The following is a 125,277-nucleotide window of genomic DNA, read 5'->3' on the forward strand; positions in this document are numbered from 1 at the left end:
TTATATTTATTCCACTACACAACTTAAAAATAAAATGGCCAAATTTACCGCTGGTAATTTTTTCTCTTTACAATGCAACCTTGACTTATCAATACTGTTATATTGTACATATAACACATTACTGTTAATATAATATAACTTAATAACATCACAACAGATTATTTTAATGAATTAATAACTATATAATTCAAGAACTGTACTTGCTTGTTGGTAAGGAATGATCGATGTTCCACTTTGGCAGATAGTTTCCTAGTTAACTACAATGTACACATGTTAAAAGAGAATACACTTTCATTTAGAATATGTCCTACCTTTGGATATCGAAATGGTTATTTAAATGGTATGCTATCTTTAAAAATAAATATTCAGAAATCGTGAGATGCGGTCTGGTGTGATGTAGCTTTCAGAAAAACATTTTCTTTATCATGCCAACATGCCCTCTCAATACGACACGCAAGAATGGCACGATTACACAAAAGACAAACACTTTGAGCCCTGAAGATGATCTCAATAAAGATCGAAACGTTGGCACGATAAAGAAAATGTTTTTCTGAAACCTACATCACACCAGACCTCATCTCACGATTTCTGAATAATTATCGATTAACGGTCACTAATCACACATTTAAAAATAAACATTAGACTGGTTTTTATGCCCAGAAAATGTGAGCCATATGCCAACCGTTTTAAAGTGCAAGTTGTTTCAAAAGTAAATTAAGCAATGCAGACTTAAATTAATCGTTCACTTGTGTATATTAATACTTCTGAAAATGATCGGCAACACTTTGACTTAAAATGCAATATATAAAGACCACGTTTTTCTTGGATTTTTCATACTACAAATACTGTTCATACTTGTACGATTATGCTTTAAAGTACACAACTTAATATAATTTCAAATTAAGCCATATATTCGATAACTACATAAAATTCAATATAAATATGCCATTATCACTTCCTGCATTTCAAAGGCTTAAATGTCATAACAGAAATTTAATAAATTAAAATTAGTGGTACGAGGCTCAAATATTATAACAAATTTATAATCTCATTTCCTACAGAAGTAAGTCATAACAAATGATATGTTTTTACAAGAAATGTTATGGAAATGAGAAGAAATTAATATGGTAAAAGAGATTTTTCAAATTTGAATTCGTTGATTGACAATGAAGACATAATAAAAACAACAAAAAAAAAACATTGATTTAAAGATAACTGTTGGTGCAGAAAAAAAATTATTATGTAGACATTAATTTTTTCTGAAGTGACGACCATTGCGCTTCAATGGGAGCCAACGCAATTATTGTTATTATTGTTACCGTTAGTGCTGTAATGCCGACGATGTGAATAAAGAGTAAAAATTTACGGAAACCAGAATGCTGCAACAGAAAACAATCAATTTTAGCAATTGGTTTAATTTGTTTAATAAAATCATCATTATTGCTATTAAACTATTTTATTATTTTTACTTACAGGTGCATCTTGCTTTCTTTCTATGCTATTAAGTGCACTCCTACTCGTATTTAAGTCTTTCATTGGGAATGTGCTGACTCTTTTCACGCTCTTTCTTTCGCTTATACAGCCAGCAATCTGAAAGATAAAACTATTATTAAAGTACTGCATAAATGATTTTAAAATTTCTTTATGTATTTTTGGTCATTGAAATATAAAGTTCATGATCAAATTACTTCAAAATTACTTTTACTACTAATAAAACTTAAAATTACTTTTGTCTATATTGTCTGATCTCTGCTAAAGGTTTTTTCTTTAAGAAAGTAAAGACTTCTTCTTAGGAGTATGAGAGGAGACTTCTACTAAGTCTACATTAGTCAAGAATGGTTTTCCAGTACCATAGCCTTTTCCTAACTATTGCAAGATATTTGTATAAGATCTATCCTGTCTCTGCCTCTGTTAGAAACAGCTGAAATTGGGCTGTTTCTGGGGTTACTAGTTCCATTTTCTTAAAGTGGTATTTTATTGGGGCATATCTGGTAAATAAACCTTAGGGTTATTAATTTCTTCTGTAGGATTCCTCTTTCTCCCATTGGGTTGTTTTTGCGAGTAGTCTTGTCTGTCTCATGACATTTTCCAGTGTTTGTTGTGTTTATAATTATGTTGAATGGTTTTTTAAAATCTAGTAGTTTCCTGATATATCAGAGAAAGTTGTACCCATGTAAGTTATTTTAACGTTGTCCAAAATTTTAGTAAGGCCAGCATTTGTTTGATGCTTTCTTTCTACTGACTGATGATTCTGTGATACCATTATTTTAACATTTATAGGTAATATGTTCCATTGTGGCTATGGGTGTTGTTTTACAAACACCAGTGATGCTAAGAAATGCTATTTGGAATTTTGTTGTAGTTTCCATGATTTTTTTTTGTTCTATTTTTGTCCAACGTATGTAACTTGCATATGTGATTGTGGGTTAGGTAGGACATAAGGTCATTTAAGTATTCCCCCAAATTCTTCCATTGAATCATTGACATACCTTCTCTGTCATTTTCTGAAGAAAGGAAGCAACACTGATTGGGCTTTGTATATCAAATTGGTCTATTTTTAACTAAATCAAAATAATTAAACTCAACAACAGCAAATATGACATTTCTTACCGTTAAAAGAAGATGTACTGAGACATATAATGCGACAAAAGCAACTAGGATCCAGTCCAACCAGTCAGGTAGTTCTGCCTTTGCCAATGGGATGGCAAAAAATATGGTCACAACTGAAAATAATTGTGGATAATAATAATAATCAAATAGAACTGTAAAAACTTTAAAACTGCTAAATTTCTTTCTAAATGAAAAAAACTCAAGTTAAATCTCAAACAATTTTGTCAAGACCCGGCTTTATGATTTTAAATTTATTTCTGTAACTATAAAAATATTATTTAATTGTACAAAAACTAAAATTATATTACAAGGGGGAGATTGGAGCACTGATTTTAAAGAAATAATATTTGGTAATTTGACTTTTTAACTTAAAATTAACTTTTTTTAATGTCAAATAACCTCTTTCAATTCTTGTGCTACTCCTCTCATTCTGCTTGTATTGTTTTAAAGTATGCGTGTGACATTTAAAGTTTTTGATAGATGTAAATTGAAAAATGTTTTCTTGGGTAACTGACGAACTCTTCCCGGGAATGAGCCATTTGTCCGGAAAAAATGTATTTAGCGGGTGTGAGGGCATAGGTAGAATTGTGGCTAATCCAATATTTAATAATAACATTATACAACAATAAATAATTAAAATATATGCACTAGATACTGTTTTTAAGACACTCTTTGGTGGAAATCATGGTAATATGATTTGAACTTAATTACAAAACAGAAAAAATGGACAAGAATGAAAATTAAGAATAACATAAATTAAGAGAAATATTTTGTAAAAGAAGTACATACCTGCAAATATATGAGCAGCATTTCCAACAAGCCAGTGTAGCCAATTGAAAACTGGCCTATTCCTGGCCGTGGGATGTGGTCGGAACGCTGCTCCGATTGGTTGCAGAAAACACAACAGAGTGGTCACACAGCCTAAAATGCCATGCATTTGGCTATTTCCTTCAACCCAACCTCCTACTTCAACGAATATTAAAACAAACGCAATCAAAGTTAGGCACCATGTGATCAACATGAAGAATCTATGCCACTAAAATACAAGTTTAAATATAAATTTAAAAAAATATGAAGGTTAAAAGCCACACAATCATTGTGCCTCAAAAAACATATACTTACAGCAAACCATAAATCTTTTGCGCACAATGAGCTTTCAACCCATGTCTGTTTAAAATATCGAGCAAATATAATACCAATACTTGCTGTACCAATCCATGCCGCTATCATAAATGATCCATGTAGTCTCAAAAATAATTTGGATGTTGATTTGAATGCTCCTACATCTGATAATGATCTTTTTGAAGAACTAATGGTCACAGCGACATCATGGTAGCCAACACCTCGCTCTGAAGTTTAAAAGAAAATATAATTAATTTTTTATTATTTAAATTTAAAATCAATACAGATTAGAAGGAGAGTAGATAGACAAGACAGATTTTGGACAAGTCTTCAAAGTTGTCCATTTTTTTAGTTATGTTGTTTTTTAAGTCTTGTGTGATGTCAGCATGTGGTCTAGGTATGGGCCTGCCTATTTGACTTGAATCAAAGCCGGTCTTTGTTGTTGATGTATAACGGAGGATAAGAATGTTTTTCAATGTAAATGTACATTGAATACATTTTTCTTCATTCAGTCTTGTCCTCTACTTTTTGCACCATTCAATAAGCTCAAGTTGTTCTTGGATGTTGGAAGTAGCTTGGATAGGATTGTCCACGTTGACGGTGATGATGCTATTGGGGTATTTAGGTAGGTCAGCAGTATAGATGATATAAAGGAAAACCAAGAATGCCCCCTTGTTGGATGCCGACTTGTATCGATCTGATTTCTGAAAACTCGTTGCACCTCACTAGGTAGGATTTCAGGTTAAAATAATAAGGAGTGGGTAGGAAGTGTTTAGGTTTGTTTTCCTGCATGCAGGAAAAAAGGGGAAAGGGTTTTAACATATTAAATGTACTGGGGAAAGCAGTAAGAGGAGAGATGAGCTTGTAGAAGCACAGTTAACTGGTAGAGCTTAATTTATTTATACCTTAATTTATTTATTTTTTTAATTTATTGCATTAATGCACATTACAGTTATGATCATATACTAAATATAAAATATGAAAAAAAAGAAAATGAAACTTGTAGTGAGAACAAAACACCCAGCAGTATTCCTCACAATGAGATTACATTTGGTAATATCTTGCAATAAACAATTATTTAACAGCTTTCTTTTATATGAAGGATAATGGGATTGTTGTCGATCCCTAGCTTGTAGTTTAGCGTTTAAAAGGGAGCAGATATACGGAAGATAAACTTAGTGGATAAATTGTGAGTTCTAGGAGAGGATGATGATTGTGCAATGGAATGCTGAGTAGCATTGGTGAGTTTTAAAACAGTCAAAAAATCAGAGTTAGGCTCAACTAAAATGATTTTGTCTGAATAGAGTGGTAGGTAGATGAACCAAACTGCATGTACAAATACAGTTTAGTAAAAAAAGAAAATTAGATTTATGATTTGTTTACCTTTCAGAGAACTTCCTGAAACAAGAAGTATGTTGTAATTATCTTTGGCCAAATCATAAGTATTTTGTTGCACAACAGTAACAACATCTCTGGTAAATTCACAGTAAATTTCTCCATTGTCATACTTGGTTGTTACCACTTGAACACCACTTTGATCCTGAAAATTAGTACATTTAGTAAATATATATAAGCAAAAAAAATTGGTCAATTACCACTTGATCTCTCGTATTAGCTTTTTCTCCAGGTTTATTCCAGGACATATATACTTGAACATTATCGCCTTGTTCATGAACACATTCCATGACACTGTCTTCTCCCTGTATTAAGAAACACATACTTTCATCAATAATTTTAAAAAAATAAAATAAATAGTACTGACCATTTTATTGTCTCGTGACAACCCAAGTGCTATGTAAGTCCCTACTTTTGATTTCAGTTTGAAAATATAAGAAGTCCCTTTGGCCACAATGGATGAAACCATTTTACAATTGTTCAATGCCACACAACCATCAGGAAAGCCGAAACAATTTTTTTCGACATCACACCCATCATAAAATGAATCATGCACTTTCACTGGGCTCACATCTGTTACCTGCCTCTTGTCGTGAGCCACAATTTTTCCCACGTCATGATAGCTTACTCCATTTTCTGAAAGTTTAATACACGCCAGTAAATTAGAACAGTATATTAAAATAAATCAAAATTAAACATATGTTACAACAATGTATATTCCAAGAAAGGGCATTCAATTAACTTATTTCTAGTAAAATTTATAAATCAAATTATCTTACCTTTAGCTTGTGATCCTGCAGCAAGCAGGAGGTAATACTGATTATTGGTTAAGTCAAAGTTAAGCTCGCCAACTGATGTTACTGTACTGACATGAACTTTGCAGTAAACACTACCATCATTGTAATTATTCTCTATTAAGGTCAATCCTACTGTACTGGCCTGAAATTGTGCGAATTAATTTATTAATTAGTATTAATATTAATTGTTGATGGTACAGATCAAGGAAACTATTGTGTAAGAGTGGGAAAATAATTACTTGAGTAATAATTGTAATTAAAGGAAAGAAGAATGAAATTTTCCAAGGTAACAATGGTATACAATGGACAGTCAAATCTAAGCATAAAAGTTTAACTGTAATTGGTAAATTGTCAAGCAATCGTAAACAGGTCAAAACCAAAGAATGAGGCAAAATCCACCAAAAACCGTAGACTTTGCTACATGCTTTGGTTTAGACCTGTTGACAATTGCTTGGCAACTTTTTAATCAATTAAAGTTGTGAGCCCTGAAGATGGAATTGTAATTATTTTCCAAAAGCTTTGCTAGAAAAAAAACAGACTGCGTTCTTTGATTACCTCAAATGGTTTGTTTCTACTATCTTCTACCTTAATAAATAAAAACATTAAAAAAATTCAAGCAAACTTCAGAAGGTCTTAACCAAAGTGTGTTGCAAACCCACAGTTTTTTTGTGGATTTTACCGCACACTTTGGTTTATACCTGCTGACGTTTGATTCACAATATACCTCACAAACCTCTAATAATTAGTTTTGAACCTTATGATGGAATAATTATATTCTAAAAGCTTTGCTAGGAAAAATAGACTTTGCGTTCTTTGGTGACCTCAACTGGATCTTTTCTAATATCTTAAACCAAATGTCGATCTATTCTCATTATTGGAATTAAGTAAAAGTAGAGTATTTAAATATTAAAGTTAAACTTTAATCAATTAAACATAAAAATTGCGAAACAAACATCAGAAAGTCTAAAGCAAAGTTTATGGCAAAGTCTACGGTTTTTGGTGGATTTTTTGCACACTTTGGTTTGTACCTGTTGATGCTGGTTTCACACTATGTCTAACAAACCTCTAATCATTAGTTTTCAGCCCTGATGACAGAATAATAATTATATTCTGGAAAGTAAAAAACAAACTGCTTTTTTGATGACCTTAATTGGATATTTTCTATCTTAAACTAAGGGTTGATCTGTTCTCATTATTTGTTTGTAAAATAATAAATACAGATGAAGTTATTAAAATTGATGAATTAAATGATAAATACCACTTTTCTTAGGAAAGTATGTGTACTAAATTCTATAATTTTGCTGAACTTACATCGAGACGCTCGTTCGCTTTATTATTAGGTATATTCCATGACCTATACGCATTGACGGTTTCAAAACCCTCTTTGTAATTATCAAATACACATTCCACAACTTGATCTGCTCCCTAAAATTATAATTAATATAGAAGTAATATGCAGATATTTGTTAAATTAATTTATAAAGATGTCATAATTAAAATATTATAGAAACAATATAAACATATAACAAAATATTTTACCATTTTTTCATCTTCTGATAAGCCTACAGCTACATATTTGCTTTGAAGGGCCATCATTTCAAATACATACTCTTGTTTATCTCGGGAGACAGCAACTATTGCCCTGCAATTTTTCTGTTCAATGCAGTCATGTGGAAAACCGAGGCAATTCTTTCTTATGCCACAATCTTGATAAAGTGCCTAAAATTGATAATAGCATTAAAAGGCACTATTAACTCAAAAACTGCCCAATGAAAATTAAATAAAGCTCAACTGACCTGGGGTATGTCAGTTCCACTGCTCTCTCCAGGTACTGGACTTGTATCAGAACCTTCGACTTCTATGGGTGAAGATAAAACATTTGTCCAGAATGTTGTGTAATTAGCAACGACCGTACCTCTAAACAATTATTAGCAATTTAACAAAACTCATTAAAAAAATAAAAAATAAATAAATAAAAACTGTTAAAGGAACATACATAAATGTTACTTGGCCTGCAAAATCTTCTGGAGCCTCCCATTCTGCTTCCACACCATCTTTTAACTTATTATGAGTATGAGTGATAGCATTATTCTAAAAAAAAATTTTATATAAATAAATAACCAAATGTTACTTTAATGATTTGTGGGTTAATCATGGTTTATAAGATAAATTTTAAATTGTAATTATAAAAAAGCTTTGTTCCTTCAGTTATATTAATATATAAGCTTAAATCAGGAAATACATGTATATACAGGTTCAAAATTGAACTTACGAATCACCTACTTCGGGTTTTGGCAGTCTGAAAGACAGACCTCTGTCTTATCTGCTCCAAACTCCTTCATTCTTAAAATATATTTTTTCCTATTTATTTTCATTAAGTAGGGTGGTGGCTTGATATTCTTCCATCATCCCTCTTACACTACACAATAACGCTAATAAATACATTTACTCTCAATATTACATAAAATGGAAAACAAAACAAGATCGGTATAATAAAAAAGCCCTGTTTGCTCCAAAAATTGGAACAGGGGACCTCAATAAGATCTTAAGAAATGATAATGGCATTGGACTTGAATTCCACAAGTAGAGACATCAATCACAGTTGGTAATACACGAAGGTGATCAGAAGTAAGGTAGATGGGGAGGGCAAATGGTCTTTTTTTGTCTTGTAATTGCTATATATAATAGTGTATTATAGTATTTAGTTGTATTTAGTATTATAGTAGTTATAGTATTATAGTATATATAAAAAAAAAAAATAAAATAAAATAAAAAGAGAGAGAGAAATAGAGCAAGAGTTCCTTGAGTTTATGCATGTTTTTTTTAGCACTACATTTATTAATAATTATGAACAATTACTACACACACATATTTTTTATGGTCTTAACTAATAACTTACGATCCCATTGCAGTTCAATGTCTTGACGTAATCAGGGTAAGTCGTAAATGTCCCAACACTTTCGGGGACAGAGATGTTTTTCCTCGCTTGGATAAGAAAGCCTGCGAATCGGCTTCCTTGGATGTCAACAATGTAGGTCTCATCCTCGGTTTTTGACACAACCAATTTATATGGTGAGCTGGTTTTCTGAGGTGTGACTCCAGCATGGGATGGTGTCATGCTGGCGCACATCGAAACAGGAGCTCCAGATTTGTAACTTGACACGAAACATAGCTCAGCCAGGAACAGGATTGTAAATGCCCTTATCATATCTGGAAAAAATTAAATTTTTATATTTTTTGTATATAAGTTAATACATAAATTGTGCTTGTGAACATTTTCAACAATACCATGTGGAAGTAGTTTCCAAAAGGATTTTTGTGTTATTGTGTATATAAACTGTACCTTGGACCTCATCGAAAAGAATGGAGACGAAAAAATCTAGCCAAGGACACGAGCACCTCGACTCCTTTCGCTGTCGGGCAATTCAGGCAAGGTCCAGGGAAAGAAACTTAACGGTAAAAGGCTTGTTTTGTTGATTCGAGGCATTTTATTCATTTAAAGGTGAGAAAGCTTCGGGGGGAAAGTACACGCGTAATTCATCAGAGTATGGGAAAATTGATTGATCCATCGGACGACGCCACATGGCGTCATGAGTGAGTTGTTTCACAAAGATGGCGTTCAGTTTTTCAAATCTCTCAAAAATTATCCGCCTGTCAGTCAAACGAAATCGCAGTGAACGCGTGAAAAATTTTCAACGTCACTCTTATTTAAATTGATTTAATGTCAGAGAAAATCTGTAGAATTAAGAAGAAAGAATTTTTTTTGGATGGTTGTTTTTATTGACAATGACCGACAGAAGTTGAAATTTCCCCGTTCCTGTATATGTTACAGGCAAGTTCATGGCAATTGAACTTGAAAGAGAGAAGGAAGGCGGAAGGCGTAATCGACGGAATCTGCATCGGGGGAAATCTACAAGAGCGAGACGCCCAGTTTCCGAGGTTGTTTCTTTAATTCTTTCTAAACCCAAAGTGAGTCACAGATTCCGCCTTTCGACTGGTAGGATTCTTATTTCCTAGGGACAAAAGCGGTTGTCGGAAAACCTTGGATCAGACCCGCGAACCCTAGATATTTACTTCCGTTTCTAGAACTGGCATTAATTCATTCATACCAGGAAAAAATGAACAGATTCAGTGAGATTTCTCGTGTGCTCTCCGGCGGTGATGAACCTATAGTTTGGTCGTTACTTTTCTGCCAAATTATTCCTATCCTCGTTGATTTGGTCTATCAGACGCATATATCTACCTACAGTCTATCACTAAATAACCCGAAAATCTACCACTAAAGATGTTGCTGAAATACATCTAATAGACTAAACCAGCGAGGATAGTCAGAACAAAAAGATTGGTAACACATTAACAAATTACATTGCAAGATGCCAAAATAGCCAAAGGCTTTTCATGGTGCTAAAAACAAATCTAAATTGCAAAAGGAGAATAATAAAAGCATAGTATAAATAATATGAATATTTAGAGATAAAAGCAGAAAGATATAAACGAAATGACAATGAAAGGAAAACAAGGTAATTTATTTAATAAGAAAAATTACATATTGATATAGGTTCAATGATATATTTATATTATCGAAAAGTAAATCATTATTCAGTTTGTAGTTTAGATCATAAGAATGGTTTAATTTTGTATAATATTCAATTTAATAATTCAATAGTAAAAATGACCTTATTTTTAGACAGTTAATAAACTAAAAGGCGAGTTTTTAATATTTCATTGGGCTTTGTTATGCATAATGGGTTTTCATAACAAATTTAATTTTGATTTTAATTTAATTGCCTTCATTTCTAACAAAATTGAATTTTCATTTGCTTTTCTAAACATCCCATACATTCGGGAATAACAGTTAAATTTTGTCAGCTCGTGTGATGATTCTTTTTTAATTTAGGAATTTTTTGTAATGACGATTGTATAATCAATGTAACTACTCATAAGAAACATGTCACTACACTACGAGTAGTTATAGGTCAAATCATCTTGATATTTATTTCATCCCAACGGCTGGAAGTTAATGGGCGGAAATGATTACCAGAATTGCTTTATAATTTTAAGATGTTTCCAGTTCAGGTGTTTACCAAGATAGCGAACATAGTCTAGAATAGATTAAAATATAATAATTTATTATCTTATTATACACTGTATATAGACACGTCAAATTACAAATAAATTAATGAAATTAGACTTCGATTTTTTAAAGTTTATTTTCAACCCATTTTTATGCATCCAACGGTTTACTTACTACAACGCCTAATTTAAATTTAAACTAAAATAAGATTAGTCACACTGATACCCACTGTAATGATAATGGCATCATTTGCGAATAGATACGAAGATCCAAACTTATCACTACTGACCAAGTCGTAGATGAACATGTTAAATAAAAATGGCCCTAGAATTGAGCTCTAGTAACACGAATGAGGAAGTGGATACATTCAATCCATTTATAAATACTTTTTGAGAATGTCCAGAAAACTATGACCTAAATCAATCCAGGCCAACACCACGTTCACCAAAAGATTCAATTTCATAATCAATAAGTCGTGGTAGAGAAGATCAAAGGCCTTTCATAGGTCAAGAAAGGTACCCACTATTGAAAGATTTTTCATTTGTGAAACCATTATTTTTTCAGATATGTAATAGAGGGCATCTTCGGTAGACAGCAATTTTCTGAACAGAAACTGAAATTTTGAAAATAAATCATACCTTTCAATGTAGTCTATTAGGCGGTTATGTGTTAATTTCTGAATGACTTTATTAAAAATAGATAACAGGTCAATAGGCCTGCAATTATGCATATCATGCCTGCCACCCTTTTTTTGAACAGGCATCATCTTAGCTGCTTTAGGTTTACTGGGTAGACGCCAGATTCAAACAAACAATCACATATAAACATTTAGTCAAGTAAGGAGCACATTGTTTCAGGAAAAATCTATTAAAACATACTGGCCAGGTGAAAGCCCAGTTTTTAGGAGAATCAATAATATCATCAATCTTAAGTTCAGTGCAGGGAAAGAATTAGCAATGTTTGTTAGGGTACGTTCATTTTTTGATATAACAGGAATAGATGGTTTATCCAAATGAGTAAAATGTGCATTAAAAGCGACACATATAATTTCCGTTTAACTAACCAAGGATCCATTTATCAACATTTCTTTAGGTGAAAAATCTTTGGTTACCGCCAGACGATTCTTACTACCTCGCACACTGCTCTGGATTTTTTTATCAGATGCATGTGCGTGATTATCATAGGACAAGATGTTTAGCTGCTTTATTACTTTATTAATTAATAACGTTATTATTATGTTATTAATCAATTAATAGGGATAGCAGGGAACGGAGAAGCGGATAGGGCGGCCAAAGAAGCCGCTGGAAATCCCACGACACTTCCCAACGTGCACGCCCAGCGGATCTAAAACTATTAATTTCAAATACCGTAAAAAGGGAATGGAAAAAACCACTGGGATCATAGAAATAGAAATAACTCTGCTAAACTGGCAGCGTAAGAAAGACGTCGGTCCCAGATGCACGGAGAACCGTTCGAAAAGGGAAAAGACTATACTGACAAGACTACGCATAAGTCATACAAGAACAACGAACGGGCGCCTTCTGGCTGGAAAGCGACCGCGTAGGTGACTAGGTGCCTTTTATGCAAGGATAGAATAACGGCCGAGCACCTTTTCAATTGTAGAAGGCATATAGACAATATTTTAGCATATCATCGGACCTATGCGAAATCTTCGGGCACGGCAGCGGGCAAAGATGGCTGTTCGGGTACCTCAGGGCTATAGGAATTTTTAAAAGTATATAGTGTCTATGTGTGTTTGTGTTGACTTTATGTTGATTTATTGGAATGAATATAATTTATTAGCGTGAAAGGAAGAGGTTGTTTAAACCCGCCCCGAGGAATATCGAATACGCTGGGGTGAGTGTGAGACGTCTGGAGAGTAAAAGTAAGTTATTAGCGAGAATGGAGTGGGTTCAACCGCCCCTTCAGAATATAGTGTACTCTGGGTCGGAGGGTGAATGTGACCAGACTTCTATGTTTGTGGTGATGATACACATAAATGTATGTATGGTATGTTTTGTTTCTATTCTGTATTTGACAACCTGAGATACAAACGAGACGGTCAAATGGCTGCAGTTTAAAACAAAATACGCGCGCGAAAGAAGAGAAAAAGAAGGAAAACACGCAGAGGGCCGGCGATGACCTCAGCTTTTTGTCGGCCCATAAACTCCCCACTTTATTATTAATAATCAATTAATTTAATATTAATTAATGTTAATTTGAAATTAAAAAATATTAATTTGAAGTTAAAAAGGTTAATTAGAAATTAAAAAGGGTAAATTTGAAATTAAAAATGTTTAATTTGAAGTTTAAAAAATTTTAATTTGACGGAAAAAGCTATATTCTGTTTTGATTATCCAAGAGGGGGGTATTATTACTTAAGCTAAGTAATCTTTTAAGAAAGTTTAAGTACGTTTTTTCAATATTTATTTAAATATCATAGTCCCCAGAGTTCGGCACAGTAGAAAAGTCCTATTTCTATGTATCAGCCGAGCTTTCAACTTTCAATTAATTATTCTTTTTATGTAAGGTCTTGGTTGAGATAAAAAAGTCAATGTCATGAGCAGGATTCGAACCCACGACCTTCGGCTAGATATGCCGCTACTCTACCACTTGAGCTATCATGATTTCGATCCTCTCGAACACAAACTTCCATCTCAGCCTAAAACCGTTCGAATTGTCTCTCCTTTTTGCCATTTTCAATTATCCAATTATCTCAACCAAAACCTTACAAAGAATAATTAATTGATTGAAAGAAGTAACTTAATCAATTGACTAGGAAAACGTAAAATGAATTAAGTTATAACGTTTAAAAAGTTCTAAGCTATTGATCTCAACTATAGATTTGTTCTACTCAATCAGCTTGCTTTTTCTTTTGTGGTTAATTACATTTATTGTCATGAAATCCATGGGAATGGCGGAACATTAGAAAACCCCTAGGACTAGTTCCAACTATCTTCCAAGCTGAGGTCCAAGCAGTCCAAACCATGGAATAATTAAGAAGAAAATGAAGGATGCACGAACGTACTTCCTCTCTCAGCATGCAAGATTTGAGCAAAATTGATTAGCCATTGCAAATCATGCCAAGAGACCGTTTTGTCAAGAGAAACCACCGACATCAAGCACATATCAAAAACTGTTAATTACTCTTTTTACACATAGCAAGTGGGATTCTGTCTGGTATTCCAATCCACTGTTGCAATTTTAATAATCAAGTGGCGGCCACTTTAAATTAAAAAATGACCGCATTAATTTCCCGATTATGTCAAGCATGGTGGGGTAGTAATTAACATCTGACGTAAAAATGCATTTCTATAACGTTTTTAACAGTTTATAATCCTAAATTATAACATATCGTTTGAACCTATTTTAAATGTTATCGTGGTAAGAAGGCGGCTGAAAATCGACGCCGACGATCTGATAATTAAGAATTGATCCCGAAATTGTGGACCTAGAAGAAAACTGGTCTTTTAAATTAGTCGAGAAGGGAACACTGACAAACAAGGCATTTTCTCAATTATCTCTAGTCCAAATCTAATACCGTGTAATTCCCTCACTCTATTCTCGAATTGGGAAGTTTTAAGACCCTTGATTGATGGGAAAGTGAACAAAATTTGGAAAGGTCACTGGCTGGAATCCGTTTCGCCCGAACGCATTTTAGGCGAGAAGGTGCAAAGAGAAAGCTAAAACCCTGAAGGACAAAGCAAGGACAACCGACTACTCCTTCCTTATCATTGTCTGATTCATTGTTATGTTATATTCACGGTACTGAAAAAAATCAATATTTCCAACACTTTTCATGTAGAAAAGATAAATGTTATATTTATATAGTTTCCAACTCCTGATCTTCCATGAGAGGATTTAATTTATATTGTTTAAATTTGATTTTTGTATTTTTTGCTTAATTGGATGTCAAAATTTGCTTCCAATATCGGTGTATAAGCCCCGATCCGAGTTATTAAGACCTCTTCTTGGCAATTTGTAATTTTTCTTTTTAAATGTTAGATATATCGACCACTATTCACGAATAATCTAACTATTTAATAATAATTGTTAATGGCAAGCTTTTGACCTATTTTAAGGTCATCAACAGGACAATTTTAAATATGTCTACACATTGACATATTTAAGAATGTTTCGTACTGATGATGACCGTAAAATAGGTCGAAAGCTTGGCAATAACAATTGAATTTGTTTCTTCAGACAGACCGTGATCCAGATTATTCGTGTAATTTTTCTGCTCAACTCACCAGTAAAGTGTGTAAAGTCTTGTTTAACTATTTGTTCACTTAACAAATCAAATTGGGCAATTTTCTTAACGCGTACCGCATCGTAATCCGGGCAAAAATGTATTTAGAAAAAAATAAACACTCGACACATACGTTTGTTCACGCTGTGACCGTAACGAGAACCCGATTTATTTTTTCCCCCCTACGTCAAATTCCATAACAAATCGCGTGGACGTTTTTTTCTGAAACATTCGTGATTGTGCTACATAAGAATAAGTTTGGTAAGGCTGGGACACTTTGGGACATACTGGGGGAAAAAGAAAGTCCAACGAGAAATGCAGTTTGATGTGCATGTAAACTTTTTCGAGTCGAATCATCTAAAACTTTGAAACACGAAGTTTACAGTAACGTGGTTCAAACTTGAAAAACAGAAATACCTGTACAATATGTTTAAGGACCAAAAACAAAGCATCTGTCGCACAAAGGAAACGGCATAAACACTGTACGAAAGGGCAAACATAGAGTAGAATTTATTATGTATAACAATAGATAAATATTTATTTAGAAATCGTGAGATGCGGTCTGGTGTGATGTAGGTTTCAGAAAAACATTATCATGCCAACGTTTCGATCTTTATTGAGATCATCTTCAGGGCCTGGGATTTACAAACATTGTTTACATATAACAATTACATTTTGGATGTGGAAAAGTAAATTTATACAATGCAAAATATATTTTTTATATATTCAATCAAAGTATTTCTACTCACTCAATACAGAAATACTTTGATTGAATATATAAAAAATATATTTTGTATTGTATAAATTCATAATATATTTTTATATATTCAAAAATATATTTTTGATATATTTGCAAAATATATTTTTTATATAATCAATCAAACTATTTCTACTCACTCAATACAGAAATACTACCAGACCGCATCTCACGATTTCTAAATAAATATCGATTAATAGTCATCGATTAATGGTCACTAATCACCACACAATAGATAAATATATATAAAATGTATAATTTTTTGGTTGTAACTAATAAATACAAAAAATAAGTTCTGTACCATCTTTAAAGCGGTTTATTTATGAGAACTTCTCTTTACATAAATGAAGACAGATTTAACAATTTAAACCTCGGATTATATTTTCAGAACAGAACAGAAATTTTATGTACATATACATGTCCCGTGAATATACGTCAACACTTCAGGAGGTAATCCTGTATGACAAATTGAACTAAAAAGTCTAAATTTCTATTTTATCTGTGATATTCCATAGTCCATAATCCTACTTTAAACTTGATTACAACTTTATAAAAAGCGTTGAAAACTCTGAATTCCGTTATTGTTTTTTTTTCTTCGTTTTTTTATTGTAACCTTAAGCAAATAAGAAACAAAATCACTTTGTTTCTTCAAACTTCCACAATTTTAACCCTCTGTATCTCATAAAACGTTGATTCTACTTTAAATTTGATTATATCAATGAATAGAGCATTGAAAGCCCTTTCAAGTCCTTTTTTTATTGTAACCTTAAGCGAATAAAATACAGAATCACTTAGGAGATAAAGTTGAGCGTGTTTCCAAATTTCTTGTCTAAAAGTTACGGAAGATATTCTTTGTTCTGTTAATACTATCAGATCTACAGAATCATAAATATGGGTCGCCGACAACACCCGTTGGTCCAGGAACATTCCTGTAAAATTCACCTTTTAGTGGTGTAATTGCTTTTTTAATTTCTTTGTTCAAATATGAAGAAATTGATGAAGGAAAGGAAAAACCGTGGTTGACGGAATGGTAAGGTGGAAAGTTTAAAACAAAAACTTAAAGAAATTTTGAATGATTTTATTAGTTTTTTAACTTGGGTTCGAAACCGAAATAGTGCAAGTGTTTACTTATTTACCAACACAACTGCAACCTTGGTTAAAGGACTATTGCATTGTTCTTCCCCGGCATAAATGAGTTTTAAAATTTAAAACGTTTTTAGTTACCTATGTGATATCTTGTTAACACTATGGCTACTTTTCCTAATGAAGAATACCTGGTATACATCTTATGTACGGGTTTTGCCGGTTTAATGCGACAGCTGGAGCGCATTTCGAACCAAAATCAAAAACGTTTAATAAATTCAATCGAAATTTCCTTAAGTTTTTTATTTTTCAATATTATTAATCTTTCCACTTTACTAATCTTCAACCACGGTTTTTTCTTTTCCTTCATAAATTTCTTCAACGTTGAAAAAAAGTAATTAAAAAAGAAATTACACCACTAAAAAACATGGAGTACGTTTTCTAAATTTGCAGGTCTCTAGGTTTGGAAATAGTAGTTTAGAATACTATAGTACGTTTTTCAACTTTGAAAAAAAAATTATTTTCGAAGTTGTGGCTACTAAAACGCTTATTTCACGAACATTTACAAGTTAACCACGGTTTTTCCTTTCCTTCATCAATTTCTTCATATTTGAACAAAGAAATTAAAAAAGCAATTACACCACTAAAAGGAATATTAAACGGAGTACGTTTTCTGAAATTTGCTGGTTTCTAGGTTTGGAAGTAGCAGTTTAGAATCACCATAGTAACTTTTTCAATATTCAGAAGAAAATATATGTATTTTTCGAAATTCTGGCTACTAAAACGCTTATTTCACGAACGTTTACAAGTTTAGTGTTGATCACATCTTATTGGAAATTTAAAGCAGTTTTCAATGGTATCAACGGATTTGTCCAAAACCTTTTTGTTTTGCAGCTATCATTGTTTATTTGAAGCAAGGTCGTGAAATCTTAAAAAAACAGAAAAAAGTAATGTCTCTGAAACTGTTGAGATTCGACCATAGTTAATTTAAACTTTTGGTTTCATTTTGAATGTAGAATCTACTGGCAAAGTTTGTAACACGAGTAGCCGAACACCCTGCGTAAGTAATATTTAATGATCGAAGCGCCACATGATCGTATATAGAATGAATTATCACTACCCAAGACTCCCTCACTAGCTTACTATTTCGGTTTTTCGAATTTGGAAATGCCGAAATCCCATTGTATCCGAGTTTGACGCACGAGTCGATTTTTAGGTCGCGGGCTCGTCCGGTGGCATCCTTGCGATCCCCGTGAAGAAATCCGCCTTTCCTTCTTTCACGGCATGATTGCGGTTTCATTTATTCAGCCATTTATTCAGGCATAAATTATAGTTTAATATCTGTTTTTTTTCCTTTTTTTTTTAAGACTGACAAATTATAAAATTATAACGAGCATGGATAATTTCATCGTTGTAAACAAAAACTGTCTTACTTGTATGGATCAAAAATAAACTATCAGAAAAACCCGGAAACAAAAAATCGCCAGCGTATAGCTGAATCGGTGTTTAAAAAAATAAATGGTCTGGATTAACTAACAAACCACCTGTGGGTTGTCGTCCGGGCATACACCTGTGTCTCACTAACCTACTTTTGAACGGTCATCGGAATAATTTATTCCGCCCGTATAATGTAATCAATACGGCTCAATTTGTGTTTTTACACGAAACCGCTCTGGATGGACAGAGCCCGTTTCGATTTTACATGCACCTCGATGACAGAAAAGAAAAACATGGGATAATTTTATTTGTTTCTTGTTCTAGCCCGTCGAAGTGCTCCAAATGAATAGACGCCAATAGTTCAGGTGGTTGTACGGCAAGACAAAATGAACTAAAAAGTCTATTGTTCGAAGTCTGATTCTCAATTGTATTCGGGATATTTTACATTATAAGTTATTTCAGCTTTTCACGATTTTATCCCATAAAGTCCCACGTATTTCATAAAATACCCCCTATAAACATTGAAAACCATGTGAGATTAATTTTTTTTAAATTTTAAGCTTAAGCAAATAGAATTGATCAAAAAAATCACTAAGAAGAACTTGTAACAGTTTCCAAAGTTCTTGTCAAAACTTTAAGTAGAATTTTCTTGGTTCTGTAAATACTGACAGATAAGTAGCCCCAGACCGACGAGTTGCAAATACATGCACCTAATTTCTTAAAGCTTAGTCATCACTAACGTAAAATTAACGTTTAATTGATTTAAAAAATATTTTTTATCACGAATGATTAAAAGATGGCTAATTAAGATTTTGATAAGTATTTGTCTATATTTTCTTTAAAAATAAAGAAACTAATACAAGGTTAACAAAAATGATTCTTTTGTACAAAATTATACATATGAAAAAACAAAAAGCTTCAAAAAATTAAATTAAAAGTTCAAAATTTGTACCTTCTTGAAGAATGCAAGCTAAAGAAACATTCTGAACAATTATTATCCAGAAATCGTGAGATGCGGTCTAGTGTGATGTAGGTTTCAGAAAAACATTTTTTTTGTCGTGCCAACGTTTCGATCTTTATTGTGATCATCTTCAGAGCTCGAAGTGTTTGTTTTTTGATTCGTTGTCGATTGTTGTCTCAAGAATGGCAAATCTACACGGAAAACAAACACTTTGAGCCATGAAGATGATCTCAATAAAGATCGAAACGTTGGCACAGTAAAGAAAATGTTTTTCTGAAACCTACGTCACACCAGACCACATCTCACGATCTCCGAATAATCATAAAAATTAATATTTTAAGTGAATTTTTTTATTGCTTAGGTTACAATAAAAATAATGAATCAATTAAACGTTAATTTTACCTCGGTGATAACTTACTTTTGAAAAATGAAGTAGATGTGTTTACATTACTTTTCTGTAAGCGCCGTATCTTTCAGAATTTACAGAATTAAGAAAACTTCGCTTAAAATTTAGATAAGAGCTTCGGAAACTCGTATAAGTGAAACTTTTTAGTGATTTTGTATTTTGATTGCTTAAGGTTACAATAAAAATAAATGAATCTCATAGGGTATTTAATGCTCTTTCTATTGATGTAATCAAATTTACAGGAGAATTAATAGTTAATGTGATACGGCGGACTTTATGGAATTAAGTTATTACAGGTTGAAATAATCTGGAAAGTGAATTATCTCGATATCAATAAGATCAGACTTTTTACAATAGGGGACATGTACAATAACTTCCTGAAGTGTCGACGTCTGTTCATGAGACACCCTATATTAAATATAATTATTTAATGAGTAAACAGGAAAAACGTACAAAGGTATTAAAACTGCGAACGTTTTGAGTTTACCGCTATCAAATGAGACATTAATCACGTAAATTTTCTTTCCTTATCTCTAAATTTAGAGGTGCCATTAACTTACTCATTTGCAAATCTTCAAATACTTCAAAAGATTTCCGCTCACATGGGCTATCGAAATTTCCATGTCTGGTTNTATGTCCCATTTATGAAAGATGACCTATATTCGCAAATATATATTTTTCCAAAATGGAAAAAAAAATCGTTAAAAATAAAAGTGTTTTACGCAATGTTATTTCTTGTTGTTGTTTCTACGATTAGTTTACAGCGTTAGTTATTAACAAGGAAGACATCTGACTCCATCCAAGTCCCAGATAACTAACCTCTTACTGTTCTTTAATTTTTTAAGAGTTAATTTTTATATATTACCATCGATTGATTTACACAAGCTCAATTCTCACATATATATGTAGAGTTGAGTTAATACCTTCTCTCGGTGATTTGTCCGGTCCAGGGGCTGTCAACAGCTAAGTCATTTCAGACCCAAACGAATACGGTTTTTAAAGCCAGACACTTATTCTTTTTTTTCTTATTTATCATTCATTCAATAGAGGTATACTCAAAAGGATAAAACGAGTATTGTACAACAAAACAGCTTTCCTCCAAAAATCAGAACAAGGGACCGTTCTCAAGCCCAAGTCTCGGGTGACATCCTACACGCTCTCTATATGGAGCTCTTCTATTAAGTGGGACACATTGAGCAACCATTCTCTACATGGCGGACACATACGGGGGCATTGGCCCAAAAGTATACCTGTGTTAACTTCCCATTCTTAATCGAGTGAGGATAATCTCTCGGGAAAGCCGATCACTGACGGTACCGAAACGTTTTTTCCACAATAAGAATTTATGCCTGAAATGAAATATGATTCAACATTTTGAAAAGGAAACAAATCTCTCATACTGGAGAATTTTTTCATTTTAATGGGCGTCTTCCTCTGATGTCTTACCGAGAAAGCTTTGACGAAAACCGCAAAACTGTTACCCGTAAAACTAACTGTCAACGTATGAACTTTATCGATGAGGTGTACACTTCTGGTCAGGGAGAGACAGATGTTAAACCGATAATAATAATAGCATAAAAACGGGCTATTAATAGCCGAAGGAAAAGACACAAATATTACGAGGGCAAATCGTTATGGAATAACGTATCTTGGGTGAAAGCTAAAATACCATCCACAATTTCGAAATTAACGTTTGGGGAACCCGGGAATGGCTTATTTTTTATCCGCTTTCTCTCTGAAAAATATTGATATAAAGGTTTGACCTAATATGGCTGTTATCTAATAAATAGTCTTGGGTTTTACTTAAAAAAAAATTGTAAAGAAATAAGTTAAGCAGACTCTGTAATGATTGAGAAGGTAAACTGGTACTCTCAGTATTTACTAGGGTTGGTAAAGGCTTATATGAGGAGGTCACGAGGATTGGTAGGGTGAACGTTGATGAAAAGTCTTTATATAAGGCATTGGTTGAGATCAAAAAAGTCAGTGTCACGAGCGGGATTCGAACCAACGACCTTCGGCTAAATACGGCGCTGCTGTACCACTTGAGCTATCGTGACTTCGATCCACTCGGATACTAAGTTCCCATCTAAACCCAACTTTCGAATTTTCTCTCCTTTTTGCCATTTTTTTAATCTCAACCAATGCTAATGACATAGAAACGTTTTGGATATAACAGAGTACTTTGGATTGGAAGGTATGACTGAGTTATGTTTTGTAATCAAGTGTGATGGTTTTGTGTATGTCTGTCCAAGCAGAACTGCCAATTTTCAGCACCAATAATGTCGAGAGCCTCTCCTTGTGCGTTTCCTTAACCTCCTGTTCAACTCTCAGTTCGCAGATGGGGTACCCGGGGTAACCAGTAAACAGTAAAGGACAAGGTGACGACCAGAAGCTTTGGCGCTTCTAAGTTTTCCCATTGATTCATACTTTGGGGTCACGTGGAAGGGAATAACTATTGCTATGGGGGCTAAGTAATTCCTTCGTTCCGTTCTGAAATGCTTAGCGATTCGAAATGGTCAGTGCGAGGTGGAAGTGGACACCAGATAAATCTAAGTGTGAGCGTCACTGTTCTTATGTTCATTTAGCTTGATGCGCCACCAAGCACGCAAGTCAGTAATGTTGTATGTTCTTGGACTGCTTCTACAGCTAGTATAGGGTCAATGTGTGGGGACAGGATTAGTCATGAGGTTATATCCTACAGGTCAAATTGGACTAAAAATTCCCCTATTGTACAAAGTCTGATCCCCAACTTTATTCGATATATTACACTTTTCAGGTTACTTCAACATGTAACAACTTTATTCCATAAAGTCTATTCTATCTCATAAAATTTTAATTCAAATGTAAATTTGATAACACCAATAGAAAAACCCTATGAGATTCATTTAATTATTTATTGTAACCTTAAGCAATCAAAATACGAAATCACTTACAGTACAAACTTTTACGATTTTCTAAAATTCTTGTCTAAAGTTTAAGTAAGATTTTCTTGGTTCTGTAATTACTGACGGAAATAGCACTTACAGAAATGTTGCCCTCAATAATGTTCTGAAAACGTATGCACTTAATTTCACAGAGGTCAGTTATCACCAAAGCAAAATTAACGTTTAATTGGTAAAAATTTGATTTTTTGATTATGAACTTTTATAAAATGAATAGTTAATATTTTGAAACTTCTATTAATAAATAAATAAAACAATAAAAAGTTAACGAAAAACTTCTTTGGTACAAAATTGAACAAAAAAAGTGCTTGAAATAATTGAATTAAACCAATTAATTATTCTTTGTGGTTGAGATGAGAAATTAGTGTCACGAGCGGGATTCGAACCTACAATGAAAATATGGCAAAAAGAGGGAAAATTCTTACGGTTATAGGTTGTGATGGGGAGTTGGTGTCTGAGAGGATCGAAGTCACGATAGCTCACGTGGTTAGAGCATCGGCGTATTGAGCCTAAGGTCGTTGGTTCGAATCCTGCTCGTGAACTAACTTCTAATTTTTCAATCTCAACCATAAACCTTACATTAAAAAAATAATTAATATGATCAATTGTTACCACTGAGCAAGTATGGATTAATTGTATTAAAGTTGCAAAATGTCCACTTCCTAGATGAAAGAAAACCTTGCATCGTTTCCTGACGAATTTTACTATTCTTAAGCTTTTTTTGTTTTGCAAATACAGAAAGCGATAAAGCGACACTGTATACTGAGCAATAATAAAAAAAATGGGAAAAAGACATCTTTGGAATAAAACACACAAGCACACGCACAAAAAATAAATATTCGCAAAATTTTCTTAAACTTCTAAAACACAAATCTGAGAAATTCGATTTTTAAAATTTGTTGAAATATCTGTCATTGTGGACCGCGGTAGCCGAGTGCTTAGTCCATCAAAATTCGGTCGTCGTTCGATTCCCACCGTCACCCCTGGAATTTCCGGAATTTTATTGACTCCCTGATTAGTTCAGGAAAGTGAAACTTTCAACGTCAGTACTTTACCATATGGCACAGCTTATTTGTCTGACTACAATGGACTTCACAATAGTCAAACCTATTAAAATTGTAGTTTGCTATTCTAATCTAAATCACTGGAAAAATCAGATGAACGACTTAATTTTCCTAACTCCTTCAATCTCATTACATTATTGTGCACCTTTTTTATTTGAAAATATAAAAATACTTGACTTACCTTAACCTAATTTTTGAATTCTTGTTCGAGAAAAGTCTGCTGCCTGGTTGGGAGAGTGGGTACACCTGAAAATGTAACAATAAATTAGTTTAAGGCAATAATGTTTATTTTACATGTTTACGCTTTCGCTAGCTGTTACGTTAATGCATTATTTTCTTTTGTAACAATTTGTTTCATTCAATTAAAATTTAAACACAGTTTTAAAGAAACTTTATCGATTACAACCGTCCGAAAGTTAATAATGAAAATATATATATTATGTGTACTAAAAAAATGTAGGGTTGTGAAATCTACCCAGTATAGGTGGCGTGGGGTCAAAGATATGCATAGTATCAATTCACTGTTAAAATAGGTCAGCAATTGGCCTTGCAACGTGATAAAATAATAAAATAAAATAAAAAGCTTTGTTTCTCTTGAGACATCAAAGAAAGACGGAAACTACTAGGTCAATAAATTTTTTATATATGCAATATCAGGTAACATTAGACAAAAATATCAAAAATATATAAACAGGGATAAAAGAAGGTTCAAAGTCTACTAGTCTCGTAGCGTTTAGAATTATGAAATATTACAATAATAATAATAGTAATAGACTATTTGAAAATGGTTACTTTCTCAAAGACTAAATATTTTTACGGCGGTCTGACCTACTTATATCCGCATGACCGTTGTAAGATTGAAAGGAAGGACAAGCAACCGATAAGAACCGCAATAATTCGGAATCCTGTAACAAATTGTTGATTCCGATTAATTAATGTTAAAATATGTAGAGACACCGACAGGTAAAAGGCGAGATTGCTGTTCTCGCAATTATAGACTCCATTATGTTTACTTTCTCCCATGGGAACAATTATATCGCCCCGGCCTGCTCCTACTGCATTGTAACATTACAAATGACTATCAGCTGCATGAATAACTTTCCAACAGGTTATTTTTTAAAGTTCATTAGTATTTTCCATGTTTTACTTCGCTTGTTTTTCATAAACAGCGTAAATACACGATGAAGTATATTAAAGCAATATGTAAATCATCGCATGACGTTCAGAAAAAAATTCCGTTGAAAATTTCCGATATCGGGCCGGACCCCTATAAAATTAGTAGATTATCACGCTTAGATCAGCTTGTAGTTTTACTCAACTGTATTGGTTGTCGTTCACATAAACACGTGCCGGAGTGTCACGTGTGAAATTGCACAAAAAGTCTCCATTGTCTAAATTCTGATTCACAATTGTATTCGAGAGATTTCACTGTCCATGTAATTTCAACCTGTAACACTATAATTCCATAAAGTCCGCCATATGTCTTCATAAATAATAAGAGCATTAAAAAGACAATGAGACTCATACATTTTCTTTTATTTCTGATTAGGCTCCATATAGGGAGCGTGTAGGATGTCACCCGTGAATTGTGCTTGAACACGGCCCTTTGTCCCGATTTTGTAGGAAAGTTGTTTTTTTGCATGTAGTACTCGTTTTATCCTTCCTTTTGAGAATAGATAGAATGCATTTATTAGCGTGAATGTTTAATGTAAGAAGTTATACAATCTCTCTCTCTNAGATTTGCAAATGAGTAAGTTAATGGCACCTCTAAATTTAGAGATAAGGAAAGAAAATTTACGTGATTAATGTCTCATTTGATAGCGGTAAACTCAAAACGTTCGCAGTTTTAATACCTTTGTACGTTTTTCCTGTTTACTCATTAAATAATTATATTTAATATACAGGGTATCTAATGAACAGACGTCGACACATCAGGAATTATCCTACATGTCAGATTGGACTGAAAAGTCCCTATTGTATGAAGCCTGATTGTCAAATGTAATGCTACAGAAAGAGCATTAAAAACCCTATAAGATGCATTTATTTTTATTCTAACCTTAATGAATTAAAATACCAAATCATTTCAAATATAATTTCTTTTGAGTTTCTGATGTTCTAGTCTAAAGTTTAAGTAAGATTTTCTTGATTCTCTAAATACTGGCGCTTTCAGAAAAGTTGTCCCTATTAATGAACTGTAAATTGCCCTTAATTTATGGAAGGTCAGTTATCTATTACCAATGAAAAATTAACGTTTACTGCTAAGATTTTATTTTTTAGTCGGTTCAATGCATTTTTTGGTAAGATTTTGAAAATTCCGTTAAAAAATAAAGAAAGTAATAAAAAGTAAACAAAAAAAGATTTTTTGGTATAAAATCAAACATATAAATCGTGTAAACGAGATATTTCACTTTCCAGATTATTTCAACCTGTAACAACTTAATTCCTTAAAGTCCGCCGTATCTCATTAACTATTAATTCTCCTGTAAATATTATTACATCAATAATAAGAGCATTAAAAACCCTATGAGACTCATTTATTTTTATTGTAACCTTAAGCAATCAAAATACAAAATCACTAAGAAGATAAACTTATACGAGTTTTCGAAGGTCTTATCTAAATTTTAAGCGAGGTTTTCTTAATTCAGTAAATTCTGAAAGACACGCCGCTTACAGAAAAGTAATGTAAACACATCTACTTCATTTTTCAAAAGTAAGTTATCACCGAGGTAAAATTAATTGCTAAAAATTTCATTTTTCGTTTATAAGCTGTTTAAAAAAATTTCAGCCATTAAGATTTTAAACCTTCTATTAAAAAGTAATTCATATAATACAAAATAAACAAAAAAGCCGCTTTGGTACAAAATTGAAGATTGTAAGAAAAACAAAAAGCTTTAAAAAATTAATTGTTCAAAATGTCCACCTTCTTGAAGAATATAATCCTGACATCGTATCCTGACAAATTTTCTACTCTTAAGATATTTATTTTTTTCTTAAAAAATAAAGAAAGCAATAACAAGAAAATGAAATATACTCTTTGGTTCAAAATAGGACATAAGAAAAAACAAAACGGTTCAAAAAACTAAATGTTCAAAATGGCTTCCTTCTTGAAGAATACAAGACTGACTGGTTTCGTGACAGATTTTACTATTCTTCAGCTTTTTTAAAAATGAAGTAAGTAATATAAAATGAAAAAAAGACTTCGGTTTAAGTGGAACACAAGAAAAAACAAAAAGTTTCAAAAAATTAATTGTTCAAAATGTCCACCTTCTTGAAGAATATAATCCTGACATCGTATCCTGACAAATTTTCTACTCATAAGCTTTTTGTTTTTACTTAAAAAATAAAGAATTTCAATAAAAAGAAAATGAAATATACTCTTTGGTTCAAAACCGAACATAAGAAAAAAACAAAAAGCTTACAAAAATGAAATTAAAAAATCAAAATGTCCTCCTTCTTAAAGAATTCAAGCTAAAGAAACATTTTGAACAGTTAATTTAATTTTGATATGATTTTTATTTTCCTTATCTTCAATTTTATACCAAAAAATCTTTTTATGTTTACATTATATTATCGTCTTTAATTTTTAATAGAATTCAAAATTTTAATAAAAAATTTAATGAACCGACGGTTACTAAAAAATCACATTTTTCGCAATAATGATTAATTTTTGATTGGTGATAGATAACTGACCGTCGAGAAATTAAGGGCTATTTACAGTTAATTAGTAGGGACATCTTTTTTGAAGGCGCCAGCATTTAGAGAACCAAGAAACTCTTACTTAAACTTTAGACTAGAACTTCAGAGCTCGTAAAAATTTATATTTGAAATAATTTTATATTTTGATTGCTTAAGGTTACAATATAAAAATAAATGAAATTGTTACAGATTGATATAACCTGGAAAGTGAAATATCTCGATTACAGTTGACAATCCGATTTTGTACAATAGGGACTTTTTATCCAAATTGATACGAAGGATAACCTCCTGAAGTATTGACGTCTGTTCACAGGTCACCCTGTATAATTAGAGTGAAATGCCTTTGAGTCGTGAGGAGTGGTGTTGGATGAGCTCATTCCATTCAAATAATTTTTCTCTCCCTCTACGTCGTTCAATGCCGTTTAAAATAATTCTTCCTTTATATTACATAACGGAATAGCAGACGTACATCCAGGATTTGATTATGGACAACAGTCAGTCCTGTAGATGTATAAGCCCTAAGTACAGTATCATAAATTCGTCCGAAAATAACATTCTTTTTTTCATTTTCGTACTGTCTTTATAAAACAACTTTGCAAAATGTAAACCTTAACGACTGAAAACTGTATTTTTTGTGATATCAGACATTTTGGGCGGAAGAAGCTTGCCGGATAAACATTGATTATAACAATACAACAAACAATTAAAAAGTAATTGTCACTGGGTACTCGAATTGCATGAAAACATTTTTAAAACCGTGGCCTCTGTAAACTAGGAAGGATTTTTCTCGAATGGCCATTCTGCGTGGGAAAATGGCAAAGGTCATATTATGAGAAAAGGGGAACCGGATTGCATAGCCTTCGCCACATCGGTCGTGACCCTCATCCTCAATCCGTGGTATTAATTCGACAATAATATAATGCAGAAAATGTGCCTAACGTGGATTTATGTTCATGTGCTATGTGCAGTGCACTACTCGGGTCGGGGTTACGAACCACCGTTACAAAACGTACAACCCCGTGAAGTAGAGTTTTGATGACTGCAAATGATTCAATTTAAAAGATACCTTTAAAGTAAAATGGTTCTTATGATAGCTTTGATATAGTTTGATCATTATGACATGGGAGAACAGATGTCAAAAACATTGGTGATACTAGGCCAATGTTTAGGCAAAAAAATAGTAAATGTTTCCAAGCTCCCTAGGAGCCGAGAAAAAATGTTTTATTAAATTTTAATATACACTTTTTTATTTGGTTTTCTGTCTTTATTATGCACGTATTTCACGTATTTATTGTTTGTAAAACTAATATAATAATATACAGGATCGTATTAAATTAGGTTAGATATGCAGAAAGTTACAGAAACGAAAAAAACCTATCTACCAGTAAAGTAGGCTAAAAAAATTGAAAAAAAAATCAATTGGATTCATTTTAGGCAACCTTAGAATAGGAATTTTTGTATTAAAGGAAAAATAAACATTTACGAGCTGTATAGCCGCCGAGAAAAGCCCTAGGACAATTTTTTCTCGATGATGGCCGTTGTTCCACTTAAAAATTCATAACTATTTTGTATTTTCTCCAAATTCCATGCTAATACAACCAATACAATAAGTGATTAAAGGAGGCCAGGTTTGTGCCATTACGAGAAATTAATAAAGACCCAACGATTTCTGTAAAGTTTGCTGTAGATAGGTTTCGAAGTGATAACGTTTTTCTGCGATTTTTGAGAAATTAGAAGACGAAAAATTTGAGAGAGAAAATTATTTTTTGATTTTCCCAAAATTTTGCATTCAAGGGTTTTTTGGGGTGCAAAAATCGAATTTCAACATTGTTTCTTGCTTAAAATATTTTAACTTATACTACCTATATGTATATTTGAATTTTTTCCCCTATTTTACTGATAGCGAATTTTGATTTTTGTAACTTTGTACGTGTCTAATTCTACATCTATTATTTTCTTAATCTAGTTAAAAAATCGGCCGAACCCTGTACTACATGGACACAAAATAAGGAAAACCATGTTTTAAAAAAATTATGAACTCCGATAATATAATCATTCTGGATTTTATCCGGTGGCTACAGTATTACAACCGATTTTTCTTCTTTAAGCTTATGCCAACAATATTTAGATTGTCATAATATGTAACTGAGAAAATAAGGATGAAATAAACAAAAACTCATGAAACGTTTTATTTTATATCTTCGGTTTTAGAACTGAATAGAACGCTTAATTAGTCTAATAAGGGGGTCTTAGTAAGACCTAAACCTCTGTACAGTATCGTCTGGATCGGTAGAATGGTTTCAAAATTACTATATTTTTTATAATGTCCTATCCAGGGAATAAAAAGAAAATAAAGAAGATTTCATACAAAAAGCAGCCGTTCAAGTTTCGATATACGAAAATTTTGGACGGCTTTGAGAAATTGCGGAAGGTCAAAACTAGAAGCAGGAAAACCACTTCTTTCAGAGAAAGATACATGCAAAAGAATTTTTTTAACCCAATTAATTATTTTTTTTATCTAAGATTATTCGGAGATCGTGAGATGCGGTCTGGTATGACGTAGGTTTTAGAAAACATTTTCTTTATCGTGCCAATGTTTCGATCTTTATTGAGATCATCTTCAGGGCTCAAAGTGTTTGTTTTCCGTGTAGATCCCTGAAGATGATCTCAATAAAGATCGAAACGTTGTCACGATAAAGAAAATGTTTATCTAAAACCTACGTCACACCAGATCGCATCTCACGATCTCCGAATAATCATTGACTAACGCTGACTAAACACCACACATTTTTATCTAAAGATTTTTGGTTTAGATGAAAAATTAGTGTCACGAGCGGGATTCGATCCCACAACCTTCGGCTCAATACGCCGCTGCTCTAACCACATGAGCTATCGTGACTTCGATTTTTCATCTCAACCAAAAAACCTCAGATAAAAAGAATAATTAATTAATATGGCCAATTATGGCCACTAAGCAAATATGGACGTTTCTAACGATTTATTAATTTGTAAAGTTTATTTAATAAAGTTATTTAAATGACCAATTAACATAATTTCTGTTATGTTTTTACTTCGTAAAGGAGTTTATTTAATTTAATTTCAGTTTTGCTTACAAGAAAGTACTTGTTAGTTTAATTTTTAGTCAGTTTACTTTTTATTTACTGTAAGAGAGCGACTGGTAATATTTTATCAATTAATAATGTTTATGTTTTTTAAATAGTTTTTGCATATTTATATAATTTTATTCCAGATTAAGTTAGTGTTTGATTACATTTATTTCTTTTAGATGTACTGTTTTTCTCGAAATGGCTACTCTTGGGCCTATCACCAAAGTTGAACAAATTATTTCCAGGTATCCATTCAAAATCATAAAAACTTTACATTTTATTGTTTTTGGAGATAAGGGTGAACTCAAGAAACAGTGAAAATCACTACGATCTTTCCGAGGCTTTAACTTTGTTGTGTCACTTGAAACTCTAATGAATATGTTTTCAAAAACAGAAGAAATTGCGATCTGACCTAATTGCCATCTGCCATGTCCCAAACTTGAACTACAGCGGAACAACGCATGACGTCGCACAAAGAATATGTACGTTTTTACCAAACCTGGACGACGAAGAAGAAAATGAGAACGACTCAGAAGCCATGAAGAAGATGATTCCCATTCACGGCATTTACATGACCGGAAGAACGCTAAACAAAAGAATACAGATAAAGACGCTATCTCAAAAAACAGAAAAGGTATTGAACAGAAAGAAGGACAGAAGAAGGTTTTGAAGAAAAGAAATGGAAGAAGATCCCCTTGCAACGGAGATCATCTCCTACAAAGCATAACTTCTTTTCACTAACGTTTCGTGATATTGAGGACGCTATACGACCATTTGATGGGAAATCTGATTATCCAGTTAAGAGATGAATATCTCATTTTGAAAAACTGGCAGAAATTACGAGATGACACGATTTACGTATGCTACTTTTCGCAAAAATCGTTAAAAGGCTTAGCAAAATGTATGTTCAATCAATAAAAAAGTCAAAACTTGGAAGATGTTAAAACAATTATTGGTAGAAAAATTTGACGTGAAGATGTCGGTCATTAAGGACTAGAAGAAAAACAAAAAGGAAGAGTTAATATAAAAAAAAGATTAAAACAAGAGTATATGTTATCACTGAAGAAGTTAAGTTAATGAAGTTAGGAAGTCGGCTAAGGTTATCATTAATTACATCAAAGACTGTGTACCCAGTAAATAAGATGGTATGGCGCAGAACCATTTAAATCCTTTAAAGAGAAGAAGAGCATTTACGAACAAATTAAAGCTACTTCTACCCTTGCACACCATCAGAGAAGAGAAATGCCAAAACAGTTAGCAAGCAACAGCGACGGAAAGAATAAAAGGACGGATCGCTGTTTCAACTGTGATGTATCAGAGCATAAATCTAAACCGATTAGGTCTCGTGGTCCGATTGACCAATTAAATTCTTTTCAATTAATTAATCTTTAAGTAAGGTATTGGTCGAGATAAAAAAAGTCAGCGCCACGAGCGGGATTCGAACCCACGACCTTCGGCTAAATACGCCGCTGCTCTACCACTCGAGCTATTCTTTTAGGGCTGGGTTCTGTCAGGGGTTGATTCACTGACCAACATTATTCTAAACCCATTAGGTTTCTTGGTCGGATTGACCCAATAAATTCTTTTCAATTAATTAATCTTTAAGTAAGGTATTGGTTGAGATAAAGGTATAAAATATTTCCGCTGCAACGAGTTTGACCGTCTAACTTCTATTTCTCCCAAGAACGACGGTACAAGTCGGAAAACAGAGAACTTCAGAATTGCATATCTATAGACATCTTAAATATTATAGCGATAGACTTTAAGAACGGAGTAAATCTGACGAACGTTAGTGGGAAACAGTCGAGTACGCTCAAAGAGACAGGAAGCGATATTACTGCTAAACATGAAGACGTTAATTCTCAATATTTCATCTATATTCCACTGGAGAATTAAAACGTTACCTTAAAAGGAATAGAAATGAATAAAATAAAGACTTTAGGCTCATTCTCCAAACACGTGTCTGTAAATGATGTCGCTTGTTTTTCGCATCATTCCCACCTACTGTGCAAGAGTCGCAGCGATTGTTGTAAATGATTTATTGTCACGTGCAAACATTTGTATAAATAGTGATCGTGTTATGATTTACGTTAATGGTAAAGAAGACAAGTACATTATGAGGATAACGTTGGCTAAACAGGATCAAGATGCCAACAAAGTCGGACACAGAAGAAGGAAGACAAAGTAAAGCGTAGACTTTCCCATATCAAAAGTTATAAACCAGTTTTATTAAACTCTACCCCTTTTCAAATACTAACAGGTATAAAGATGAAGTGTAAAGATAGATTTTTAATTAGATCTATATTACTCTATAGTTTTATTAAGGACATGATAGAAAAAGACATAATAGTGCAAATTAATGAAAACAGGTACGAGTTAAGGAAAGAAAGAACAAATAAGAATGGCGACAGAAGAAAATAGAAAGATATTTAATGCAAGAAAAAAGACACCTACTAACTACCCACGGGGAGAATTAGAAGCCATCAAGAGGACTCAGTTTGGTCCAGGACTGAAGTTTGAAAAGAATTACTTAGTTCCCTACAAAGTAACAAAGGTGAAGCCTCAGGAACGAATGACGTGGAGAAGGAAGGTGTTCATGAAGGCTCCTCTTCACCATCTACCTGTGCCGAATACATAAAACCATAGGTTGAGCACCAAAGTTTGATCCGCAGTCGGATGGCCGAAGCGAAAAAGAATTAGCCAATAAAGAGTTGTTTACATTGATAAGAGAGAAATTTAAAAAAAACAGTCAGTCTCTCTCCGAGATTGATATTGTAAAGACGTGTATTTGTACTTAAATAAGTAAAGATATTTTAATAATAGCTCTGGGTTATTCTTTACAAAACTAAGGTTAACTTTACCAAAGCATGCACTTTTCAAAAAATTAAACACTCCAACCATTCGCCAATTGAACGAGGCGTAAATTACTCATAGGACTTGGTGGACTTTCCATTTTTCGTTCTTAATTGGTGCATGACAGCATTAACAAGAAACGAAGGTACTTAGAACAGCAAATTGCGCTTTAAATTCTTCTAATTACAAACGCGTTGTAAAGTATTAAAAAAAATTTTTAAATATAAATATGTAAAGTGAAATTTCTGTATATTTGCAATTTTTGTTTAAATATAAAGTAATTGAACTCTTAGAGGACTAAATGTAATTAAATTAATTACAAATAAAATTCTATGTTATATAACATTAAATATTAAAAAAAAGGATTCGTCTATTAATTTTTTGAATTATTTTCACATTAAAAATAGATTCGTATAATTATTATAAACCATATAACAACTAATTACAACTCAAATTAAAAATTATTAACTCCAAATTAACACCTTTTTAACTTCACTTACCATTTTCTAACTTTAAATTACCATTTTTTAACTTCAAAGTAAACCTTTTTAACTTCAAGTAACCTTTTTAATTTCAAATTAATTTTTTAGCTTCAAATTATCACTTTTTAACTATAAATTAACCCTTTTTAATTTCAAATTAACCGTTACCTAAAATCACTATAAATAAATTTAGGCGATGGTATGAAATATAAGCATGTAAAGTACAATTCTGGCATTATTTACATTTTTATTGGGCGATTAAAAGACTAAAAATTACAAATAAAATGAAGTACAACAACAAATGATTCTTTTATTAAATTGAAATTTTGTAAAACAATTAACTCAAGATTTCTTTAAAATATAAAATAATTATTTTAGGCCAAATATATATTTTAAAAAATTACAATTAATTACGGTTTTTAGTTGAGATGAAAAAAAGTCAATGGCACGAGCGGGATCCCGTAATTAATTGTAATATATTAATTGGTGAAGCGGACCACGGAATTAGTGCATTTAAAAAAATCTCGAATTAATAGAAGGAATAATTTCATTTTAATATAACTTTTAATTTTAGTTTTAATTCATTTTCATTCGATTTTCTAAGAGCCCAATATTATTATATTTTAAAAAATAATTCGCAATTATGCAGGAATTTTACTATACATGCTTATATTTCATACCATCTCCTAAGTTTTTTAATGCTTTAAAGAAAGGTTAGTTTGAAATTGAAAATGGTTATTTTGAAGGAAAAAAGCCATAATTGACCTTTAGACTGGTAACATCTGTCAGTATTTACCGAACCAAGAAAATCTTACTTAACTTTTTAGACAAGAACTTTGGAAACTAGGAAAAGTTTATGTTCTTATTGACTTTATACGTAATTAAATGTACAGAACGATTAACATTTTATGATAAACGAGGGATTTTATGGAGTAAATTTGTGAAAAGTTGAAGTAACCTAAAAATTGAAATATCTCAGATACAATTGAAACTAAGACTTTGTACAATAGGGACTTTTTAGTCCAATTTGACATATAGAATATCCTGGTGAAGTATTGACGTCTGTTCACGGGGCACCCTGTATACGAAATGATTAAACTAAATCCGGACGTGCAATATTTTGCGCGGTGGGATATTCACACTAAATTGGTTGTGAACAAAATTGCCAAAGACTGCAAATCTGTCACTCCCATTTTATTTTTATGGGCGTATAAAGATAGAGAAGATTAAAGCGGTTGTCCGGCCAGGGCTTTCATTATGTTTCAATCCCCTTCGGTCAGGCAAGGTCCAGGTGGCCTTGTAATCATTTTTCACCTTCTCTAGTAAAGCCGGTGTAAAACATTGTGGACCATTTCTGGTGTGGAAATGTGAGTCACTCCAGGGACCACGCCCGATAACGCCGGAGGTAGCGGGCGCAAATCGTTTCTTCGACTCACTGAACACGACACCGGAATAGCATCCAGACTTTTTTATTTTTTCCCATTATTATATTTGGTTTCTCGTTGTGGTATGACAAACGGTTTTCCCAGTGACTCAAGCTTAACAACGGACACAACTTGGCTTATTTAAGGGTCACATGGCCAATCAAAGCGATTTTATGTCTAGCCTATAAAAGTGTCTTTTATATATTGGATAATCCAACTAACAAATAAATATAAACCAATAACCAACAGATCAGCCAATTTTCAATCAGATTTATTAAATAACAAATAATAATCCATCCCGGCCATTTCTTATTTACCTTTAATACACAGGAACAACTACAATGGAAAAAAACACCACTGGCTTGACAAGATCTGAGTAAATTTGATTTGATTTAATTTAAATAAGATTGATAAAGTAATAAACATAAATAATGACTATTATATTATAGCCCAATCCTCATTTTACGCGCCGCTGATTGTGAGGAAATTTTTAATGCGTTTTATCAATTTAGTCGGATAGAATCCTATCGACAATCCCGTTTCTAAACGTTGTTCCACCCGGCCAAATCGTTTTGGTATGGATTGGTCAATTTTCGCGCGGCCAACAGGAAGCACTTATCGAAAATAAGCCCTGTAAAAGTAGGCGTAAAAAAATTGTTTTTGAAGAAAGATTCGGATTCTTTTTAAGCGCCCTTTAAAGCCCTTGAATACGAATTTTTATAGCAAAACGAAAAAAAAAAACATTATTAGGTTGAATCGGCAGGACGCACTATTTTTTCTTTCATGTCCGTGTAAAAACATTTGTTAACAATATTGAAAGCTCTAGTTTTTCCTACACTTATGTCAAAATTGCCCAGAAAATCTTACCTATTTTTAAACGCATATTCAAAGATTTTTGATATACCTTTTTTTATTATTATTAGCATTTTTTTTAAATATCAAATTAACCTTTTTTTAGTTTGAAATCAAACCTTCCTTTAAAGCATTAAAAAGTAAAATTCCTGTATATTGCCAACAAAGTAAAAAGTAAATGATTCTCAAACTTAGATAACCTTTTTTAAAAGTCTTTTTATATAAGGTTTTGGTTAAAATGAAAAAGTTAGCGTCACGAACGTGGTAGAGTCAAGTGGTAGAGCAGCGGCGTATTTAGCGTCGTGGGTTCGAATCCCGCTCTTGACACTGACTTTTTTATCTCAACTAATACCTTACATAAAAATTAATTAATTTACCAAAAATGTTGCTGTGAAACAATGAAGAAAATATTCAAGTCAGTACGGGGTATTGCTTCCTCTTGCGTTGATAACCGTTTGCATTCGACGTGGCATCGATCGTATGAGGTTTTGAATGTAGTGCGTGTAATATTTTCAAACTTCCCCCAACAGTGCCATTCCTGCAAATTCTCCGGCATCACCAACCGTCTTGGACGACTCATCCCAAAGGTGATCGGTAGGGTCTAAGTCGCGATTACATGCAGGCCACACTAAACTTTGAATTGAAGGCCGTTCCAAGTAGTCACCACGGATGCTACCTGTGTGGGGCCTTGCATTGTTATGGATAAGAATAAAACCGTCGCCTATTAGTGGCATATAAGGAATAACTTTTTCAGATAACACATCTTCAATGTATCGCGCAGATGTTAGGGAACTCTCGATGAAGATCAAGTTTGTGAGCCTTCCACAGAAATGCCTGCTCAAACCATAACACCGCCACCTCTATAGCTTCTCCGGAGTGAAAATGTTACGGGGATACATCGAAATCCTCTTCTTCTTCAAAGCCTCTCTCGGTCGTCAGAAAACGTCAAACAAAACCTTGACTCATCCAAAAATAAGATTTTAATCCAATCTTGCTAAGACCAATTGATGTGATTTCTTGCGAAACTTAACCGGGATGTTATGTACCTTGTCAAAAAGTTCTGAACCAGTAGCATGCCTTCTCGCACAAAATGACTTCACCTTACAGTACGTTAACTGACATTAACATTTCTAACTTGTTGAAGTAGTTGCTTGACCTCAACAGCGATAGAATGTCGATTACGAAGTGCATACGAAACAATAAACCTATCACATCTCTGTGATGTCAGACGATGGCGACCTGATTTTCCTTCCAGTATCTTCGTAGCGATGGAAAACTCTTTGGACATTTGTTCTGAGAATGTTAAGTACCCCGCCCATATACGCTTGACTTCTTCCATCTTCCAACAATGATACGATTCTAGCCGAATCAGTATCACTTAAAAACACCTCTTAAACAAATTTGAAACTTAAACGTAGTACAACTTAAAAAATCAAACCAACGGAACTTTATAAAAAAGCATTACAGAAAAACCAACTAAGAAGAGATTGAATATTACAAGATTTATTTACAAAATCCAACTGTAAACACAATTGGGAGATTTTATCCGTGTTTTATCTACCAAAAATCCATTAAAACGGACCAAATATTGTTGTAAGATAATCAATGGAGGATAATCTAAGAGATAATTAAAAATTTAAGGGGGCCACTTTTTGCCTCACACTGTACTTAATTTGAAATTTTAAAAAAAGGTTAATTTGAAGTTATTACTGTTAATTTGCAGTTAAACGGTTAATTTGAAATTAAAAAGTGATTTTGAAGGTAAAAGTGGTTAATTTGTCTGAAAAAAGTTAAAAATAGGTGTTATTGTTTTAGGCCGTTAACATTCAACACTATCGCGACTTCCTTTTTCAAAAATAGTTTTAGACATTCTGAAAACTTTCTGTTAATAAATGCTAAACTTATCAAGCGACATAGAGATTTGTGTATAGCATTTTTCATACATTTTTATTTTGTATATCGTTGAATTTGAGTTTTGTAACTTTCCAAGTGTAGTATACACTTGAGCTCTTTTTTAAGTACACAATCACCATAGCTGATTTCTCATCTAGGAGTGCTCTGTACAATCTTTTATGGGCCTTGTATTAAATAGTAATTAAAAGTGTATGAAACATTTTCTCTATTTAACCCTTTATTTATTATTAACTAGCATGTTTTGGATACGTTTCCATACTGACCAATGCTTTTTTTCTAGCTTGGTTCGTTCAATTAGAATTTTATATTATTTTCATTTTTTCAGTGTTTATATGTAATAGGGAAACTGTACACAAATAAATTTTAACACAATTGTCAAAAAATAGAAAAAGTGTGCTCAAAGGAATCATTACAACATCGATTATATATCGTTATTAAAGTGTTTTTTAAATCAATATATTTATTACAATTTGAAACATTATTTAAAACTCCATTATATTTCGTGGTCCGATTGGCCAAATAACTTCTTTCAATTAATTAATCTTTTATGTAAGGTATTGGTTGAAATGAAAAACTTAGTGTCACGAGCGGTATTCGAACCCACGACCTTCGGCTCAATACGCCACGTTGGTGTCCGAGTGGATCGAAGTCACGGTAGCTCAAGTGATTAGAGCTGCGGCGACACTAAGTTTTTCATTACCTTACATAAAAAGATTATTTACATGTAATGAGTTAAATTTACAAATGACGTGAATCATATGTCGTGAGTGCACTTAAGAACCACTGTTGTTCTTCCAATTTATCAAAGTAAAACAGGTATATTTTGATTTGTTACATTTTGTGAGCCTGGAGTAATTGATAACACTTTTAAATTTCTCACAGAATTGTACCCATGTGGTCCGAACCGTATTACCAAAAATGTTATCTGTACATTCATTTCTTTGTCGGCTCTTGAACAGAGGGTCCCTAGTCACATCGTTCATGCTATGTCTAGCTGGCAAATGTAATTCTGACATGGGGACCGAACGAGTTAGAAAATTAAGTTAAAATATTTTTTCTAATTGGTTTAAAAAAAATTATTTACTCTACTGAAAGACTCTTTTTATATAGCTAATATCATTTAATACGATCCTGCATAATATTATTTTACCCTAATTTAAAAAAAATTACTTGACTGATATGTAATCATGATATACATGCATAACAAAGGCAGAAAATCGTATTAAAAATTTATTTAAATTACTTCGCTTATTTTCTCGCCTCTTAGGGCTTATGGCAACGCTAGGACACGTGTCTTATATTTCTCGACCTAGTATCACCCAGCAATTAAAACACTTGTGAGTCAATCAGAAATCAAAACGAACCTGATTCAATTAACAAAGCGTAAATATATGGTCGTAAACTTTTATTACAAGATAAAATTATGCTTTCCTTTGGATTTATGTTTTGACCAAGTCTCAGGAAGAAAGTCAATGTAATTATTAATTTTATGTAATATCACGGTCGATGCAAACAGTGAAATGTTAACCATAGGCATTTGGGCAATTTATTATCTTTCTACCTGCATTGATTTCTCTTGTATTTGTCTTGCAACATATCCTAAATTTTAAAAATTGATGTAGGTTTGTAGATTAACAAAAACTATAATTCACTAATTTCGTGGTCCGCTTGACCAATTAATACTTTACAATTAATTAAGGTTTTTAGTTGAGATGAAAAAAAGTTAATGGCACGAGAGGGATTCGAACTCACGACCTTCGGCTAGATACGCCGCTGCTCTACCACCTGAGCTATCGTGACCTCGATCCACTCGGACATCAACTCCCCATGTCCGAGTGGATCGAGGTCACGATAGCTCAGGTGGTAGAGCAGCGGCGTATCTAGCCGAAGGTCGTGGGTTCGAATCCCTCTCGTGCCATTAACTTTTTTTCATCTCAACTAAAAACCTTAATTAACTGTAAAAACTATAATGTTTCTGTAACACACTTAAACAAACATCATTATATTATATCTTTCTCTAGCCTTAGGCAAGTTCTATAACAGTAAGTTCATGTAATAAAAAATAAACATTTAACCTAAAGAACATACAGACTTCACTAAGGGCTTAGTATTGAGTCTTCCAAGATTTAGTTGAAAAATGAAATGTGTTCTAAATTTAACCAACACATCGATCCAAAAATCATATTTGAAACAGAATAGTGTACCATTTTCCAATCACGATGATGTGAACTAGAAAAAAATTCTAACAACGTTTGTTCTGACAGTTAGTGAATTTTTCAGTATATTAATGTAAAGGTTTGAGTCTGATTAATTATTGTACATAAGAATCCGAGCTTAAATCAAACCATTAATTAAATTATTTATTATTATTATTATTTTTATTGATTTGAAAAAATTAATTGAATTAAAACGGAAAAAGTGAGTGTAAAATCTGTATGTAATCAACAAACAACTGGGAAAAAAGGACATGGGGTAAATGCTATCTTAAGCATTAAAGTAAAACAACATTTAGCTTTGTTCCGTCGAATTAACCATTTTTTCAAATTAACCCTTTTTTACTTGAAATTAACTCCTTTTTACTTCAAATTCCCTTTTTAATTTCAAATTAACCTCTTTTAATATCAAATTAACCCTTTTTTTACTTCAAATTAACCCCTTTTTATTGCAAAGTAACTCCGTTTAACTTCAAATTAACCCTTTTTAATATCAAATTGACCCTTTTTTAACCTTTTGTACTCCAATTAACTATTATTTTAACTTCAAATTAAACCTTTTTAAATTCCAATTAATCCTTTTTAACTTTAAATTAACTTTTTAAATTTCAAATTCAACCCTTTTTACCTTCAAATTAATACTTTCTTTAAAGCAGTAAAAGCCCGAACAGGAGAAATGTAAGCATGTAAACTAAAATTACTGTATATTTTAGAATTTTTTAAAATATAAAATAATCGCGCTCTTAGAATATTTCATACGTAAATAAATTATAAATATGTAATATAAAAAGTTACATAAAAATAAATATAAAAACACAAATCAATTGAGATAAAGTGATGTAAAATTAAATATAAGCAAATGATTCATCCATGAAATCAAGTTTTTTAAATAAAAAATAACGTCTATAAAATAATTATTTTATATTTTGAAAAAACTGAATTATTAAAAGAATCATTTGTTTTTATACATAATTTTAAACTTTTAATTTTAATTGTATTTAATTTTCACATGGTATTTTAGGTAAGAACCCATTTTATATTTTTTTAAATTTGTCTGATTAAAAGTAGAACCCTTTATCTTCATACTTAATTTTATATAAATATAGGTTTTCTAAGATCCCAATTATTTTATAATTTAAAAAAAATCAAATACACAGGAATTTTACATTACATGCTTATATTTCATACCATAATCAGTCTTTCTAAGGCTTTAAAGAAAGGGTCAATCTGAAATTATATATTAAAAAAGGGTTAATTTTAAGTAAAAAAAGGTTTAATTTGAAATTAAAAAGTTTATTTAACAACCTTCTTAAAATTAAGTATAAAAAGAAATGATTATTTTAATAATTGGAAATTTTTTAAAATATAAAATAATTATTTTATAGAAGTTATTTCGTATTTTAAAAAATCTTTAATAATCGAGACTCTTGAATTGAGAAGTGATAATGCTCAGCGCAGAGTCGGTATGGAGTAGGTCGGCGAATAGAGAGGTCCGAATGAGATTCATGGCCTACTAACATTTATAGCGTTCTTTTAGAAGAGTAAAGAGGATGATTCAAAGTCAAAAAAGGGCCCAAGCTGAATCGTACCACCTATATTACACTATAAAATTACTCCACCCAGCATAAGAAGTTTCACTTAAAAAAGCTTTCCTAATTCCTTTCAGAAATTGTCTGTTTTGTTTCTTATCAAGGAAATCAGATTTAAACTGTTATATGCTATTATGTTATTAATTGCTTCAATAACACGCATTACTTTCCCTATTAAGTCCAAATTGTAGCAGTTACGTTTTAAAACACATTAATTATGATAGAGCTTCTAAAGTTTAATGAACAGAAGAGTCGCTGGTGCAAAGCCAGTTGAACTGAAAACTCTCGAAAACGACTTCCCAAACTTTCGTCCATTATGAAGACCGTCTGAATTAATTGCAAAAAAATATGTTAACTTGTATTGTAAGAGAAAAAAGTAGTTACATACTATGGTAAGTCCCATGATTCTCTATTGACTAGGGAATCCTGAGGTCATCTCCCCTTCAGTCGCTTGGCTGTTTGTAAGGGTGGGTTGTTGAAGATTTGATTTTTTTTAAATTTGGTTTAATATGAAGGTTTGTGTCAGAGACGCATTAGTGAGCGTTGACAATGATTCTGAGGACTTTGGATTTGAAGTCCAATAAAATAAGCCTGAATTATTTTGATATTGGAAGGTTTAGCGGTACCCTATAGTTTAGGGAACTCCTCTGGAGCATTGCGGAATCATGATCAGATGACAGCTGTGTTATCGGAAGCGAGGAGATAAGAGGGAGTAGTCGGTCTGAGTTACCACTGCCCTGTGGCATTCCAATTTCCAAAGGGTATTTGGAGTAGTCCGATCCTCGGACTCGGAAGAATCGGTTCAGTTGGTAGAAGCGAATGATTAGATACAAGGTAGGTAGGACACGTTTTAGTTTGCATAGGAGACCCTACAAAGCACAGACAAATATTTTTGATTTATCCAATACGTTATTCGGTAAATACTAGAAAATAGAATTTGGATAAAAAAAAGAATTTATCAATTGAACAGGCGGGCCGAGGACAATTTCTATTGAAATAGACACCTCGACAACATTGGTAAAATCAGCTATCAGTCTACAAAAATGGTTACAGACAAGCAAGGGCAATACTGCGCAAAATTCCCTCTACACCGAATGTTTTAAAACGCGTTAAATACTATTTACTTAAAGTTCAAATATGTGTGGTATATAAGCCCGAAGTTAATTATAGTTAATGAGCTGGTGTAGATATATTATCAATCTTATCGTAATTAGAAGTACATTTAAGATTTGCTTACAGTTGATGGGTTTTTTCATTAGGATGGAGTCATGTCAGTCCCAATACACATAGCCCGAACAAGGGAACCAGCAAGGCCTAGCACTCATCGAACATATGTGACATCACGAGCAACCTTTCTCTACAAGCGGGACTGTGCGTAGTTTGTATGGGTGTCAATCGTGTATGGCCTATCCTCAACCGGGTGAGCACGATCACTTACCATCAGTAGGCCATCGTGCTCTTGAACTCGCAAGAGCTTTAAGTATTTAATTTAAAATTCGTGATGTTTCTTATAACCCTACATGAAAATTAAAAATTATATATAATTAAATATGAAAACAAAGGATTCTCCTTTTTATTTGCGATTGATTACTTTCAAATATAAAATGGGCTCTTATAATATACCGCATGATAATGAATTACAATTAAAATTAAAAGTGTAAAACTAAACATGAAAACAAATTATTTTTCTAAAAATTCCAGTGTTTTAAAATGTAAAATAATGATTTCATAGGCCAATTATTGTATATTTAAATTATCTATTATATAAATTATGTTTTATATTAGTTTATATTTTAATATCAAATCTACCTTTTTTAACTTCCAATTAACATTTTTACATTCCAGATTAATCTTTTTAACTTCAAATGTTAATTTCAAATAAACACTCTTTTTTTCGTATTCCTGTAGATTGGAGCAATTTTTTTCTCTACAAAATAATTGGGCTCCTAGAAGGCCATATGAAAATTCCTGACAATTAAAATTATAAAATTAAATATGAAAACAAATGATTCTTCTATTTATTCGAGATGTTTTAAAATATAAACTAATGATTTTATTAACAAATTATTTTATATTTAAAAAATTAACCTTTTTATTTTCAAATTAACCTTTTTTAACAACAAATTAACCTTTTTTCCATTTCAAATTACCTTTTTTACCTTAAATTAACCTTTTTAATTTCAAAAATTAACTTATTTTTTTACCTTCAAAATTAACCCCTTCTTTAAAGCATTAAAAAACATAGAAGATGGTATAAGAAATATATGCATGTAAAATATTCCTGTAGGTTTAAGCACTTTTAACAAAAAATAATTGTGCTCTTAAGAGACCATACTAATTTTAATTAATTTTCATGGAGTAATTTAGTTAAGCACGCATTTCATTCTATTTTTTAATTTTCATATTTAACAGCACAATCATTTTTATATTTCATTTTATAAATGTTTTTAAATATTATAATATATATAAATATTATAATTAATTTTCATGTTTTTAAAAGCTCAATTGTTTATTATTGAAAAAATATCAAATAAAAAGAATAATAATTTCCTTTTATATTTATTTTATATAGTTTCTTATTTTTATTTTTATTAATTTTCATACGTCTTCATAGACCCCCTATGAGCCCTACTATTATTAAAAAATTAAAAAGTTACAGAAATTGTATTGTACTTTACATGCTTATATTTCAGCCTTCTCCTGCGTTTTTTAATGCTTTAAAGAAAAAGTTAATTTCTCATTAAAAAAAGGTAAACTACAAATTTAAAAAAGGTTAATTTTAAGATAAAAGAGTTAATTTGGCGGAAAAAGCTACATTCTCTAAGCCTGTGATTATAATTCAAAAGAAATTATTTCTTACATAACTTCATTTGTATTTATTCATACAATGCTGATTCTTTCGTTATTTATGAATATAGATTAATTCTAAATTCAAATAGCTATATTTTTTTTTATTTCATGGCTTCACCTTGAATCAACAATAATTTTCCAGCGACGGTCGTCGATTTGCAATAAACGTACGCGAGTGTTCGAAAATCGGATGTAGTGGTTTAATCCGGTAAATCCAAATTAAGTGACATCAATCAATAATCAATTTCCAGGAGATCTATTCAAATCGTTTGGCCGCAAGAATAGTTAAATAGTACGAAGTTGCATATCATTCATGAAGATCACGTCCTTAATCTCAAACAAACCTCTAATACGAAAAATTGAGTCCTACGATCGAAGCAGGTGTCCCACACGGGTGTATTCTTAGTCCCATTCTGTCCACTATTTATACTGCCAATCCATTCCAACACCACCCTGTCAGCTCATCGAAGAATTGTGCAAAACTGGAAGCCTTGCTCTAAACTAAACGCCAACAAGTAATTATCGACATCCACACGAGTGAAATATTTAAGACTATACCTATTACCTAGCAGACTGAATTCACAATCAACAGAATAGAGACAACTAAGAAGACCGCTAAGACGAAAATTAAACTATAACAAGCGCACATTTATTTAACTTATTTGGACATACGGAGCAAAACTGTGGCGTACCAGGAAGTTTAAAATCCAATCGAAAGTACTCAGAAGAATGCTCCAAGCTCCATACCACTCAAACCTCACTCCATGAACATGCCCTTTGTTCAAGACACTGTTCGCGCTTCCTTAAGTTCCCTCTGACCTTTCGTCCCAACCCTTCCATCCAAGCACCTGAACCCAAGAATCTTTCATAAAAAATTGCGCCAGAGAGCCTACTCGCTCCTTAATCCCTCAGCGCCTACTCGCCCTTTAATCCCTCAGCAGAGAGAGGGACTAGGCTATTACTCATGACATGTGTCCGGAATATGCAGAATACAAATTTTGATCTTGAGATATCATATCTGAAAATAATGAGCATCGGCACGTTACAAGGTGGGTAGTAATCAAGTCGTCGTGAACAATCGATACCCCGGCCAAATAAATCCTGGTTACCCATTTATTTTGATCTTCCCATTTAATTTATTATTAAACGCAGACGGGTCGAACAGTTCGTGAAGAACGCCGAGGGCTGTTTTTCTATCACGTGAAAGTATGTAAATTGATATCGGAACTTGTGTTGTGGCGAAATCAAAGCGAAATTATTTATTAGAATGACAATTTTCGTTTTTTGCCCCATTGCAAACAATCGATTGGACGTCATTGACTCTAAACGTTTTTAGCTCGCTAATATATTAAGACCGCTATAGAATGGCCAATTGACTTAATAGATACCTAAATCGTACATCAATTTAAACAATTATTACTGTGTTATTTTATTTTAGTTAATTTCAAAATGAAATTAATTTATAAACAATGCACACAGTAAAACATGTAAACACTGATCATTGGATATTTAAGCATAAATGACCATACTTTTTTAGTATTGGTTTGAGGACATAGGATCAAAATTACAAATGAACCAGTTAAAATTCCTTGTCCTTCCCTCTTTTCCACTCGCTCTCTCTGTCTATTTATCCATATTATATTACATTTACATTTTTCTGTCTAATTCACCTTTTTAACTTCAAATTAACCCTTTTCAATTTCAAATTAACGATTTTTAATTTCAAATTGGGCTGATAAAATTTCTAGATCCCACGTAAAAAATACTGATACTATATAATAATCTAGAAATACATACAAAATAAATGCAGAACATATTGAAAAAAACTATTTTAAAAAAACTGTAAATTATTACCATTGTCAAGCACTCTCGACACGTGTTTAATATATAGCGAATATACCAAGTATAGCGTTTTTCTATCTAATTAACCGTTTTTAATTTCAAATTAACCATTTATAATTTCAAATTAATTATTTTTAATTTCAAGTTCATTTTTTTTCTAATTAACCATTTTTAATTTCAAATTAACCCTTTTAGACTTCACATTAATGATTTTTTTTAATAACTTAGGAGATGAAAGGTAAAAGCATGAAAAATAAAATTTCTGTATATTTTCAAATTTTTGATTAAATATAAAATAATTGGGCTCTTAGAAGACCATATGAAAATGATTCACAATTAAAATTAAAATAGATATAAAATTAAATATAAAAACAAATTATTCTTTTTTTAATCTGTTTTTTAAAATTATTTCTCTATTTTTTAAAATCTCGTAACTATACAATAATTAGGCCCATTGAGGACCATATGAAAACTAATTACAACTAAAATCAAAAATTATATCAAAATAAAGGATTCTTCCATTGATTTTAGGATTNTAACAAATTGTTGTTTTTATATTTAATTGTATATAACATTTAATTTTAATTTAGTTAATTTCCATGTGTTGTTACATAAGAACAAATGTCATATTTTAAAAATGCTTTAACTTTTCATTTTAATTGTTATTAATTTCATACGGTCTCCTAAGAGCGCATGAATTTTATATTTTTTAAAAATTCATAAATATACGGGAATTTTACTTGACATGCTCATATTTATTTATCTTCCCAATTTTTTAATGAATTAAATAACGGGTTCATTTAAAGTTAAAAAAGATTGATTTGAAGTTCAAAAGGGTTAATTTGAAAATAAAAGTAGAAATTTGAGGAAAAGCTATCTATCTTTCTCTCTCTCACTTTCTCACTCCTCTCCCTCTCACAGTGTGCGTCTATCATAAAAAAGTAAGGTATCTCTATGCCTATCAGAATTAGCAATTAACAAATTGTTGTTTTTATATTTAATTGTATATAACATTTAATTTTAATTTAGTTAATTTCCATGTGTTGTTACATAAGAACAAATGTCATATTTTAAAAATTCTTTAACTTTTCATTTTAATTGGTCTCGCATAAATATACTGGTCTAGTTTTACAAGTTGCATTTTTTTATTTCACTAAAAACTTTAAAACCTAATCGGCCGATATAATTAAGGAAAATAATTTATGAAGACCTGATGAGCCTGAATAGATGTGTTTTTTCTTACGGAAGTGGTTTGTCGAAACCAAGGCCCTGAAATTGCTCGAATGAAGACGCTTATGGAGATCAAAGTCCCTGCGGGATTTATGAGCATGCAAGGGCTTTAATAAAATTTTCTTCTACCGACTTATTTGCCGATTGGATGGTGAAAGACGGGGAAATGACACCGTTGCGTCATTGTTTTCGATATCTACCTTCACCGCCGGTACCGTTTGTGCACAGTAGTTTTTAACTTTTCAAACATATAACTTGAGCGTTCTTATTGAACACTGTAAAAAATGGAAGTATTAATATAACAGCATAAATTGTGACAGATTGAATCAATTTATGTTTTCGCACATGACAATGCTTGATGGGAGGATCGTTCGGTTTCTCGAAGGGTCGTAAGTAACGCGGATGGCTCTCTGCAATTATGGGACGAATAGTTTGACCTAGAAGCAGTTTCCACCCAAACGGTACATCCAAATTTGGGTCAAATCAAGGAAAAAATATTTTTCCAATTTTTCCAGATACATTGTAAACAAAGCTTTGTCAACAATGCATTGTTTTATTTAAAGAATGATTTAAATAGGGCTTTTTGGGCAGCAAACATATTGTGAAAAGTCTGGACATAACTAATCGAGATGTTATCGCATTTCTTCAGAATTCCAGTTATAAATATTGTTATTATACTCAATATCAGTGTACAAGAAATTTGTTAGATTCTCTGTTTCTTCGACTTACTGATCTCTGTGATGATGGTAATCACTCATCAGGGTCTAAGTTGTCCGTCTGAGCTGTTTTTGGCACATAACACACCGTGATAAAATTTTATTTCCCAACTACATATCAGGCAAATTTGTCACTAATAGAACAGGTTTGACAGGATAAAACAGATAGATAGATGTGTTGCTTAATTCTTGGCATTTAGCAGTGGTTAGTGAGAGCTGATTTGACATTCCATCGGCAGCGACGCCGGCAAGAACAGTCCCAGACGTGAAAATCCCACTAATGCCAATAACGGAGCATCGACGTGACAGAAATCGAACGCTTTTTAGCGGTGCTCTGTGCAGGGGGATCTTTGCAAAGATGTCAAGATTGCCATTTGGTGTTAGATTTCCCGCAGGCGTTTAACAGTAGTGTTATTGTGTTATCGTATTTAGTCAGCGTGCAGCAGAAGTGAGTGCTACTTACTCAGTGTGCTCTGGGACGGAAGGCTGGCTAGAAAGTGGGGTTCCGACACATTGCTGGACGAGTGTTCCTCTCGGCGTCTAGGCTGCGCTAGCCTTCGATCCCCACCAAACTCGTTTTCTTCCGAGATGCCCTGTCGAGTCGTTTCGTTCAGACGGCGGCGAAGAAGAGGAAACCCCCAGAAGGCGTCACTAGCCTATCCTGCCGGAAGCCGAAGACATCAACGCCTCAAAATCTTTATATACACTGACAGGCAAAAAATTCCACCCAACTAATTTTTTTTCATTTTCTCGATAAAAGAAAATTCTGCCCGTAATTTGTCTTACTGTTTTTATCAATAAATATTTGTTTACGATATGTTTTAAATTGGAAATATCAATTAGACGTAAACACACTTAATCCTTAATCCAAAACAAGGATAAAGGATTTTTCAACGTTTACTTTTTACGGAATTTAAAATGTTGATTCAGTCTCATTTGAATTTTGATGCAATAAACTGTTTCGCTTTCATCTTTGTTTTCTTAATTTCAATTTTTAAACTTAAAAATGCCACTTAGTGCTTAGGATGTTGCGCGTGGTGTGGCACTTGTTGATAATAGACGTTCGTACGGCTGTTGTCATCAGAGTCATCTCTGCAAGACACCTTAGACGTTTCCGAGAAACTAGGTCCTACCATAGAACGCGCAGTTCAGGACGCCCTAGGGTAACAGAAGAACAGGATGATCGTTTTTTGACTTTTAGAATTTTGCGAAACCGGCTCCTTACTATTGTTCAAGCTATACATCAGCTCCAGAAAGTTCGAGGTGTCCAAATTTCTGAACGCATTGCTTGAAGAAGATTAAATCCGTATGGACTGATGGCTTTCCGCCCCGTAAGAGGACCAAAATCGACCAGAACATACAGAGTGGCACGGCTCGCATTTGCTCGAAAACATAACCATTGGTTTTTGGACTTTTGGTTTACTATACTTTTTACAGATGTACAATTGTTCTACGATCTCCAGATGGGCGTGAAAGAGTGTGGAGAGAGCGAAATGAAAAGTACGAAGCCGTAGCTGTGACGATGTAGGCGGGAATTTCAACGGAGAGTCGCACAGTTAGTTGTTCGTGGAGGGTCTTTGTCGGCCACAAGCTATGAGGATGAAATTTAGGAACATCAGCCGTTGCCTATACTCGATGAAATCAGCTACAATCCTATTCTAATGCATAGTGCACGATAATGCCCGTCCACATGTCGCTCGCATAGTACAAACGTACCTTCAACAGCATAACGTCATAGTATTAGCTTGGCCAGCTCGTTCTCCAGACTTGAACCCCATCGAACATTTATTTATAGGATAACCTCAAAAGACGAGTAAGACCAAGTCCATCACTTCCTGATAATGTAGATATTTTGTCCAATTTTTCTGCTTTGGTTGTTCGCTATGTTTATTGTCTCTTTTTTCATGTCTTTTGTAACATTTTTTTGTTAAGTTAAAGTTGAGAAATAAATTTTGCCCAAGATAAAAAGTTGAATTACCATTTAACCCCATTCCCCCTTTTTCACACAGTCACCACTTTTTTCCCTATTTAGCATAACATTTCAGCATTTTGCTTGGATGTAATTAAAGAACAGGGTATACTGCTAGAAAGTTTATTAAACAAGAAGTTTTTATGGAATTTGCCAACCTCTACCGTGAATTTTTCCAATGAGTTTGAAAATTTAGCTTTTCTCGGCGGTAGCCGAGTGGCTAGCGTGAGAGACTCTCGGCTCGTAGACCCCGCGGTCGTGGGTTCAATTCCCACCGTTGCCTCTGGCCTTTTTTTCACGATACCCTTCCCTTGTCTGGAATTGGCTAATAGTACATAAAGCCATTAAAAAAATTAATTAATTAAAAAACTTTAAAAAATCTGACCCAAGATTTTTTTGCATTTTCATTTTTTTGCAGAATGTCCACTTTCATCTGATTATTGAGTTACTGGGTTAATTTTCCACAAAGCCCCGGTTTTTTTTGTTGTTTTTTTTAGAAAAATTATGTTAAAAGTATTGAAAAGTGGTTTGACCTTTTGTACATATGTAACCCACAGTTTATTCCAACTTTAAGCCCTCCTGTATGACTTGAATTATTTTAGCAAGAAACAAAGTTTATATTTAGTTTTCTGAACCCAAAAACCATCTGAATACATATTTTTGGGAAGAAAATCATTTTTCTCAAATTCTTCACCTCCAATTTTTTTAAGTTTTCACAAATGACTTTGAAATGACTCCACTCATCTACAGGAGACTGGCTTTACACGAATTCAGATTGATTTTTATTTACTACATGTAATGGCACAAACCTGGCCTCCAATAATAATTTGGTCCAAAGATATAAAATGACTTTTTTTCAAAAATTTATTTTCTTGGCCTACTTTACAGGAAGTGACTTGGTTTTTGGAACATTTTATGTATCTAATATTATTTAATCCGATCCCTCCTATGATGTTCTTATCCTAAGTAAACAATAAAACTACTGTGTAGAGATTAGTGACCGTTAATCGATAGTTATTCAGATATCGTGAGATGCGGTCAGGTGTGATGTAGGTTTCAGAAAAACATTTTCTTTATCGTGCCAACGTTTCGATCTTTTATTGAGATCATCTTCAGGGCTCAAAGTGTTTGTCTTCTGTGTAATTGTGCCATCCTTGCGTGTCGTGTTGAGACAACACTCTCAACACGACACGCAAGGATGGCACAATTACACAGAAGACAAACACTTTGAGCCCTGAAGATGATCTCAATAAAAGATCGAAATGTTGGCAAGATAAAGAAAATGTTTTTCTCAAACCTACATCACACCCGACCGCATCTCACGATATCTGAATAACAATAAAACTACTGATATGAAATGTATGCATTAATATACTCACAACATAGGCAGAAAATTATACTTTAAAATAATATTTACATTAATTTTTTCTCTTCACTCCTAGGTTGGCAAGAATGCTCAGAACGCGTTTAATTTTTTTTTTTTTTTATTATTCCTAGTTGTCACTGAAAAATGTTTCATACAAACCGGAACCAATGTCTAAAGCCTCCCCTTGCAAGTATGTTTAATGACTTTGGCACCAAAAAAAAAAATAATAATAATAATTGCAATAGTTTAGAATTTAAAAGTGTGTGACCTACTTATACAGACTAAAAGTGCCTTGTTAATTTGTGCAGAATAATTTCAGGCCTAGATACTAAAATGAAATCAATAAAGGAGTAGGGAAAAAAGGAAAATCTACAAAGATCTGTACACCAATGAGATTTTATAATCGTTCATCATTTAATATTAATTTTATTCACAAAATAAAAGTAATAAATACATAACAAAGTATTTATTGCTAAACTTCTAACAGCCTTATATTGATAAATAATTAAGCATAAAATAACTTACATTACACCACAGGAATACATCCTAATAGTACAATAATTTATATATATATATAAATATATGAGATGAAAGCCAGAGTTTATTCTATCGTGTTAAAATTAAATATTTTTTTATGATATGATTTCTAAATAAACATATGGACCTTGAACCAAAATTATGACATAGAAAACTATAAGGTAAATTAAAACATTTTTTAAAGCGTTATTCTCAAAATCACAGCTCATGAGGATAGTTACCTCTGGCTCTCAGCTTCTTACGTTTAAAAAAAAAAAACTTTATAATTTAAATAAAGAACATTGTTAATGAACGAAACAATTTATTAAGAAAAAAGTAAGTAATTTCACAGTCTTTTTTATTTTAACAAAAGGACATTCAAGAAGTGGATGGCTCATTAGAAGGTTCCTTGTAATGGCGATACTCTGGTTTTAGCTCCCACATATTTTTATGCGGGTTTTTAAGGTTATAATTACACACTTCTTTCAAAATTTCTTTAAGATAAACCTGAAAATATATCAAATTTCATTAGATTTTTTTTAACCATTCGAAGTTTTTAGCAAAATAGTCACAATTATGATCATTTTAATAAGAATATAACGTGGGTTTCAAGTTTTCTGGTAGAGATGAGGGCTTATGAAAGCAAAAGATCATCCGCATAGGTAGTGGACAGTTTCAGAAAAAATAGTAACATCTACAGTGCATATTGTGCACAGGAAGGATCTTAAAATACTTCTTTCAGCTACCACTGCATCTGTGTCCTACAATATAATGTAACTCTGTCCGGCTGACAGAGAGGAACCATCGTTGATTTTAAAGTTTCTCTTGGTTAGGTAGGATTTTACCATCTGGTAGCAAGTAAAATGGAGGACAAAAATTCAGAGCAGCTTTGAGTCAAAATTACAAAAAAAAGAAATTATGGTGACTAAAAATTAAAAATTTAAGTGTTGTTTTGTCTTCAAAGTAGGAGAGCAGACTAACAGATACATAATTTATAAACAAAAATGAGTAATTAATAATCCTAATTAAGGATTAGCCTAGTTTGAGCAAAATCTTATCATTAAATAATATTTATACATATACAAATTATTTAATTTTTTTCCACTTACCACCGGTTGCTTAGTTTTAGTTACTAAATCTTTTATGTTATAATATTGATGTTTCTCAAATGCTGCAAATATCATTTCTAGAACAACCTCTTTGTCATCTCTAGCCTTCTTGCCTTCTGATTTCTTTCTTTCCTCGTATTCAATCTTTAAAAAAAATTGTTTTATGTTAATTTGATGGAAATATAGAAACAAAATTGTTTCAATTTGAAAATACAACATTGGGAAAACATTTTACTCACATTATGTTTGTGATCAGATACTGGTTTGAAGTTTTGCACTACTTTGTCTAGCTGCTTAACTTGTCTAGTAGGAACTGATGCTTTTCTAATTGACTCTAATTTGAGCTTCATATAACAATTATCAGCTACAATATCCAAGGATAACAAAATCAGATTTAAAAAATCACTATAAATTATGCGCGCGCGCGCGAACACACACACACACACACACACAAATAAATTAATTTAAAGTAAAATTTCACTACAAGAGAACGAAAATCATCAACACATAATCTATATGCACACAGGTTGATTGAAACTGATATGTCATGTCTGGAAGAAAGAAGTAGACAATATAATGTAATAAAATACCTGACCTCACAATCGCACAAAGACAATATTAACTACTGTAAAAATGCACAATTTCAATGCTAAATCATATGATTCATTGAATACCACTTCCACTTAAAAACTTATACAACATTTACAGGATTACAACCATTCTAAGCTTAATTTCTCTTCTTTCTGCTTATGTCAACAATGGTTTAGATTTTATGTCATTAAATGTAAGAAAAATAAAGATGAAATCAACAAAAAATCTTCAAACATTTTATTTTATATCTTTTTATATATCCCAATTTATTAACAAAGGTCAGGCTTGTGCCATTAGATGTACATTAGCAAAGATCCAAAGTCATTGCAAAGTTACCTGTATTTTTGCAGTTGTCAAGAAAAATCGGAGCCAATTGGAAAGAGAAAAAAATTATTGATTGATTTTCCCAAGAATTTGTGTTGAGGTTGTTTAGGTTTACGGGGTGCAAAATATGAAAATCGACTTTTATTTATTTCTTTAAAAAAAATATTAAAAAAATGTTAAATAAAAATAAATAACCCACTTTACAAAGACAAGCTGATTTCACACTTATTTTTCTCACTTATAATGACATAAAAACAAAAGTTTGTTGGCCCAAAGAACGAAATGCAGCTTTCCAATAGTTGTAACGGAATTGACAATGGATAAAATCTATAGGGGTTATGAATATTTAAGTGGATTAAGTGGAGCACTAGACACTGGTGGAGGGGGGGAAATTTGCTATAAAAATTGGTATTTAAGAGTTTTAAAGAGTGTAAATTAATCTGAATTGTCTTTTTCCAAAATAAACGTTTTTGGCCTATTTTACTGATAGTGTCTTTTTGGTTTTATGTATCTCACATAATACTTATATGCCTAACTTTTTATGTATCTAATATCGTTTAATTACATGTAGCCATTACACATAGTAAATAAAGATCTAAACACTTGTAGTTTACTGTAGATGGGTGGTCATTTAAAAGTTATCACCAGAGATTTTCGAGAACAAATCGGAACGAGTTTGGAAGGTGAAAAATTTGACAAGAAAAGAATCAATCAGATTTCATTTTTTTTTTCTCACTTATAACAAGACCAGTAGAACTATTGGGACAAAATGACCGACAAATTAAAAGAACTAAAACAGTCGGTCAAACCGTGGGCCATGGATAGTATGAGCAAAACAGAGAGAATAATGTTGACCCGACTGCGAATAGGCCACACTAGACTGACGCATGGTCATCTCTTGGCGAGAAAAAATCCACGGAGATGCCCATTGTGCGGTGCACAAATAACTGTTAACCGAATGCGAACTATTGGCGTCGCACAGAACAAAGTGTGACCTTTCCTCGAGTTTGAAAGAGGTTTTACAACACAGCAATGACAACAGCAAGAAAGTAATCGAATATATGAAGCAAATATGGCACCCTTCCTGAAGTGAGTGTATTATTGGCGAGAATGTGTGAGTGTAGGGGTGTGTAGTGGTCGGAATATCGAGTACCCCACAGACCCACCAAACTAGGATAGATATCTCTTTGTGTGTTTTGGGTAGAATGAATGTATTTATTGGCGCGAAAGTAAGTGTGTATGGGTGGGTTGTGCAGGAATATCAGGACCCTCCGTTTTAGGTTAGTATTAGGCTATAATATCTTTTAGAGTGAATGGGCGGAGGCACTGTTGTAATATTAAATGTGCCAGTGTTCCGCAATTTTTTTTATTTGTAAATACAGAATGATCGGTTACTGTTTGAGTGAATGTATTTATTAGTGTGATAGTAGTGTATGCATAGGTGGGCCTATGGTGGAATATCAAGTACCCCATAAAGTGAAATTTTTAAGTGAAACATTAGACATCAGTAGAAGAAAAGTCCACCTCCCCATAAAAGTCTATTTTTTACCATAAAAATTTGTTTTTTTTTATAGTGCTTACAAATTTGAATTTTTTTTAAACTACTTTTGGCCTATTTTACTAATAGCAACTTTTCATTTTTGTAACTTTTTTACATATTTGATCTTACTTAATATGATCTTGCATATTATTTTCTTATCCTAGGTAAAACAAAAACATACTTATATAATAACCTTGAACTATTTATTATTTAAATTACTTATTTTTCTTAGAACCTAGGCTTCATTGGCCAAAAAGCTAATAGAGGTGTTCAATATATTTCAACCTAGTATCATCAAAAATTGTTTCAGTAAAATCTGTGTTTCCACGTCCTTTGCCTCCACTCGTATGATGCATAAACTCACCACCAAACATTAGCAACATGATAAAAAATAAATTTAAACTAATATACATGATGTGTACTTATTAAAAAATAAGAAAATGAATTTACAAAGATCTTCTTTGTTTGTTGAAGCTGTTTTCAAATTATTGGCTGGAATGTTGAATGTTAAACAACCAATGTGAGTAAATGCTGTTTATTACCTAACCAGTAGTATAGCCTTGGCACAGGTTTTTTTACACACTAGTTCTTACAGTTCAAAATTCCATCCGATAATAAGGAAATTAAACTTAACATGAGTTGAAACAAAATCCTTTAACAATTATTGGAAACTAAGAACAAGACCTAGATAAAAAATAAAAAATGGCCTATCACTTAAATTTGATAAAAATGTATGTAAGACCAGAGAAAAAAATAAAGTTTGCAAAATACACTTAAACACTGCCTAATTATCAGTTTCAATCAAATGTGTCAAAAATGCATACATTCATAGAGCACATGCACTTCGCTACAATATAGAATACAAATGACATTACCATATGGACGACACTCCAACTTTTGAACAATTTTCCCCTCTAAACTTAATTTTTCATTATCAGGTATGACTGAATCGGGATCCTTTCCTTTAGCTGCTGAAACAATTACTGTATGACACATTTTTCCTTTTAAGAACAAATTGTATAGTGAAAAATAGGTGTTTTTACATTTCCTATATTATAGTAGTTGTGTTGATTATAAAAATTTTCCTTTCTCATTATAAAAGATAGTCAAGAAAACAATTGTTTAATTGCCCAGCTTTTGGCTTAAATTTAATAATAGGAAAAGACGAAGCATGCCAATTTATGAACCTAGGACTAGCAGTACAAAAATAATTTTTTATAATCTATGTACCAGAAAAATATCAGATATAAGTTAAATGCTTTATACAACAAAAGCTTCCTGTTAAGACCCATGCAACCTATAAAAATAAGGCTATATCAATATAATTTATATGGTGAAAAAATGTGATAAGTTAACACAGTCAATATCTTAACTCAAATACTTTTTCTCTTTGATTTTGTGTTAACTGTAATTATATTACTGTATTAATAGAGCAATATTGCCTAAATGAAAGTTATATTATTGGTCCTTCTGATGTATCATGATAAAATTTTAAAAAATTAAATAATTAGGAGTGTGAACAGGATTGTGGCTTACGATTATAGTGAGAAAATACACCGAGAGTCTGTCTGGTAACCAAAGACACATCGAGTCTATGGTCTTTAGGAATGGGCTGTTCTCCTGGTTGTTTTAGGTTCAAAACTGCATCAGACAAAGACAAAGATACTTGTGACCTATGTCCTGAATGACGCGATATTTTAAGCTTTCCTACTTCTACATTTCCTGGTGCTTTCTCCCATCTATTTGAAATATATTTGGGAACCTAAAATAAAAATTTATATTGTTAATTCAAAAGATATACTCAATTTAGTTATCAGAGGCAATAAAATTAAGAAAACAAAGCAATACACCGCAAAGACATGATCAGCATCTGGAAAAACAAAAATATAATAAATGATGATAAAATAATGATCTTCATACTCTTTTGTTTAATAAAATTATTTTCTAACCAAATGGATTGTACCTACTCATGGGATGTTATTGAAAAAATCACACACGCACACACACACACACACACACACACACACACACACACACACACACACACACACACANTACAAGCAGGTGTTACTGCGGAACCCCAATGGCACATTTAATCAGGAAACAGATAAAACTGAATGGAATTAAAACTGGCATTATATGGACCTAATCATACTTGCTAAAACCCTCAAAACATTGATTGGAAAAATTTGAATATAAGGAAAAAGCTAGAACATGCAATGGTGAGAAATATACCAAGAACCTACGATGAATTTAAACATACACTGTGTCAAACCTAGGTACCTAAGTTTCAAAGCTAAGTTAAAGAAGAACAAAAACTGTACAATCATAGAACTGATACGAAGAAAGCATCATGCTGAGCCCAGAGAACTACGTAGTTTGGTCTGCCTACCCTCAATGTGCTTGTTTTTCAATTTCTTATATGGACTGTGTGATTTGTAGCTCTTTTGATGTTTTGATCAGTATCTGAGGAGGAGGCCATCAAAGAAAACTCATAATTGTAGTCAAGCTTTCGGCCTATTTAATGCCTTCATCAGGACTGCAATCTATAATAATCTTTTGTGTTTAGTCGAGTCTCTTTCTATCTAATTTGAGTTCACCATAGAAAGCGTTTCAATGTAAAACAGTTCTTTTCGTATTAAACCCACAATATGGAGCATGAACTGTCAACAATATAGATACCAGCTACTAACCTCCAGTTGGAAAGAGAAGTTGATTCCACATGTTGCCTGGTGTGAAACCAACCTAGAAAAGCCTTCAACCAAATTGCCACATCTAAAAGAAGCCTAAGTCCTTTACCAGATCCCAAAGGTTTTTCATGGACTTCCGTGTTAACCATGAGACCAGGCTTTTTCTCTCCCAGTACTAATCTTAGCCTATGTAAGCCTTCATACAACATATTCCACTATCACTTCTTCTACATTCCCTTAAAACCAAGGCCTTATCCATTTTCTGATGGATCTACGTTTTTGGCAGTTTGGTATAATACAAAAGAGCTCAGGGCCAATAAGTGTCCTCACTGAACTTTCCTTAGCTAATTTTTCGGTCTCTCCATTGCCTCCCTGCCATGTGTGCCCTAATACTGAGGGTGAGCAATATTTCATAGATTTTTGGGATTAACGAAACGATACTTATAGGTCTGTAGGTTATTATTTCTGTTTTGTAATGACTATGATTTTTTTATTTATTAAGGTTGCCATTCAAGTTCCACTGATCACAGTATGATTAGCATGATAATGTACTTTTGAATGCCTACTGCAGTGTTTGTCAAGCATCACAAACTATTTTAAGAGTGCAACATTGAACAGATCCTCAGGAATTTGAAGCAGTTATGGGACATTTACTTTCATTTCATTTACTATTTCGCTCAAAGCTGCACTATGAATATCACGAATTTGATACGTCGGAAGGAAATTGTTCTGCAAACACTCTTGCTTCCTACATACGTAGACAAACTTTGCAATTTCTTCAATTGTCATCTTAACGATTTTTCTTTCTGGATTTTTCTCCAGCCATAATTTTAAAAAATTAACAGAACAAAAAACAGATTTGTTGTTTCATGAGGCAATCATCAAAATTCAACACGTGTTTACACCGGAGTTGGGCAAATTCCAATCCATTAACGATTAACGTTTAACCATTAATGGTAAACTGATAAATGATTAAACAGGAAAACCATGAATCTATATTAACTGATTAATCACATTAATCATAAATCTAACTTGATTAAATTAATCTAGATTAACAATTGATTAATTGTTCACATTACTGCATTAGAGTTGTTATCAGATCATTTTGTATTAAGCTATGATCTGAAAATAATGAATCTAATAATTTGCAGCTTTAATTTTATTAGTGTTTTCGATTTCCGAATGTAATTTTTCACTATCGAATTACACACAAAAACACCATTCTTGCCAAATTTGCTTTGATAAGATTGATAGCTGTTGAATAATGAAATATCACTGTTTAGATAATGACTGGGATAGTTTTTTATGGCAATTGTAAATGAAACACTGATAATGGAAAACTCGATGTAATATTTCTTAAATAAAACTAAAATGACCGTTGGTAGTTATTCGGGGGGGGGGGGGGGGTGCCAAAAAATAAGGTGAGAAAATCGGGGTGAAAACTGTCAGTGTATAAATATGCCCCAAAAAAAATCGTTTAAATCATTTTATCTGATTAACATTTAAAGATTAATTTAATCAAACTTGATTAACAATTAACATTTTTAATTGTTAATAGTCTGATGATTAATTAATTATTAATCATGATTAAAATTTCAATCGATTACGCCCAACTCTGGTTTACACAGTGCAAGCAGCCAGGCAGTAGAGTAATAAATCACACATTACTGTTTCACTGGCAATGCTAGTGAATGCTGGTACTGACAGTTGCAAGCAACAAGGTGTTTACATCTTGTCAGACTGTAAGATCAACTGGCTCTCTTATTGGCAACGTGTAAATCTTATGTATTCGGCAGTTTGGTTCGCCGCAAAAGGATCGCATTCAATAACACAATAGAAAACCTCTCAAGAATAACATTTTCCTTACAATCCTTACAATTCGAAAGGTTGTAGGTTGAGATGGAGAGTTGGTGTCCGAGTGGATCAAAGTCACGATAGATAGCTCGTGTTCAAATCTCGCTCTTGACACTAACATTTTCATCTCAACCAAAGCCTTACATAAAAAGAATAATTAATTGAAATACGTAATTTGTTCAATTAGACCACTAAACATAAATGGATTAATATTTTCCTTACATTTGAATAACAACATTTCAGAAATATCTGTTTAAAAATGATACATGATGAGGTTTCGTCCGATTGAAGGGAGGGGTTGGGTGACTTTACTATGAACAAGTGCAGCCCGTTTAAGAAATCAAACAGAAGGGTTAAATTTTTCTTTTTAAAGTCTTCCTGAAACCAATCTTTTTATAAATTGTAAAATGCGATGTATCAACTGAATGCGTTATTAAAATAAAAACCTATTCCACTTGGCTAAAGGGTAAAATTTGTAAACATCATCCAAGGTCGATGTCTGAATTCGTATTGGGAACTAAGCCATCGCATTTTATCTAGTTTTAATTCCGTTTTGACCATTCGACAGAAAAGAGCGAGACAATTTAAAATTTTAAGAAAAAACAAAAAATAATGTTTGAAAGGATTTAAGCGAAAAATAAAATATATACCTTCACAAGCCATACGCCTCGTCCAGAATTGAGTAAATCTAAATCACAATCTGTATGTTTATGATTCGAAGACATGTCGATGGATCCTTTGAAATGAAAATAATTTTGTTTTTGTTTTTTAACTATTTGACTAAAAAATAATATCAAGGATAAGCAAAGGATGATTCACGAAGAAGATCGACCGTCCAGTATAGGTAGACTAGAAATGAATGGTGAAAGTGAAACCTTCTCGAAAACGGGTCGAGACACGTTCGTCGACTGTCAGCTGTCCATTTCCTTTCACGGCCGGCCTTTCATCCTGTCGTTTCGAGGGTTACAAAGGAGGAAGGTTATTCTGGAAGGACAATAGACAAAATGAGCCCGCCTTGATTGAACGGCTCTTCTGCCAATTGATGACGTCATTATTTCCGTTTCTGTAGCAGAGGCCATATCAACCTCGGGAGAAACGTTAAAATCAGAAAGATAGAAACGTAAGAAATACAGCCTAAGTGTTGAGGGCTGCCAATGACCAATGAATTTGCCAGCCCTAAAAATAAATAATTAATAAAATTAATAATAAGTAATAATGAAAAAAGTAAATAAAATAAAATTAAGCAGAATCTTTAAGAACGTATAGTATTTTTCACACAAACTTTTCAATCAATTTAATAATCGTCTCAACTAATTTAATAATAATTTCATTTAATAATCTCATCAATTAAGTTAATAATCGTCCCTTTCGAGATACTAGACAAGAAACTCACATGGAATTCACATTTGGCTGAAACCTTGCAGAGACAAAATTGCTTGGGTGAGGTGCAGAAGGCTCTGTGCCAAAAATTGGGGGTTAAACCCCAAAATGACTTTATGGCTATAATGTTGACATATGGGTAAGTGATGTGGTGGGCCAAGACTCTGCAGGCCAAAGTAATCCAGCTATTAAGTGGCACGCATCCAAAGACCAGCTTGTCTCAGTGTGTCACTGGAGCCTTGAAGACAATGCCAATTGCAGCCCTGGAGTTGTTGTCAAATTTGCTGCCACTTCATGTCTTAATCCCAGGGAGAAGCCAGAGTAACAGCACAGGGGCTTATAAATGGACAAACATTTGCAAGAATAGGCCATGGATTAAACAATGAAAATTGAGGGAGGAGAAACAGGCTGATGACACATTAGGCATGCCAATCGATGCAACTACTCCAAAATACAATTTTACTAAAAGGTACAAGGTACTGATACCAAGATGGGAAGAATGGGTCAAAAGAACACCGCTAAAGGCAAACTCCTACTGGCTCCAAAACTTACAAGGGCACAGGGGCTGGAGTCTTTGGGATGAATCCAAAGACAGAATTAACGGTAAACCTAGGTAAATATGCAACAGTTTTCCAGTCTGAAATCATAGCAATTGAACAATGCGCCAGAGAAATAAAAAGGCTAGGAATTCCCAAAAGATAGCCATCTTCCCTAATAGTCAGGCATCACTAAAGGCCTCATGCGAGGTAAAGGCCCTGACAGAAGTCAGGGACACTAATGACCTGACCCTGGCATTGGTCCCTGGGCATCCAGGGCATAGAGTCAATGAAAAGGTTGACATGTTGGCCAAATTGGACTTTCTAGGTCCTAAATCCTACTGAGGCTTAGCATTTTGTCATGAAAGAGGATACATCTTAAAATGGATCCTTGATGAGTCCAAAACCTAGTGGAACAATAAATAACACAGGTATGAGGTATGCAAAGAGATTCATAGAAGAGACATTCGCAAAACTTACAAAGGAATTACTGGAAGGCAATAGCAACCGAAGCCAGATTCTAGTTGGGACTGTTCACCAACTCTAAACCCTGCAGAGTATTCTTTCTCCAAGCAGTGAGGACCCTGTTAGCTGAAGCCAAAAGAACCACAACTCAAGTGAAATAATAAGCTGTAGTGTCAATTCCATTTTGGACACTGACTGCCCTTTTGAAGCTACCAACAGCTGCCACTCCATTAATTGATGCTAAAATTATCATTTTTTTCAAAAAAAATTATTTTTTGATGAAATAATTTTATAAATAAAGGTTTTTCCAACTACTAGCTCGTATTTATTTTCTCCCTTGACTATAAAATCCCAAAAGGACTATTATTAAATTAGTTGAGGCGATTATTAATTTGAATGAAATGATTAATAATTGGTTGAGACAATTATTAAACTGGTTGAAAAAAATTATTAATTTGACTGAAATATGCTATATTTAAATTACAGCAAAGTAGAAATCTTTTCATTCTCACTAATTATTATTATTATTATTATTGTTATGACAAGTTTATAGCTTTTTCTGTCAAATTAGCCCTTTGAAGAATCTGATCTAGTGAACTGAGCCAACTCCCTCTTCCAAAGACTATATCTGATTTATTAATGTCTACTGCAATGTTTGACAGCAAGACAACGTTGCCTGTGTAGTTAACTCCATGATGTTGGACAATTAATTATTAATTTATCGTCTGATGGATCCAATGCCTGATTTACACATTGCCAGAATGCCAGTTGAAGTACTTAATCGCAATGCCAGATCTGGCAACGTCAGGGGCAGGCAATAGCTGTTTACTTGGCACTTTTTAACTAGTGCCAGCTACTGACACAACTTGTTGGCAAAATATTTCTTTCACAAGTTGTATTATTATTATTATGAGTTTATGGCTTTTTCTGTGAATTAATCCTTTGTAATTTAAAATTAGCCTTTTTTCAAACCAAATTAATATTTTTTTAACTTCAAAATAACTTTTTTTAATTTCAAATTAATCCTTTTTGGCTTCAAATTAACCATTTTTAATGTCAAATTAACCTTTTAAAAAACTCTAGGAGGCAGTATGTAATGTAACTATGTAGAGTAAAATTCCTACATATTTAGCATTGCATAATCTTCAGTTTGGAACTACAACTCTGTGCCAGTTCAACAAGTGTTCAGTAACTCACAGGCCAACACATACCACCAATTTTACAAATTGCCATAAACGGTGGCTAAAACAGTCATACCATAAATAATAAAAGTAGTAAATTAAACAAAAGTTATTTTTTCATTGCATACACATTTGCAAATAATAATAGTGACAGAAAAATTAATTTAGTCACTACGAGAAGAAAGTTTTCAATTGAAACTAGTTATCAAGAGAAAAATTTCTTATATATAGTCAAAATTATCGACTGATATAATTGATCTGTAAGTGACATAAAAAATTAAATTGCTGCTTTAAATTTGTTTATTTATATAAACAGAAAGAACCAATGAAGTGATGATGCAGTGATACAACAAAAATGATTACAAGTGGTTACATGATAAATAATGCAATATTAACAAGTTTTAAAAAATTTTAGACAAGGAATATATATATTTCAATTAATAATTTCAATGATCAGTTATTTGCTTTGCAGAGTAATAAAATAAAGATGTTTACTCTTAAAAAAGTAAAACTAATTTCCCCTTCTTCTGATTGAAAATTAAAAAAAAATTATATATGTACAATTTGTTATATACACAAGGCATTAAATTGCCTGACAAAACACAAATTAACTAAGGAGTGTAAAAGAGTGATCCGTTTAATATATACATAAAAATTAGAAATTTTTCATGGTACATGGTTGACTCTGGAAAGAAAAAATGAAACTGAAAAGTTTCTCTTTTGTATTTGTGAAATTTAATTTTAATATCTGACAAACGAAACACCAGATCATTAAAATATAAATTTAAAAAATGGATAAAAATTGAATTATTACATACATAATTAATTATTAGAAAAAAAAATTCTTTGAATATAACAAAACATATTGCCACAATTGGCGATTGCTAAATAACGATTATTGAACCATTGATAAGTAATGCAAAATTTGAAAAACAAAGCATTACGATTTTACAAAGATCAACAGGCTTAAAAAAAAAAAAAAACATTTTGCATTGTATAACAATTTTTGAGGAGTACTATAAATTATATTTTTAACAAACAAAACTATTTTATGAATAAAAAAAGTTAGTAAAAAAAAACTTGCATCATTTAAGTCATCGGTTCATTTCAGAGACATTACAGTTATCCTTTTTATTCATTTTTCTCTTCTGTGGCCAAAGGGATTTCCAGTATTCTTGGTCCATAAAGAAGAACGTATGCACAATGCCAGTCCCCTGAAATAAAAAAAATTACATACAATAAGCAAAAAAAAGCTCATTAACAAATTAAATGATAACCTTATAATTATAAGAATAAATTTAGAATATTATACTCTGGCCACTGAATCTTGGTGCCCACCAGATGGACAGAAAGGAACTTTGACACCCTTGCTCTACTACCCCCTCCTACTTTCAATGGTTCAACCTTCTCTCTTTATACTTCAGTTCTCCATTTACTCTCAACTGCTGTTTTCTTCTTATTTTTGGTCATTTATTTGTTTGATGTAGCTATTGGGTTGTCCGGAAAATAATGCAGGATTTTAAGTTTTCATTTAAAAAAATCTATATAAAATATTCTGTTTACGTTTACAGGATTACTCATTTGTATGAATGTCAACACTTATTAATCCTCTTCCAAATGATATTGTTTGTTTACCTCTGTAGCATTCCGCTACTTGGAAATAATTCAGTCATCCTTATAATGTCAAAGCGAGAATTTCGTACGATTTTCTTTTACGAGTTTAAACTCGGCCGAAGCGGAGCCCAAACGGCTAGAAACATTAACCAAGTCTGGGGCGAGGGTTGTGTTAATGAGTGCACTGTGCAAAGGTGGTTTAAAAAATTTCGGGAGGGAGATTTCAGCCTTGAAGATGAAGAAGGTCGTGGAAGGCCTTCCTCTCCTAATGATGATGTTCTGCGATCAGTGGTGGAAGAAAACCCCAAAACAACTGTTCGAGAACTTGCAGAGCAACTCAAAGTCAGTAAAACGACCGTCGCTGACCACCTCAAGGCGATTGGAAAAGTGAAAAAACTCGAAAATTGGGTTCCACACTCATTAAACGATCGCCAAAAAAATCAGCGCTTTGATGTTTGTGCATCACTTCTTTGTCGAAACAAAAATGACCCATTTCTGGCCAGAATTGTTACATGTGACGAAAAGTGGATTCTCTACGATAACACTAGACGTTCTGGACAGTGGCTCGACAAAGGAGAAGCTCCAAAGCCCCCAACTCATCAAAAAAAGGTAATGGTTACGGTATGGTGGGCTTCATTTGGTTTAATACACTACAGCTTCTTAAATCCTGGCGAAACCATCAATGCTGAATCATACTGTAACCAAATTAATACCATGCATCAGAAATTGGCAGTAATGAAGCCCTCTTTGGTCAATCGGAAAGGGCCCATTTTGTTGCATGACAACGCTCGACCACATGTGTCACGTGTAACGTCACAAAAATTATTGGAGCTTGGCTATGAAACTTTGCCTCACCCACCCTACTCTCCGGACCTCTCGCCTACTGACTACCATTTTTTTAGACACCTGGACCACTACTTACAACACATAATATTCAAAAATCAAACGGAACTGGAAAATGCATTTATTGACTTTATCAATTCTAAAAATTCTGAATTCTACTCAGACGGAATTAATAAGTTACCAACACGTTGGGAGAAATGTATTGAGAGTATGGGAAATTATTTTGATTAAAGAACATTGCTTTAAAGTAACTAGTTTCTTTTTTTTTTGTTTAATACCAAAATCCTGCATTATTTTCCGGACAACCCAATACATAGTGATTAAATAAAAAAATAAACAACCACAGCACCTAGCACAAATTATATTAAATAATAAAGTTTGAAGTATCCAATAAGTATTTTTATTACTGGAACCCAACTAATACATGTATAAAGTTTTCCACAGTTCACTTGACCCTTAAATCCAACAAACCACATTACTTTTTAATGAAAAAAAAATCTGTAAGCAATCTTCTAATATAATCCTTGTTTCTCAATTTGGATTTAGGTCTCGCCTGTCCACTGTTAAACAGTATCGTTGATGTCAAACAAGCTTTAGATCAAGTCTGGCAACTGGGTTTGTTATGAAACTCAAGGGCAATACCCTCTATATACTTCCTCATCCTTAAGGAGTACTTTAGAGTAAGGGTCAGATATTTCTTCTACTTTGTAAAAGAGGGACGTGAGTGTACCTTAGGGTAGTATCCTTGGTGCGTTAGTGTGTACTCAGTATTGCTGATATCCATTTCCTACCATTACCCTAACATATGATGGCACTGACATTCCATCCTCCAATGGTTCAAAAAATGGCGTCAAACTGGACCCCACACAATCCCAAAACACTTCATCCTCTGGCGCATTACTGTATCCCAATCTATTATATCCTCATCCCTCTTCCTACTAAAAATATCATCCGCTGCCTTGGGCTGAATCAAGACAAATGCGTGATCTGAACTTCCCATACATGAGTTAAATGCACACAACTGAGCCAATGATACTGATTACTTAAAAGACAACCCAACAGAAATAAATTCTCCCTTGATGGCATAATTATATATATAACTCATTGCTTAAACCAAATGGATATGGCATAAAACTACAGGGTTTTTACCAAACCTTTTAATAGAACCTATAGAATCCAGAGCCTAAAATCACGAATATCTTTGACTTGTTTCCAACTGCACCATTCGTAACAACCTAAATCTTCCCCTGAATCAAGCTACAAAAAAAAAAATCCTCCCTAACCTCCAATCCTACCCCAATCCACAAGTAACAACTTTCCACCTGATCTCTTCCCAATACTCCACCTCTACATCTAAAAAGACATTTGTCCCATGATCAGCACTGAGAGAGTAGCTGATTAACAGTTAATTATTATTTAAATGTTATTATTTTAACTTGCTGTGAAAAGGATGTCTCACCAGACACCTCCCTGCAGTTTAGAAGAAAAACTGCATGCAATGATATACTGTATTATTTAAAGTTTGTATAGCTTTTTGCTAAAGCTAACTCATCCTCTCATACCTATTATATTATTACCAACCTGGTCGGTACTAATATAAATTATGTAATAAGGTTAAAATTATGTAATAAGGTTAAAATTATGTACGAAGGATCCCATTTACAGCAATTATGTAAGTACTGGACCTAACAGGAGAAAAAAAATCAAATATCACAAAAGCATTCAATTTATAATCACCTCCTCCACAAAGCTTTAGAACCTCTTCTTCCGTCACTGGTGTGACAACATCATCATCACATTTTACCCAAGTGTTGTTTGAATGCCGAACCCAAGCCACATAATGGCCACTAGAACTTGACCTTCCTCGATGTGTCAGAACTGCTTGTAACCTGTAGTATCCGGAATTATTTGAGCCTAAGTCTAAAAATGAAAATAAATACATTTTAAATATGCAATAGGGGGAAAACACATATGCATAATTTAAAAAAAGATAACTTATAATAAACTCTCACAAAAAATGCTCCAATTTTGTTTAACATATAAAAATATAAATTTTATAACATAAAAAATGTAGGTGTTTATACACACGTTAAGAGCCAATTACTATACTAGCAGAAATAACTACATGTAATTGTAAAAAAAGACACAAGAAAATTTAACCTGAAAGATTTTTTAACCCCTTGCAGGGAACAAATATGCATATTTACGCTAAGAATAGTCCATTGAACAAAAAATCAAGAGACTATGTGCAAATATCATAATAAGGCTAAGTAATTATGATGCATCTACGTTCACAATTAGTTAAAAATTAGGACCAAAACTTAAAAAAAATTATCATAAAATAGTTACAATTTTTTATATAGAAATATTTTTTTATTAATATTGATCTAGTTTTGTCAAATAATCCATTAGAATTTGAATTTACTATTTGCTTAATTAAAATTTATATTACTGTTTTGCTAAATGTCTCAAGCAAGGATGGGCATTTAGATTGAGAAACATTTATTCTGGAATATAAAAAAATCGCTGGCACTAACCAAAATCAAATGAGAAGGGAACTTTTTCAACATTTTTTTCATCTGTTGATGATGTTTGGCCAGATAATGATGAATAAGAGGAGAGAGATGATGCACCAGAGAGATGTTTAGATTTGATATTACTTTCGACTTCCTTATCCTCTTGTTCCTAAAATTTAGATCACATTGTTTATCTTCACACTCTAATAAGATAATAACACAAATTTTGAGTGTATAACGCTGTTTTACAAGAATTTTAGTATATATTTCTGGAAATTATACTTTACTTCTGGAAATTATAGGGTTAGAAACCAAATAAATTTAAAAAAACAATTCCAAATTTAAAATATATATATATATAAATGGTGTATAAGTGTATTTAATTCCAAAGGGTGCAAGAGTTAATATTATTCCAGCCGTGTACAAACAAATTACACATGATTGCAATTATTTAAATGAGTTTTAAACTTGCCTTAAAACGCTCTCTCATCGGTGTTAACTTGGCTTGCAATTCTGGAGTGCACAAATCAAACGCATCAAAGTCAATTGGAAATTTGACTTCTTTCAGAATTTTCGCATTCACAGATTCCTTTTCTTTATAATAAAAGCGTACAAACTGTACAGTCAAATATGCTGGGAGTCTACTAATTTTGGACTGTAAATTTAAAAAATTAATTAACGGAAAGAACAATGCATTGTACATGTCATATGGATTGTATAGTAAGCATACCATTTTTGTATATACTGCATCTCTGTTTAAAACAGCAGAATGTTTGGTTATATTTTCCATCAGTTTCTGTACGAAAAAAATTCNAGATATATAGAGAGAGAGAGAGAGAGAGAGAGAGAGAGAGAGAGAGAAAGAAAGAGAGTCAAGAGTTTATGTTTTCATAGAAGTTTTTGTAATTAATTTATTTGTAGCCTGTATATATCAAAATAATATGTACATGTTGTTTTTTCTCACGGTCATAACATTAACACTACATATGGAGAAACCAACCAACACTCGCACTCAATATGAGGAATCAAGGGGTGAGGAGGTTTCAGAACATTGTTACTTAAGGATGGGAAAGTGTTCATAAGGCTTGGGCAGTAGGACTAAGATAGATCGCCTGGTGTAGAAATTTGGAATCAGTAACGGATCAGTTTGTTGACAAAGGAAATGTAGAGGTAGTTGTGGATAGTTAGAAGTTAGTTGACATATAAGGACCTTTTACAATTTGTTTGAAGACTTTTGTTTGGAAGGATTGGATGCACTGGATGTTGGATGGAGTTTTGTACAGTTTTAGTTAAGTTTAGACAGTCCAAACAAATTTCAATTTTAAAAGTCGGCATAGTTATCCAAGTCTTTTATCATGATGTTGTCTTTTAATGTTTTGTGTTGATTGTAAGTCAGTCTGCTGTCTAGCCATAGTCCATAGCATATGTGATGAGCAGAAATCGCGAAATCTTTGTATTTGACACATTGAAATTGAAGAGAAAGTTTTTTTTTTTTTTTCAATGTAATTGTACACTGTGTATATTTTTCCGCATTCAGACCTCCATTTTTTGCACCAGTCTTTGGTAAACTCAAGGTGTCCTTGGAATCTGGAGGTTGCTTGGATAGGATTTCTGGTTAAAGACAGAATTACTGTGTCATACACATAGGAGGAAATGATGGCATTGGAATGTAGAGTTAAGTATAGGTTATAAGTAAATGGAATACAGGATGGGATCAAGAATGCTCCCTTGTAAGACACCAGTTAGTCTGATATCTGAGCACTCATTGGCTTACCTCACTCTCAAGCAGCTCAATCAGCATAGGATTCCAGGATAAGGTGATAAACGGTAGGAAGCGTTTAAGGATGCCAGACCCTATCAAAAGCCTGGGCCATATCCAGAAATGCACCCAAGCATGAATAGTAAAGCTATATATTTAATGTATCATTCAAAATCTACTTTTAAAAAAATATTTACTCACTGATTTAAGGCCTGAATGCATGTATTTAACATCTTGTGAAATAAAACAACTGAGTTGAAGAAAAGCTTCTTCAGTTTTTGTAGGTGGCTCATCTTCTGTTTCTGTGCATTTATACTGAACTTCAAAGACACCGCCAAAGTACTGGTCTATAAAATGCCTGTAAATATGACACAAAATTGTATTGAACTGAGATTACTGTGATACTGCAATAAACAAAATGAAAAACGTTCCTTATAAAATTTAAATTATATCAATCGACAATTTCCAACACTTACTTAAATTTTGTCATTACTCCTTCCAAATAAATGCCTGGCAACTTTTGCTGGAGCATTCTGACAATTTCTGTCCAACATTCGTTTGCATCCTTGAAAGTAAAAAAAAAAAGAAGGAATATGTGATTAAAAGTACACGTACACAATGTGGTTAAAACCAAAGAGTACTGTAAATTACCTGCTGTACAAATGTCCCATTGTCATTTTTATCAGCGAACCTGGGAAATACCATTTGTAAAACTTGTAACAGCATTATAGGGGGGAAAGCAACACCCTTATCCATAAGTTCATACAAATCTCTAAGAGCTGCTGTTACAGAGTGTGCTGAAATAACTCCACCAGCTATGCCTGGAATAAATTTTTGAAGTTTAAAATAATAAAATACGCATTAGCGCAAATATTTTATATTGTTGTGAATCAGCAAAAAAACAACCTAAGCATCCAAAGCCATTTTACAAAATATATTCTCATCAAATATTAGTGACAATATTAATTTGAAAGCTGTGGGGGCTTTACGATGAATTAAGAAACACTTCAATATAAACTTGTTTTTGGAAGGCTGCACGGAAGCATATAAGTACATTAATAGCGTTTTCCCAACAAATTAACCCCTTTTATTTTCAAATATTTTTTAAATTTCAAATTAACCCTTTTTAATTTCAAATATTCCCTTTTTAAATTTCATATTAGCCCTATTTAATTTCAAATAAAACTGTTTTTACTTCAAATTAGCCCTTTTTAATTTCGAATAAACCTTTTGTTTACTTCAAATTAACCCTTTTTAACTTCAAATTAACCCTTTTTAATTTCAAATTAACCCCTTTTAATTTCAAAATACCATTTTGAAAAACAGGAATTAAAAAAGTAATTATATCGTTGAAAAGGTTATTAAATGGACAATTTTTTGAAAAATTTGTTGCTTCTTTGGTTCACAAATTTAAAAAACCTTGAATTTCTTCCAAATTTAGAAAATCAATTTTTTTGTACGTTTCAAGCAACACGAAAAACTTTTGTGGGTATGACAAAGATTGTGTCCTGTAGGAAATATAATGTAGATTTCAACCATGTCCTTGAATTGTTAGTTGCAATTGCAGTTTCGGTTTTATTGCTGTTTTTCCTTAGTAAAGTCATGAAATCCTGGAACAAACGAAAAAGTGAAATTTCTCCCTTACAGTTGATGATCGGACCATTCTAGAGGAGAACAATTTTGTCCCTCTGGAAGTCAGAATTCATTGGCAAAGTTTGTGACGCGATAGCTTGCTACCCTGTATAATTTTAAATTTTAATTTAATTTGTTTTCATATGGTCTTCTTAAATGGTAATTATTTTATATACATTTTATTCAAATGCAGGAACTTTATGTGCTTACATTTTATAACATCTCCTAACTTTTTTTTAATGCTTTAAAGGAGGGGTTAATTTGAAGTTATAAATAATGTATTTGCAGCTAAAAAAGGTTAATTTGATGCGAACTAGTGTTAGTTTGAAGTTATAGGGTTAATGTGAAATTGAATTTCTTGGCTCAATATTTATTTATATATTGTGTATTCATATGCTTATATATTTATTTTGAATGTTTATTGACAATTCTCATCCATCATTTCTAGATTGCTGAGATGTTTAACCTGGCCAAATATAAATTTTCAAAAATAAAATTCTCAATAGAGACACATCCATACTGTGAAAAACCTAACCAACTAACCTCCTTTAAATGCCCGAAGTGATTCTCGTAATTCAGGTACTGTCTTAAGACACTGAACTGTTGCGTTCATGTAGCAAGTGTTGCCTAAATTTGCCAACCCAGCTGGCAAATTGGACTGAAATGTTTGAAAAATAATTTACAAAAAGACATTGAGGTATACTTGAAAAATAATCTATGACGATAATTCTAAAGTACTTACCACAGTTGCAAGTTCCGTTTCATTCATATCTTCAACAAATCGTGGTTTTACCTGTGGTTCGACAGGTACATCTTCCTCTTTGCTGCCCATAAGAAGGATAGTCGAGTTCTAAACATAACAGAAAATTGCAACGGCTTACTATTTGCCTAAATAATTGTTAAAATTTCACATCGACGTGTATATTATTAATAAAATATTTAAATATGTGAATATTTACATTAGAAACTGCAGCATTTCCCCATGAGTTATCTTTAATTGTTGCGCCTTTAATCATTACTTTTTGTCTCTCTGGTTGGACCCCAGTAAGAGTGAACAACTGGGCCTTAAAAACCAAAGGATCTTCATCTGTATTTAACTCTACATCAGGAAATAGATTCCTACCCCATTTCACTTTCACTGAAAACAAAACAATAAAATATTACAATTAGGTATTATTATTACAATTAATAAAACATCAGATTTTATATGCAAATATTGTAACTTAAAATGCATTTCTTTGGCAAATTATGACAATCATATTTATAAAATCTTTCTTACAATATGTACACACAATTCTTCTGTGCAGTCATGGATCTAAGATGGACCCACGAATTTATCTTATCGATGAACAAGTAGTTAATTCATTTCCAATCATTTTGATCTCGATAGGCAGATATTGTGGATGGACGTGGCCAAGTGGTTGGGCACAGTCATATTAGCAAGTTTGAACATAGACATTGGAATTTTATTTGATTTTAATTTGAATAAAGTATTGTTAAACAGTTTTGATCCCTATCTAGTACTGCCACCCCAAACGGGTAGTTGGACATTAAGCACCTCGGTATGATAGTAATTACTTTACTTTCAACTGACATTTTCTGCTTCTTACAGACCAAACTAAAAAGCTTGATGTTTAGGCAATATTTACAATTGCACTGATAAAAAACCAACATTTGAAAGTCAAACCCTATTTATGCATACAGTTGGTCAACATTCATAACATTGAATCTCTTTTTTTTTTTTTTACGGTTTCAGGCTAGTATCAGGATACAGAAACACCTTGATCACTAAAAACGAAATGATACCACAAAAGTTAAATCAAATTTCTATTTTAAATGTATGCAAGAAATTAAAACTCAGTCAACTTATATAATATAATAATAATTTTTTTATAACATTATTACATAAAACAAATAAAATTAAACATTGTAAAAGAGGGTCGTCTAAGAAAAAATTGCTGATTCCTATTTCTGCAGTTTTTTTTACCCCAATCAAATAGACTCGTTAGATGCATTTTGCCTTTTCAATATCTTCTGTGGTGTATCTGATTATTTTCTGAAAAGTTAAACTTATGGTGCATCTTGTAAAATATAAGTTGATGTTTGACATTCTGAGTTTTTGCTCTTTATTAGTTTAGATTTTTGCCTTGTTCAATAAATTTTTTTAAGTTGATTTTTCACACAGCGGGTTCCTGATATTTTCAGAGAAATTTTGTGGGAACTGACTAAAAACTAACACTAACAAACTTCCGAACTGGAGTTACAATTATCATAGTACACATCAGTTTTAACTGCAGTGCAAAAAATTTACTAGTAGCGGATTATAGCAGGAGCTACCCCAAGGCCAATGTATGTACACAAATGGATCTCTTTCATTTGAACTAAAGTGCTCTAACTGAAAGTAATTTAGACCACTATCAATTTTTCTCTTTTTGGAAATGGTAACACATTTTAAAGAATTTCTTGATAAACTAAATGAGGTTCACGCTAATAGGCAAAAATAATCAAAACTCTTGATTCTAAAATGACTGATTATCATGCAAAGCTAGAAAGTTATATTAAGAAAATTGATCATTTTGAATCTAAATTTTCAGGACTGGAAGAAGAAATAAAAAAAGACTAGGTCTTTAACTAATCATTTACACTGAGTTAATAGAGAAATCTTAAATGTTTTCAATGTACATAACTGGAAATAAAATTGTACAAGTGTTTGAAAAAACTATTATTAAGCTCTTTAAAAATGATTTAAAAGTTTAAGTAGGAAATAATAATATTGACAGAATAAATAGAATTGGAAGAAATAAAGCTGCTACAAGTAGACAAGTGTTGGTGAAATTTTTAGTCTACCGAAAAAAATAGAGGGTTTTGGATAATTTTACATATCTTAAAAATCCTACAATGAAAATTGATCAAGAATATAATTTTGCGGTTAGGATGATTAGGAGACAGTTGATACCTTTTAAGAATAGAACCAGGAACTTACAGTTCAGAGCTTATTTAAGATATTAAAAATTATTAATAAATGGTGAACACTGGAAAAACTTCAGATTTTGGATGGAGACGATATATTAATCACTGGTTCTCTACTATTGACAACTGAAATTGAAGACTCTGATAGGGAGATGGAAACAACTCAGAAGATAGAAGAGGAAAGTACAAAGAAGAATAGGGCTGGTGCTAAGAAGGAACCAGATACAAACAGAAGATGGGAAGCAGCAGAAAATATTAAGCTGGTTGAACAAGACATCTCGTAGAATCTGCACCTGCATCAGCACAAAAACAGATGTGTTCTGTGGCCTCCTATTCTCCCTGGCAATACCTGCAGTGTTTTTTCTGCCTGTATTCCTATCCGGTGAATGTGCCTTCTTAGGCCCTGTCAGGAGGCCAACCAGAATCCAAGTTCTGTTCTGGTTGCCCTACAGTAATTCCTTTTTGAGTCTTATGGACGGCCCTTCTAATCTCTTCACATGATTCATGCCTGGGGTATTGTTCCTCCATGTTTTGTACTAATTAAGGATCCATTTTTGTGGCAATATGCTAGGCCACAGTAGGGTTCAGGGCCAACAGAATTCATATTAGCCAACATGTTCAATTTTACATTGCCTGTATGTCCCGAATGCCCAGGACCCATGCCAGGGTCAGGTCATTGGTGTCACTGACTTCTGCCAGGGCTTCCATACAATTCCATAAATGTTTTGCCTTTACCTCGCATGACACTAAGGCCTTAAGTGCTGCCTAACTGTCCAAGAAGATGGATATGTTTCGGAAACATGTTCCTAGCCTTTTTATTTCTCCGGTGCAGTGTACAATTGCTATAATTTTAGACTGAAAAACTATAGCACATTTACCTAAGTTTAAAGTCAGTTCAGCCTTTGGATTCATCCCGAGGACTCCAGCACCCTGCTTTTATCAGTTTTTGAGCTGCAGGTATACCAATAGGAGTTGGCCTTCAGAGGTGCTTCTTTGGCCCACTGTTCCCTTTCTGGTATAAGTTTACCTTCTCCTGTTGGCGAAGTTATATTTTGGAATAGTGGTATCGATTGGTATGCCTAGTATGGCATCTGCCTCTATCCCCTCCCTCAGTTTCCATTATTCGTTGACATGACCTTTGCAGATGGTTATCCATTTATGAACCTGTGAGAGGCACTGCTCTGGCTTCTCCTTGGTTTAAAATATGGAGAGGTGAAAGGTTTAACAACGCCTCCAAGGCCGCAGTTGACGTTTTATTCGTGGCTCCAATGACAGAGGCAAGCTTGTCTTTGAGTGTCACTTAGAAGCATGATCGCCTCGGCCTGCAAAGTCTTGGTCCACCACACCACTGACCTATAAGTCAACATTGGTCTCATGACACAGATGTAGAGCCAAAGGGTCATTTTGGGGTTTCATACCCAGCTTTTAGAACAGCTTCTGCACCTCCCCCAGTCAATTTTGGCTCTCTGAAAAGTTTTAATTAAATTTGTATTCCATGTGAGCCATTGGTCTAGTGTGACTCCTAGATATTTGGCTTCCTTGGAGAATGGAATAAGTGTCCCATTTAAGTTTGGAATTTTTTGGTTTCCCATCGCATCTTCCTTGAAAACGGAATCGTTAAGGTTCTATGGGGGTTAATAGATGGATCCTTCTGTTTATATCACCTATCTACCAGGCTCGTTGCGCATGATCCACGACATCTCCATGTTGGCCATTTACCACTACAGCAAGAACCCTTCTTGTTCCAGTATTTGTAGTTCATCTACCAGCATCGTCCAAGGTAAGGGGTAAGACCCCCCCCAATATGGGCATCCTTTGGCTGTCCTATCCCGGGTGTGTGCACCGCCTAGGTGGATATAATTATCCTATTCCTTGGGCCCTCAACCAACCCATTGGCAGACCATTTCCGAAACGCCCATGTTTTAAATTGTTTTATAGAGAGAGGATTTAATTGCATTATTGAATGCCCCCTCTCTATCCATGAAGATTGTCATTGCTATCCCCTTGTCGAATTGAGAAGGGAGGGCTAGGGTCAGGACATTGGTGTCACTGACTTTTGCCAGTGCTTCCATATACTTTTTACCTTTACTTCGCATGAGGCTAAGGGCTTAAGGGCCGCCTGACTGTCTTTCTTCCTGGAATGTGTTCCTAGCTTTTTTATTTCCGACAGTTTGTATGATTTATGTTCTATAACAAATAAAAATTCATTTCTATTCTATCTTATAAAATATTTGTTGGATTGAGGAGAAATAATTTGTCGTTAATTTGCCTGTTGATGTGCAATTCCTTTTTAAATGGACCCTTTTAATTTAATTCAAAATTTTTGGATTTGAAGATAATCGCGGTATCTGTTAGGATTTTTTTTAAATGATAAAATGGTTAAAACGATGACCTTTTTCAGAAAGCGGTATGACTCTTCATAATAGAACGGGAATGATAACAGCGTCAGGTTACGATAATGATTCGGTGAAATAGAATTAGAATCTGGTGACAATTCAAAGGGAAACTTCGTATTTCTGAAGAAGATTTAATTTGAACAATTATCAATCCACTCGATGACACGTTGTTCATACGAATCCATAGAATTTCCAAACAGAGAGGAACAGAGAGTGAGAGAGAAAAAAAGAACCGATCTGTGTGTAAGTGGTTACAAGTACAACAAAATCAAAAATTCCGAGGATTAATCTGAACACAATCAAGAAAAAAAAATAAAAGGGGGGAAAATCTTTCAAATATGAAATACGTTTTATCTATTAAAAAGAAAATCGTACTTCTCACCTTTAAAAGTCGGCATGGTTTATCGTTGAAATTGGTGTAGTTTTACAGTGACACCTGCGCCAGTCAGACGACTAACCGATTTTCAGCAAACACGGTACGAATCGTAGGTTTGATCGAATCAAAGTGATAGAGAGAAAATTGTTTAAATGAATAGAATTCGTTTAAAACGATATTTTGTGAGTGTGCGAGGACCGTGGGGTAACACAAAACGACACTACCTCCGTCGGCCCAAGGCCGACTACCGACAACACTGCATCTGCCCGCCGACTTCATTAACAAACTTGACCAGTTTCAAACTTTAAAATTCAATTTAAATCCAGTTTATTTTGATTAATTATTCCTCTTTTAAAAGTTAGCCACAATTTATAGGATTGAAGAATGAATTTACAGTTGGTGAAGTTTGAAAATGAATTGAAAACTAGCGGAGGGGGGACACGGTCTTTTTATTTAAAAATTCCTACAAACCACACACCTTCCTTTTTTTGCACTTTTCGACAAAATAAATGCACCACCCTTAACCCTAGAACATACTGTTGAATTTATTATACAATGGATTATTATACAGATGGGGTGTGTTACACCACAACATTGTGAGTTGAATATTAACACAAGTTTCAATTAATTATTCTTTCTATCTAAGATCTTGGTTGAGATGAAAATGTTAGTGTCATGAGCAGGATTCGAACCCACGACCTTCGGCTCAATACGCCACTGCTCTAACCACTTGTGCTATTGAGACTTCGATCCACAGCTGAAGGTCGTGGGTTCGAATCCCGCTCATGACACTAACTTTTTCATCTCAACCAAGACTTTAGATAAAAAGAATAATTAATTGAAATAATTAATATGGTCAATTATGACTGCTGAACATAACGGATTAACGTAAATACAATTTTCTTAGACTTTTTTCTATATTTTTTGCCATTCTAGATTGCTGAAATATAAGATAAACTGTTGAAATTGCTCAAAACTCCCTTTATTTGAAGTAATAGACAAACGAAATTTATCAAAGGAAAACTCAAATGAAACTGACTAACTTGGAAATTGCAGTCATTACACACACACACAAAAAAAATGAATTTAACATTTATAGCATTTTGTTGCTGGCATATTGCTCTGAGGTACTTGGAACACAAAAATTTTGTTTTGCAACCCTTTGTGCACACCTAACTTTTTCTGTTAACTGTTACTACCTGAGAACCATTTTAACCATCTTCCAGCTCTTGAGGAAGGGTGTCATTCCAGTAGTGTTTGGATTTCGGCTCGTAGGTATGAATAAGTGTCTTCAGCTGGTTGCTCAAAAGTTGGGGTGAAAAGATAGCTTTGGCTCTTGATTGTGGGCCAGGTCTACCTGACACATCTTTTTTTAGGTCTACTTTTTTGATGAAGGCGGTTCCTCTTGCCATGCATACCCATTTTTGCCTGGTAGATTCTGCCTTTTTCTAGAATTTTCATTTGCTCTTTGAGTATGGCCACAGTTGTTTGTTGTGAAGTGTGACTTCCAAAGAACTCAAGCATTTTTTTTAAATTATAATGGGTAATAAAATGAAAGTATGTCAGAATCAAGCCCTTGAGAAACTTTTCCTTCAGTTTCTGTTTTTCTCTATGAATGGTGCACAGCCATTCTTCATCTAAAGCTACTACAATGGTCACCGATAGCATCAAGATCCAAAAAAAAAATTCAGCTTAGCCACCTGTCCACTATGCCATGGCACAGCTTACTCTACATGTTTTTTGAATATTCACTGTCTGGCACTTACTTAAATCGGCCTTTTGTCAACAATTTGCTAAGCAAAAAAGACCTCTTTATTATTGATTGAATAAACATTTTATGCAATTTTAATTACATTTATCTTGGAAAATATCAAATACAATTTTTAATGAGCAAATTGGATTGCATAATTTGAAACATTTTCATAAACAAATCGTATGTGAAGTTTGCACGTAAGCAGAATTTATTCGGATGTTTCTTGTAATAGTTTATAGTTGCAGGAAACGCACATAAAAAATCTGAAAGTCAATAGGAAAATATAGATAGAAATAATACGTTCTTCAGCTTCAAAAGTAAGCTTTTATTGGAAATTGAAAATTAAAATGTATTTATGTCAGATAAGAATTTTATGACCAATCGGTATGAAAAACTTGTATAAATTATAGAAACCTCAATATGAGATCATTAACATGACACTGGAAGGCCATATTTTTGTATTTAAAATTAAGCCTTAAAAATAATATAGCAACTAATTAAGATATTCATGTTCATTCAATTAGTTTTATCAAGCAGTTCTATCACTTCGTATTAATAATTGCACACATTAATTTACAAAATATATACATGCAAATTTTATAATCTTAACGAACAAAAATCTTGGTTGTTTTAAACAAAATGAGAGAATAGTACAATATACAAACATATATCCAACAGAAATCTAATATTATTCTGTACCTAGTATTTTAGTGCTTCACACACGATTTCGTTTTTTCCTTCTTTATATGATGTGTTATATCATGTAGTAAAATTGTAAGCTAATACATAATATCTATAGCTTCATCTCTTTGAATAATTACACGTACAGAACTAGGAAATCACATCAGAGTAAATAAAATATAGAGCATATAATAATACGTTCTAATAGAATAATATTGTACATAAAGCTTTGTTCAAAAGAAAACACACATCGATGCAAACATTCTCTCCTTATTGCATTTGCGCAATGATAATAGTTTACACTTATAAATATTTTTGTCAAAAATTTTAACACAATATTATACTCTATGTTTTGTACAAAGAAAATAAATCATAACAAAAATTTTAATGAATAAAAAATTACGTTTTTTAAACAATTTTATAGTTTTATACAACATTGAGATATAAAGATTTACTTATTTTACGTAATTAATTGTAGAATACACTATCAACATACAAAGAGTAAATTCTATTTAAAAGATAGAAATATAAATATTTTTTCTTCCCTAAAAAAATAAAATAAAAATGACTTGGAAAATTAGAAATAAATATATTCAACCATCTATGATAATAAAATCAAGTTTAACATGCCCCAAAGTTTAGCATACCAGGATTCATTTCATTCATTGGCAAGCAATGGTCCCCCAACATACAAAATACTTGTTCATTAAATAAAGTTTTCCAAGGCAAATTATTTGTCGGGCACTTTGTGGCTTTTTAAGTTTTTATACCAATTTAAACTTTGAATTTTTTATAATTAATCAACAAATAAATATACATATGCATATTTCAATTTACACTGCTGTAGCCCCTATTTGATTGATTTTGTTCCTCCATTTTAGAATTTTCCGTGAACACTGGATATGCAAGTGTAGTATTTAGTGAATCATTGTGTTCCTCAAGTGAATTCTGCTGGTAATGTAGAACTAGTGCTTTGAGCGATACGTATATATTGTACGGTTCTGCAAATCCATATCCCCTTTCTGTCTCGTATATGATGCAGTGATTCACAATTCCATTACATCTGAAACAAAACATAGTGGTGCCAATTAAGTTAAATACCATTAGAGAACAGCGTAAATCAATTCAACCTTCTAATATTCTAAGGAAAGGAATGCCATGATATGAGAATCGTGGGGTCGCCTGTTACGATTCTTGGAGGAAACAGGGTTGTTTTATTTATGTAATATTAATAGTTTTGTGTCCCTAGAGTGTGTTGAAAGAGAATTTATTTATTGGCAGGAATGTTCTCTAAGAGAGCCTACGGCATAGTATTGAGTATCTCATCGACCCTCAATTAGGTTATATTTAATTTTAAAGATGATAAAGATTTTACACGAGTTTGAGTCCCACTTGTGACACTAATTTTTCTTCTCAACCTTCTTTGCATAAGAATTAAAAATAATAATAAAAACTGATAACTAATAATAATAATTATGATTAAAAAATGTTACTGTCAATTTCCCGATTGCTAAATACTATGTCGGAATGCAACCATATGATGCTATCATGTTTGAATATTAGTGGTAAAGGGAAAAAATTTAAATAGTAGTCGGCTGAGATGTGGAATTAGTGTCTCTCGGACCAAAGTCATGATTGCTCAAGTGGCATAGTACCAAGGTATAAAGCCGGGGGTTGTGGCACCATTATCGAGATAATAAGAAGATTTAACACGTTCGTTATGGGCGTCGATCTGGAACTAGAAAATCCCTGCTTTTTGAAGTTTGTAGTAGAGGTTCTGTTTCCTCCTCCTGATCAAGTGGGTTTCACAAGACTTTGTCAACGTTACTGCGAAGATAGTTTTTCAATTTGACTTTTGGGTATTTTTTTACTATTTTTTGAATAATTTTTTTAACAATTAAAATCCGCCCTTAATTATACATAAGTTAATATCATTGCAAAATGCATTTTTCATGTTGGTAAATCTTTTGGTTTCACAAAAAACTTTTATTTGAAGGTATAATCAAGGATAGCACGTCAAAGAATTCCGTGTTTATCTCTTTGACCTTTTGCTCCCTTGCGTTTTTCTGTTTGGTATATTTTTTTTAACTAATTGTAAATACATTAATTAGTTAATGTGTAAGTATTTTGTAAATAATTTAGTTAATAATTGTCAATAAGTAGTAAATATGGAAATAATTACTGTATTTGTAAATAATATGTACTATTTTTTCAGTTCAGATTTTATTCATTTTAATAATATACTTTAAAAACATGTTTTAATGTAAATATAGTAATATATATGAAATTCATAATATTTAGGCGGCTGATTGTAAATTATTGAGTGGGTAAACATAAATATTGATGGATTGCCTAACCTGACCTTTCCCATATACGAACGTCATTCCAGAATGATGAGCCAAAAATCTAAAAAAGGCAATTCATTTAGCAAAATTTTCATTAAGGGTCAATTATAGACCTAAATAAGATTTCAAAACAGTATTTTTTTTTTGTATTTCAGGGTGTGTCTTTACAAGTCAGTACTGTAACGAACGTGTTAAGCTCTTATTCTGGCGACCCAATAAAAAAAAATTGGATGACAAGATTTGTTTAAGGGCTGGTTTTACAATTGTTTTATCCTACCAGTAACAAATACTATATGATTGAAAAAAATGTGTTTCAAAGTTTTACTGGTTCTTGATAATGCCAGTTGTCACAGCAAGAACCTGGATAATCAAAAATGTGGAAATAGTTTTTAGAATGATAATTATATATACATGTATAAAAAAAATGTAATACATATTTATATAAACACTTATAGTACTTACGTAATAGATAAAGCATACTGTCCAGTTCGACTAGGTCTAACTAAAAATGTTCCATCCTTACAACCTGACAAAAGTTGTTCCGCTTTGTTTCTCGAACACTCCTTAAGCAGCCATGTATTTTCATCGTTATGTGGGCATTCTTTTTCTTGTTCACAAACTATACCCGCACCACCGCTTAAAAACTTTTGTATGTTTTGATTTGACACCCCATGCGACAAGAGCCACCTGTAATTATAACACAATTATCACGTATGCAGGTAATAAAAACAGTACAATACACAAATGTTTAAATACATTTTTAATACTCACTGTTTATGTCTGTCAATCTGTTTATTTAACTCGTTAATTTCAGCTTTTAAATTGTGCATTTCACGTTCTAAAGTTCTGTTGTAAGCTCCTTGCTGTTTTAGGTTCTCTTCTAATTGCAGTTTGCTCTCTTCTAGTGAAAAAAGACGCTGTCGAAGTATATCACCATTTTGTTCAAAGCTAAGGATCAGAAATAAAAGTTAAAACCATTCTCAAATTTGTTATATACAAATTAATATAATAGTTAAGTTTTTTTACTGCCTTTTAATCTCATGGGGTTCGGCTTTTTTCTGGAATTTCTCTTGGATTTTAATTTGCTCTTCGAACATAGCCACAGTTTCTTTGAACGCTTCCAATGCCTGTTTTTTCAGCTGGATCTCTTTGGACGTTGTAGAAAAATCTTCCGAATATTCAGAGTGAGCTTTGTTTTTAGTTTCAAATTCTCCATAGAGTTCAACAAATTTTGTAGCAACTTTCATGATATCCTGGCTGTTGGATATTTCCTCATCCTAAAATTTAGAAATTTATGATCAGATGACCATGTTATGTCAGGGAAATAACATTTACACTAAAATTACATAATATAATTTAGCAGTAAAATTGCTAAATCGTGTCTCTCTCACAGATTTTTATTTTTTAATTTTTTAAAGCCATTAATGTCAAATTATATGATAAATGGAAAATATTCACTTTAATTTTACTTTCATTATTAAATGATTTTATTAATTAAATACTAATTAAATCAAATTGCTTATTTAACGGTTTCAGTTCACTGTGTAATTAACAAATATAGGACAAAATATGAGATAAAAAAGACAGACATGGATCAGATTGGAACCCATCCGAAGTCTAATCCAATATAAATATTTTTCTTTGTTAATTGTAGAAATATTATATTACCTGCTGGTATTTAGAAACTGGATACAATAGCTTGATATCAAGTGTTGGATTATACTGAGAAAGCGAAACTCCTTTATAGAAATTCACCAGATCGACTACAGTATTAAATTTGTACGGCTCAGTAAAACCATATTTTCCATTCCGATGGGATATTTTAATTAATTTGTTACTTCCTCCTTTCCTAAGTGTAAGCGTATATTCACCACCTTTGCTGGAAGCATTTCTTACTAAAAATGTTCCATCAGGTGTGTCCATTAGCTTTTCATTGACAACATTTCTGGAAAAAAAAATATACATGTATAGTAGAACAGTTACTATTTTTATTTGATAGTCTGATGTAAATTAATGAGTGCAAACCCCCACTCCACCCATTTGAAGTAATTTATGATTTATACAAACTGTCACCATTTCTATACCTAGAGAACTGATTAAAGGCACTTGCAGCATATTGTACATTACATTCGACAACTTTGGACCTCCATTTGAAATAATTTATGAATAGGAATATAAATAGTATACCTACGTTAGTTGATGGGTTTAGAAAAAAGTTTACTTCAAAAAATTATCTAAGAGTAATCAATGACTGACTCAGTGACTCGAGTGTTAAGTATAACTGGAATTTAAGTAATGCATCTTATGAAAATTATTAAGAACTCACCGCGTAATGTCGCCCCAATACCATTCTGCATCTTCAAGAGACAAGGAGTTGTTAGTAGTGATCGGTTGTATTGGAGGGCTTTCGATTGGAGGGGCTGTCGAAACTTTTCTTGGAGGTAGTGAAGGCACAGTTGTGAAATCAGGCAATGTTTCACCCCAATTTCCATGGAAAAGAAGAAGCTCAATAATCCTCATATGCTGTTCAGTATTGTACATCACTTGACTAAAAATAAATAGACATTAAAAGATAGATCATGGTATACAATTTTAATATTAGACATTATCAATTTACTTGATTATTGAATTAATTGAATCCCTTATTATAAGACACACGCACGCATGCGCACTACAATTTAATTTAAACAGTACATATTTACATTTTAAGTTCAATTTAAATCCCCACAAAATGCATGAATGGAGAAAACAATGAAAAAGAAATGGATAACAAATGTCTCCATTCTTACTTACATTATTCTTTCCCAAGGTGGACGCAAAAATATGTGGCAAAACACTTGAACAATAGTGGTAGGCGACTCTCGAAAACCTCTCGTGTACTGTAATTTGCAGATTCTACAAAGATGCGCAAGGATGTAGGACAAAGTCGACTTATGCTGTATGGGCAATTCCTCAACAAGGTTCAGTAGACAAGCAGCACACTGGTCATCATTTTTGATTCCTTAAAGACAAAAACAAGCAATTAAAAACAATTTTATTGATGTTAACCTTTATTCCTGTATTCCATTTTGAAGAAAATTATTTATATTTAAGGGGGGGGGGAATTGTAGCTATGATGATTGTTGGACAATTGAACGATTTTAAGTTTCTCATTTGTTTTATTAATATTTTTTATAGGGATTTACAACAGCAGAGGACATATCAACCTCCGAGTGTGGGAACAATTTTACTTAACAATATTAGGGTCACAAACAATTTTGAAAAAATTTAAATTTTGAGCCTTGAGTACAGTGTGCAACCAAGTTGAAAATGCGGAACATAACGTATGTTACTGCAAAAAATTTGAAAAGAACGGAAGACTTTTCCTTATGATAGATCAATGCAAAATTGCAGTCTTATAATTACAAATTTTTAATATATACAGAAAACTTCAGCGTTTATCGGGCTTTGGTCAACTGTATAAAACAAACTGGTTGTAGTTTGTGACTGCTGTAAATGACTAATAAAACAATAATTCAAATGGCTGAAGACAACAGGTCAATGGAAAAAAAATTGAGCCCACAATTTAACATTTTACAAAAACACATTGATATAGTTTTTACTATTTTTAGCTTTTAAATTTTGTTAATTTAAACAAAAAATTACCTTTGCTATCTCAAAATATCTTGCTTATTTAGTATATAGTCATTATTTTGATTTTTATTAAAACTTTTTCATGTTGTGTTCTGATCAAGAATTGGATGCTAAAAAAAGTTGTAGGCATTTTTTTGGAAATTAAGAAGGCATTTGACTCTTGACCATATAATAATAATAATTCAAAAGTTATCTAAAATTGGCATCAATGGAACTGCTCTTATCTTTTTAAATCATACTTTTCTGATAGGGCTCAGAATAATCAGATCTTGCTGTAGTAAACTATTATCAATTAAATGTAGGGTACCACAGGGTACAGTTTTAAGTCCTATATTTTCCTTATTTACATTAACGGTTTATTAAAATGGAACATTTCTGTAAAAATCTTTAGTTACTCTAATGACACTTCTATTATATATTCAGCTCCTTTTAAATTCAGAAAAACTAACATTATATTCTTTTATTATTATTTCCATTAAAACCATACTAGATTTAAACAAACATGAAATTATTTTATTGGAGAAACATTTGAAATTGTTCCTGCAAACCTCTTACTTTAAAATATTTAAGTGTACTGCTGGACCAACCATTCATAAATCCAGGATTTACCAAAAATAAATGCAACTAAATACTATAACTTTTCTTCTAACAGGATACTTAAATGTATTTATCAAAACTGAATTAATATCAGCAATTTCAGAATGTAAGTCAGTTCCAAAAAATTTATACATTCATACATTCTTGACTTGAGAGATTATGATTCTCAAAGTCCCCACCTCCTAAATTAATATTATTTTTTACTTGTTTTATTATAATAAAAAGACATGTTAGTTTTACAACTTTTGCTGCCCAGCACAAGTATTTATACTAATGGAAAGCAGGCTATAATGGAAGAATAACAAATTAGTTGTATAATTATGTGCTGATTTTTTTTTTAATTTGTTATTATTCAACTTGATATCCAAAAAACTGTATGAACTTTGTATTTTCCATTATGGTAAATGAAAAATGCATTATTATTATCATAAACAACTACTGTTTAGTTGAAACTGCAATATTCTTTCATAAAAGTGTTTGGGACAGGGCAGACCTGGTTAAGATTTTTTTAAAGCATGGTTAGTCCAAGATGTCACCGACAAAATGAGGTAAAAAGCTTGGTGGAACAGTTGAGTAATCAATTTAAACTACAATCATTAAGGTTGGACCAACAAACATGCTCATACATATGAGAAAATTGCTATGTTTGTGACTCGTTTTCTTGAAAAATACTTGCACAATTTAAATGAGACCTTTTGCAAAGTGCGCACAGTCATTTATTATACGACGTATAGAGCAGACAGAATTAGATTGTAAACAAAGGAAGTATGAATGTTAACAAGCAATTGTGAACAAAAATTGATATATTCTTTTCATAAAATGTTTGACACGAGGCAGAGATCTAGTTAAGATGTTTTTAAAGATAGATAGTCCAAACTTCACCTACAAAATGGGATAAAAAGCTAGGTGGTACTTTTGAGTAATCAATTTAAACTACTAATCAGTAAAATTTATTATGAAATTTTCTGAATAACAAATTAGAAAAAAAAATCACTACATACTAGTATAGTTATTTTGAGATAGCAAAGTTAATTTTTAGCTGTAACAAAATTTAATAAAATAAGATATTTTATAAAGATTAATACTTACTTGAAGCTTCAAGAAATCGGTCATACCATTGGACAGGTATAATTCTATCAGGTAACTCACGCAAAAACTTTTTAAAAATTGTTGTCACTGTACAAATATTGTAACACGTTAAATCTAGCCTACTTAGGTCTGAAAAAAAAAGAAAAGGTATACACATTTGTAAGCATTTACTGCAACATAAGAGGATGTAAATTCAAATCATACCTTCATTTACAGCTTCGCATAACTGAGTTATTTCATCAATAGGACCTTGAGTGCGATACAATTTATATAAATCGGCAGTAGGATCATTACGGCCATAACGTTCTATTTCTTGTGTGAACATTATCACAACAACAGGTGCTTTCTGTTCTGTAGGTTTGAATTGCACACACAATGCCATACCGAATACTAAAACACGAATTTCATTATTATATTGTACTCAGATTAAAAATTAACTTAACCCTTACCCTGGTACATCTGCTCCCTATAGGATATTGTTCTTAGATATTTTTCACATTTATCACATTTCTCCAAGTCAACTCCAGGAAGAAGTGGGGGATGTTCAGTGGGCTTTACTGCAGGTTCGCTTAGTTTGTCTGGTTTTTTACCATCATTTTTGGACAATTCATCTATACATAGTAAAATTGCCTCTTGGTGAAATTCGTCCTTGATACCCATTGTCTGAAAGAGAAATCGCAAATAAGACACTGTATAAATTTTTATTTTATAATTAAAGACTATTTTCTAAAAGCAAGTGTGGATGAGGAAAAACAATGTTTTATACTCTGGTCTGGAGAGGGAGATGAACCTGTAATTTGGTCGTTACCAATCATTTTAGTCTGCCTATCCTTGCTAGGCTGGTCTTCACTTTTTTTTTGTTCAATTGTAACTTATGATATGTCGCATAGTTGTTGCACCCATAGGGCATCGTTGGTTCAAGGCCTTCTCTCGACAAAGAGGACTCGAGGTCTTTCTTCTTGACCTAACTTGGAAAAATAGACTAAAATGATCCGTAACAACCAAATTACAATAACTTTTGATTATAGTTTAATATAAATTTAAAATATGAACTATTATTTGATAAAAATCATAGAATTATATATATTTTTTAATAATGGGTTTACCTCTAACGTATCTTTGTTGAGTCTAATCAAATCCACTCCTTTAATGTTTTTTGCCTTGAAAACATTAATATATCTGTATAAGTTAAGACTAGTCAGCAGTTCAACAACATTTGTGGTTGACCATTGAGATAAGGGCTGCAAAATACAAAAAAATAATAAAGGTATTAATATGTACAATAATGATAATAATAAAAATAATAATAAGCATATATTTTATTGCAAAAAACAATTGTATAACATAAAACTTAAAAGTAAATTTACATCATGAGAGTCTGTCTGCCAGAGTATTAACTATATTAGTAAATTGTTGTTGATAAGATGAAACTTGACTCTTCTGGTCTTTCCAACACTTCTTCATCTTCAGAGTCTGGCCTGTCAATTGGCAAAATAACAGACACCAATGAAGATGGCTCAATGTGCCTGATTAGACAAAACCAGAGAGTATAGGGAAGACACAAAATAATTGATGGAATCAACCTATAAAGTAGTAGTTTCTGCTGTGTAATGTCTATTTTTGTGTAAACAGAAAACTAGTAATAAACAGTAATAAATCTAGTCTAGTCATGTATTTGTTAGTAAATATACTATTTATTGTGTTATTATTTGAACCAAATATGTTTTTAATGACTGCCTAGAAAAGACAAAAGTAATCTTAATCAAGATTTTTGATGTTATCTTCTCCAGCTCAAATAGATCTTAAGGAAGGCAGGCTGTTCAGGAGATTAAACAGCCTTATCTTTTATAAAATGCGAATGAATCGACCCAAAGCAAAAAGATGAAGATGACGTGAATCATATAAGGGTCAAAGACTGTACAAAGTTGATATTTGGTCATCGATCAATTTAGACTGCCTATCTTCGGTGAGTTGGTCTGTCAGACACATGTTTGGCATTTCCCACTCTTCAGTGTGTCAATTAATTAATAATTAAGATCAATTCATCATAGGATACATTTTTATGCATTTACAAATAAAACAGGCTCTGAGGATGATGTTTTGTCATTTGTTGACAACTCTTAACTTTGTATAGTCCATGAATCTTATGTACCTCTTCCTCATCATCATCATCCTAGTTTATTTTCATAATATCATCATTTTAATTATTTCACACTTCATTATCACAAGTTTTTCCTTAAAATAAGATAATAAATCCCTCATTTGAATGGGACATGATCTACAAAATAAGCTTGATTACTATATTCATTGACTGGGAGGCGTACGACTCGTATTTGCCACACTAGCGGTTCTGGGTTGGAATCCTGGCAAAGCCCATATAGTTTTAATTGAGAAAAATGTGAAACAAGTATTGTAATGTAGATTGTCCTCTCATCTAAGACACTCATCAGTTATTTTGAGGCTAAGCCCTCCTGTATGACAGGAATTACTTTACTTCATCCATGAAAATCTTGTTCATCCATTTGCTGAACAATTGCATTTTATAAGATCTTAAGGCATTATTACTTAAATAGCTATTGTTTGCATCAAGAAATTTTTTAAAGCATTCTTCCTTCTTCCTTTCCTGTACTTCCCACCATGGTTGAACTTTCAAGTATTTCAGGTCTACCTTGTTTTTGAGGATGACTCTCATCAGAGCAGATGTTAAATTCTTCATCAATAATGCAACTATACGAGCTGTCAATCACTGAAAAGTTTTTTCCATTTAAATATTCCATCCTGACGCCTTTTTGGCGAGGTTGTAATATACCTTATCTTTTATTACGATGATTGCACAAAAAATAATCCAGTCGGGTAAAATCCTAACTTACATTTGTATCGTTTTTATTATTACAATTTTAAAATAAAAAGAAAATAATATAATAAAATTTATACTTATCCTAACCGATCAGGTATAAATTTTAAGAGAAGAAATACAAAGCTAATATGAGGTGCTGGCAGGCAACAGTCTGTCTCTGTGTGTTAAATACTAATCATTTTCAATTTCTCTTCACATTAATCATATTTTAAGAAGTTTGTGTTCTTTAACAACTCAAAATTATTAAAATTCCTTTGCGACAAAGGAATGGGATAAAGAATTTCCACCATTTAATGGGATAATGCATGATTACACTTTTAAAAGTGGTCATAAAATTCTATCTAGTTGTTAAACAAAATTAAACACATTTAAAATTATTTTGTCCTGTTAATTTAGACGAAAACATCCCATTGTTGCTTATCATTGAAATATATAGTTCAAATTCAATGGCAAAGTATCAGCCAAATAATTAAGTGGAAGACTTTTTTTTTTTGTTTTTAAAGGTTTTTAATTTTGCAATTTTAATTGGTTTATTAGATTTTAAAAGCAGAATAGTAAATCCTCAGCTTGGTAATACAAAATCATGTACTAGCTAGTACAAATTTTAGTAGTAATCGTATTACAAATAATTATTGAATAGGTTGAGTGTACAGCTATAGAAATAATTAATAATTAAATAAATAATTTTCTGAGCAAAAGATTAAACAAAAATCAACACTTTCCAAACGAAAAATAACCGAAAATTCCACGTCTTCGATTTTGGCTGGTTTTTAAGTTGTTCTATTTCAGAGTTTTTATTATTAAAATAAATAGTAAAAGCTATTCTTACTTTTTGCAGTTTTTAATCAGCTTCCACAGCTTTAAGCACGAACAAATGCGTTAATTCGTCGGTGTTAAGTGTTACAAAAAGTTTATATTTAGAGGATAGTCCTTTTTTCCCTAGTCAAACTCTATAATGTAAAAACACGTGTTGACGTCAACATTGAACTTCTGAATTTTAGGCTAATCGACTACCACAATAATATTCAAAATAGCCCTAAAATAATTTTAAAAAAAGGATCTAGACGGCATTTCCTCGAGAGCGGCAATAACAAATCAAGTTATGAAGTCAATATCCCTAGTATGGTCTATTACGGTCCCTTTCGGCCACCCGGATTAATTTAAACCGAATTCGAAATTCATCGAGTCAAATTTCAAATATGTACTTAGTTTTGTAACGTTTTAGGAGGGTACGGAAAAGTTCAGCTTGCCGACGCCCTCTCTCCCTACTTTCACCTCTAATTATAAGGTGTACATCGAAACTGTTTTAAAATTTTGTATTCGCTTCGAAATCAAGTTTATTTTTGGCTCTTTTCCGGTAATTTTTAGAGCTTCTGTTCGTTAAGCCGCTCATTGTCGACTCCCTCGCAATACGAAGGGAGAGTTGATATTGAAAATTGCCTTAAGGTCCAAAGTGGCAACCATCTTTCCACCATGGCTAACGTAATTTAAACGAAAAAAAGTCAATAAGCACATTAAAATAACTCGATTTATTGTCTAAAATATTTTGGAAATGTGAAACAGCCGCATTATATGCCAGATGAACCAGTCGCTTACATCATCTCCGGCCTATTAATGTATTAGATGGCGTTTAAAATCTTATTTCACGCTTAGTTTACAACTACAATCTACTGTATTCCTTATTGAAATATTTTATCCCAAAATAACTGTTATTTAAATATTCTAAGAGTTTAAAAAAACCAAGCTTCACGTCTGCTTGTATTCTTCACTAACCCACGCCGAAAGAAATTATTGCTGCGTACAAAGATTGCTAATGTTTGTTTCTATTATTTCTTTCATTTTACCATTCCATGTATATCAGTATTTCTTTTTGTTTTCTATGTATATCAGTTTTTTCTTTTTTCTTCTTCTTTCGTTATGCGTCAGTATTGCTTTTTCCTTTCTATGTATTATAGTTTTTCTTTCTTTGAATATCAGTTTTAATTTTATTTCTTCTCGTTGTATGTCAGCATTTCTTTTTTCATTCTCCGTATTCCAGTTTTTTCTTTCTTTGTATGTCAGTATTTCTTTCTTTCTCTGTATGTCAATATTTCTAGTATTCTTTCGTGTATGCCAGAATTTATTGTTTTCCCTATATGTCAATATTCTTTATTCTTCTTTCTCTGTGTGCCAGTTTTTCTTTTATTTCTTCTCGTTGTATGACAGCATTTCTTTTTTTATTCTCCGTATTCCATTTTGTCTTTCTTTGTATGTCAGTATTTTTAGAATTTATTGTTTTCACGATGTCAATATTCTTTATTCTTCTTTCTCTGTGTGTCAGTTTTTCTTTTATTTCTTCTCATTGTATGTCAGCATTTCTTTTTTTATTCTCCTTATTCCATTTTGTCTTTCTTTGTATGTCAGTATTTTTAGAATTTTCTTCTTCTTTCGTCGTATGTCAGTATTTCTCCTTCTTTCTCAGCATATCTGTTTTTCTTTTTTTCTTCTTTCGTTGTAAGTCAGAATTTCTTTTTCCTTTCTCTGTATTTCAGTTTTTTCTTTCTTTGTATATCGGTTTTTTTATTTTGCTTTCTCTATATTTCAGTATTTCTTTTTTCTTTCTCGGTATTTCAGTTTTTCTTTCTTAGTATGTCAGTGTTCTTATTTTTCTTTCTCTATACGTCAATACTTGATAGTTTTCTTCCGTGTATGCCAATATTTATTTTTTTCTCTATATATCAGTACTTATTATTTTTCTTGACCGTATGCAAATATTTCTTATTTTTCTTTCTTTGCATGTCAATATTTCTTACTGTTCTTTCTTGTATATCAGCATTTGTTACTTTTTTTCTCTGCAAATCAGTATTTCTTGTTTTGCTCTGCTTGCAGATATTTTTCCTTTCTATGTAAGAAGTATTTTGTTTTTGTATATATCGGTAAGTCAGTTTTACTTGCCTTTATATGTTTGTAGGCGACTAATTTTAGACTGTTTTAAAGAAAATTGTTTCAAGCCTGCCATAATAAAACATGCCGTTCGATGAATTTCTAATTCACTGTGACCTTTAGACCGACTACCCTTGAGAGAAATAGTGAAATGATCAAGCTAAATAAACAAATCATGGACTGTAGAAATAAGTGTTACTAATCCGGGAAATGGTAGGGGGCCTGTAGGCGCTTCATATTTTTCATTACCTCCAGAATCGAAATAAATATCTAATCTATATACCGATTATTGAAAATAACATCGAGGGAAAAAGGACGGCGCACAATTTACGACAAAAATCTGAATATAAAATTCCATACAATGCGAATATGTGTGAGTATAATATGAATATGTATTGCAAATGACATTCTTTACAATGATATTTACACAAATAACATTAAAAACTCATTACATACCAAAGAAAATCTTTAATTTTTTATGAAACATTTCACTCAGTATTAGAAGTTGTTTATTAATGTAGTAAAAGTTCATATGCGGACCCTGGTTCAACCGTCTGACGACAAAACAATCTTTAATATGTGCCTGTTATCTTGTCACTTTTTGCAGTCTTGCGCATCAACAGATCTACGAACAGTTTATTTCGACTTCTCATTTGGGCTCAAATTTCCGTATTTAGTAGGGAAATCAGCTTCATGAATGACTGTTTAAAAATCATTTAGAAACAATATCGATGTTGCTATGATTCGCGTGCGATGTGTGTGAACGGCATCGGCCTGGACAACGCGACAACACGAATTGACATAAAAATAAAACGAATGGACAAAGTACAGGACAGAATATTCTCTAAGCCTGGTTTTGAAAAATAGTCCTGCCGTTCCCGAAGGGGTTTTGCATGAATGACTAGATAATTGACGATATTTGGGGAGAATCCTCTTATGCCAAACTTTCGACTCGTTATTTAGTCATCATCGAGCATACAATAAAATATCTAATAGTATCGAAATGCGTTATAGTTCCAGACTGAATTCTTGTAAATTCAGAATAGACTTTCTCTCTACTGTACATCAAATACGAGAAGCTAACGACTTCCATTCAAGTAAGATACTAAGGATACCTGGACAGCAGACTGATGGCCTCCTCTTAGTTGACGAGACTTAAGTTTTAATTCCCCGAAAGAGACCCATGGTCCGCTGGTATGGTGGTCACCATTAGGCATGGGTAAATTCAACTTCAAGACACTGCGATCGCTTTATAAATATGGAGAACTGTGAGGTTGTGCCATGCCATCCAACATCCAGTGCATTTACTTATACCTAGCAGACTGACGACGAATCCCCACCGATGACATAAGATCTAAACAGAAGACTTCTAGGACTGAAATCTGCTTTGTCAGCCAAACTATACAAGATATCAGCAACAAGGAGCTACCGACTTCTACTAAAGTCAGAGTAGTACTATACCTAGACAGCAGAGTGACGTGGAATCCCCATCAAAGACATAGACAAGTACAGGACAGGCGAATTCTAGGACGGATATCTGTTTTGGCAAACAAACATTGTAGAAGACATTACTGCCACGATTTTGGACATATGGTGAGGTACTGGGAGGGAGGGGTGTACGCCAAGCCATCCAATATCCACGCATCAAATCTTTCTCATCAAAATCCTTAGACAAAGTCAAAGTTCCTTATTACGTTTCAAAACCTCACTATGACAACAATACTTTTGTCTACGAATTGTTCCGACCCTTCTTTCCAAAAGTTCAACAAAAAAATTCTCGATCCTAACCCCACTTTCCTACCTTTAAAGGACGATGGACTCGACCACCTCAGGTCCCACACTGAGTGCCACATTTGTGGCCTCCGGCTGCAGTACTGGCCATGGTTGAACAAGAGAAAAATAAATACACGGAGATATTTATGTATTTTGATGTGTTCAGGCTACAAATAAATTATTTTTAAAAATCTAAGGAATCTTGTAAATTGTTTAAACAACGATAAATGAAATAGACGATAAGTTAAAGGCGAAAAATTAATTTTATTCTTTTTAAAAAGCCTGAAATTACGAATTTATGGTATTCACGAATATAATTACCGGTGAAATACAATTAAAGTCAAATGATTCAAATACAGCGTTATTTATGTGTGATATGGGCAGGGTGTATTTAAAAATCTACTGCATAATTTAATTAAAATTCAAGCGTTAATATGGATCGAGCATAATCGGGCGATCACCATGATTAGTCACCAACTTAATACGTATTGGTTTGCAATTTTAATAGACTTCTCATGGTCCCCAAGAAAGGGAGGTTTTGGAAGATGAATGTTAGTAATTTACTTTAAAGAGTTCTGAATATTGTAAGCAGATACTGCCAGGCGTTGGAGAACGGAAAATATCCCAACAAATTTTGTTTTCCAATCCTCGAAAAAAGAAATACAATAAATAAACACATATTCGTATTCTGGAACTCCCGTAGGAACTGGAGCGATGTTATTAATAATAGCGAAATAAATTTGCGGTGTCAGCACAGAGAAAAGCGCGTTCGTCCGGTCTGTTTTGGTTAGTAGGGAACCAACTAAACAAAAACATTTTTATTTGGATTTCATTGTATCTTATATACAAGCCATTCTCCATCATATCTGAGAGCCGTGTAAAAAAACATTTTCATGTCTGTAACGAAAAATTGCCGATGGACTTTCAAGAATAAAGGAACCGTCGAAACTTAAAAAACAAATTGGTGTTTTTGTTTTAGCAAGTTCGAATCAACTACAACACGTGAACATCCAAACTTGCTATTTCGTGATATTAAGCTACAAAAATATTTTCAAACGTTTGACAACCTAAACAGTGTGTACGAGGGCTAAATCTCCATAGAGTTCGTTCGGTTTTTACCTCTAAAGGTAAAAGAACTTTAAACGCTGACAACCTCCACCGGCAACTGGACAATTTACTTTTGAGACAGCGTCGGCTGAGTGGTAAAACCATCCAACTTTCATTTGCCAAGTTAGAGGTCCTGTGTTCGAATCCCAGCACAGCCCGTGAGATTTTAATGGAGAACGATATGAAAAAGTATTGTAAAGTGGTTCTGACCTATCGTCCGCGACACCCGACCCAAGATAGACCCCTCCTGTTGACTAGTTAACCAACGGTTTATCTTGACTAAAAGATCTGGACACTGTGCACAATAAAGCCTTGCGGTTGAAAAAAGGTGCCGCGAAGACTTTCGCCTATTCCTAGAGTTAAATACTTGTTTTGACCCTCTTGAACTAAGAAGGGAGATAGCGACATTAACTACATAATATGTAAGCGCGGCTCACTGGAGGATGCAAGAAACCTCCGTCCAGCGGCTCAAGACACTTTTGTGTGACCGTAGAGGATATATGTACCGCAATATTTAACCGGCCGGTAGAATACCAGTTGAGATGTTAGGCCTGCATGAAAAGGTGGCCGAGGTATAATTAAACTTCCTGGGAAGTAAGGTAACAATGGCATCAGGCAATCAACATAGATAGTGAGGTAGGGGCCACAAAGGAATTAAGGAACATGGCCAAGGCCAACATTGTCCTACTAGTGGACACGAATGCTGCGATTTAGCTGTTACTAGCAGACATCAGCCCGATCATTCAGTCTCTGAAGATGTAAAAAACTAAGTGGCCTGTCAGTAAAGGAAACTGAGTCGTGATCCAGTAAGTACCTGATCAATGAAGCCTGCTTGATAATGAACGAACCAATGAACTTGCCAAGAATAGAGAACCTATTAGCCCAACACATAGATTAATTAAAGGCTCCTTTAAAGAGATTTACAGAGGTTTGCACAAGCGCAGGGCCGAAGGAAAATGTGGTAAACCCTAATAGTTTTACCCTTTGCCGCGCACACTGCACCGGAGAAATGTGGCTTGCTTCAGGATGGCAAAGGGCGGGATTATTCAGGATCGGTTTCTTGGACCAAGAGACAAGTGTAGCAACCATTTTATCTATTTTTCATAGCCAGTAATCATGCTCTTTAAAAATAAGTTGTTTTCTAGGCGACGTCACAGCGAATCACTAATAAGACATGCGAGCAGGGTCTAAATACTCTCTCGCGGCTTTTTATCTGGCTCAAACGCGTTTCCCCTTTCGTCATCACCAGTGAGAAACCCAGATCCAGTACTATGATCAAGTGCCCTTCAGTTAAACATCCTTATAAGTTTGATCGGTTTGCCTATTTTTTGGGGAGGCGAGTCAAATAAGTATTTCAAACCTTTTCTCCACTGCAGCCTATATATTGGGTTGTCCGGAAAATAATGCAGGATTTTAAGTTTTCATTAAAAAAAATCTATATAAAATATTCTGTTTACGTTTACAGGATTACTCATTTGTATGAATGTCAACACTTATTAATCCTCTTCCAAATGATATTGTTTGTTTACCTCTGTAGCATTCCGCTACTTGGAAATAATTCAGTCATCCTTATAATGTCAAAGCGAGAATTTCGTACGATTTTCTTTTACGAGTTTAAACTCGGCCGAAGCGGAGCCCAAACGGCTAGAAACATTAACCAAGTCTGGGGCGAGGGTTGTGTTAATGAGTGCACTGTGCAAAGGTGGTTTAAAAAATTTCGGGAGGGAGATTTCAGCCTTGAAGATGAAGAAGGTCGTGGAAGGCCTTCCTCTCTTAATGATGATGTTCTGCGATCAGTGGTGGAAGAAAACCCCAAAACAACTGTTCGAGAACTTGCAGAGCAACTCAAAGTCAGTAAAACGACCGTCGCTGACCACCTCAAGGCGATTGGAAAAGTGAAAAAACTCGAAAATTGGGTTCCACACTCATTAAACGATCGCCAAAAAAATCAGCGCTTTGATGTTTGTGCATCACTTCTTTGTCGAAACAAAAATGACCCATTTCTGGCCAGAATTGTTACATGTGACGAAAAGTGGATTCTCTACGATAACACTAGACGTTGTGGACAGTGGCTCGACAAAGGAGAAGCTCCAAAGCCCCCAACTCATCAAAAAAAGGTAATGGTTACGGTATGGTGGGCTTCATTTGGTTTAATACACTACAGCTTCTTAAATCCTGGCGAAACCATCAATGCTGAATCATACTGTAACCAAATTAATACCATGCATCAGAAATTGGCAGTAATGAAGCCCTCTTTGGTCAATCGGAAAGGGCCCATTTTGTTGCATGACAACGCTCGACCACATGTGTCACGTGTAACGTCACAAAAATTATTGGAGCTTGGCTATGAAACTTTGCCTCACCCACCCTACTCTCCGGACCTCTCGCCTACTGACTACCATTTTTTTAGACACCTGGACCACTACTTACAACACATAATATTCAAAAATCAAACGGAACTGGAAAATGCATTTATTGACTTTATCAATTCTAAAAATTCTGAATTCTACTCAGACGGAATTAATAAGTTACCAACACGTTGGGAGAAATGTATTGAGAGTATGGGAAATTATTTTGATTAAAGAACATTGCTTTAAAGTAACTAGTTTCTTTTTTTTTGTTTAATACCAAAATCCTGCATTATTTTCCGGACAACCCAATAGGTCTATTGTGCTAAAGTTTCCCCTTTCGTTATCCTCAGTGAGAAACTCAAAGTAGAGGGATCAAGTACCTATCAGTTTAACATCCTTACAAGTTTGATCGGCAATGCCTATTTTTGGAGGTGGACGGGTCAAATAGGATTTAGTTAGATTCTGGCTCCTAGCAGCCCTGAAGATAGACGCAAATCCCCTCTCGCATCTTCAGTGAGGCCGAGAACCCAGGTCTAGTAGGCCATCCATCAAGTGCCGATTAATTTAATACAACGTGCAAAATTTGTGAAAAAATAATATACAATTCCTTTTCCTTTCCTCTTATATTGTTCTGAATTTCTTTTTTGTACCCAGGGTTGGTGTTAAAAATGCTGACCTCATAAAAACGCAAGGTAAGCTTTTGAATTTATTTGATACTTAATGCCCATGCATTTCGCCGGTTCTTCAGAGCTGCTAGGAGCTAGAATCTATCGGAACAGACCGAAACACATAGGAAATGAATAATAATTAAATCTCAAGACTGATCGTTGCGATTTTTTTAGTTCAATTTAATAATAAAGCAGGCAACTAATAAGATCGGTTGATATTTAATGGTTTAATTAATTATAAAAATAAATGAGATACGACATAAAGTCAAACAACAAATTCAGGATAGTTAGGAGATCAATCAAACAAGTGAACTGTGATGGTTTGAAAAAAAATATTGAGACATACCAAACTTAAACATTGTGCGGCATCTAGACTCGGTGATATCTCATTTCTTCCGATTCAAAGACGGAAAGGAAAATAGATGATTAACCGTGTGCCAGACAACATTTATTGACAAAAATAAATCGCCTTTACGACCGGTTACGCGAATATTGTGTTTCATCATAAATCACCATGCGATAAGTGTCTCCAAGCAATTATAAAAAATCAAAATCGTTGGGATATCAATTTTCATTCAAATTAAACCATTTATAGGCGACAGAATCGTTAAAAGTTGACTTTTATAATCGCCAGGCGATAAACTTCAGGTTGAAAGCCTGTGAGTTCAGCATGGGTTGGGCAGTGAGCCCTCTCTTTAAGTTTTGCCTTCGCTCTAACGACTCAATTTATTTAAACTATACTTGATTGCTGGTGGAACAACAAAGGTAATTTGCTATTAATGTACCATTTTGGATCCGTGCCGAGGCAAAATGTTCTTGCGGAACGGAAACCAAAACGAACAAGATGTGTTCAATACGAATCAGTTCATGAAATATCGTTACATAAGAATAAATAATTTAAAAAAAATGTTTAGTAACCGGATCAGATTTTATTTCTTGGAGTATGAATTGGACATAAATACAAGCTGCAAACTTGTTTTAATGAGAAGTTTTCTAGTTGAGTGGATGTAAATTTGCAATCAGCGTTTTCTCGATTCTTTTCTTATAATCATTTGATTATGTGTAACTGAAATAACCATTATTTACGTTATATTTTCAATTGAAAAAAAGGATTTTTTAAAATTTCCACATTAAGTTATTGTTTCATTATATTTATCCAAATCGATCAAATGTACGTTGGAAAATGAATGCAAGGTCGAATGTCCCTTACACGTAGGCTAATTTGACTCGTCTAAATGCAATAACCAACAAGGCACATTTCAGAGGGTCAGAGATATTTGTGACATGTATTTACTTTCTTCGTCAACACTAGTGCTATTCTCATCGGTCAAAATGTAAATGGAAGGTCAATGTCATTGTCAAAATCGCCCACGCCTCGATTAAAGAGAAAAAGGGCGTTTTGGAATCGGATGAGAGCCCAAAGCGACTATAGGTCTAGGTCAGACCCTATATGACTCAATAAAAAAAAATCTTTCGTGTTATTATCTAATGAAAGGAATCAGGAAGCTCGCAAAACAAACAAGGCTTATTTTCTTTACAAGAGTCAGTCTATAAACATTTAAACAAGGTTTCGAAAACACTCCCCCCAGGACGAGCGGAGCTTACAGACGAATGAAGTAGTCCACGTTTCTTCGGACAAGTAACGACCTCCTCAAAATCAATATGCAAGCCCGATGGTAACTACCTGACCACAGCCGCATCTCAAGTCCGAAGATTACGGCAGGATATTGTCTAGTCTTTTTCATCTAAAACTATAATATGCCAGTCAGACATTGCGCTTAAAACTATTCACTTTCAGTTCGTCCTAGAAAAAATATAAACAAAATAGTTTGAGGATTAATTAATCCGTTTTTACGATTAGGAAATGAAACGAAGTAAATCTTTCTCCTTCCCTATATGAAACAAAATACATCACAGGTTTCATCCTAACAGTTTTGCTTGCTTACTAGTCAATCAGGAATTATATTGGGTTGTTTCACATGAAATGTCTGTTTTTATTGTTTTAGAAATTTATTCAAGATGCTGTTTTCTATTTCTTTTTGTTTATACCGATTATCACACGCTGTATTTTGTGCCCAGACATCACTATTCGTTTAAAGCGATAGTTAACGAACGGCTGGAGATACCGAATTGGAAAACCGGCCCATCGACCAAGCCCTCAGGCTTACTATATCAAACAGTTGGAGGACTCTCAACACAACCGAATGCAAGTTTCATGGCATTTAAACAACATTAGAAAGGTCGGAAAAGCTCGGTTTATAGAAACAACGTGAGCTCACTGAGCGGCAGCAGTTTGAAGCGCCATGAAACTTGGGTTTCGATGCTTGCTATACCAAAAAAAACCGAATCTATTCTCAACACTATGAAAAATGGGTTGTGTATGATCGCGTCGGTCAGGTCAGTGGTTAATTATCTACAATAGGACATGTCCAAACCGAAATTACATCAAAAATTTTTGATGGCCATGTAGTGGTCTATGGCTGGAGTACTTCTTTTACGAAAGGACATTTGCCAAACCCAAATTAACACCCAAATTTTTTTTAGATACCGTACGTTGGGTCTATGCCTCGAGTCATTCGTCAGTGGTTGATTGTCTACAAAAGCACACATGCCAAAACCAAATTAACGCCCAAAAAACTTTCGGTGACGGTATGGTGATCTATGGCTGGAATTAGTCATCAGGGGTTGAATGTCGACGCAGAGATGCCAACACCAAATTTGCACCAAAAACCTTTGCGGGACCATAGGTGGCCTACGGCTAGAGTGTTTTATCAGTTACTTGATTACTGTTCTGCTTCTTTTTCAGTTGATTGTCTTTTCTTCGATGGTAGATTTGGACAAATAAATACGAACTGGTTCAACCAACTTATTTATTGATGCCAATTTGGCTTTGGCATCAATAATTAATTAAATTAAATTGGTTGAATTTGGCTATTTATTTGTCCAAATATTTCATCAGTAGTTAAATGTCTACGAGAGGACTCTTGCCAAAACCAAATTAACACCCAAAACCTTTTGGTGAGCGTATGGTGTAGTGTATGGGTAGAATCATTATTCTTTTTTCCCTATACGTGAGACCATCTATCATAGAACTTATTACATTGAAATTCACCAAACGCATCCAAAATTTTAGTAAAAAAAACCTTCATTGATCTATAGAAGGAAACTCCTACACGACAACACCAGACATAATGTTTCAAGGAGGCTTTGAATAAATTAAAGGAGCTGGGCCACCAAGTTCTTCCGCACCCACCTTATTCTCCAGGCGTGTCTCGATTTCGGAATTTGGAGTTCATTAAACGATTTTTTTTAATGATACACAGGTCGAGAATGTCTTTTTGATTTCTGGAATATAAAAATTACATTTGATTTCATATACTAAGCAATCTGTACCGTAAAAATTTCATGTACATCCCGATAAATTTTGGGCTACATGTATATCGACAGTTGTGTTGTGACGGTTGTTTATACAAATATAATTTAAGCAAGTTGTCTGTCTGTTTGCGCCCCAATTAGATTGAATGAAGCTCTTAGGGTCTTACTAAGCTTCCGCCTTTCTAAATTTCAGGGAGCCAGAGTGTGTTTTCTTTAGCACGAGTTCTTCCTGTTATTTCCAAACAGATTCTAGCTAAAAATTCCTTGGTTGCGAAGAAGAAGAGATCATTACACATAAAACAAAAAATTGAAAAAGTCGAGTCCATTTTAATCGAGATTCTATCATTTACAAAGGGGAGAATTAGAAGAAAAAGTAGTCAGAACGAGTTGAATTTCAATTCTAACGTCTAAAAACAAGTGGTTCAATTAAGTGGATTGTTTGTTCTCGCTTAAAGTCCTTTGACCTATGTCAAGGTGTACATTATATCGATTGCTGAGTTTGAGTAACTGTATTCCTACGTTGTATTATTTTATTTACGGGTTTTGCCATTTGAGTAGGACCTCTAGCCAAAACCATTAGCAAATTGTCGCAAAAGTATTTTTTCAATATGTTAAAAAATGAAAATCAATTGATATAGAGCAAAGGTTCAAAAAAATATTCGTAATTTTAATGTATAACATATGTATAAAATAAATAAAATTTTCGAGTAATTTATAAGAAAAATTAGAAAAGATTTTTTTTAAAGTAAAATATACACGAGGCGCAATAAGTTCCACGATCAATAACGGATAGTACATGATTAAGTCGTGTGGTTGAGTTGTCCAGTAACAGCAAAAATTTCATGTACATCCCGATAAATTTTGGGCTACATGTATATCGACAGTTGTGTTGTGACGGTTGTTTATACAAATATAATTTAGCATCCTAAATTTAGCAATTTAGCAATCCTAAAACATAGATTAATTATAATCATTCTTTCTCTCTGAGCGCAGGTCACAGGTCCACTGTCTCTTAGGTTGTTGAGGAGGTACTTTTTACTTTGTAACCTCGCAAAAGGCCAGCGTAGAAGGTAGGATGCCCGTTAATTTTCAAAGCAAACTCCAAAACAAGATGCCATTTATGTACGGTTGGGATGAGGACCCAGGGCTTTGTCGTCTGTATCGACGCCTTGTCTATTCAGTTTACAGTACTCCTGTAAATGCACAAGATATCGTCCACCTATCAGCAAACCCAGACCCAGTAGTGGACTTCAAAACCGGGTAGGACCGGTTCAAGGAGTGGAGGATCAGACTTAAAAAAAGCAAATCCCAGCCAATAACCTTCACCTTTGGCGTACTATCAATCTACTATAACTCTCTTCTTCTCTTGGAAAACAATGTCGTCCGTTATCTGGGACTTGTGAACGTGTTACTTGGAAACTCCCACACTCGGTTCCTTTTCAATGCCCCGAACCCTACTGTGGCCTAGCACCTTGTCACAAAAAAGTATGCACCCAAAAAGGGATCCTTAATTAGTCTAAAAACTGGTGGAACAATACTTCAGGCATGAGACACGAGGAGAAATTCATAGAAGGACCATCCATAAGACATACAAAGGAATTACTGGAGGGTAACCGCAAAATATCCAAGATCCTGGTTGGACTCCTGACAGGACACTGCCGCCAAAGAAAGCACACGCACCGGCGGATATAACTACAGACAGATCAAACACTGCTAGGAAGAAGAGGATACAGCAGAACACGTTTTATGTTTACGTAGGTGTAGATTCTTGCAACTAGGAGAGGAAAAGCCGAAAACAAGATCCTACATTAAGGAGCGGCTGGCATGGCTATGGAGAAGATTAATAACCTCAATACAGCCAGTGATTTATAAAATTAGAGGAGCACAATAGATCTACTCAGGTCGAGGTGCAGAAGGCCTTGGGGCCTCTTCTTTTATCCCCATCCGACACTCGGCTCAAAAAATAGAACTGAACAGACGGTATATAATAAATTCCTCTACTTGACTCTACTGAAAAGAATGCTTGATGATTACTTTGTTAATCATAACCTAAAGCCCTGCTTATAATCATCTTAAAAGTATCAAGATGTATGTAAGTGAACTCTATGTGCAAACGATTCCTGCAGTATTTTGAAAAGATTAGGTCAATAGGTCTACAATCGTCTGCAGATTGCTTACTCACAAAACATGAACCGGTCCGATTGCCTGCCTCCCACGTTTCGCCTCTGATATTAAAATAAATATTGATAGAACTCTATCTCGGCAAGTGGGACAATATTTAATGTTGAAAACAATACCGGATTCGGTTCAATCCCCTGCCACAATTTTTTGCCAACTTCTGCCCTTGAATATCATTTTCCATTCAACTTCCAGACCAGTTAACTCCATTTCAATATTAGCGATATAAATTCCTCGACAGCTGAAAAGAGCGAAACGTATGGCCGAGACATAGCACAATTAGGCGGATCTGGATGATGAAGGACGATGAAGAAACTGTCAAACTAGCAGACAACGCTTTACAGTTTGCTAGTCAGTCGTACGAAACTTAACCTGTTTGTTTATAATTATTCAATCTGTGTTTATTTATAATTATTCAATCACTCAGAGACACCGCCGACGTTGCATCAGCTTTTGTTTTTCCTTCAATATTTACAACAATGTACGCTTTGTATAAAGATATGCATTCATCGACATGATTCAGATCACAACTTCATGAAGGGTTTAGAATTTTCTTTTAAAAATTAAAATCACAGGGCATATTTTCTTGATTTTAGTTTGTTACCGACTTGAGAAACTACAAGCATTTTTTTAATAACCCCCACATAAATCAATAGTTTCAGCATTTAAAAAACATATAGGTATATTATTTGGTGAAATCGCATACTTTTTCTATTGGTAAAAACATATTATGAATCACAATTCCACGGTTCAACAGAGTTTGTTATGGGCAGGGGTTTGACCTCTTACCACTTAAATCCTTCGTGAATTCCCAACAAAAACAGACAGTAGGAAATAACCACCCCTTGTTATGCAACTCTATGTACCGCTTACCGATGCCATGGATGTTCTCCATGGTTTACCCAATCGCTAAACCCAACAAACCACACCCCTTCCAAATTCATACCGTACAATGAGTTTACTGCCGATTCTTGATAAACTAAACAAAATCCCTTTTTAAGCAAATAATCCCCCTCCTCGAATCTGTTAATAATTATAACCTCCAACCATCCGTTTCGTTTTAGGCGTCATACTTCAGCATTTCAATCGTGTTATGGCCATTCTCCCTTGAGAGGATCCGGTCCTGAAGGTTATTTGCTAGGATCTGGTTTCTTTGGGTCTGATCCTTCACTTCTTCAACCGGACCTACTCGATTCTGAAGTCCACTACTGGATCTAGGTTTGCTGAAAGGATGGCAATATCGTCTGCAAGTGTGAGGAGTACTGAATCTATAGCGTAGAACTGAATAGAGAAAACGACGATACAGACGCCTCCACAAAACCCTGGATCCTCATCCCAATCTTTCATCCACAAACCTTCACAAATAAAAATGGCATCTCGTTTTTCGAGTTAGTCTGAAAACTCTCGGACATCTAACCTTATACACACTTCCTCATCCTCAAGACTGGCTTTTACGAGGTAGAAAGGAAATAGTATCTCCTAGGCCTCAAAGACAGTGGACCCAATGATCTGCTTTCAGAGAGTACAAGTGATTATAATTAGTGCTGATTATAACTAGTGCTAGATAACTTCTATCTATTTAATGTCATGTACTATCCCTTAGTAATCTACGTAACTTATTGCACCTCGTTTATATTGTAGCTTTAATAAAAATTGATTCAAAATTTTCTTATAAATTAGTCGAAAATGTTGTCAATTTTATATTTTACATTAAAATTACGATGATTTTTTTTTTACATTTACTCCATTTTCATATTTTTAATTGTGACATGGTGAATCAACACTGTAGGAATAGATAATGGGACCTAGGATGCTTCCTTGCGGAACACCCACTTCGGTTTGAAGGATGGAGGGAGAAGTTACACTTGAAAGTACCTATCGGAGAGATATTTTAAAATGAGGTAATAAGTGATTGACAGGAGCTCTTCGAGGGCTTGTCTCACGGCTAGGATAGCACCCGGCGGTCTTTCCGCTCAAGGAAGTTTGCATTGTATACTACCCTGTGTCAGTTGTGAATTGTGGAGTGATGAAGCAAGGGATAGAATGATATTGGACCTTTCAAAGGAAGGTGTTTCAGGGTGTTTTTTTTTAAGTTTTGTTTTAAAAGATTTTACCTACCAATGGGAGCAAACGGATGGGGCGATATGACATATGGATATGCTGAGGTGGGTGTACTGTATCCGCAGTGTACACTGAATAAGAAAGGAACCAGGGGTACTACCTTGCGCAACACCCGCTTCAAAATGGTGGGTAGGGGAGAAAGAGAAATAAGTACGTTATCATCACTGTACCGTAGGGGAGAAAGATGATGATTTTAGGATGAGATAATAAGTGAATTTCCTTCCATTCAAAACCCTTAAGCTTGAGTGTAGCTCGGGTGCCATACTCAATCGCTCGCTTCACGCCGAGGAAAGAGGATGCAAAATCCACCACCCAGTAGCAGTATTGAAGGGCAGAGCGATGTGAAGGATGGAAAGTTTAAAATATTAAGCCCTTGTGCCAGACCCCCTATCAAAAGCCTGTACTACATCTCGGAACGCACCCAAGCAATACTCCTTATTCTGTACAGCAGAGGGGACAGTGTCGACAACTCTGAAACTGTTGGTTCGTGGAAGCCGAACTGGTGAGAAGGGATGATTTTATGACTATCAAGGGTGGGTGTTAAGCAATTAAAATGGAGTCTTTCAAGGATTTTAGACATTGAAGCTGATGGGTCTGTAAGAGGATATGTGGTTGGAGTTTTGTGAGCTTTACAAATGAGAATAACGACGATTTCCATAAGAGAGGATGGTGAGTGGGTTGAGTAGGATAGCATTATATATCGTGGTTAAGAAAACTATGGCCTTCTGTGGGAGGGGTCGAAGTATGGCGGAGGTAATTAGATCAGGTGAAATTCTACTGAGGATTAGTGAATATGGTATTTCACTTCGGAAGGATGAAAAGGGTTGAGAGGGCGATGAAAAGGAAATGGTAATCTAACGTTAAGCATTATATGTTGTGCGTGAGGTAAAAAAAAAACTAAAGTAACAAACTATTCCCGCTATGTGACGTGGGGTGATGCTGAGGTTTTTATGGTTTAGGAAGTTAACAACATTTCCAACAAAACTGAGGCCAAATTTATTAAAATACCACATGGGATGTTGATTTATTGTAACAAATCATAATGAAAGGTATTGCGATTTAAAATAACGTTGCATAACTTTGCTTGTTTGTCGAATTGAAATAAAAATTGCCATATATCAAGCCCCTAATTAAATTAAAACTGATAGGCTATTGTGATAATCTATTTGATATGATACTTGGAAAGAGTTCCAAAGGAGGTCGTTTCGTCGCAATGATATATTCATAATCAAGTTCCGGTTTTGTTCCACCAAATTAACTATCTAAATTGTCTATTGCGATAGAAAAAAATAAAATCTCTCGAGTAACTCAAGTGGTGTAACTTTATATTTTACTAGAGGAGAGATACCAAGTTGGACAAACATCGACATCCTGGCTTATCTGGATGAAAGCCTTAAAAGGATTATTCTAAAAATGAACCGACGAACTGCCTGGTCGGTTTTTCATTTAATTTGACTCGAATTGGTTTGGAACTCTGGGGGCCCTTTTCGGTCCTACTCTACAACGGGCGTACCTGATGTGAAATTGATTTCGAAACCGCCGCCCAATCCCCTTGTGCAATAGCATTTCTATTTCGAATAATACACCCAGTTAATTGTTTTTCATCATAACGTGCTACCCAACACGTACGCCACATACATATTTCACCCAACAGGCAAAAAAAAAAAAATCGAACTCGTGCTAAACAATTAAAAGGTTTGACGACCCATGTTTCGTATAATAAATTAGCATAAACGACAGTGTGCATAACTGTTTCGTTTAAAACAAATCAGATCGATTCTAGTTCCAACGATTTTCTATGATTCTTTATAATTTCAGTTTATAAATGAATTTTCTCGATTTTGCACACCTATTTAATAATTTCACACTATTAAAACGGCAATAAGGAAAATAATGTTTAACTTTCAATCTGCGCGTTGCGTTAAGGCAGCAGCTGAATGTTTCAAAGTTGTTCATGTTCCCTCATTGAATATGGCGTGAAGGCGTCTCAGTACAACCGGCGAGAATAGGCCCAGAAAAGTGATGATCGATTCAGCATGAATCCTACTGAATTCCATGATATCAACTATTAAAGAGATTTTGCACAAAGTTTCCCTCTACTTGAAGGTCACCGTTATACTTAACGTCTTTCAAATAACGTTGACGCTATTTGAAGATTTTTTGCATAACGGATTTTGCCGCTAACGCTACGTTTTCTGGGGAGTTTTGAAGTAGTTCAGGTCACAGTCGTATCTTGCTAGATTGTAAACAAAGGCACCGTTCATGGATGATAAGGATTTTCTCTTGATTGCTGACGATAGTCTGGCAAATGCTGAGGTTGTAGAAGCTTCAACGTACAAAGTAAACATTACTGGGCGATTCAGAGCAATTTCAGTTTAAATGAAATTGAGGACGGTGTCAAAACACTCAAGGAAAAAAAAGAAAAAAAATGCTTTTAGCTTAGCTTAGCAATTACAGGGAAAACTAAAATATTACAATGTACCTAGTTAACCATATATTCAGACTAATTACAACCACATTCTATATCCGTCTCTTAACATTTTAGTTCTTAGATTGTATTTAGGTGGTTCAGCCAAAGGATCAGTTTTACACAACTGCTGTGGCTTTATTAAAGGATGTTGTATTTCTAGCTATCATTTCTGCTTGTATGTAAATAAACAGCTAAATGTTTTAATGTTGGGGCACCAAAGGTACATACATTCTTAGCAGTCGGGATTCATGATGTGTATCACAGGGGCAATGAAACAACTCGATCAATTGCTGCCAAACCTACTGGAAAACATGGAAAAGTTGAGAAAGCTTATTTAGGCTCAGAAACAATCACATTTGATGGAAACTAAACACTTCGAGCACACAACAATAATCAGTAAAATCAGAAACCTAGTCTTAGAAATGGGGACTGATTTCGGAAATACTCTTTACAACATCCTATAAAATTTCTCGACAGATTATAAAAGAGAGGAAGAACTCAAGGGAACATCAGATACAATGATATGGTATATAGATAACTAAACAAAATAAGGAACCTGATCGGGTGTTTTTTGTACAAGCCCAAAATATGAGCAATCTAACTTACTAGGGAAGTACACTTCGGTCTTTCAACCAGAAATACATGCTGATATAAATACAATGCTGGTGCCCTAGAAAAATCTTAAAAGATGCCATTAAAGCATTAGCGCGTAGAAACTTATGCTGAAACAACCCTCGCCAAGACAAGCAAACTCACTGCTGCAGTTGGAGAAGGCCAGAATCAGAGAAGTGACTATGAACCGGTTTCTGGCGTCTGAAGAAAGAAACAGCCACCCATATCAAGGTTATGTTGTCTCCATTGCTTGTTGTGCCGTTTTCGCATTTAAAGGTGGTTTGCGTGGCCGTTTCTTCCTCCAGTTTTTCCCTGTCTAACTGAAGCAATGTGATTGCCAGTCTTTGTGTTCTTTAATCATACATTTACTATGTCTGGCGCCTCTGGAGTTCGTCAAATTTAGCGACCCATATGATTTTCGAATGCGAAGCAACTGCTCAATGGCGACATAACATGAGGTACAAAGAAAACCCAGGGAATGGAACTGCAGCAAAGACAGTCAATGACCTAATACGTCTTAGAAGAAAGATCGAGTCTATTGCATTGAACTAAGGAATTAGAAAATAAGCCAGAAGGCTGCAGTCCCGAGGAAGCGTAAACCCCCCCCCCCTTCATAGTATCCATCATCATCATTGGAATAAAAGAAACCGTGTACGAATTGTGAAATGTTATAAAATAAACGATTTTATTATATTTAAAAGTACATATTACTTGTTTGTATATTGGTCATTATGGCCAACAAAAAACTGTTTTCTTGACTTTACCGTCACTCGTTAACAAGCACGCTATTTATTCTGAGACAAATAACTGTAGGACGCTATTTCATATTCCGTTAAATCTAACCATGCGAACTTCAATCAATTTAGTGTTACCGTTCGCGCTAAGTTATGAGAAATCTCCCTATTGACTATCGCAAAAGAGGCTAAATATTCCTAACGTCTAAGCACCTCGAACTTTTTAACGCTTTCCTCTTTCGAGTTCAATACTATTGTTGACACCGGATGTTTTTAACTTATCATGTCAAATTTGGATTTACTTGGCTAACTAAGGCTCAGGCTAAATACACCTTGAGTTGTATTTTTTGAACAATCGTAATTTAATCCCTGTTATTAAGGCCTTCCATGACCCCAGATTACTGGTTAAAATGATAATCTGTTCGATTTAATTTTGCTTTAACAACTAATCAGGTCCGTTTTCGTATTATATCCGGACTTACGCTATTTCTATAGGAAGATAAGCACAAAATCAACCAAAAATGTCTTATTTTCCCTTCAATTGATCTCTTGTTTCTTTTTAATTGTATCGGCTGCATGGAAATCCGGGACCTTCTTGCTTATTCCACCATTTCCATATATCTTTCAACAAGAATACGGAATATATTTTTTTTTAAATCCAAGGACATTACTTGTTGAATACTTGTTCTTAATCAGTTATAATGTAATTAATTACACTCATGTAACGTTCTCAAAGTTAAAAAAAAATTAACAAAAATAAATATTTTATTAGTAATGTCTGGAAATGATAATGCGAGTAGATAAATTGAAGAACAGCAAAAAATGGTATTGCATATTCACCCTCCATCTGGTTTTATCTCCAGTGATGGATTATTAAAAAAAAGTGTGCGTGCATCTAATATGCGTTTGCAAAATTTGTTTATTATTTATTTTTCAGACTGAGTTTGAGAGAGATGGAGTGTGCGTTCGTGTGAGAGATAGCAAAAAAGTGAGTGTGAGTGTGTGTGTGTGTGAGTGAGTGAGAGTGATAGTGTGTGATACATGGAGGTATAAAGATTAGATACAAATAAGTATAATATAAAGGTTAGATTATCTGTGTACGTGTACGAGTACACGTCTAATACGTGCTATTCGTGAATTTTTAATATTAAAACCGGAAATAATCCGAAGCTGAAAATAGGTCAGGCTATTTGAGAGAGGTCTTGGTTGCCGCCAAAGTGAAAAAAAAAGAAAAGAAATTATTTCGTTGCCTGCCATCAATTCCAATAATGTTCTTTTTTTCCCTGAGGTTAAGGTGTTAACATCTTGGTGAGGAATTCATCCTCGTATGCTAGCGTTCGGAGCACTTAAAAATCCAGTTTCGAAAATATTTAATATAGACCGAGGGGGAGAAGGAACAGACAACCCGTAAAGAGAAAGAAAAAGAGTGGTGAGAGAGTAACAGAGAGATGGGGAGGGAGGGAGAGAAACGGAGAGAGAGAAAGAGAGAGAGAGAGAGAGAGAGAGAGAGAGAGAGAGAGAGAGAGAGAGAGAGAGAGAGAGACAGGAAGAATGAGAGAGAGAGAGAGCGAGAGGAAGAATGAGAGAGAGAGAGAAAGAGAGAGAGAGAGAGAAAGAGAGAGAGAGCGGCAGGAAGAATGAGAGAGAGAGAGAGAGCGAGAGGAAGAATGAGAGAATGAGAGAGAGAGAGAGAGAGAGAGAGAGAGACAGTCAGAGAGAAAGAGGGAAAAGAGAAAGGGAGAAAGAGAAAGAGGGAAAAAGAAAAAGAGAAAGAGAGAGAGAGGGAGGGAGAAGATGAATGCACGAAAAAGAATGACATAGAGAGTGTGTGTGACAGAGGAAGAAAGAGTGACAAAAAGAGAGAAAGAGAGAGAGAGAGAGAAAAAAGAAAGAAAAGAAAGTGACAGAGGAAGAAGGTGACAACGAAAGGGAGTGTGGGAGAGGAAGAAAGAGTTACGACAGAGAGAGAGAGAGAGAGAGAGAGAGAGAGTGATTACGACAGAGTATATAAAAGAGAGTGAGAGAGTAACAAAGACAGATAGAGAAAGAGAGAGTGATTAACACAGAGTATATCAACGCAAAGAAAATGCCACAGAGAGCAAGAGAAAAAGAAGGAGAGAGAGAGAAAGAGAGAGGATAAAGACAGAGTATATCAACGAGAGTGAGAGTGACAAAGATAGATAGATAAATAGATAGGTAGATAGAGATAGAGAGAGTAATAAAGAGAGAGCGAGAGAGAGTGATAAAGACAGAGTATTTGAAAGAGAGTGTGAGAGTGACAAAGATAGATAGATAGATAGATAGATAGATAGATATATATAGATAGATAGATAGAAAGAGAGAGAGAGACAAGTAGAGAGATATATCAAACAGAGTGAGAGTTAGAGACCAAGGGAGAAAAATATTAACAAAGAGAGAGCTGAAGTGACAAAGATAGATAGATAGAAAGAGAAAGAGGAAGAGAGAAAGTGAGAGAGAGAGTGAATGGCAAAGATAGAGGGGGTGAGAGTGACAAAACACAATGAGATTGTCAATGGAATGAGGGTGAGAGTGTAATAGAGAGAGAAGTGAGAGACAAAGGTAAACACAGAGAGAGAATGTCAAATAGAGTGAGAATGAGGGAAAAAGAGATAAATAGTAACAAAAAGAGAGAGAGAGAGAGCCAGGAAAGAGAGAGACATCGTTAAAATAATCTGTATGTTTGTACATAGAAAGATATGAGTAAGTGAGGAAGGTAGGTAACATTATGTTATGCTTCTTTCTTTTAACAATATTTCCATAATTCTCACTTATTAGCTTCTTACTCCAAAATTGAAACGAAAATGATTGAAACTCTTTTATGGCAAAAATATCCATGAAATAATTGTTTATTCTTTCAATCGAAGAAGCAGACTAATTAAAACAGATAATTCCACGTTGTCCAAATGTATACATTTCATTGTTACTAATAAAGTATGTCAATCAATGTTCTTGATTGAATTTGCTTTCGTGTGTACGGTAGTTTTTTATTTTTTTATTTTTTTATTATTATTTTTTTTTTTAATAATTCTTCTCTTACGGTAGAAAGTTATCTAAACGGATAGCGATCTACTGGATAAAAGGATTTTGCTTGTTTGATTGTGACAACGTTCAAGGCTCATTTTTAGACCAGTTTTTTTAAAGGATTTTTTTGGTCCACATGGCCAAGATCACATATGTGCTTTCAACTTTTAGACCGAGAATGGAAGGAAAATAAATGAGAAATGTTCATTTTTATCCTGAAAGGTGGTTTTCTTTTTGATTGGAGAAAGAGAGTGTGTTAGTGTGTGTATGTGAGTGAGAGTGAGAGTGAGTGAGTGAAAGAGAGGGAGGGAGAGGGAGGGAGAGAGAGAGATAGAGAAAATGACAAAGACCGTGAGAGTGATACAGCAACAAAGAATGAGAAGAAGAAAGAGTTACAAGAGAGAGAGAGAGAGAGAGAGAGAGAGAGAGAGAGAGAGAGAGAGAGAGAGAGAGAGAGAGAAATAGAATGAGAGTGATAGGGTGACAGAAGAAGATTGATTGATTAACGATTTATTTACTGAAATACATGCTAAATTTAGGTTTCTAGGACCTTTCTTACACTTAACGTGTAATTATAATTATAATTTTTGTTTATAGTCGAATCAGACTTAAAATCAACATAACAAATTATTGTAACATCAACAATAAAGTAAACGATTAAAGAGAGAGTAAGTTAAACTTGTAAGCTATATTTTTCAACAGAGCATATTATCATTGAACAAAATGGCAAGAATAAATAGACTTTGGCTAAGTAGTGTTAAAGACAAATAACTCATATTTTATAGTAATACAAGTTATATGAACAAAACTGGGTATAATTTTTTCGTAAGATTCTTAAAAACTTGATTAAAGAGAGGGAAAGAGTAAAAAAGAAAGAAAGAAAGAGTTTGAGAGAGTGATAAATTTTCTTCCGAATTTTCGCTACATTTTTAAGAATTGTGCAACTGGGAAATATAAAAGTTTGGGTGTGTGAGACCGGCCGGTCTTAAACGCTTAATTTTCCCAGTATCTGGCCAAATTTTTTAAATTACTTTTTGTTTAAAACAGGCCCGTCAAGTCGAGCCTATCGTATAATAACAATAATAATAATAGATGTATTACTGAGGTAATATAAGACACTATTCTGGGGTCGAAAGGACTTTGATCCAAGACGGGGCAAATAACTAAAGTCAAATTCACCAAATTCAATTGATAAATCCCCCGATTTTCCTCAAGCCGGTCGTTACCTGAGGACGAAACCCGTCTATAATTAAAATATGGTAACGTCGAGAGGATTTTGGCAGGTGAAAGTTCTCGGAGACCGTAGGAGACTTTCTCATAGGATCGGATCGGAATTAAAAGGATTGACGGATTAAAAGTCCATCGGAAATGGAAAAAACTCAACCGGCCGGCATGAATTCTGAATAGAGATGTTTGGAAATTTTATGGATTAAAAGGGACGTAGGATTAAGGGGAAATAGATGCCCATCCATCGCATATCGGTTAAAAGGATATTTTTGTAAAGAAGGTTATTTAAAGCTAGATAAAAGGAGTTTTTTGTTTAGTGTGATTTATCACTCCATCTCATTGAGAGTGTTCAATGAGTGAAAATACGAGTGACGACCTGTTGTTGAGGTTGTAATAAGCTAGAGTTGTAAAATATGTTTTGTTAATAAAATCGTGGACTTACCATTTCCCTGAGCGCGTAGGGCGGCAGAAGTTCGTTCTGAGGGTGGTAGTTGACATAGGTGCCGGTGAATTTGACACATACGGCTTGGACACAGGCGTAGCAGTCGGGAGGGCAGAGAGAATCACAGAGGCAGCAGCATGACATCTGACAGGAGCAGAGGTGCGAATGGAAGGACAGAGTCCTCGCACAAGTTGCAGCGAGGGGCGTTGGTGTCATAATCGGCTGGCTCGGGGCTGGAGGCTTGGCGATGACCGGGCACAGGGTCATGACGGGCAGTTGGATGGAGCTGCCCGTCTCTCTGAGGCAGAACATGTCCAAGTCGAGGTGGTTGCCCGTCGTCTCATGATAGCTGTTGGAGGCCGGCGGTTTCGAGACGCCGTTCGTGAAACTGAAAGACCTTGGCCGGGACGAGCTCGAACCGCTGAGCATGTAATTTTCCGAGTCGATTTTCAAAACGCGCGGAGGCAATAGGGACGTTTTCCCCTCGCCGCTCATCTTCTGGGTGCATCCTTCTTCGTACGAGGAGCTGTCTTTTTTCGAACGTTCTTTGCTCGGCAACATTTTCGCCCGTGCGACACGGTATTAGGTTATCAGGGAGTCGTTTTCTTCCTCGTCGTTTGAAGGGGGTAACTTTTCGTCGAGCTCACATGGGTACAAATCGTTTTCCATCATGCTCCGATGAGGAGGAGGAGGCATCGTCTCGAGACGGAATCAAAGGTCGCCTCCGAACGTCAATCGACCTCTCGTCCCTCGTCGGCGGATTTTCGGATTCCGCCTTCTTTCCCCGGGGTTCGCGACACTCCGCACCGTCCGACACACGCTTCGCCCGTTAATAGGCGTCAAAATCGGCGACGTGACTCCCGTGAACGAGACGGCCACCGACACATAACCGATCGCAGTACAGATGGAGGACGGAGACAGCCATTGGCCCGACCGAGTCGACCTCGTACAAACCACCTTTATCAAATATTTACAACCGGTTTCGATTTGTTTTCCGACCAGAGCACCTCTCCACTACCCCGTCATATCGTTACAGAACCGACACGGTCCGACTAAGAATAAAACTCGACAAAACCCATAAATACGTATGTAAATAAAGGAGGGCTCTGCTCGGAACAGCTGTTTAACTATTAAAGCGCTCCCTCTGCCGAGTCGGACCCTTCGGACTGGCCGGAGCGATTCCGGGACCGGTGGACGAAGGAAAACGCAAAATAATAACGGCCGACGATAAAACGAAACTTACGATTAAATCGCCTGGTCTCGTTGTCCGTCTTTCGACGAGGATCGCTTCTGACGGTCGGCTGACGTTCGATTTGCGAGGCCGTGCGGCGATCCGCATGAGCCACTGTTCAAACCAGAGAGTCGCGCATGCTTTCGCCGGCCCGGCTCCGTTTCCTCCTCACTCATCACTCCTCACAGCCGCGCTTCATTTCAAACTCAAATCCTACATCAGGAGGTTTTATTTATCTATTTTATTAACAAGATTACATCCAACAAACTATTCGTTTATCTAAAAAATTAGCCCAAACAAGGACAAGGCCCCAACAGAAAACAGACAAATACATAATTCTTTTTCTCTGTTATAACTATGTAAACAATTATCAAAAAAAGATCATGTTATTATTTTCTTATAAATATAATTTAATTTTTTGAAATTTTCTATTTTTTCTTATGTTTGTTTTGTATCAAAGTTTATTTTTTTTATTTGTATTACTTTCTTTGCTTTTTTAAGAAAAATCAAAAAGCTTGAGAGTATTAAAATTTGTCAGGAAAGGATGTCAGGCTTGCCTTCTTCAAGAAGATGACATTTTGAATATTTACTTTAATTTTTAGGAACTTTTCCTTTTTGCTACGTTCGTTTTATATCAAAGATTTTTTTCTTTTACTTTGTATTACTTTCTTTGCTTTTTAAGGAAAACCAAAAAGCTTGAGAGTAGTAAATCTGTCAGGAAACGTTGTCAAACTTCATTCTTCAAAATGATGACATTTTGAACATTTAATTTAATTTTTTCAAACTTTTAATTTTTCATGTTCGTTTTGTTATCAAAGAGTTTTTTGATATGCACTGTAGTGCTTCTTTTGCTTAAGAAAAAAATTGAAAACATTTGAAAATTTAATTTTTCTAAACTTTTTATTTTTTTATGCTCATTTTGTACCAGAGGGCTTCTTTACTTCTTGTATTACTTCATTTATTTTTAAGAAAAAGCAAAAAGCTTAAGAGTAGTAAAATTTGCCAGGAAACGATGACAGGCTGCATTCTTCAAGCGATGATATTTTGAACATTTAATTTAATTTTTTGAAACTTTTTATTTTATCTTATGCTCATTTTGTACCAAAGAGTTTTTTCATACTCTGTATTACTTTTTTCCCTTTTTTCTAAAAAAAAGCTTAAGAGTAGTAAAATTCCTAAAATTTTACACAAGGAAAAACAAAAGGCTTTAAAAAATTAAATTGAATGGTCAAAATAAGGGCTAAAACCAAAGAATTTTTTTTTTAATTTTTCTTATATTTATTTTGCACCAAAGTGTCTTTTTTGTTTAATATGTATTATTTTATTTAGTTTTCTAGAAAACCAAAAGGCTTGTGGGCAGAAATCTGTCAGAACACGATGTCAGGCTTCATTCTTCAAAAAGATGACATTTTAAACATTTAATTTAATTTTTTGAAACTTTATCTTTTCCTATGTACACTGTAGTGCTTCTTTTGCTTAAGAAAAAAATTGAAAACATTTCAAAATTTAATTTTTCTAAACTTTTTATTTGTTTATGCTCATTTTGTACCAAAGGGCTTTTTTACTTTGTATTACTTCATTTATTGTTAAGAAAAAGCAAAAAGCTTAAGAGTAGTAACATCTGTCAGGAAACGATGTCAGGCTTGCATTCTTCAAGAAGTTGACATTTTGAACATTTAATTTTTAAATTAAAGGGGAAAATTCAAGGAAACTCTCTGTGTTATAATCCAAGAAGGGCTAAAAATCACAGGAGATTGGTGTAAAACGGCTAACGTAGGAGTCAACCCTAATAAAACAACCATAGTCGTTTTTACACGTAAAAGAAAATTTGATAACATGAATAACACTCAATAATACTGTGATAGAGAAATCAAAAAAGAGGTCAAATATCTGGGTGTAACACTAGATAAAACACTGATGTTTAAGAGATATATTAGCTCCACCATCATGAAGGCAAGATGAACTTTGATGTGAAAAAGAATAGCAGGGAAAAACTGGGGATGTAGACCAGAAACACTGCTTTGGACCATTGTGGTACCATTCCTACATACAGAGCCATAGCTTGGGCCGATATCGCAGAACAAATAACAAAAAGAAAAGAACCCACAAAAATACAGACTTGCTTGCATCTGAATACGGGAGCGATGGGAATATGTACCACAGTTGGTGTGGAAAAGATAGTGGGATTAATTTGCCTACTCCACATGATAATGAGGCCAGCATAGAAAACTATTATTAGTATTATTAAAGAGAAACCTCCAACAGGAATAAAACTAAAATGGAGAGATAGCAACAAAATAATGAATGACCATCCGATACTCATGGCTCCAAGGGACGACATGAACAGGATGTTTGAATTTAATCAAAACTTCCAAATAAACTTACGTACCAAAAAAGAATGGTAACAAGAGGAAACACCTCCTTTAAGAACAGCATCAAATTTTGGAACACAGATGGATCTAGAACACAAGGTACAGGGGTAGGAGTATTCAGTCCTGAAACCAAGTACTCTCTCTACCATGGTTACATGGTCACTACATCCCATACACCAGTATCTTCCAAGCTGAGTTCTATGCAATTGAGAGATGTACTCATATCACTTTGAATAAAGCAGCCATCAAAGCACTAAGCTCAAACATCATTAGTGCATAATGGTGTTGAACTGCAATGCCAAATTAAATATATTAGGTATTCAGAATAAAGTCAGCCTCTGCTGGGTCCCAGGACACATGGGAGTAGAAGGCAAGGAGAAAGCGAACACCCTTGCAAGAAAAGGAGGTGCTATACCGCTGATAGCACCTGATCCCTTCTGTGGCATAGGAACCCACACTATTAACGAGTATCTCAGACAGAAGGATAAAAAGAAAATGAGGGAACAATGGAACTCACTCATTGGACACAAACAATCTAAGAACTTCCTAACAAATTTCGGAAGGAAAAAAGTAATAGAATAATATCAAAAAGGAAGGAGGAAAAAAACTGTTTAATAAACGTGACCATTCATATACAAATAAATATCAATACTACTTAAAATTATCGACGGTTTATAGTATTGTTTCATTATGGGATTTTAAATTAATTATATCACATGTGACAGTCTCATCTAAAAAAGATGTTTAGAGCATGATTCTCATTTCAATTTATACCAAAATAATTGATTGTATTCAATTTATTTTAAAAAAGGATGAAAAAAAACTGTTGGAAATATCTGTATAGGTAAAGAATTTTTAACTATATTTAAATGAAGTATTGTATAATTATTGTCGTTCATTTATTAAATAGCTGACATAGGGAAATATTTAAAATGTAAACCTGCAAAATAGTGAATTCTTTGTTGTTTATGTGCTTAAAGCCATCTCATGTTAAAATTAATCAAATCTAGTATTAATATTACTAATAATAACTGAAAATAAAAATATACCAATAATCAATATTTTTAAAAAAATTGGTTATTTATTAACTATAGTTTTTTTTAAATGTTTTTCAGAATTTATACTGTTGATATGGAAAGAAGCATGAGCTTTAAATTGTGATCAATTATTATTTATTTCAAGTATGAAGATGGCGATAAAAAACGGACAAAAATCATACAGATTTGAGTGTTGTAAAATGAAACACAGACCTTTGTTACCATTTTAGTAAAAGGCAACAAATGTAATTACATTTTTTCCTGGTCGATTGAATAATAAATTTATGTCATAACTGTACACAACTTTTAAATGATTAGAAATAATTTATATAAGTCTTTCAATAGCTTTTTCAACCATTTTAATGAGAATATGAGTGAATTTTAAATAAATACAGATGCGAGTATGATTAATAAAATTAATGAGTAATGTGGAACAGGTTAATTAAGCTTTCACAATAATTTTATTAATTGAGTTGGTCAAATTTCTAAGGAACGCCTAATATAATTCACATGTTTACATTTCAAAACACTACCGTTTTTTGTTTTTTTTAATCAGTTCTCTCATTTTGTACTTCTGCAGAAAAAGTTCAGTAGACCTTTTGAATAAAGAGTAAATAAATTAAATTTAAATATAAATTTATCATAATATATAAAGTAATGTCTAAATTAAGTAGTATTTAAAAAAGTCTTGACAGATTTATGCAAAAACAATAGAATAACTTGTCACTCACTTTCTCAGCTTCACGGAAAAACATTGAATCATGTTTTTGTTTCTGCAATGAACTTTTTCCCTTACTGAAAATCGATCTTATTGAACCGAGGACTTATCCTTAACCCATGAATTGATGGATCTATGTTTTTGGATAGGTGTCCTTCAGGCCTGAGCGTTTCCTCTTGCAGGAGTACGAATCTCAGCCTGCAGCCTTTGCAACAACAGAAGACATATTCTGCCTTTTCTTCCTGGCAATATTTTCATATGCATGTTGCTGCTGTGACGAGCTTATATCCCACTGCAGTCTGCAGCCAGCCAGAAGTCCTACTACAACCTAGGTTTCGTAGTTATGCCGTTAGTTTCTGCAGTCTTTTAATTAATTTTTTTGCCCCTATCCTAGAATAAATTTCTGTTTAATTGTCTTATTTTTAACCGATTATCTAATAGATGTTTTTTTAACAATTTGGCCACAAAAGGGTTCAGGGCCGATGAGTGTCCTGATTGAACTTGTCTTTACCAATTTATCAGCCTCGTTGTTGCTGCTCTGCCCTGTATGACCTGATCAGATAAATGTAATTTTGTTGTTATGAAAGTCTGTCTTGTTACAATCCCAAATGGCTCTGAACTTTACTACCGATGCCATCCAAATAGATCTACCCGGCACAGTCCAAACCCAACCCATGTGAACTCCCTGGTAATCAGCCCAAAAATGATGGCCACTTGGATTTGCATTCCCGATTCAATTCTTCTTTGTTGTTTTTCTATTGAGAAACGTACAAATGAGCATATCAAGGCAAACACAATATTCAATAAAATTCATCAGTTCTTTACCAAGGAATAATGTATGTTTATTGATTAAGTGCAACTGCCAAAATTAAAAGTGTATGCTTCATAACCACAATTTATTAGCATTTTTAAATTAGAATTACTCTACAAAGTGAATTATTTACCTTACTCTAATAAGTAATAATAATTCTTTGAGAATCTCTAAAGGAAAACATTTCAAAACTTATCTGGAACTGTCTCAATACCTTTTATAAACTGTGATCTTAAAAAAAAAAAAAAAAAACACTAAAGTGCTAGGTCATGAGAGAATGAGTCAAAAAGAAGATATATTATTAAAAAGGGAGCCTCGGAACAACACAGGCCGATTTGTGGCATAAACTACAGCCACATTACAAAAAAACTGGACGATTGGGTAGCTAAAGAACACAGCAAATACTGGGGAATGTAAACGTAGGATTTCCTCTCCCATGCATAGGCCTTTGCAACTGACAGAGCATCCACCGTTTCTTCTTCTTTCTGGCAATGTCTGCACCTTGTTTCTGCTGCCCTGTCAGCAGCTCAATTATTATTCTAGCCGTAGCACATCTTAGATTTAGATTTAGTAGTTCTGCTTATAGTTTCTGTGAGGAAAGGATTCTCATTTAGATATGCAAACTGCGACCAGTATTGGTCTATTGTGCATCCTCCTCGTTAAGACATTACTAGATCCGAATGTTTTTTCCAAATACTCATTTTTGTTTCCCTCAGGCCCGGGCTTTTCCTCTTCCAGGAGAAGGAATCTCAGCCTACAAAACCTTTGTACCAACAGAGAACTTGTTCCACTGGAAACACCAACATACCTACTAACAAACTGTAGTGCTACACTTGTCCACAGAAGGTTTTGTAATTATTTAACAAATTGAAGGAAATGTAATTTTTGCTATGAAAGTACAGCTTATGTTAAAAAAAGGTTAATTGTTTCCAGGGTTGAGAGGTTTTTGAGAAAACCAGGAGGGCAACTAGCAAGTTGACACCCTGTGTAGCAGTATCTTTGTTATTCACATGCTGGTTCAATTGCCATTCTATAAGAATCATCTGCTACAGCCTAAAAATAATAAACAAAAAATATATATATGCAAAAATAATTATTTGTAAAATATGCATGATATTTGATGTATTCTATACAACATTGACTTGATAAAATAAAATAAATAAAACAATTTAGGGTTTTTATTGACTAATTCTAAATATTTGAATACTAATATCTGTGTGGCCTTTATTTGTATTGTAGTATAACAGTTGGCATGCAAACTAAAACAAAAAACATATGTATATATATTATACATAACATACTACTAACTAATAAACAAGCTATGCAAATTCAGCTAACTTTTAGTTCAGGAATCCTTTTTCTGCTCGAATATCGCTAATGTTACTGGATGTACAGTTCATGATACCACCTTTGCAAAAAGAAACCTGTTCGGTCATACCTCCCTGGTTACTACCAAAACCAAAAGTAATATTGACTCTAAATATGCATAATAAAAATGACACTCCTAGCTATATATATAAACAAGAATTCTTAACTATTAAGAGTAAGCTACCCTCAGCAACATACGTATATTCGGATGGCTCTAAAGGCCCCCATGGGGTGGGAGCAGCTTGTATAGTTGGAGATGGAAAATATTTATTTTCGTTAAACTCAATAGCGAGTAACTATACAGCTGAAATGACGGCAATAATCAAATCNAAAAAAAAAACTTTAAACAAAAATTAAATAAATAAGCAAGGACGTAACACACTATAACAAAAATTAGTGAAAATATTAAGTATAGAATGAATTATATATATCTATAATGTAATCATAGAAGAGATTCAACTGCTGGAATTGGGCCTACTAATCAAATCCCTTGATGAACTAACACCAGTGGGCTATAAGTACAGAATGGGAACACAACAGCTCACAAACGGTGCAGTGTAATGTATACTCTTGACAAATACATCTACATCTACATAAAAAGATAAATATCCGCCAATGACAGTTTTTGACACTTTTGGTTTAGTGTCATTAAAAACTGATGGACATGTTCCCTCTGCTTATATCATTGCTCTGATTGCTATCAATACATGGAATCATTATTTTGACTGAAAATTAAAGCCATCCAACTTCCATGTTCACATGTCAAGTGGCCGCTCAATATTGCATCCAAAGAAATAAATTTGAAAAAAAAAATTTATTAATTTTTTAGTAATGCATTGGGTAAATTAAGACAACCCTTTCAGTACGGTCAGCACTCGTTCCCCAAGTGAGGTAAGAGCGTCATATCAGACTCTATTCTCGACAATTTTAGATTCAAGTTCAAAGAAGCAATGTGCTGTAAAAGTGAAGAGACTTGAGCAAGACATCACACTCGTAGTACCTAGTAAAGGTGGGGGAGAGCGTGATGGCAGGCTCTCAGTTGGTCACTGGGGGTAGCAAGAGAGAACAGTACTCTAAAGGGTTTTGTAAAGGACAAAAAAATTTCCTCCTATCTAACATTTGAACTCCATTAATAATTTAAAAATGATTCATGAAATCACAACACAAAGCTGTTATATAACAAATTTATTTGCAGGTAAACTGCTTATTTAAATAATTTTTGAATCTACAAAAAATAAATTTTCTATAATTGTATCCATTACAATTGTTTAAATAATCTATTTTTCAGTTAAGTCTAGCACATTATTAATAAGTTCTATCGAATTTCCTTGATGTCTGTTGCATTATAAAATCACCAGTCACACAATCGTTCACACACTGATGTACAATTGTTGTAACAAATTCACAAATATAAAAAACTGTATTATTCTATTAAAAATAAATTCTTCACATTACAACAATAACCTTTGTT

The 125,277-nt window shown here is 33.5% G+C and overlaps 4 protein-coding genes across 5 annotated transcripts; all 4 read right to left on the reverse strand.

Annotated features, from left to right (window-relative positions):
• Positions 1-602: 602 nt before the first annotated feature.
• On the reverse strand, positions 603-49,374 carry LOC106664135 (putative ferric-chelate reductase 1 homolog). The gene is made up of 16 exons (XM_014389577.2): positions 49,129-49,374; positions 24,079-24,143; positions 8,824-9,134; positions 7,921-8,015; positions 7,721-7,841; positions 7,464-7,643; positions 7,236-7,349; positions 5,907-6,066; positions 5,495-5,763; positions 5,328-5,432; positions 5,116-5,272; positions 3,733-3,959; positions 3,400-3,646; positions 2,611-2,723; positions 1,474-1,590; positions 603-1,379 (listed from the first exon to the last, which is right to left on the reverse strand). The coding sequence occupies exons 3-16, from the start codon at positions 9,130-9,132 to the stop codon at positions 1,239-1,241; spliced, it is 2,355 nt and encodes a 784-aa protein (XP_014245063.1). The 5' UTR covers positions 9,133-9,134; positions 24,079-24,143; positions 49,129-49,374; the 3' UTR covers positions 603-1,238.
• Positions 49,375-52,650: 3,276 nt separating this feature from the next.
• Positions 52,651-61,559, reverse strand: LOC106664126 (general transcription factor IIF subunit 2-like). Its single transcript, XM_014389563.1, has 6 exons — positions 61,275-61,559; positions 57,617-57,842; positions 56,956-57,048; positions 53,865-53,989; positions 53,626-53,769; positions 52,651-53,023 (listed from the first exon to the last, which is right to left on the reverse strand). The coding sequence occupies exons 1-6, from the start codon at positions 61,347-61,349 to the stop codon at positions 52,895-52,897; spliced, it is 792 nt and encodes a 263-aa protein (XP_014245049.1). The 5' UTR covers positions 61,350-61,559; the 3' UTR covers positions 52,651-52,894.
• A 2,913-nt stretch (positions 61,560-64,472) lies between these two features.
• Positions 64,473-78,536, reverse strand: LOC106664140 (ubiquitin carboxyl-terminal hydrolase 14). Its single transcript, XM_014389584.2, has 12 exons — positions 78,299-78,536; positions 73,510-73,688; positions 73,293-73,400; positions 73,094-73,208; positions 71,570-71,739; positions 71,395-71,483; positions 71,120-71,276; positions 69,890-69,955; positions 69,632-69,814; positions 69,181-69,328; positions 68,381-68,563; positions 64,473-65,400 (listed from the first exon to the last, which is right to left on the reverse strand). Exons 1-12 carry the CDS (start codon positions 78,312-78,314, stop codon positions 65,318-65,320), a joined length of 1,497 nt encoding a protein of 498 aa, XP_014245070.1. The 5' UTR covers positions 78,315-78,536; the 3' UTR covers positions 64,473-65,317.
• A 2,970-nt stretch (positions 78,537-81,506) lies between these two features.
• On the reverse strand, positions 81,507-117,628 carry LOC106664096 (phosphatidylinositol 3-kinase regulatory subunit alpha). Of its 2 annotated transcripts, none has more exons than XM_024225988.1 (12): positions 116,270-117,628; positions 89,497-89,631; positions 88,840-89,053; positions 88,595-88,780; positions 88,391-88,519; positions 85,865-86,072; positions 85,398-85,619; positions 84,740-85,016; positions 84,101-84,348; positions 83,843-84,019; positions 83,534-83,758; positions 81,507-81,789 (listed from the first exon to the last, which is right to left on the reverse strand). In XM_024225988.1, the coding sequence occupies exons 1-12, from the start codon at positions 116,828-116,830 to the stop codon at positions 81,555-81,557; spliced, it is 2,817 nt and encodes a 938-aa protein (XP_024081756.1). In that variant the 5' UTR covers positions 116,831-117,628; the 3' UTR covers positions 81,507-81,554. The 2 variants fall into 2 exon arrangements, with proteins under 2 accessions (XP_024081756.1, XP_014244989.1); XM_014389503.2 differs by having other exon boundaries at positions 84,098-84,348.
• Between the last annotated feature and the right edge of the window lie 7,649 nt (positions 117,629-125,277).

Source organism: Cimex lectularius, unplaced genomic scaffold (assembly GCF_000648675.2).
Source record: "Cimex lectularius strain Harlan isolate CLEC.00 unplaced genomic scaffold, Clec_2.1 scaffold82, whole genome shotgun sequence".
Taxonomy (NCBI): domain Eukaryota; kingdom Metazoa; phylum Arthropoda; class Insecta; order Hemiptera; family Cimicidae; genus Cimex; species Cimex lectularius.

What these genes read in the sequence shown, in the direction of transcription:
- LOC106664135 (XM_014389577.2), bottom strand. Translation starts at nt 9,132, where the DNA reads ATGATAAGGGCATTTACAATCCTGTTCCTGGCTGAGCTATGTTTCGTG. An exon ending in GCAGGCCAAGTAACATTTAT is followed by an intron (nt 7,842 to 7,920) that starts GTATGTTCCTTT and finishes ATAATTGTTTAG; the next exon opens with AGGTACGGTCGTTGCTAATT. An exon ending in AAGCGAACGAGCGTCTCGAT is followed by an intron (nt 6,067 to 7,235) that starts GTAAGTTCAGCA and finishes GCACAATTTCAG; the next exon opens with GCCAGTACAGTAGGATTGAC.
- LOC106664126 (XM_014389563.1), bottom strand. Translation starts at nt 61,349, where the DNA reads ATGTCTTCGAATCATAAACATACAGATTGTGATTTAGATTTACTCAAT. An exon ending in GAGGCGTATGGCTTGTGAAG is followed by an intron (nt 57,843 to 61,274) that starts GTATATATTTTA and finishes TTTTTATTTTAG; the next exon opens with GTTCCCAAATATATTTCAAA. An exon ending in CTAAAACTAAGCAACCGGTG is followed by an intron (nt 53,024 to 53,625) that starts GTAAGTGGAAAA and finishes ATATATTTTCAG; the next exon opens with GTTTATCTTAAAGAAATTTT.
- LOC106664140 (XM_014389584.2), bottom strand. An exon ending in ACTTCGGGCATTTAAAGGAG is followed by an intron (nt 71,740 to 73,093) that starts GTTAGTTGGTTA and finishes AATTTATTCCAG; the next exon opens with GCATAGCTGGTGGAGTTATT. An exon ending in ATGCAGTATATACAAAAATG is followed by an intron (nt 69,815 to 69,889) that starts GTATGCTTACTA and finishes TTAAATTTACAG; the next exon opens with TCCAAAATTAGTAGACTCCC.
- LOC106664096 (XM_014389503.2), bottom strand. Translation starts at nt 116,830, where the DNA reads ATGTTGCCGAGCAAAGAACGTTCGAAAAAAGACAGCTCCTCGTACGAA. An exon ending in CCCCATGAGATTAAAAGGCA is followed by an intron (nt 84,020 to 84,097) that starts GTAAAAAAACTT and finishes TCTGATCCTTAG; the next exon opens with CTTTGAACAAAATGGTGATA. An exon ending in CAGATTGACAGACATAAACA is followed by an intron (nt 83,759 to 83,842) that starts GTGAGTATTAAA and finishes TTATAATTACAG; the next exon opens with GTGGCTCTTGTCGCATGGGG.